At 42.6% G+C, this 144,179-nt stretch overlaps 7 protein-coding genes and 2 pseudogenes across 17 annotated transcripts in view; all 9 read right to left on the bottom strand.

Moving 5' to 3' along the window:
* LOC135506870 (zinc finger protein 777-like) overlaps positions 1–20,710 on the bottom strand; it is a 24,914-nt gene extending 4,204 nt beyond the window's left edge. Inside the window, exons 1-6 of one of the 2 annotated variants that reach the window (XM_064926280.1) lie at positions 20,217–20,710; positions 6,707–6,837; positions 6,351–6,524; positions 2,846–3,004; positions 2,354–2,465; positions 1,901–2,028 (exon numbers count right to left, since the gene is read on the bottom strand). In XM_064926280.1, the coding sequence (XP_064782352.1) occupies positions 1,901–2,028; positions 2,354–2,465; positions 2,846–3,004; positions 6,351–6,524; positions 6,707–6,837; positions 20,217–20,511 (999 nt within the window). In that variant the 5' untranslated portion in view covers positions 20,512–20,710. The remainder of the gene's footprint in view (positions 1–1,900; positions 2,029–2,353; positions 2,466–2,845; positions 3,005–6,350; positions 6,525–6,706; positions 6,838–20,216) is intronic. The other variant, XM_064926281.1, reaches the window with a different exon arrangement.
* Positions 20,711–24,084: 3,374 nt separating this feature from the next.
* On the bottom strand, positions 24,085–39,982 carry LOC135506869 (zinc finger protein 473-like; annotated as a pseudogene).
* A 4,522-nt stretch (positions 39,983–44,504) lies between these two features.
* LOC135506868 (zinc finger protein 583-like) lies at positions 44,505–46,702 on the bottom strand. Its single transcript, XM_064926279.1, has one exon. The coding sequence runs from the start codon at positions 46,455–46,457 to the stop codon at positions 45,684–45,686; it is 774 nt and encodes a 257-aa protein (XP_064782351.1). The 5' UTR covers positions 46,458–46,702; the 3' UTR covers positions 44,505–45,683.
* A 6,800-nt stretch (positions 46,703–53,502) lies between these two features.
* Positions 53,503–63,838, bottom strand: LOC135506866 (zinc finger and BTB domain-containing protein 18-like). 6 transcript variants are annotated; one of them, XM_064926276.1, is made up of 5 exons: positions 63,380–63,838; positions 62,886–63,016; positions 58,999–62,684; positions 55,779–56,411; positions 53,503–55,666 (listed from the first exon to the last, which is right to left on the bottom strand). In XM_064926276.1, the coding sequence occupies exons 1-3, from the start codon at positions 63,633–63,635 to the stop codon at positions 61,509–61,511; spliced, it is 1,563 nt and encodes a 520-aa protein (XP_064782348.1). In that variant the 5' UTR covers positions 63,636–63,838; the 3' UTR covers positions 53,503–55,666; positions 55,779–56,411; positions 58,999–61,508. The 6 variants fall into 6 exon arrangements, with proteins under 6 accessions (XP_064782348.1, XP_064782349.1, XP_064782346.1 ...); XM_064926277.1 differs by having other exon boundaries at positions 53,503–55,518; XM_064926274.1 differs by having other exon boundaries at positions 53,503–55,906; positions 56,055–56,411.
* Positions 63,839–66,205: 2,367 nt separating this feature from the next.
* LOC135506875 (zinc finger protein 263-like) lies at positions 66,206–88,900 on the bottom strand. The gene is made up of 7 exons (XM_064926288.1): positions 88,325–88,900; positions 87,617–87,738; positions 87,241–87,417; positions 83,414–83,557; positions 82,745–82,856; positions 76,950–77,059; positions 66,206–68,232 (listed from the first exon to the last, which is right to left on the bottom strand). Exons 1-7 carry the CDS (start codon positions 88,572–88,574, stop codon positions 67,309–67,311), a joined length of 1,839 nt encoding a protein of 612 aa, XP_064782360.1. The 5' UTR covers positions 88,575–88,900; the 3' UTR covers positions 66,206–67,308.
* LOC135506879 (oocyte zinc finger protein XlCOF22-like) lies at positions 84,725–87,229 on the bottom strand. The gene has a single exon (XM_064926296.1). It carries the CDS (start codon positions 87,202–87,204, stop codon positions 86,146–86,148), a length of 1,059 nt encoding a protein of 352 aa, XP_064782368.1. The 5' UTR covers positions 87,205–87,229; the 3' UTR covers positions 84,725–86,145.
* Positions 88,901–93,236: 4,336 nt separating the features above from the next.
* LOC135506877 (zinc finger protein 79-like) lies at positions 93,237–101,236 on the bottom strand. Of its 4 annotated transcripts, XM_064926292.1 has the most exons (4): positions 100,753–101,236; positions 100,238–100,368; positions 94,001–95,211; positions 93,237–93,319 (listed from the first exon to the last, which is right to left on the bottom strand). In XM_064926292.1, exons 1-3 carry the CDS (start codon positions 101,012–101,014, stop codon positions 94,009–94,011), a joined length of 1,596 nt encoding a protein of 531 aa, XP_064782364.1. In that variant the 5' UTR covers positions 101,015–101,236; the 3' UTR covers positions 93,237–93,319; positions 94,001–94,008. The 4 variants fall into 4 exon arrangements, with proteins under 4 accessions (XP_064782364.1, XP_064782363.1, XP_064782366.1 ...); XM_064926291.1 differs by having other exon boundaries at positions 93,241–95,211; XM_064926294.1 differs by having other exon boundaries at positions 93,241–95,211; positions 101,078–101,236.
* Positions 101,237–107,654: 6,418 nt separating this feature from the next.
* LOC135506864 (uncharacterized) lies at positions 107,655–113,597 on the bottom strand (annotated as a pseudogene).
* Positions 113,598–115,163: 1,566 nt separating this feature from the next.
* On the bottom strand, positions 115,164–143,942 carry LOC135506865 (uncharacterized). Of its 2 annotated transcripts, XR_010450568.1 has the most exons (8): positions 143,454–143,942; positions 142,944–143,074; positions 139,342–139,500; positions 129,830–129,994; positions 124,298–124,409; positions 123,136–124,072; positions 117,597–117,706; positions 115,164–117,425 (listed from the first exon to the last, which is right to left on the bottom strand). XR_010450568.1 is itself a non-coding variant. In XM_064926272.1 (6 exons), exons 1-6 carry the CDS (start codon positions 143,710–143,712, stop codon positions 123,135–123,137), a joined length of 1,764 nt encoding a protein of 587 aa, XP_064782344.1. In that variant the 5' UTR covers positions 143,713–143,942; the 3' UTR covers positions 121,679–123,134. The 2 variants fall into 2 exon arrangements, 1 of the variants encoding a protein (XP_064782344.1); XM_064926272.1 differs by lacking the exons at positions 115,164–117,425; positions 117,597–117,706 and having other exon boundaries at positions 121,679–124,072.
* Between the last annotated feature and the right edge of the window lie 237 nt (positions 143,943–144,179).

The raw sequence follows: 144,179 nt of genomic DNA, 5'->3' as shown, positions 1-144,179 counted from the left end.
CTTTGTGACATCAAATGGACTTTGGTGGTCAAGATGTGTTGGTATGTACTGATGGCGCAAAAGCCGTGACAGGGAGACATAGTGGAGTGGTATCGTGCGTGCAAGCAGTTGCTCCTGATGCCACTTGGGTACACTACAGCATCCACCAAGAGGCTCTTGCTGCCAAGGGAATGCCTGACAGCTTGAAAGACATTTTGGACACTACAGTGAAAATGGTTAACTTTGTTAAAGCAAGGCCCCTGAACTGTCGTATTTTCTGCATTATGTAATGATATTGGTACAGAAGTGCTGTGGTTATCAAGGGGTAAAGTATTTACACTTTTTTTGAGAGAGAGACCAGCTTAAAGTTCTTTACTGAACATAATTTTCACTTGTCTGACCGCTTGCATGATGACGAGTTTCTCACATGACTGGCCTATGATGTTTTTTCTCGCCTGAATCTAGGATTACAGAGACTCTCCGCAACTATTATTCAATGTGACAAAATTGTGGCTATAATTAAGAAGTTGGAGCTCTTTTCTGTCTGTATTAACAAGGACAACACACAGGTCTTTCCATCATTGTATGATTTTTGTTGTGTGCAAATGAACTCAAGCTTACGCACAATGTCAAAATGTGATATAGCAAAGCACCTGAGTGAGCTGGGTGTGCAACTACACTGGTACTTTCCCGAAGGGGATGACAAACAACTGGAATCGTTATCCCTTTTATGCCCTGCCTCCAGTCAACTTACCGATATCTGAACAAGAGAGCCTCATCAAAATTGCAACAAGCGGTTCTGTGAAAATCAAATTTAATCAGAAGCCACTGCCAGATTTCTGGATAAGGCTGCGCTCAGAGTTTCTTGCCTTGGAAAATCGGGCTGTTAAGACACTGATGCCCTTTGCAACCACGTACCTATGTGAGAGTGGATTCTCGGCCCTCACTAGCATGAAAACTAAATACAGGCACAGACTGTGTGTGAAAAATGATTTAAGACTCAGACTCTCTCCAATACACCCAACATTGCAGAGTTATGTGCATCCACTCAAGCACACCCTTCTCAATTAACCTGTGGCGAGTTATTCACAATTTTTGATGAACAAATAAGGTTTTATATGTAAGATGGCTAAATAAAGAGCAAAATGATTTATTATTTGTGCCCTGGTCATATAAGAACTTTGTCACTTCCCACAAGCTGGGTTGTGACAAACTCACACTCATTCTTATGTTAATAAAAGTATCATATAGCCTGTGTGGCAGGTTTACAATGATGGCAAAAAAACATTTGAGAGTGCACTGACCCTGGTGCTAAAGGGGGTACGCAGCTGGAATGTTTGAAGGAGTATGGGACTATAACAAGTTTGGGAAACGCTGCTCTGGTGGATCTCCACCTGTTTGGGGAAACTGAAGGCTTTCCCACAGAATGAACACGGGAAGCGCTTCTCTTTGCCCCCGGATCTACTGATGGCGTTACTACTACTGTCATTTGTCAATGGGCTTGTGTAGCCATTTAGTGTTGAGCCACTGGCATTGTCTTAGGTCTGGTTTAACATTAGGAGAGTGTGAGGAGGATGAAGGCCAGGCAGTGTCTGTGATGTCACAGGGTCCATGTTCCAGTTGATAGATCCTATAGAAGGCAGGCTGTAGGCCGCACCTGTTAGGGGGTTAACGTGAGGCACCATCAGTCTCTCTGAATCACAACTATAGGAGCAGGACGTAGCATCGCTAGCCAAGTCTGTGTCTGTTCTCTTCTGCTGCATACTGACACCTCCCCGTCCCCGCAGACCAAATCTATGTCTCCTCGTCCCCGCAGTCTGTTGTTAAGTACGGATGTTGTTTTGTTTTTCGACTGTGTTTCTGGTTGTGGTTAATATGTTATTCCCTAGCCTGAGTTGAGGACGCAGTCCCATCCACTGACCTCCACTATGTCACCTCTGGTCCTGACCTGCTCAGTGATGTCGTCCCCTGGGCTCTTGGCTGCACCGGTCAGGGTCTGGGAATCCAAGATGGTTGCCCAGTCTCCTCTATTAGCCTCCAGCCAACCACCTGCAGGAAGAGGTTAGAAAACAGACTTTCCAAACATGACAGGGAAAACTCACTTCATTTTGGTAAATTAACTGGTCAAGTTCAGCCATTATAATGTGTTTTTGTATGTAAACATACGTTCTATTGATTTTATTTTATGAATGAGGAAAAAAAATAGCCTGGCGCATCAATTTTCCTTTTGAAGATCTGTTACTGTATGTAGACTATAGGCATTGTCTTACGTCAGATAGTGAGACGATTACTCCAGGACTGATGAGGGATGGGCTTTGCATAGAAGCGATGCCACCTGTCGGAAGACAATAGATTATATGTATTTCACTCTTACCTTGCTCCCCCATCTTTAGTTCACTCTGCAGGTCAATGCTCTCTGGTCCGTCTTCTACCGTCTCCTCTTTGACCAGCAGCAGGTCAGGCGTCCCATCCTCCATGTCTTCTGACTGTAAGAGATACAGAGTGAGAGGATGTTGGATCAGAAATCTGATATGAGCACCCTGCTATGGAGCATCTTCTGATTGGGGTATGAGTACTATGCAACATTTAGTTAATTTGTTACTATGCAAAAGTATTAGTTGATTTGATTACTTTACACTCTTTAATGGTTTGATAATTCAAAGGCACGGCCCCACACTTAAGACAAAATGAATCAAGACCTGGCTCCGTATCCACAAAGAGTGCTGATCTAGGATCTTTCCATATAATCTCATTCATTATGATCTAAAAGGCAAAATTTATCAAAGATTAGCCCTCTTACTCAGAGTCTTTGTGGATTTGGGCCCTGACCTAATATAATTCAGACAGTAGTTTACAGAGGGCTCACCTCAGTGAGACTGTGTGTGTTCCTGTGCTGCTCAGCTGGTTCCTCTGTGGGTTCAAGAGGAGGTGTAGTCTCGTTGTCCTCCATGACCATGGTCCCCTCAGGGTTCCCCAGACTCTCCTCACACCCCTCCTCCTTCACCAGCAACACCTCTGAACCCTCCTGGAAGAGACATGTGATACAGATTAGACATACCCTCAGGTACGTACACACACAGACACTTTCACCATGGAGTGTTTACCCATCCCCACTACGTCTGAGTCCTATACTGTAGTTACAGAATGACTTCATTGTTGTTAAACCCATCATGGTGGATATAAATATGATATTGTGGGTAAAATAGTCAGCTAGTCAAAAGTCAGACAAACCTGACTAAACTATTTTGACGTGTACAGTAGGCGTTTCTTAGTATGTTGGTACGTGTTGGTATATTGGTTATAAAGTGCTGTCAGGTGTATGCAAAATAGGGTGAGATTAGATGTGATGTATACTAAAGAGTCTCAATGAAAGTCTTGGAATTAAAAGCCACATTGTGTTTATTAACCATAAACAAGCTTTAAATACACCAGATGAAAACCACACATACACACGTCTCAACTAGAAATCAACATGAACTTGATGAACTGCATTCTTTTTCTCATTAAAAGTGTCTCGGGATAAAACGTAGTTGGAATTAATGAAATAGGCATTTGTGAACATCATATAGCCTACTCAGTACAAACACAATATGTAACAGACTTTTTATGCTATACTGTTTGTCATTTTACCTTTACATGTTTAAGTCATTTAGCACACTCTTATTCAGAGCGACTTACAGGAGAAGTTAGAGTTAAGTGCCTTGCTCAAGGGCACACAGATTTTTCTTAGATTCGAACCAGACAACTTTCGGTTACTGGCCCAAAGCTCTTAACCGCTAGGCTACCTGCTGTCCTCTAAATGTGACTTATATATTCCACAATGTCTGGGCCTTGCATTTCAACACGCTTGTTTGTTGTGGAAATTGATCCATTACTGCGGTATACTTTGTGCATGCATCTACAGTACCTTCAGAAAGTATTCAGACCGCTTGACCTTTTCCACATTTTGTTACGTTACAGCCTTATTCTAAAATGTATTAAATAAAAATCAGCAATCTACACACAATACCCCCTAATGACAAAGTGAAAAAGATTACATTTAAAAAAAAACGTATTTACATAAGTATTCAGACTATTTGCCTCGAAATTAAGCTCTGGTGCATCCTGTTTTCATTGATCATCCTTGATGTTTCTACAACATGATTGAAGTTCACCTGTGGTAAATTCAATTGATTGGAGATGATTTGGAAAGGCATACACCTGTCTATATAAGGTCCCACAGTTGACAGTGCATGTCCGAGCAAAACACAAGCCATGACGTTGAAGGAATTGTCTGTAGAGTTCCGAGACAGGATTGTGTCAAGGCACAGATCTTGGAAAGGGTACCAAAACATTTCTGCAGCATTGAAAGATCAAGAACACAGTGACCTCCATCATTCTTAAATGGAAGAAGTTTGGAACCACCAAGACTCTTCCTAGAGCTGGCCACCAGGCCAAACTGAACAATCAGGGGAGGAGGGCCTTGGTCAGGGAGGTGACAAAGAACCCTGATGGTCACTCTGACAGAGCTCCAGAGTCCCTCTGTGGAGATGGGAGAACCTTCCAGATGGACAACCATCTCTGCAGCCACTCCTCAGTAAAAGGCACAACAGTGCGCTTAATTTGCCAAAAGGTACCTAAAGACTCTCAGACCATGAGAAACAAGATTCTCTGGTTTGATGAAACCAAGATTAAACTCTTTGGCCTGAATGCCAAGCATCATGTCTGGAGGAAACCTGGCACCATCATGCTGTGTTTTTTTTGTTTTCAGTGGCAGGGACTGGGAGACTAGTCAGGATCGAGGCAAAGCTGAACGGAGTGAAGCACAGAGATATTCTTGATGTAAATCTGCTCCAGCGCGCTCAGGACCTCAGACTGGGGCGAAGTTTCACCTTCCAGCAGTACAATGACCCTAAGCACACAGCCAATACAACGCAGGAGTAGCTTCGGGACAAGTCTCTGAATGTCCTTGAGTGGACTTGAACCTGATCGAACATCTCTGGAGACCTGAAAATAGCTGTGCAGCAATGCTCCCCATCCAACCTGAGAGCTTGAGAGGATCTGCAGAGAAGAATGTGAGAAACTACCAAAATACAGGTGTGCAAAGCTTGTAAAGACATACCCAAGAAGACCCGGTGCTGTAATTGATGCTAAAAGGTGCTGAGTAAAGGGTCTGAATACTTAAGTAAATGTCATTTTTAATAAATTAGCAAATTTCAAAACCTGTTTTTGCTGTGTCATTATGGGGTATTGTGTGTCCATTTGATGGGGGGGGGACTATTTAATCGTTTTCAGAATAAGGCTGTAACCTAAAGAAATGTGGAAAAAGTCAAAGGGTCTGAATACTTTCCGAAGGCACTGTACGTCATCTTGCTGAATCTACCTTCAATACAGGGTTTAATCTAAATATCAGAAGCTATCGAGTGGAATGATTACTTTCTATGTTATAGAGAGGAATGGTTTTTTTGCAGGTGTATCTTGAGGTAGCTCCTCTCTGAGAACCTCTTCCCGCAATGCGTACAGGCAAACGGCCTTTCTCCCGTGTGGATCTTCAGGTGCATCTTTAGATGGTCCTGGCGGGAGAACCTCTTCTCACACTGGGGGCAGCTGTAGGGTTTCTCCCCTGTGTGGACCCTCTTGTGCCTTTTCAGGGTGCCAGCCTCAGTGAAGCGCATGTGACACTGCGTACAGCTGAACCGTTTCTCTTTACTATTGCTTGATGTGGCTCCCCCTCCCTGAGCCTGGGCTCTAGCCCTGTCATTTGGGTTCAAACCCTGATCGAAAAGGACGTGGCTGTCTGAATCAGAAGGAACCATCGATGTGGACACTGGGTTGTGATCCCTAAACAAGTGTAAAGGAGGGTGAGTTGCAACATTTGGAAATGTCTCTAAGTTTTCCCTGTAATCTAAGAAATCTCTGCCCTGTGAGTGTCCATCTCCTAGGTTACTATCTGCATTCCATGTGGGGGCAACGTCACCCTCCAATTTCACAGTCACTTCATCTACGACTAGACCCTCCCCTTTCTTATCTCGGCACCCTTCAGAGTATACACTACCACTGTAATGGTTCCAGTCCCCTCTAGACAGATCAGTCTGTGTCTCTAAACACAAGGATATGTTGCCAGGGTCCATCTCTGTAGTGTAAGAACAAGACGGTTCATCACTGCCAGAGTCTAACGATTCACCATGACCACTTGAATGAACCGTCCTCTGGCTTTGGTGAAATACTGGTAAACACTCTGAGCCGGGGGCAGGAGGACAGCCCAGTATCCGCACCCCCAGTCTCTCTGGTTCTGATATATGGCCAGAACCTGTGTGTAAGAGCCTGTGTGTTACAGTTAACGTCTTGGTGTCTGTCGCTGACTTGAGAACGACGTTCTGCGTTCCACTGACCTCCGTGATGCTGTGTCGGGTCCTGGGCTGTGTTGGGGTGGTAGTGGGATTCTCCGTGGCTACAGGGGGCGCACCAGACTCTCCAGTCTGGATGTCTCTGCTGTGCTGTGTGTCCTTCTGTCCCTCAGTCCTCTCTTGCTTGACTCCAGCACCTGCAGCATCTGCATCTGCAGACTGACAAGAAAAGAAGTGGTTATTATCAGTACAATGGTTGAATTGGATAACAATGTCGAAGAGAAGTCTCACAAGCTCCCCTATGGCAAATAAATGAGGATGTACATGTAAGCAAGTGAATAGCTGGGGACACATTTGATTTACAAAGTAACACATTTTTAATGCAACACTATTCCACTAACCTCTATCACGATAACGTGCTGGGTTGAGGTTCCACTCCCCTCATCAACAGTGATTGGTTGTTCATCTGTCCATGTACTGTGTCCTGCTGGCTTCACAAAGCTCCTGTGGCCTTCAGTGAGATGTACTTCACCTGAGAGAGTGATTGGGGGAAAAGAGGTTGTTAGATTAGCTACTGTCTGCTCAACAGTGTAGACCCCTTTCTGTGTTTGCAAACATTGCCGCACGAGGACGAAGCGTACAATTTTGTTGCAGAACTCAGGGGAGTTAAACGAGTCCATACCTTTTTAAATATATGCTATCTTCAATAGCTCTTAAACAAAGTGTGCCAAGCCTGCACCAAAAAGTGGATTTTTATCCAACCTCCACTGATTTAGAACATATTTTCATATTCATGACACACTTTGTTCAGGAGTTAGTCTCGTTACCAGTCTTCGCTAACATTCCAGTCCTGTCATTTTCCAAAGAGACTGGGCGTTTGGCAATTTCAACATTCATTATGCAGACAGATTTACTGCAAGGTTGCTGATTGTCAGTTGACAGCATTAATATTTTCCATGACAACGCTCTGACATAAGACAATGCCTGCTGCGGTAATTCCCTTGTGAGAAGGCAGTGTCAATGCAAGATCATGTTGTTCAAAGATGACTCCGTCATGAGAGAGAGATATAATGATAGAAAAAATATTAGCCTACAAGATTCAATCGAGCTGCATTTGATTTAATAAGAGGAAAGTTATCCAGAACTGGCACCTGTCTTCATTCCTTGCACTGGCTGGTCATCATGACTTGCTTACATTTTTACAATCTTGTGCTCATTTCAGTTCTATTTGTTCCTCCTCACTTATAATTTTTTGAATGGACATTAGGAAAAACAGCTCAATGCAGACCAGCAAAGTCTTGAAACTGGAGTAGCCTCTCCAAGCCACGGCAGCTGGGCTTCGCCGATTAGTTATGGTACGCAAACAAGACCAGCCATACTGTCTGTGTGAACTACAGGGATCTAAATTAGCATATTGTTAAGGATGCATATCCACTTCCACTTCCCCTTTAGGGCATCTGCAACGCACCAGCGACGATTCAATGTTTAATGGACAGCATCCTGGCCAGAATACAATGAGAGACCGGCGGCAGGTAGCCTAGTGGTTAGAGCGTTGGGCCAGTAACCGAAAGGTTGCTGGATCGATTCCCCGAGCTGACAACGTAAAAATCAGGCAGTTGGCCTACTGGGTAACAGTGGGTTGTCATTGTAAATAAGAATTTGCCTAGTTATACTATTAAATGTTTTATTTATCTCGATGACATCATCCTGGGAAGGGATTCATGGAGATGCGCTAACGCCTGGCACAAGTGTTTAAAATCGGCTAAGCCAAACCAACCTGAAATTGAAACTCTCCAAGTGCTGTCTCTTCTGCCGACAGGTAACCGACCTGAGACACATCATTTCTGAACACGGCATCTCCATAGATCTCCAAAGAATTCTGAAAGTCCAAGAATGGCCTCAGCCTACCTGCATTTCAGAAGTCTGTCAGTTCTTTTGGCCTGGCCTCGTACTACCGACGTTTTGTCAAAGATTTTGCTGCTGCAGCCAAGCTCCTGCATGAGCTTACAAAGAAGCATGCTCGTTTCCAGTGGACACCAGAGTGCCAGGAGGCGTTAAAAAAAATGAAAGCTACTCACCACTGCACCCGTCTTGGGCTATCCACTCAACAGAGGTGACCTCATCCTAGATACAGGCGCCAGCAACTTCGGCATTGGAGGTGTCTTGTCCCAGTGAGGAATGCATTCTAGAGTACGGGAGTCAGCGGCTGTCCTCCACCGAGCAAAACTATTGTATCACACGGAGGGAGCTACTTGTAGTAGTGGAGTTTACTACACACTTCCGTCAGTACCTGCTTGGAAGACCCTTCATTGTGCGCAACGACCACAGCAGCCTTCGGTGGCTCATAAGGATGAAGGAGCAGGTGGTCAACTGGTGAGGTGGCTCGATAAGCTTGGAGTATAACTTCAAGGTCATACATCATGCAGGACAGCACCACAAATGCTGACATCCTGTCCAGGAGGCGCTGCCACCAGACTTGCCCCTGCACTATACAGGACCCTACCCAAAATAATGACCGTTTCAGGTACCAGGAAGTGCTGTCTGACCTTGGCCCCAGCATAGCTGATAATGCTGTAGAAGCTACTTTTATGGAGCTCTGCTCAGTGGGGGTAGGAGACCCCAGCCTACACTTCCTAAAGCTTCTGGAGCTGCCTTCAACGTGGAGTCAGGTCATCGGGACAGTGAAGATGACACGTCGGACGTGGAAAAGATTAGCCTCACTGTTCTGTTCCATGGACTGACAACTGAGGAATTACGTCAAGCTCAGATGGCTGACTGACATGGGCCCCGTGAAGAGATGGCTCGAGAAAGGTCAGGAACGGCCATTGTGGGGGGCCTGTGTCGCCAGTCGGGCCAGCGACTGAGGCATATAGGAGCCAGTGGAAGAGACTATGTCAATAACTCTTATGAGACTGTCTCATTTCTCTTATGGTGCTTCTACTGTACCGAAGGCGCGGTGTTTTACCCACAGATACTCCTACCTCGTGTGTTCGGGATGAAGTAGATGCATGACGGCCCAGTAGGTGGTCACATTGGCGTGGAATGCACAAATGCCCAGCTGCAGACAAGACACTACTGGTACCGAAATAGAGAGGATGTCATACTATGGTGTCGTACATGTACCAGCTGTGCCGCTAAATCCAGACCTTCGAGGAAGCCCCAAGCACCTATGGGCACTGTCCGCTTGGGAGTACCTAAGGAGAGGATCACCATTGATCTCATGGGCCCCATGAACGAGACATAATGCTACAATCGCTACTTATTGGTTGTGCAAGACTAGGGTTGCACATTTTGGGGAATATTCAGAGGTGAAAACTTTGTGGGTATTAACGGAAATATATGGGAATTAACAAATATTTGCAAATTAATATTAATACCATTTAAATGTAGATGTTTTTTTTTTACATTGGATATATTTACGATATCATATGGAGACAAACCTTTTACCTTATAAACAAATGCAAATTATTAAATCCTTCCAATAGAAAAAAAATAACAATTTAGTTACGAATTGAACATTAAGAGTTTGACTCTTCACATGGGATGAACACAAAAGGAAATATTGAATGATCCAATGATCCATCGCATCTCCCAAAAATATTTAACATACATCTGTATACATCTGTAAAATGATAGACTATAAACTAAAGCTTTGGTTGTCTTCCTCTCAGGCTTCCATGTCTTTTCCCTGGACGACCTCAATGTCCACCTCTTGAACATCAGACTCTGAGGCCTCATCTTTACTGTCACCTTTCAACCTTGTTGAGGATAGCTTGTCAGACTCAAAAAGCCTAAAATATGCCTGGATGGACACCAATTTTTCAACCCTTGTATTTGGTAAGCCTGTTGTGGGCTTTGGTTTGTGTGTTCCCAAACAAGGACCAGTTGCGCTCTGAGGTGGATGATGTTGTGGGATTTGGAAGATGATGGTGGCAACAGGGGAAAGAGCATCAGATCCACAAAATCCCTTCCACCAGGTGTCTGAGATATGTTGCCACGACTGCCATATTGCATCTCCAGCCCAAAGCCCTTGCTTGGAAGTGTTCTTTGCCAGACTGCCAAGAACCTTGCCCTCATTCAGGCCAAGGTGGCGAGACACGGTAGTGATGACACCATAGGGCTTGTTGATCTCTGCACCAGACAGGATGCTCTTGCCAGCATACTTGGGGTCGAACATGTACACTGCTGCGTGTATGGGCTTCAGGCAGAAGTCTTCACGCCTTTTGATGTTGGTGGTATTTCAGAACTGCAGTTTCCTCTGCTTGGAGCAACAGTGAAGTGGGCAGGGCAGTATGGATTTCTTCTCTTACATCTGCAAGCAGACTCTGAACATCAGACAGGATGGCATTGTCTCCCTCAATCCTTGCAATGGCTACTGCTATAGGTTTCAGGCTACTTACCACTCTCTCCCAAAAATCCATCATCCAGGAGGATCCTCTTGACGGGGCTGAACATATCAGCAGACTGTGATATGGCCATTTCTTGGAGAGACTTCTTACCCTCCAGGAGACTGTCAAACATGATGACAACACCACCCCAATGGGTGTTCCTGAGCAGCTTCATTGTGGTGCTCTTATTCTTCTCACTTTGCTTGGTGCGGTAGATTGCTGCTAGAACTTGATGACCCTTCACAAACCTAACCCTAACCACTTCCTTGGCTCTCTTGGAGTATGTCCATTATTTTCAGTGCCATGTTGTTGTTGTTAGGTTCTTGTTTTTCAGAGTAAATAACTCAGACTAGAAAAGCATTAACCAAGTTTAATTCTGTACAGCTGTAATTCAAACAACCCAACATTTCTCCCATCATATATAGACACACACACGTGGGGAGAACAAGTATTTGATAACCTGCAAAATCGGTAGTGTTTCCAACTTACAAAGCATGTAGAGGTCTGTAATTTTTATCATAGGTACACTTCAACTGTGAGAGACGGAATCTAAAACAAAAATCCAGAAAATCACATTGTATGATTTTTATGTAATTAATTAGCATTTTATTGCATGACATAAGTATTTGAAACATCAGAAAAGCAGAACTTAATATTTGGTACAATATTACAGAGATCATACGTTTCCTGTAGTTCTTGACCAGGTTTGCACACATTGCAGCAGGGGTTTTGGCCCACTCCTCCTTACAGACCTCCAGATCCTTCAGGTTTCGGGGCTGTCGCTGGGCAACACGGACTTTCAGCTCCCTCCAAAGATTTTCTATTGGGTTCAGGTCTGGAGACTGGCTAGGCCACTCCAGGACCTTGAGATGCTTCTTATGGAGCTACTCCTTAGTTGCTTTGGCTGTGTGTTTCGGGTTGTTGTCATGCTGGAAGACCCAGCCACGACACATCTTTAATGCCCTTACTGAGGGAAGGAGGTTGTTGGCCAAGATGTCGCGATACATGGGCCCATCCATCCTCCCCTCAATACGGTGGAGTCGTCCTGTCCCCTTTGCAGAAAAGCATCCCCAAAGAATGATGTTTCCACCTCCATGCTTCACGGTTGGGATGGTGTTCTTGGGGTTGTACTCATCCTTCTTCTGCCTCCAAACACGGCGAGTGGAGCTTAGACCAAAAAGCTTTATTTTTGTTTCATCAGACCACATGACCTTCTCCCATTCCTCCTCTGGATCATCCAGATGGTCATTGGCAAACTTCAGACGGGCCTGGACCTGCGCTGGCTTGAGCAGGGGGACCTGCAGGATTTTAATCCATGACAGCGTAGTGTGTTACTAATGGTTTTCTTAGTGACTGTGGTCCCAGCTCTCTTCAGGTCATTGACCAGCTCCTGCCATGTAGTTCTGGGCTGATCCCTCACCTTCCTCATGATCATTGATGCCCCAAGAGGTGAGCAGTGTAGCAAATACTTGTTCTCCCCACTGTATGCATATATATATCTGTAAATAAATATATTACTGTTACTCTTTTCCTATAGAACCATAAGATAAGGATTGGAGAGAAGGAGTGTCATATATATATCTCCAATCCTTATATCTTATGGTTCTACAGGAAAAGAGTAACAGGATACTAAACCCTTATTACTTCCTTCAGGAGATCTGACCTCAACCCCTCCTTCACCTAGTCCGCAGATGTCCATATGTCTCCCCTACATCAACACGTTGCTCTCCTCCCGTCCACCCAACACATTCCAAAGCCATGTCTTTCTACAGAGAACCATTCTTCTTCTCTATCATTTATTTAATATCTCAATGTTCAAAATGTCGAATTCAACAATGTCCTTGAGAATCAGATTCAATGCATGAGCAGCACAGCCAATGGGTGTGATGTGTGGGTAGGACTCCTCCAGACCAAGCAGCCTTCATGTTCACAGCATTGTCTGTCACCAGTGCAAATAGCTTCAGTGGTCCAAGGTCATTGACTGCCTTCAACTCATCTGCAATGTAGAGACCGGTGTGTCTGTTGTCCCTTGTGTCTGTGCTCTTGTAGAATACTGGTTGAGGGGTGGAGATGATGTAGTTGATTATTCCTTGCCCACAAACATTCACCCATCAGAGATGATTGCAATACAGTCTGCTTTCTCTATGATTTGCTTGACCTTCACTTGAACTCTGTTGAACTCTGCATCCAGCAAATGAGTAGATAAAGCATGTCTGGTTGGAGGGGTGTATGCTGGGTGAAGAACATTCAGAATTCTCTTCCAATACACATTGCCTGTGAACATCAGAGGTGAACCAGTTGCATACACAGCTTGAGTTAGACATTCATCAGCATTTCTCCTTTGAATAAAAAAGATTCCAGGAGGACCATGAGCTGTTGCTATCGATAAGGTGTTGGATTCATCATTTTCACCTTGAATAGAAGTAGTATTGTACCCAGTATTGTAATCAAAACTTACCAGAAAGGATATAGTCCTTGGCTCAGACAGTGTAGTAATGTGGGCCCAATAGCATCTCATTAGTGTACAAGATCTTGAGAATCAGCTGTACATGTGATGGAAGAATGCACTGGGCATGCAGAGGGTTGCAATTCCATTGAGTTGGGGACAGTTTAACCAAAATATGCCACAAGACCTTGAATTGCCATGTGTATCCCACAAAAAAGGTTCACTGATATCAGCTCTTTTTTGATGAATTTAAGCAAAATTCCCCATGGAAAAATTCCAGAAATGTATCAGAAAGATTGCAACCCTATTCAAGACTATTTCACAAAGTGGGTGGAAGCCTACCCTCTGCCCAACAATCAAGCCGTGAGAGTGGCTGAAGTTCTGACAGCTAAATGGGCGTGTCGCTATGGAGCCCCACAGACACTCCACAGCAATCAAGGGAAATTCAGGGTCAGTCTGTGAAGCATGCCAAAAAGCAGTATGACAAGAATGTCACAAGGACACACTACAACGTTGGTGACACAGTATGGTACTTGATTAAAGGAACAAAGCAGGTGCCAGACAAAGTACGATGTTCCTACCATCCTATAATGGTCCTTACTTCATACTGGGACCTGACCTCTCGCTCTTCCATCCTCTCTATTCCTCTTATAGCTCTTGAACTAGTTGCCTCGCCCAATGCGTGTCCCAAAAGTACAGTAGTGGCCAAAGGTTTTGAGAATGACACACATTAATTTTCACAAAGTCTGCTGCCTCAGTTTGTATGATGGCAATTTGCATATACTCCAGAATGTTAGGAAGAGTGATCAGATGAATTGCAAAGTCCCTCTTTGCCATGCAAATTAACTGAATCCCCAAAAACATTTCCACTGCATTTCAGCCCTGCCACAAAAGGACCAGCTGACATCATGTCAGTGGTTCTCTCGTTAACACAGGTGTGAGTGTTGACAAAGACAAGGCTGGAGATCACTCTGTCATGCTGATTGAGTTCGAATAACAGACTGGAAGCTTCAAAAGGAGGGTGGTGCTTGGAATCATTGTTCTTCCTCTGTCAGCCATGGTTACCTGCAAGGAAACACTTGCCGTCATCATTGCTTTGCACAAAAAGTGATTCAAAGGCAAGGATATTGCTGCCAGTAAGATTGCACCTAAATCAACCATTTATCGGATCATCAAGAACTTCAAGGAGAGCGGTTCAATTGTTGTGAAGAAGGCTTCAGGGCGCCCAAGAAAGTCCAGCAAGTGCCAGGACCGTCTTCTAATGTTGATTCAGCTGTGGGATCGGGGCACCACCAGTACAGAGCTTGCTCAGGAATGGCAGCGGGCAGGTGTGAGTGCATCTGCACGCACAATGAGGCAAAGACTTTTGGAGGATGGCCTGGTGTCAAGAAGGGCAGCAAAGAAGCCACTTCTCTCCAGGAAAAACATCCGGGACAGACTTATATTTAGAAAAAGGTACAGGGATTGGACTGCTGAGGACTGGGGTAAAGTCATTTTCTCTGATGAATCTCCTTTCCGATTGTTTGGGGCATCTGGAAAAAAGCTTGTCCGGAGAAGACAAGGTGAGCGCTACCATCAGTCCTGTGTCATGCCAACAGTAAAGCATCCTGAGACCATTCATGTGTGGGGTTGCTTCTCAGCCAAGTGTGTGGGCTCACTCACAATTTTGCCTAAGAACACAGCCATTAATAAAGAATGGTACCAACACATCCTCCGAGAGCAACTTCTCCCAACCATTCAGGAACAGTTTGGTGAAGAACAATGCCTTTTCCAGCATGATGGAGCACCTTGCCACTAAGTGGCTCAGGGAACAAAACATCGATATTTTGGGTCCATGGCCAGGAAACTCCCCAGACCTTAATCCCATTGAGAACTTGTGGTCAATCCTCAAGAGGCAGGTGGACAAACAAAACCCCACAAATTCTGACAAACTCCAAGCATTGATTATGCAAGAATGGGCTGCCATCAGTCAGGATGTGGCCCAGAAGTTAATTGACAGCATGCCAGGGCAGATTGCAGTGGTCTTGAAAAAGAAGGCAAAAGAACAACTCAAATAAGCAAAGATAAACAGTCCATCATTACTTTAAGACATGAAAGTCAGTCAATAAGGAACATTTCCAGAACATTGAAGGTTTCTTTAAGAGCAGTCGCAAAAACCATCAAGCTCTATGATGAAACTGGCTCGCATGAGGACCGCCACAGGAACAGAAGACCCAGAGTTACCTCTGCTGCAGAGGATAAGTTCAATAGAGTTACCAGCCTCAGAAATTGCAGCCCAAATAAATACTTAACAGAGTTCAAGAGGAGACTGAGTGAATCAGGCCTTCATGGTTGAATTGCTGCAAAGAAACCACTACTAAAGGACACCAATAATAAGAAGAGACTTGCTTGGGCCAAGAAACACAAGCAACGGACCAGTGGAAATCTGTCCTTTGTTCTGATGAGTCCAAATTTGAGGTTTGTTTCCAACCGCCGTATCTTTGTGTGACGCAGAGTAGGTGAACGGATGATCTCACCATGTGTGGTTCCCACCATGAAGCATGGAGGAGATTTGATAGTGTGGTGGTGTTTGGCTGGTGAAACTGTCTGATTTATTTAGAATTCAAAGGCACACTTAACCAGCATGGCTACCACAGCATCCTGCAGTGATACGCCATCTCATTTGGTTTGTGCTTAGTGGGACTATCATTTGTTTTTCAACAGGACAATGACCTAAAACACACCCCAAGGCTGTGTAAGGGCTATTTGACCAAGAAGGAGAGTGATGGGGTGCTGCATCAGATGACCTGGCCTCCACAATCAACTGACCTCAACCCAATTGAGATGGTTTGGGATGAGTTGTACCGCAGAGTGAAGGAAAAGCAGCCAATAAGTGCTCAGCATATGTGGTAACTCCTTTAAGACGGTTGGAAAAGCATTCCAAGAGAAGCTGGTTGAGAGAATGCCAAGAGTGTGCAAAGCTGTCAAGACAAAGGATGAATCTCAAATATAAAAAATATTTTCATTTAACATTTTAGTTACTATATGATTCCATATGTGTTATTTCTTAGCTTGTCTTCACTATTATTCTACAATGTAGAAAATAGTAAAAAATAAAGAAACTGGTACAGTATATTTTGACTGGTACAGTATATTTGACGAAAGAAGCACCTTGATCTTGCTTGCTGGATAAAAAAAATTAGGCTACAGCGTTCACAGTGAACTGGCGGGGAGATTTGAATGGCGAGAGCTTTTCTGGTGTGATGTGATCACATTGGCTGGTGGTAAAAATGCAATAATGGGAAATCCTCTCTTCTCCAGGCACCCAATGTTTATGTTTACAATAAAATGTATTATGTCAGAATGTCCAAATTTAGAATGCTTCTCATGAAATGTATTGAAAATGAAATACAGAAACGTCCTCTCACTGTCAGCTGTGTTTATTTTCAGAAAACTTAACGTGTAAATAGAGGTCGACAGATTAATCGGAAATCAGTAATTTTGGACACCAATATTTTTTGTTTTACACCTTTTATTTCATCTTTATTTAAGTAGGCAAGTCAGTGCCTTGTTAAGGGGCAGAACGACAGACTTTTACCTTGTCAGCTCAGGGATTCAATCTTGCAACCTTACGGTTAACTAGTCCAACGCTCTAACCACCTGCCTCACGAGGAGCACACCTGTTACGCGAATGCAGTAAGAAGCCAAGGTAAGTTGCTAGCTAGCATTAAACTTAATCAATCATAATCACTAGTTATAACTACATATGGTTGATGATATTACTAGTGTATCTAGCGTGTCCTGCGTTGCATATAATCGATGCAATGCGCATTCACGAAAAAGGACTGTCGTTGCTCCAACGTGTACCTAACCATAAACACCAATGCCTTTCTTAAAATCAATACACAGAAGTATATATTTTTAAACTGCATATTTAGCTCAAAGAAATCCAGGTTAGCAGGCAATATTAACCAGGTGAAATTGTGTCACTTCTCTTGCGTTCATTGCACGCAGAGTCAATGGCTCATTGCGAACTAATTTGCCATAATTTTACGTAATTATGACATAACATTGAAGGTTGTGCAAAGTAACAGGAATATTTAGACTGATGGATGCCACCCGTTAGATAAAATACGTAACGGTTCCGTATTTCACTGAAAGAATAAACGTCTTGTTTTCGAGATGATAGTTTCTGGATTCAACCATATTAATGACCTAAGGCTCGCATTTGTGTGTGTTATGTTATAATGAAGTCTATGATTTGATAGAGCAGTCTGACTGAGCGATGGTAGGCACCAGCAGGCTCATAAGCATGAATTCAAACAGCACTTTCATGCGTTTTGCCAGCAGCTCTGCTGTTTATGACTTCCAGCCTATCAACTCCCGAGATTAGGCTGGTGTAACGATGTGATGTGAAATGGCTAGCTAGTTAGTGGGGTGCGCACTAATAGCGTTTCAAACGTCACTCGCTCTGAGACTTGGAGTAGTTGTTCCCCTTGCTCTGCATGGGTAACACTGCTTCGAGGGTGGCTGTTGTCGTTGTGTTCCTGGTTCGAGCCCAGGTAGGAGCGAGGAGAGGTACGGAAGCTATACTGTGCCTATAAGAACAACCAATAGTCAAAGGTATATGAAATACAAATGGTATAGAGAGAAATAGTCCTATAATTTCTATAATAACTACAACCTAAAACGTCTGACCTGGGAACATTGAAGACTCATGTTAAAAGGAACCACCAGCTTTCATATGTTCTGATGTTCTGAGCAAGGAACTTAAACGTTAGCTTTCTTACATGGCACATATTGCACATTTACTTTCTTCTTTGTTTTTGCATTATTTAAACCAAATTGAACATGTTTCATTATTTGAGTCTAAATTGATTTTATTGATGTATTATATTAAGTTAAAATAAGTGTTCATTCAGTATTGTTGATATTGTCATTATTACAAATACATTTATAAAAAACATTTTTTTTTAAAGAATCGCCCGATTAATTGGTATTGGCTTTTTTTATCCTCCAATAATCGGCATTGAAAAATCATAATCGGTCGACCTCTAGTAAATATTTGTATGAACATAACAAGATTCAACAACTGAGACACAAACTGAACAAGTTCCAAAGACATGTGATATAGTGTCCCTGAACAAAGGGGGGGTCAAAATCAAAAGTAACCATCAGTATCTGGTGTGGCCACCAGCTGCATTAAGTACTGCAGTGCATCTCCTCCTCATGGACTACACCAGATTTGCCCGTTCTTTGCTGTGAGATGTTACCCCACTCTTCCACCAAGGCACCTGCAAGTTCCCAGACATTTCTGGGGGGAATGACCCTATGAGGAAAGGGTACCACATGAGGGAGGAGGATGTCTTCCCTGTAAGGCACAGTGTTGAGACTGAGCTTGTTGTCATTGCAGGCAGTCCGATGGTGCTGTGACACACCGCCACAGACCACGACAGACCCTCCACCTCAATTGATCCCTCTCCAGAGTACAGGCCTCGGTGTAACGCTTATTCCTTCAACGATAAACCCAAATCTGACCATCACCCCTGATGAGACAAAAACCGCGGCTCTTCAGTAAAGAGCACTTTTTGCCAGTCCTGTCTGGTACAGCGACGGTGGGTTTGTGTTCATAGGCGACGTTGTTGCAGGTGATGTCTGGTGAGGACCTGCCTTACAACAGGCCTACAAGCCCTCAGTCCAGCCTCTCTCAGCCTATTGTGGACAGTCTGAGCACTGATTGCTGCTGGTGTAACTCGGGCAGTTGTTGTTGCCATCCTGTACCTGTCCCGCAGGTGTGATGTTCGGATGTACCGATCATGTGTAGGTGTTTTTACATGTGGTCTGCCACTGCGAGGATGATCAGCTGTCCATCCTGTCTCCCTGTAGCGCGGTCTTTGTCGTCTCACAGTACAGACATTGCAATTGATTGCCTCGGCCACATCTGCAGTCCTCATGCCTCCTTGCAGCATGCCTAAGGCACATTCACACAGATGAGCAGGGACCTTGGGCATCTTTCTTTTGGTGTTTTTCCAGAGTCAGTAAAGGCCTCTTTAGTGTCCCAAGTTTTCATAACTGTGACCTTAATTGCCTACCGCCAGTAAGCTGTTAGTGTCTTAACGACCGTTCCACAGGTGCATGTTCATTAATTGTTTATGGTTCATTGAACAAGCATGGGAAACAGCATTTAAACCCTTTACAATGAAGAACTGTGAATTTATTTGGATTTTTACAAATTATCTTTGAAAGACAGGGTCCTGAAAAAGGTATGTTTCTTTTAAACGTTTTTGGGAGATGCAATGGGGATCATTCAATATTTTTGCTGTTCAGTGAAATCATCCCATGTGTAGAGTCAACTCTTAATTGTTGAGTTTATCTAATTTACATAAGTGTTCACACCCGAGTCAATACATTATCACCTTTTACATCTGTAATCACTGCCAGTCTTTCTGGATAAGTCGAAGAGCTTTGCACACGTGGATTGTACAATTTTTACACTTTTGTATTATTCACGCTCTGTCAAGGTGCCCCTTCATTGCGAGGCATTGGAAAACCTCACTGGTCTTTTGAAATTCACTGCTCAACTGAGGGACCTTTAGAGATAATTATTTATGGGGTACAGAGATGAAGTCGTCATCCAAAAAGCATGTTTAACACTTATTGCACACAGTGAGTCCATGCAATTTATTAAGAAAATGTGGAAACAATCGAGGGGTGTCAATACTTTCTGAAGGCACCGTAATAGCTGTACAGGGACAGCAACTATGGAAAAAGGAATGCTATTTAAGAACTATTGAAGACTGAAATCCGTAAATAATAATAATTCAACGAATAAAAGTGGATTTTTCTCCATCTTCTGATTCAAAATATTGTCTTAGTCATGGCACGATTTGTTTAATCCGAAATCGTATTATCTCATGCTTGGTAGCTATTGACGAGAAAATATACACCGAATTCCCAAAATAAAATAAACGTGTTCTCGGTCAGTTTTGAGATTGTCTAGAATTGGCAAGGATGTAAACTAACAACTTTCTGCAAGACATCAGATTAATTATTGCATACAATCCAAACATGCACAGAGGGGAACGGGACTAAATGTACCTCTTGCCATTCCTCTGTATCGGTCGAGGATCTTGACACTTCTGGGACGGCTGCCGAGGACACGCTCTCGCATTGTCCTCTCTGCGCGCTCCCGTGACACCTTCAGTTCCAGTAGCTGTAGTTTCCTCCGCAATGTCCTGTTTTCTTTTTGGCTTTGAGTTATTTCTAAACGACACACTGCATAGTCGTCGTCTACGAGTTTACAGATCTCTGCCACGGCTGCGTTTGCTAGCACCTCCATGATGGAGGCTATTTGAGTGTGAAAAACCATAACGTTACCATTACAGTTAGCCATTGTTAGTTAACCTTAGCAGCTAGCTAGCGTTACCTAAATAACACATCAATTAACCAAGTGCAGTCCCTAACGCGAATTAAAGACTGCCTGTGGTAGGTAGGTGTTGCTATGAAATTATATGTCTTATTTTGAGTTAATAAATGTCGAAATAACTATAGAACCGCTAAGGTAGTCTTGGTCACTGCTCACTTCCGTTTACTAGTTTTTCTTCGTGTAGTTTTCCGGCAGACTAGACGTTTTGTTGTGTATTGCTGCCTGACACAGGTCGGGGCGTGTATTGCACATTTCGTTTACAAAAAAGGGAAATAAGAAATTGCACAACCACCCAACAAATACAGTTCTTTTAGAAAGTATTCACACCCCTTGACTTTTTCCACAATTTGTTTTTGGTCGTCTTCATTTTTAAAATATTTTTTTATTTTAACACTGGCCTACATACACAACCCCATAACGTTAACGTGGAATTATGTTTTTATATATTTTTTTCCACAAATTTAAATGAAAAGCTGAAATGTCTAAAGTCAATAAGTATTCAACCCTTTTATGGCAAGCCTAAATAAGTTCAGGAGTAAAAATTTGCATAACAAGTCAGAGTGACTCCATGCAATTTTTGTGCAATCATGTTAAACATGATTTTTGAATAACTACCTCATCTCTGTACCCCACACATACAATTACCTTAATGTCCCTCTGTCGAGCAGTGACTTTCAAACACAAATTCAACCACAATGACCAGGGAGGTAATCCAATGCCTTGCAAAGAAGGGCATTTATTGGTACCTGGGTGAGAAGAAACATACCTTGAATATACCTTTGAGCATGGGGAAGTTATTAATTACACTTTGTATGGTGTATCAATACACTCAGTCGCTACAAAAATACATGTGTCCTTCCTAACTCAGTTGCCGGAGAGGAAGAAAACCATCCAGGGATTTCAACATGAGGCCAATGGTGACTTTAAAACAGAGTTTAATGGGTGCAAGAGGAATAACTGAAGATGGATCGACAACATTGTAGTTACTCTACAATACTAACCTAAATGACAGAGTTAAAAGTAAGCCTGTACAGAATACAAATGTTTGGAATAAGGCACCAAAGTAAAACTGCAAAAAATGTTGCAAAGAAATTCACTTTTTGTCCTGAATACAAAGCGTTATGTTTGGGGCATATCAAACACAACACATCACTGAGTAGCACCTCTTCATATTTACAAGCATGGTGGTGGCTGCATCATGCCATAGATATGCTTGTCATCGGCAAGGACTAGGGATAAAAATAAATGGAATAGAGCAATATAGGTATGCAATGCTCTGAGACTTACCCATAAAGACCCACAGCTGTAAGGCAAAATCCTAGAGGAAAACCTGGTTGTCTGCTTTCCAACAGACACTGGGAGACAAATTCACCTTTCAGCAGGACAATAACCTAAAACAAGGCCAAATATGCACACATTTACTATGAAGTTGCTTACCAAGATGACATTGAATATTCCTGAGGGGCCTAGATACAGTTGACATAAATAGGCTTGAAAATCTATGGCAAGATTTAGCTGTCTAGCAATGATCAACAACCAACTTGACAAGAGTTTGAAGAATTGAAAAAAGAATGTGCAAATATTGTACAATACAGGTATGCAATGCTGAGACTTACCCGTAAAGACTTGCAGTGTGTAGATGGGTGAGATAAAAAAAATAATAATACATTTAATCTATTTTGAATTCAGGCTGTAACACAACAAAATGTGTGATAAATCAAGGGGTATTTACTTTCTGAAGACACGTTAAACTAGCACATTTCCCACTCACCAGGTGGCTTTGATTATTTCCTGTAACAAATTTCGTATCAGCCAATGAAAATCGCTGAAGTAGTTGAACGTGTTCCAACACCTGTTCATGGAAGAAATTGCTTTTTTTCTGGCTCCTCTTCCATAAAGTCCAGCTCTTTGGAGTGTATGGCTTAAAGTGGTCCTATGGACAGATACTCCAATCTCTGCTGTGGAGCTATGCAGCTCATTCAGGGTTATCTTTGGTCTCTTTGTTGCCTCTCTGATTAATGCCTTGCCTGGTCTGTGAATTTTGTTGGGTGGCCCTCTCTTGGCAGGTTTGTTTTTAATAATGGATTTAATGATGTTCAAAGTTTCTGATTTTTTTATTTTTTATAACCCAACCCTGATCTGTACTTCTCCACAACTTTGTCCCTGACCTGTTTGGAGAGCTCATTGGTCTTTATGGTGGTGCCCCTTGCTTCGTGGTGTTGCAGACTCTGGGACCTTTCAGAACAGGTGTGTATACATACTGAGATCATGTGACAGTTAGATTGCACACAGGTGGACTTTATTTAACTAATTATGTGACTTCTGAAGGTAATTGGTTGCACCAGATCTTATTTAGGGACTTCATAGCAAAGGAGGTGAATACATATGCACAGACCACTTTTTAATTTTTTTCTCTTCGATTGAGCGCCCTAACATTTGTCACCTCAATCTCCATGACCCTTATAGGACACTCCACGAACTCGGGATCATGATTCCCACCACAATTGCAACACCGTCATCCTTCTACACACCATTCTTCAGTATACTCCATCTGTCTGCACACACTTGAACCATGGCTAAATCCTTTACAATTCTTGCACTGCAAAGGTTTGGGGACAAAAGCTCTTACATCGTGTCTTACATAACCGAGCTTCACGTGCTTAGGTATTTGCTCTGAATCAAAAAACAACAGGACCGACAGACTGTTTCTCCATTCACCCAGCGGGTCAGACGCCAGGCACCATGTACTGCCATGTTGTGTTCTCATGTTGTGTTGCTACCATGCTGTGTTGTCTTAGGTCTTTCTTTGTGTAGTGTTGTGGTTGCTCTCTTGTCATGTGTTTTTTCCTACATTTTGTCCACACAGAAGACCCTTTTGCCTTTTGGTAGGCCGTCATTGTAAATAAGAATTTGTTCTTAACAGACTTTCCTAGTTAAATAAAATATGACTCCTTTGAAAGGTGCTTTACTCCGAAGTTCAAAACAAAAAAAACTTGTGTCCGGATTCTTGTGAGGCTCACTGCAATCTTCCTCTGTTCTTCAGATATTCAATTAGTCAAAGTAAGACCACTCCTGGTTGCTCTGACAGACTTTTCCCAAGAGCATACTTCAACATTTTTGACACCTTAAATGGGTCTCCCACATATACTGTACATCCTTACTCAACAAATGCATCCCAACAAGAAGCGACTCATTTTCATTCATACACGTATCCTCCACTCCAATTTTAGACAATTCACTTTTTGTTCCAGTTTTCGATACTACTTGTCTATTCAGAACATTAGTCTTCACCAACTTCGCTTGACGCTTTGCTTGATTTCAACTCAGCATCCACTTACGCCATCTTTCGTGCCCAACAAAAAACATCCCACCATTTTCTCTCACTGTTTACTTCTGTTTACACTGAAGAGAAGGATGTTATTGGTTGGGATCATAGCTCAAAGTGTGTTGTGAAATGAAAAATGTATGCATGCTGTTCTTTGAAATACGTTACTGCTTACTACATTACACATCAAATCATAAAATGGACAGAGACCAGTCTCAAAATCAATCAATAGCGTTTATTCTCGAGAGTACTGAATATAATAATGTACATTGGTTTATATACATCACATTTCGTTATAGCGTTTTGAATGCTGCTCCTCCTTCTCTCCGATACAATGGCAATATAGTTCACAAGCCTTCCCACATTGTCTGCCACCTGTTAAACAATCTACTACTAGCCCAAGATCTCTCCCCTCCCTGGGTAGAGACAGGATGTCCTGTAAGGAACACAGCATTCCAGCCAGTCTGACGATAGCTCCATTCGTTTCTAACAAGGAACAGAAAGTCCTTGTTCTAATTCTTGTTCTAACACACATTACATTCAGTATTATGATTATAATAAGATTCATACATCCATACAGTAACATATTTGTATTCTGTTTAGTTATCCCTTAACACAATCCCATTGAGCACATCTGGGACCTGTTTGATCGGAGGGTGAGGGCTCGGGCCATTCCCCCCCAGAAATGTCTGGGGAACTTGCAGGTGCCTTGGTGGAAGAGTGGGGTAACATCTCACAGCAAGAACGGGGCAAATCTGGTGCAGTCCATGAGGAGGAGATGCACTGCAGTACTTAATGCAGCTGGTGGCCACACCAGATACTGACTGTTACTTTTGATTTTGACCCCCCCTTTGTTCAGGGACACATTATTCAATTTCTATTAGTCACATGTCTGTGGAACTGGTTCAGTTTATGTCTGTTGTTGAATCCTGTCATGTTCGTAACATGTGTAAATATTTGTAAGTTTACTGAAAATAAACGCAATTGACAGTGAGAGGACGTTTCTTTTTTTGCTGAGTTTAGTTTATGTTTAGTACCTTAGGGTAGGAAGGTTATTAACCACATACCCCTCATTAACTTGTCATTTGAAACAGACTTGAGTAAATACATGTTTTTAGAGAGACAGTAAACCTAGGCTAACACAAGGGCAGTTTAATATTTACCTTACTGAGGTGATGTAGATGGAATAAAGCCATTTTATTATTTTCTACTCTATTCTTGCTAACACAATGTTCTTTCTAAACAAATCTGCTCTCAACTTGATGTGATGTGTGACACACCGTTCCAGACCATGACGGACCCTCCACCTCCAAATCGATCTCGCTTCAGAGTACAGGCCTCGGTGTAATGCTCATTCCTTCGACGATAAACGTGAATCCGGCCATCACCCCGGTGAGACAAAACCGCGACTCGTTAAAGAGCATTTTTTTTCCAGTCCTGTCTGGTCCAGCGACAGTGGGTTTGTGCCCATAGGCGACGTTGTTGCCGGTGATGTCTGGTGAGAACCAGCTTTACAACAGGCCTACAAGTCCTCAGTCCAGCCTCTCTCAGCCTAATGTGGACAGTCTGAGCACTGATGGGGGGAGATTGTGCATTCCTGGTGTAACTCGGGCAGTTGCTGTTGCCATCCTGTACCTGTCCCGCAGGTGTGATGTTTGGATGTACTGATCCTGTGCAGGTGTTGTTACACGTGGTCTGCCACTGTGAGGACGATCAGCTGTCCGTCCTTTCTCCCTGTAGCGCCGTCGTGTTCATTAATTGTTTATGGTTCATTTGAACAAGCATGGGAAACAGTGATTAAACCCTTTACAATGATCTGTGAAGTTATTTGGATTTTTACAAATTATCTTTGAATGACAGGGTCCTGAAAAAGGGATGTGTATTTTGAGGAGTTGATATGTCAGCTAAAGAATGGTTCTCAGATATTCCCAGTGTGCATCTCAAGCTACACTGCTAACATTTCTCCCCGTTGTGGACACTCCTATGTCAGGTAAGGTTACTCTGGAAAGAGAAGATCTTGTAACAGTTTGCACTTTTAGTGCCTCTCCTTAGTGTGAATGGTCTGGTGCTCCTTCAAATAGTTTGCCCTAGCAAAGCGCTTCCTACATGTGGGGCAGGAGTACCGCTTGATGCTCGGCCTCCCACGTTGATAAACTGCATTTATTTTCTCATTAAAAGTCTCTTGGGATTTTTTTTTTGATTGGAAGTAATGAAACAGGCATTTGTAAACCTCATATAACCTACACAGTACAAACACAAAATGCAACATACTTTTTTTGTTACAGCCTGAATTTAAAATAGTTCAATTCAGATTTTGTCACCCGCCTACACACACAAACCCATAATGTCAAAGTGGAATTATGTTTTTCGACATGTTTACAAATGAATTAAAAATGAAAATCAAATGTCTTGAGTCTGTATTCAACCCATTTGCTATGGCAAGCCTAAATAAGTTCAGGAGTGAAAATGTGCTTAATAAGTCACATAAGCTGCATGGACTCACTCTGTGTGCAATAGTGTTTAACATGATTTTTGAATGACTACCCCATCTCTGTACCCCAAAAATATCTAATTATCTGTAAGCACGCTCAGTCGAGCAGTGAATTTCAAATACATATTCAACCACAAAGACCAGGGAGGTTTTCCAATGCCTCGCAAAGAAGGGAACCTTTTGGTAGATGGGGGCGGGAAAAAAAGCAGACATTAAATACCCCTTTGAACATGAAGTTAATAATTACACTTCGGCTGGTGTATCAATACACCCAGTCACTACAAAAATACAGACATCTTTCCTAACTCAGTTGCCGGAGAGGAAGGAAACCGCTCGGGGAGTTTAATGGCTCTGATAGGATGAATCAACAACATTGTAGTTACTCCACAATACTAACCTAATTGACAGAGTGAAAAGAAGGAAGCCTGTACAGAATAAAAATATTTCAAAACATGCATCCTGTTTACAATAAGGTACCAAAGTAAAACTGCAAAAAATGTGCCGATGAAATTTACTTTTTGTCCTGAATACAAAGCGTTATATTTGGGGCAAATCCAACAACACATCACTGAGTACCACTCTTCATATTTTCAAGCATGGTGGTGGCTGCATCATGTTATGAGTATTCTTGTCATCAGCAAGGACTAAGAATACATTGTAGGATAAACGGAATAGAGCTACGCACAGGCAAAATCGTAGAGGAAAACCTGGTTCAGTCTGCTTTCCATCAGACACTGGGAGACAACTTCACCTTTCAACAGGACAATAACCTAAAACACAAGGCAAAAATTATAATGGAGTTGCTTACCAAGTGGTGGCCAAGATACAGTTTTGACTTAAATATGGCAAGACTTAATAATGTGCAAATATTGTACATTCCAGGTGTGTCATGCTCTTAGAGACATACTCAGAAAGACTCACAGCTGTAATCACTGCCTAAGGTGATTCTAACATGTATTGAGTCAGGGGTGTGAATACTTAAGTAAATTTGCTAGTTATATATTTCATTTTTAATACATTTCTAAAAGCATGTTCACTTTGTCTTTATGGGGTATTGTGTGTTGACTGAGATTTAAAAAAATTATTTAATACATTTTTAATTCAGGCTGTATTAAACTAAATGTGGAATATGTCAAGGGGTATGAATACTTTATGAAGGCACTGTATGTGCCTTATACCGTGTATATCAAATGTCTGGATGCAATATTCAACACTGAAATCTGTTACTCAGGGTTTGATCTAAACATCAAGCTATCGAGTAGAATTGTAATTTTCTATGTTATAGAATGGAATGTTTTTTCTGCTGGTGTATGCTGAGATAGCTCCTCTCTGAGAACCTCTTCTCGCAGTGCGTGCAGGCGAACAAACCGCTTTTCTCCCATGTGGACCTTCAGGTGCACATTTAGCTGGTACTGGCGTGAGAACCTCTTCTCACACTGGGGACAGCTGTAGGGTTTCTCCCCTGTGTGGACCCTCTGGTGCCGCCTCAGGTCACCAGCCTGGGCAAAGCGCATGTGACACTGGGTACAGCTGAAGGGTTTCACCCCTGTGTGGACCCTCTGGTGCTTCTTCACATAGTTCACCTCAGCAAAGCGCTTCCCACACGTGGGGCAAGCATACGGCTTGTCTGGGTCCGTCCTAATGCTCGGCCTCCCACATTGTGATCCAATGACATCAGAGGAGGTAGAAGCAGGCGCCACCACCATCAGGTGGTTAGTCTTTGAGCTCCTTCCTTGACCTCTAGCCATTGTTTGGCTGTTGTTGGAATTGTGTGCTGTGTTATAGCATAAGTACCTCTTGTGGAGAACACCCATCCTGACCCGGTCTGTATTGGTGGGGTGACCATGAGGTAACCGAGGAAGGCTATACCCAGGTCCAGGCTTTCTATGAACCCATTCACCAGTCATTAGACAAGACCCTGAAGGAGAAGACCGACTTGCTGATAGACTACCACCAGAGGGGGCTCCTGTCACTCTCTGTGAAGGCTGAACCCCAGGCTGACATGCTCTGTTCATCATGGATGCTGTGCTGTTTGTATCATAGGAACAGGAGGGTCTCTCTCTATCAGCCCCAGGCCCTGCTTCATCCCTGCACTGAGACTGTGAAGAGAAGGGTCTGGGCTGCAGACTGGATCCCTGACTGGAACCTCTGGCTCTCTGATGACCACCAGGACTGAAGTTGTTCAGTCCACCTGTCCACTGGTTGTGTTCTACATGATGGTTGAGTCTTTGTTCCCCGTTGTTCCGTCTTGAATCTGAATCAGGAAGGAATAGTGACGGCTCTTGATCCACTGTCCTGATCCGGGGCCAGGGTTTGTGACCAGCCGCTTCAGAGGTCCAGTCTCTCCTACCAGCAACACCTGATATCAGCAGGTCCTCATGGACTGTAGACTGTAAACACAAATTGAACAGAAGATAATATAAAGGTTTATATAAGGAACACTTTGCTGTACACACAGAAACATGACATTATAAAATGTTAACCAGTCAAACCTATCTCTAACACTGTGATAAACATACTTAACAATAAAGACCCATTGGAGTTTATTATAAATAACAAATGTCCATATCTGTTGACTCAAGAATGAAGTATAATGTTTTGGTTCCACTGAGATAAGGAAAACTCAGACCCTGCAATGATACAAAAATAACCAAATCAGTCAGTACAGTTTTTATTTACTTTCAACAAAATGGTCATACAGTCATAACATGAAGTACAGTACTTTTATTGCACAAAACGATACGTGACAAGTAGAATAACTTTTCTCACTATGGTAACACTTGACCTTTTCTGTAAATATGGTACCCCCGCTTTGATAAAATTACATTTTAGAATAGTTTGGAAAAGGTTCAACATTACATTACACGGATCTAATCTATTTTGTCAAGTAAATTAAGGCACTATCATTATCCCACTATAAAAACACCAGTATCAACCTATAGGGACATAGTTGTCACTTCAATGGTGAAGCATTTTTACAGACACAATCACACCAACCATCACCATATCATATATTTTGCCTTATCACACTCATTCCCTCCTCAGTTCACCTCATCCAGTTCCCTGCTACATCCCAAACCAACAGAGTGAACTACAAACACACTAACTAGTAATTTATGATATGTTACAATACTCTATACATGGGCTGTGTGTATTTTCTGTTGGTGTATCCTGAGGTTGCTCCTCTCTGAGAACCTCTTCCCGCAATGCGTACAGGCGAATGGCCTCTCTCCCGTGTGGACCTTCAGGTGCCTCTTCAGCTGGTGCTGGTGGGAGAACCTCCTCTCACACTGGGGACAGCTGTAGGGTTTCTCCCCTGTGTGGACCATATGGTGCCTCTTTAGGTTGAACGAGTGTGAGAAACTGGCCTGGCACAGATGGCAGCTGAATGATTTCTCTCCCGTGTGCATCCTCTGGTGGATCTCCACCTCTATGGGGAAACTGAAGGACTTTTCACAGAACGAACACGGGAAGCGCTTCTCTTTGGCGCTGTCACTTTTACTGATTCCGTCTCTACTACTGTCATTTGTCAATGGGCTTGTGTAGGTATTTAGTGTTGAGGCACTGGCATGGTCTGAGGTCTGGTTTAACAGGAAAGTGTGAGGAGGATGAAGGCCAGGGAGTGTCTGAGTTGTCGCAGGGTCCATGTTCCAGTTGATAGATCCTATAGAAGGCAGGCTGAAGGCAGCACCTGTTAGGGGGTTAACCTGAGGTGCCATCAGTCTCTCTGAATCACAACTATAGGAACAGGATGGAGCATCGCTAGCCGAGTATGTTCTCTCCCTCCACATACGGTCACCTCCCTGTCCCTGCAGAACAAATCTACGCCTCGGCCTGGTCTCAGACAGTTTGCGGTCATGGAGACTAAGATCGGATGTTGTTTTGTGTTTGACTGTCTGTTTCTGTTTGTGGTTAACAGTATTGTACCGCAGCTCAGAGTTGAGGACGCTGTCCCATCCACTGACCTCCACTATGTCACCTATGGTCCTGGCTTGCTCAGTGATGTCGTCCCCAGGGCCTTTGGCTGCACCTGTCTGGGTCTGGGAATCCAAGTTGACCACCCAGTCTCCTCTGTTAGCCTCCAGCCAACCACCTGCAGGAAGAGGTTAGAAAATAGACTTTACAAACATGGCAGAGAACTCTAGTTTCAAGTTTATACATTATAATGTGTGTTTTTGGATGGAAACATAGGTTGTATTAATTTCATTTTATGAATGATGAAAATTCAGACACCAATTCCCAGGTGCAACACATTGAAGATATATTACTTTATGTAGGCTTTATGTATTTCTTCCTTACCTTGCTCCCCCATCGTTAGTCCACTCAGCAGGTCAATGCTCTCTGGTCCGTCCTCTATTGTCTCCTCTTTGACTAGCAGCAGATCAGGCTTCCATTCCTCCATGTCAACTGACTTTAAGAGATTGAGAGAGAGCATGTTGGATCCAGAAATCTGATATGAGCACCCTGCTATGAAGCATCTTCTGATTGGGCAATGAGCGATTGCTATGAATATTATGCAACTGTATTAGTTTATTTGATTCCCTGACACTCTTTAATGGTTTGATAATTCAAAAGGTATGGTCCCACACAAATTTAATCAAGACCTGGGCCCGTATCTATAATGAGTCTCAGAGTAGGATTGCTGATCTAGGATCTTTCCAAATAATTATATTCGTTCTGATCTAAAAGGCAAAACTGATCCTAGATCAGCACTCCTACTCAGAGGCTTTGTGGATACAGATCCTGACCTATCATTCAGACAGTAGTTCACAGTGGGCTCACCTCAGTGAGACTGTGTGTGGTCCTGTGCTGCTCAGCTGGTTCCTCTGTGGGTTCGGGAGGAGGTGTAGTCCGGTTGTCCTCCATGACCATGTTCCCCTCAGGCTTCCACAGACCTTCCTCACACCCCTCCCCCTTCACCAGCAGCACCTCTGGACCCTCCTCCTCCTGGAAGAGACAGGTGATAGATTACACCAACATACACTCCCTCAGGTACATACACACAGGTAATAAATACACTTTCAACATGTGAGGAGCCATACTTGTGAATATGGATTATTTCCTGTAACAATTTCAGTATCAGCCTAATAAAAATCATAAAGAGCAACTGCCAATAAAAAGCAACTAATCCCATTGAAAATGGACTATGTGGCATTTATAAGTCACAAACATGTACTATAGTGTCAAAATGAACTACAAAGTGAAAATAGGACAATCAGCCTAGTCAAAAACGGAGTTTGGAACCAAGTGCTGCACAACGAGTGAATTAAGTTTGGATGACAATTATGTCAACAAATCATCCCCAATTTTGCCAAGCTCCACGTGCAAATCGCCCCCATCCACTTCGCTTTTCAAAATGGGGCTATTTTTTCAGCGCCGTTTCTGACTGAAAAGCCCTAACGTTATATGGGTTGACCATGGCTCCACACAGTTATACGGTTTACATGGCCTGCCGAAGGAACCTAGTATGCGGAAAGGTGGTTGGAGTTCGCCAGTCCCCTTTGCACCACCAGTATAGTAACGCTAGTTTGGTGTGCAACGTTCGGTGGTGGTGAGTATAACCAGATATGCTGTAATATGACCTCTGGCATAATTTCGCTAACGCCGTTATTGGTTAGCTATATTTTGATAAAGCGAAGTAGTCGAGTTAGCGTTTTAGCATAGCTAGCTAGATAACTATTCTCATTACAATTTAGTTAGGTGGTAGCTCATACTGCTGGTGAAATAACGTTATCATTTGACAAATCGGATTTGCAAGTTAGTTAGTAGCTCATACAAGTGTATTCTGTACACATCTGTATCACATCTTAAGTTAAAGTCATAAACCATGCCGATTTCTACAATTTGTGGCAACTAGTGACGACCTAGAATTAGCTTGACCATAGTTACTGCCCTGATGACAGACGGCTTCATCGACAACGGTAATGTGTGTTATATGAAAAGTTGTATAAAAAAAAAAAAAAACTTTGTTAAACTAGTAGGTGAATTACACAGTCAAGTAGTACAGTCATTTTGGTTGTGAAGTGCATTATCAAAAAGAATGGTACTTTCTTTATAACATTACCACTTGGCTTTCTATTGTATAACGCTGTCACAGGCCCTCCCAGTCAACACCACCTCATAAAATAAGGAAGTCCATTATTTGAGGATCACTTGCAGCAGTTGTTACAGAGATGTTCCGTTTGCTGCCAGACATGCAACATAGAGAAGACCAGCAAGGGGACCCTCAACATCACGCAGACATGCCCTCGCTGTGAGCATTCCTATAAATTGAACAGGGAGGACGCTTGAATCAGGTTGGTGACCTTTGACCTGGTCAAAGGTCTAAACAGATGAGTTTTGTTCCAATTCACTTCATAACCAAGACTGGTGGAACCAGCCTGATCGCTGCGTTGCCATTCTATTGCAGCGAGCAGTTTGGTTCCACCATGCAAGTCATAACCATAATGTGATCAGTGCTTTGTGTGTGTGTGTGACCGGCCAAACACAAACAGGGTCCATTCCCATCAACACCATACAACACTCCTTCCGTGGCCTCCAACTGCTCTTAAATGCTAGTAAAACGAAACGCATGCTCTTCAAATCGATCACTACCCGCCCGCCCAACTAGCATCACTACTCTGGACGGTTCTTACTTCCAATATGTGGACAAATCAAATCCAATTTTATTTGTCACATACACATGGTTAGCAGATGTTTAATGCGAGTGTAGCGAAATGCTTGTGTATAAATACCCTGGTGTCTGGCTAGACTGTAAACTCACATTAAGCATCTCCAATCCAAAGTTAAATCTAGAATCGGCTTCCTATTTCGCAACAAAGCCTCCACCACTCAGGCTGCCAAACATACCCTCGTAAAACTGACTATACTACCGTTCCTTGAATTCGGCGATTTATCATTTACTAAATAGCCTCCAACACTCTACTCAGCAAATTGGATGCAGTCTATCACCATGCCATCCATTTTGTCACCAAAGCCCCATATACTACCCACCACTGTGACCTGTATGCTCTCTTTGGCTGGCCCTTGCTACATATTCGTCGCCTAACCCACGGGCTCCAGGTCATCTATAAGTCTTTGCTAGGTAAAGCTCCGCCTTATCTCAGCTCACTGGTCACCAAAGCAACACCCACCCATAGCACGCGCTCAAGCAGGTACAGATGAAGTCAGAAGTTTACATACACCATAGCCAAATACATTTAAACTCAGTTTCACATTTCCTGACATTTAATCAGAGTAAAAATTCCCTGTCTTAGGTCAGTTAGGATCACCACTTTATTTTATAAATGAGAAATGTCAGAACAATAGTGATTTATTTCAGCTTTTATTTATTTCATCACATTCCCAGTGGGTCAGAAGTTTACATACACTCAATTAGTATTTGGTAGCATTTCCTTTAAATTGTTTAACTTGGGTCAAACGTTTTGAGTAGCCTTCCACAAGCTTCCTACAATAAGTTGGGTGAATTTTGGCCCATTCCTCCTGACAGAGCTGGTGTAACTGAGTCAGGTTTGTAGGCCTCCTTGCTTGCATGTACTTTTTCAGTTCTGCCCACACATTTTCTATGGGATTGAGGTCAGGGCTTTGTGATGGCCACTCTAATACCTTGACTTTGTTGTCCTTAAGCCATTTTGCCACAACATTGGAAGTATGCTTGGTGTCATTGTCCATTTGGAACACCCATTTGTGACCAAGCTTTAACTTCCTGACTGATGTCTTGATGTTGCTTCAATATCCACATCATTTCCTCCCTCATGATGCCATCTATTTTGTGAAGTGCACCAGTCCCTCCTGCAGCAAAGCACCCCCACAACATAATGCTGCCACCCCCGTGATTCACGGTTGGGATGGTGTTCTTCGGTTTGCAAGCCTCCCCATCTTTCCTCCAAACATAACGATGGTCAAACAGTTCCATTTTTGTTTCGTCAGACCAGAGGACATTTCTCCAACAAGTACGATCTTTGTCCCCATGTGCAGTTACAAACCGTAGTCTGACTTTTATGGTGGGTATGGAGCAGTGGCTTCTTCCTTGCTGAGCGGCCTTTCAGGTTATGTCGATATAGGACTTGTTTTACTGTGGATATAGTTACTTTCGTACCTGTTTCTTCACAAGGTTATTTGCTACTGTTCTTGGATTGATTTGCACTTTTCGCACCAAAGTACGTTCATCTGTAGGAGACAAACTGCGTTTTCTTCCTGAGCGGTATGACGACTGCGTGGTCCCATGGTGTTTATACTTGCATACTATTGTTTGTACAGATGAACGTAGTACCTTCAGGCGTTTGGAAATTCCTCCCAAGGATGAACCAGAGTTGTGAAGGTCCACAGGTCTTGGCTGATTTCATTTGATTTTCCCATGATGTCAAGCAAAGAGGCACTGAGTTTGAAGGTAGGCCTTGAAATACATCCACAGTTACAAATGTCAATTAGCCTATCAGAAGCTTCTAAAGCCATGACATCATTTTCTGGAATTTTCCAAGCTGTTTAAAGGCACAGTCAACTTCTGACCCACTGGAATTGTGATAGAAATAACCTGTCTGTAAACAATTGTTGAAAAAAATGACTTGTGTCATGCACAAAGTAGATTTCCTAACCGACTTGCCAAAACTATAGTTTGTTAACAAGAAATTTGTGGAGTGGTTGAAAAACGAGTTTTAATGACTCCAACCTAAGTGTATGTAAACTTCCGACTTTAACTGTATATTTCATTGGCCATCCCCAAAGCCAACACCTCCTTTGGCTGCCTTTCCTTCCAGTTCTCTGAAGCCAATGACGGGAACAAATTCCAAAAAATCACTGAAGTTGGAGACTTATATCCCCCTCACTAACTTTTAAGCGTCAGCTGTCAGAGCAGCTTACCGATCGCTGCAGCTGTACACAGCCCATCCAATCAACTACCAACCTCATCCCTATATTTGTTTTTCTGCTCTTTTGCACACCAGTATTCCTACTTGCACATCCTCATCTGCACATATCACTCCAGTGTAAATTGATAAATTGTAATTACTTCGCCACTATTGGCCTATTTATTGCCTTACCTCCTTACTTCATTTGCACACACTGTATACAGACTTTTATATTGTGTTATTGACTGTACGTTTGTTTATCCCATGTGTAACTCTGTTGTCGCACTGCTTTGCTTTATCTTGGCCAGGTTACAGTTGTAAATGAGAACTTGTTCTCAACCGGCCTACCTAGTTAAATAAAGGTGAAATAAAAAATTCCAGGGTTTTTTAAGCTATGAAAAAACACATGGAATTGAGTAGTAACCCCCCCTCCAAAAAAAAGAAAAAAAAAGTGTTAAACAAATCAAAACCAATATTATATTTGAGATGCTTCAAAGTAGCCACCCTTTGCCTTAACAACTTTGCACACTCTTGGCATTCTCTCAACCATTCTCTCATGAGGTAACCACCTGGAATGCCTTTCAATTAACAGGTGTGCCTTGTTCAAAGGTAATGTGTGGAATTTCAATCCTTCTTAATGCATTTGAGAATATCAGTTGTGTTGTGACAAGGTAGAGGTGGTATACAGAAGATAGCGCTATTTGGTAAAAGACCTTAGAACGTTTCTTCATATGCAGTCGCAAAAACCATCAAGCGCTATGATGAAACTGGCTCTCATGTGGACCGCCATAGGAAAGGAAGACCCATAGTTACCTCTGCTGCAGAGGATAAGTTCATTAGAATTAACTGCACCTCAAATAAATGCTTCATAGAGTTAAAGTAACAGACACATCTCAACACAACTGTTCAGAGGAGACTGTGTGAATCAGGCCTTCATGAACTCCGCATGTGTAGTTCCCACCGTGAAGCATGGAGGAGATTTGATGGTGTGGGGGTGCTTTGCTGGTGAAACTGTCTGATTTATTTAGAATTCAAAGCACACTTAACCAGCATGGCTACCACAGCATTCTGCAGCGATATGCTATCCCATATGGTTTGCGCTTAGTCCCACCATCATTTGTTTTTTAACAGGACAATGACCCAACACACCTCCAGGCTGTGTAAGGGCTATTTGACCAAGGAGGAGAGTGGATGGAGTGCTGCATCAGATGACCTGGCATCCACAATCACCCGACCTCAACCCAATTGAGATGGTTTGGGATGAGTTGGATGGCCGAGTGAAGGAAAAGCAGCCAACAAGTGCTCAGCATATGTGGGAACTCCTTCCAGACTGTTGGAAAAGCATTCTCATGAAGCTGGTTGAGAGAATGCCAAGAGTGTACAAAGCTGTCATCAAGGCTACTTTGAGGTTAAACACAAAATGGGACTTTTCATTCTATTGAACATAAAAACGTTTTAAATACACCATTGAAAATTAAACGGGCATTTGTTATCATGTAGCCTACTCAGTACAAACACTATGTAACAACATACTTTTTAGGCTTATGTGTGACATACTGTATCATGCAATATTCTAACCAGGAAAATTCAACACTGAAATCTGTTCATCTCATTATTCCAAATGCATCTGTGGACAACAATGGAAATTAATCTGTCTTTTTAATGCAGGGTTTGATCTAAATGTAATAAGCTATAAAGTATAATGGTTTCCATTTTATAGAGTGGAATGTTTTTTTGCTGGTGTATCCTGAGGTAGGTCCTTCCTGAGAACCTCTTCCCGCAATACATACAGGCAAATGGCCTTTCTCCCGTGTGGACCTTCAGGTGCCTCTTCAGGCTGCCAGTCTGGGTGAAGCGCATGTGACACTGGGGGCAGCTGTAGGGTTTCTCCCCTGTGGACTCTCTGGTGCCTCTTCAGGTCACCAATCTGGGTGAAGCACATGTGACACTGTAGGGTTTCTCCCCTGTGTGGAACCTCTAGTGGATCTCCACCTTCTGGGAGCAGCTGAAGCCTTTGTTACAGAACATGCAAAGGAACTGTTTCTCTCTACTATTGCCTGATGTGGCTCCCCCTCCAGGAGGCTGGCCTCTAGCCCTTTCGTTTGAGTTTAATACTTGATCGAAAAGGATGCGGCCTTTTGAATCGGAAGGCCCCATTAACGTGGACACTGGGTCGTGATCCCTAAACAAGTGTAAAGGGGAGTGGGTTGCGACAATTGGATTTGTCTCCAAGCTTCCCCTGTAATCTAAGAAATCTCTTCCCTGTGAGTGTCCGTCTCCTAGGTGACTATCTGGATTCCATGTGGGAGGAACTTCGCCCTCCACTTTCACAATCACATCTACGACCAGACCCTCCCCTTTCTTATCTAGGCACCCTTCAGAGTATAGACTACTACTGTACTTGTTCCTGTCCCCTCTGTGGACAGATCAGTCTCTCTCTCTAAACCCATGGGCATGTTGCCAGGTTCCATCTCTGTAGTGTAAGAACAAGACGGATCATCACCACCAGTGTCTAACACGTCACTATCACCATGGAAATTAACCATCCTCTGGCTATGGTGAAATAGTGGTATATACTCTGAGCCAGGAGCAGGAGGACAGCCCAGTCTCCCCATCTCCAGTCTCTCTGGGTCTGACCTGTCATCAGATCCTGTGTGTAAAAGCCTGTGTGTTACAGTTAGTCTTGGTGTCTGTCTCTGACTTGAGGATGGCGTTCCACTGACCTCCGTGATACTGCATTGGGTCCTGAGCTGCGCTGGGGCGTTGGTGGGGTCCTCCGTAGCTACAAGGGGCGCTCCATCTGCCCCAGTCTGGATGTCTCTGCTGTGTCGTTGGTCCTCCTCTCCTTCAGACCTCTCCTGTTTGACCCCAAGACCTGCAGGCTCTGCATCTGCAGACTGACAAGACGAGGTTATTACCGGTCCATTAGTTGAGTTGTCGTAGGGTCTCACAAGCTCCCCTAAGGCAGATAAATGAGGATGTACATGTAAGCAAGTGAATAGCTGAGGGGAGCCTTTCTGAAATAAACTGGCCACATTTGATTTACAAAAGGAACTGTAATTCAATACTAACCTCTATCATGATAACGTGCTGGGTTGAGGTTCCACTCCCCTCATCAGCAGTGATTGGTTGGTCATCTCTCCATGTATTGTGTCCCGCTGGTTTCACAGAGATCCTGTGGCCTCCAGTGAGATGTCCTTCACCTGAGAGAGTGATTGAGGGTTAAAGAGGTGGTTAGGTTAGCTACTGTCAATGCTCAACGGTATATTGTACATTATTTACACTGTCTAGAATTGGCCAGGAAGTAAGGTAACACTTCTCATAACTTCTTGAATACTATTTATTGATTGATGTATTATGTTCCATGCATCACATTGTTTTCATTTAGCAAATAATAAGTAATGCAGTAAATCAAGAATCTGGTTAGAATATGATAGTGTCTTTGTGCTAGATAGCTAAGTAATTAGGGGAATTATTGCATACTATCCAAAAACTGACCAAGATCCAATTTTAGATAAAAAAACCTGAACACATGTGCAGGGGAGCTACAGACTAACACCGGATAATGTGATTTAACAATAACATTTTGCTATCTATTGTACTAGTAGTTACAGGTGTGGCTATACAAAACATAGCTTGAGATTTTTAAACTAGGTATTGACAGATACTCTCTTCATCCTCAATTTGTGGAAAATCATAAAATGCCTGTCCAGTTGCAAGCGGTCCGTTTGAATTTAGAAAATGCTCTGTTGGATTATTTTATGGACCCCAAAAATTATATTACTAAACAATGTTCAATCCTGTCTTTTTCAAATATTCTCACTGGTCAGTTTTTTTGAATGACCCAGCGGAGTTTGGGACCTTTCCATTGGTCCTTAAATTAATCTCCACATACCAGGGGCACCTGCCAATTAAAATTACCTCGCCATTGATTGAGACAGATGAGTCCACCCCAAACGGTCTATCATGATGACAGACACCGGTCTCAGTTACTTAATGGGCCAAACTTTTTCAAACCAAATTTTGATTGAATTAGGAAAATGTCGTTTTTAAAATAAAACGGACCCCCTTCAACTGGACACATTTTATTACTAATTTTCCCCAAATCGAGGACGAAAATAACCTCACCTGGTATTGGCGATTCTAATGGTCCTAAAATGTTTGGTCAAATCACATTCATTATCTGGTGTTACAATCTGTAGCTCGTGCAGATGGTGAACGGGGAGCTAGGCACTGTGCTATATACTAGGGGCGACAGGCAGCGCACCTTCGTCCTCCTTCAAAATGTACCTCTTGCCATTCCTCTGTATCGATCGAGGATCTTGACACCACTGGGACGACTGGCGAGGGCGCGCTCTCGGATTGTCCTCTCTGCGCGCTCCCGTGCCACCTTCAGTTCCAGTAGTTTCCTCCGCAATGACCTGTTTTCTTTCTGGCTTTGAGTTATTTCCAAACGAAACACTGCATAGTCGTCGTCTACGAGTTTACAGATTTCTGCCACGGCTGCATTCGCTAGCACCTCCATGACGGAGGCTATTTGAGTGTGAAAAACCATACAGTTAGCCATTGTTAGATGTTATCAAGATAACGCTAGCTCGCTGCTATCAACCACTCCCTGTCGCCAACGCGAATTAAAGATGACCTGGGATACGTATGTGATGCGATGCAGTTAAATATGTCATATTTTTGAGTTCCAGGGTGTTAACAATCGTCTAAATCACAACAATAAAAACGTTAATGTGGACGTTGTTTTTTACCACTGTGAAGCAGGCAATAAGAACTAGCTAAATACTTCCAGGTCACAGATTTTTGGAATCCTTCAGAATAAGAGTATTTTCCTGTTACTTTGTAAATTAACATTTAGGGCGAAAATAACATTGTGCATAAATGTTCATATTTTATACTAGTTATCATACAACCTGATTGTATTTTTTATGTTTTCAATCCTAAATGGTCACCAATGTTTTTTTGTGTGTGTACTCCTATATTTTATTGCACCTTACATCATTTTCTGTATGCATTTAAAGGGGGATCATTTTGGCACTTTAGTTTCAAATCCACAGGAGTTTACACCCAGAGGCATTTGCTGCTCATTTTGAGACCAATCAGCTTAAATCCAATATTTTTTTCCCGTATTGGACATATTACACAATTGTTGGTCCCGCTTTAAATGATTGGCTTCTTAAAGCCCTACATGTTAAAAAAAACATTATAACCATATGCCATTCTTTATAAAGGGTTAAAAAATGTGGCATAACCGTGTGATAATCGCCAATGTCAAATATGATATAAACATGTGCTTTATGAAGGGTGACATGTTGTGCTGAAGGAGGGCATATGCTCTAATGTGATGTCATGTTACACCTAATCTCGTTTCCAGGCACTTCTGCCCTAATGTGTGGAAGGTCTGGTGGACCAACGCATCAAACTTGACCTTCATTAGTTAGGGTTAGGTTTAAAATCACATTTTAAGAAAATCTATTCTGGAAATGGGCAGGGTTTATCCATAATTATGAATGACTGTTTAGTGATGATGACAAACTTTATACTCAGTAAGGTCACTCCTATAGAATTCTATGGTCACTCCCACTAAGGCGAACTTTGAATGGTTGATATAGTATGTGCAATAGCCTGGGGACAACGTTACACCAAGAAACACTTACCTTGACAAAAGCCCCCAGCATAAAGGCATTTTAAGTGTCTTCTGGAACCAAGATACATGTTCCTCAAAACAGAAATCTGCACACAACAAAAACGAGCCATACAGCGCGGTGCTGGGCCCAGTCAGGTCTTTGACACATTCACCCACTCCCCCACTGAAAGATCAGTCACAAAATGTTGGCAACATTGAAACAGGTTGTAATCAAGCCCTGGTCTCCAGCATGGGAACAGAAAAGGAATACATGGTGCAGTAGTCTCAGGTTGGACTACTCCAAATCTTCTTGGTTCTGACACACAAACTTTGCAGGTCCTCATGAGAGAACCTTCATAAATTCAGCAGAGTGTAAATAACCTACTTACTTATGCAGTGCCCTGTAATACTTAGTTTGAAGTGAGATACATTCGGTCATTCATAACACATCCATAAAGACTCTATCGCATGACCATGTACTTAATTTAAAGTCAGACTCCTTTGGTAATTTATAACACATAAAGGCTTAATGATGTAAACCCATGTATTAACACTTAGGGAATTATCACTAACATCTAAAACAAACAAAGAAATGTTTAAACTTAAGTTTCAAACAGTCTAATGCAATTACATTGAACAGGGCTGTGAAGTGTAGCTTCTCAGTGAGCTGGCAGACATGGTTCTTGCCTCTCTTCCTGCTGGAGTTACTGCTTGTTGGTTCCACCCATAGAAGTAACAAAGTGAGCAGATTCGTTAGAAAATGTCTTCGTCACATATCCTAGATGGGGACATTTCTGTGCTCCACCAGAAACTCCAAATGGGAAGATGTGAAACACATTGATTTACATTCAATTTGTATTATTATATTCCTCTTTCATTTACAAATCTCATGACGTGTCGGTGGCTCAGAGCATGGGTGCCACAGTAAAAGTATTGTTGAGAATACTTAGTAGGGTCTGTAGAATGAACAGTACATTTGGAAAGTATTCAGACCCCTTGACCTTTTCCACATTTAAAAAAAAAGTTACAGCCTTATTCTAAAACGAATTAAATTGCCCCCCCCTCAATAAAGACAAAGCAAAAACAGCTTTAGCACATTTTATTTTAAATAAACTGATATCACATTTACATAAGCATTCAGACCCTTTACTCAGTAATTTGTTGAAGCACCTTTGGCAGCGATTACAGCCTTGAGTCTTCTTGGGTATGACACTACAAGCTTGGCACACCTGTATTTGGAGAGTTTCTCCCATTCTCTGCATGTCCTCTCAAGCTCTCAGGTTGGATGGGGAGTGATGCCGCACAGCTATTTTCAGGTTTCCAGAGATGTTCGAACGGGTTCAAGTCTGTGCTCTTGCTTGGCCACTCAAGGACATTCAGAGACTTGTCCCGAAGCCACTCATGTGTTGTCTTGGCTGTGGGCTTAGGGTCATTGTCCTGTTGGAAGGTCAACCTTTTCCCAAATCTGAGGTCCTGAGAGCTCTGGAGCAGGGTTTCATCAAGGAACTCTCTGTACTTTGCTCCGTTCATTTTTCCCTTGATCCTGACTACTCTCCCAGTCCCTGCCGCTGAAAAACATCTCCACAGGATGATGCTGCCACCACCATTCTTCACCGTAGAGATGGTGCCAGGTTTCCTCCAGACATGACGCTTGGCATTCAGGCCAAAGAGTTCAATCTTGGTTTCATCAGAGACCAGAGAATTTTCTTACTCATGGTTTGAGAGTCCTTTAGGTGTCTTTTGGCAAAATACAAGCGGGCTGTAATGTGCTTTTTTTACTGGGGCGTATCTTCCGTCTGGCCACTCTACCATAAAAGCCTGACTGGTGGAGGGCTGCAGAGATGGTTGTCATTCTGGAAGGTTCTCCCATCTCCACAGAGAAATTCTGGAGCTCTGTCAGAGTGACCATCAGGGTTCTTGGTCACCTCCCTGACCAAGGCCCTTCTCCACCGATTTCTCAGTTTGGCTGAGTGGCCAGCTCTAGGAAGAGCCTTGGTGGTTCCATACTTCTTCCATTTAAGAATGATGGAGGCCACCTTCAATGATGTAGAATTTTTTGGTACCCTTCTCCAGATCTGTGCCTTGACATGATCCTGTCTCGTAGCTCTACGGACAATTCCTTCGACCTCATGGCTTGGTTTTTGCTCTGACATGTATTGTCAACTGTGGGATCTTATATAGACAGGTGTGTGTGCCTTTTTCAAATCCTGAACAATCAATTGAATTTGCCACAGGTGGACTCCAAGTTGAAGAAGCATCTCGAAGATGTTCAATGGAAACAGGATAAACCTGAGCTCATAGCAAAGGGGTTGAATACTTATGTAAATAAGGTATCTGGTTTATATTTGTAATAACTTAGCAAAAATGTATTAACCTGTTTTTGCTTTGTCATTATGGGGTATTGTGTGTAGATTGAGGAAACATTTATTTAATACATTTTAGAATAAGGCTGTAACGTAGCAAAATGTGGGAAAAGTCTCGGGGTCTGAATACTTCCCGAATACACTGTATGGTGTCATTTCTGAACAATATGGAGTGTTGCTGACCTTTTACTCCACTCATTCCATTGGTGGTTGAATCGCATCATGTGCACTTACTGCACTACAAGAAAACCTGCTAACCAAACAATGGTGTAGGGCATGCTCACTGAATTAAAGGGCAACTACACTCAAATAGTTACTTAGATTTTTCCCAGACCTTAAGTAATCCCCTGATGTGGTTTGAAAATAGTTGTGAACACATAATCCAGTTTTGTTGTTTTATCCCCCCCAAAAAAGTGAAAACTAGGGTAAACCTAAAAAATGGGGGAAATTTCCCCCATCAGAAAACAACTGAATTTGCAAAATATAAATAAACTGAAGTAGATAAATGCAAACAGATTTTAAAAGTCCCTATCAACGTTTTTTTGCTGTGCATGACTGCACCTTAGTGTGTGTCATCCAGAAGCACAGCACTTGGGGAAGTTGAGGTCCGGTCCAATGCACCCAAGAGAAAAAGAGGTTGGGCCATCCTAGAAAAGTTTTAGTGTAATATAGTATGTCAAATTTAGCAGATACTTTTATCCAAAGCGACTTAGTCATGCATGAATACATTTCTACATATGGGTGGTGCCAGGAATCGAACCCAATATCTTGCCATTGCAGTGCACTAGCAAGATGCATGACAGGGTTATAAATGTTTTGTGAAGCCTCTATGATTTAAGGCATTTATTAAGCACATGTTAGTGGGTTATGTCACATTTATAAAGCATGACATAGGGTAATAGATTTGTAGCCTTTATAAGCTGAAAGTCATTTAAAGCGTGGACCAATTTTCTGTACGTGTTGTCAGAGTATTTTATTTAACCTTTATTTTTTTTTTTACATGGAGGACATAGAGACCTAGGTCTCCTTTTCAAATGCGCCCTGTATAATACAACAAATATACACTTATTTATTTACAGGACCAGTCAAAAGTTTGGACACACCTACTAATTCCAGGGTTTTTCTTTATTTCTACTACTTTCTACATTGTAGAATAGTGAAGACAAACTATGGAATCATGTAGTAACCAAAAAAAGTGTTAAACAAATCAAAATATATTTTGTATTTGAGATTCTTCAAAGTAGCCACCCTTTGCCTTGACAGCTTTGCACACTCTTGGCATTCTCTCGACCAGCTTCATGATGTAGTCACCTGGAATGCATTTAAATTAACAGGTATGCCTTGTTAAAAGTTAATTTGTGACATTTCTTTCCTTAATGTGTTTGAGCTAATCAGTTGTGTTGTGACAAGGTAGGGGTGGTATACAGAAGATGGACTTGGTATTTTACCAAATAGGGCTATCTCAAATAAGCAAAGAGAAACAACAGTCCGTCATTGCTTTAAAATAAAGGTCAGTCAATCCGGAAAATTTCAAGAACTTTGAACGTTTTCTTCAAGACCCAGTGTTACCTCTGTTGCAGAGTGTGCTGCCATCCTGTTCGAAGATAACTCAAGGGCAGAATACAGAGGATAAGTTCATTAGTTACCAGCCTCAGAAATTGCAGCCCAAATAAATGCTTCACAGAGTTCAAGTAACAGACACCTTTCAACATCAACTGTTCAGAGGAGACTGTGTGAATCAGGCCTTCATGGTCGAATTGCTGAAAATAAACCACTACTAAAGGACACCAATAAGAAGACTTGCTTGGGCCAAGAAACACGAGCAATGGACATTAGACTGGTGGAAATCTGTCATTTGGTCTGATGAGTCCAAATTTGAGATTGGCTCCTACCGCTGTGTCTGTGAGACGCAGAGTCGGTGAACGGATGATCTCTGCATGTGTAGTTCCCACTGGAGCATGGAGGAAGTGGTGTGATTTATTTAGAATTCAAACCACCCTTAACCAGCATGGCTACCACAGCATTCTGCTACGATACGCCATCCCATCTGGTTTGTGCTTAGGAGGGACTATCATTTCTTTTTCAAAAGGACAATGACCCAACACACCTCCAGGCTGTGTAAGGGCTATTTGACCAAGGAGGAGAGTGATGGAGTGCTGCATCAGATGACCTGGCCTCCACAATCACCTGACCTCTAACCAATTGGGATGAACTGGACTGTAGAGTGAAAGAAAAGCAGCCAACAAGTGCTACGCTTATGTGGGAAGTCCTTCAAGACTGTTGGAAAAGCATTCTAGGTGAAGCTGGTTGAAAGAATGCCAAAGCTGTCATCAAGGCAGAGGGCAGCTACTTTGATTTGTTGACCACTTTCTGGGTTCCTATACGATTCAGTGTGTGTGTATATATGTATGCCTTATATCACACATTGTCTGGATGAAATATTCTACCCAGCAATATTCAACACGGAAATCTATATATGCCTTCAGGAGAATGGCCTCTCTCCCGTGTGGATCTTCAGGTGCATCTTCAGCTGGTGCTGGCGGGAGAACCTCTTCTCACACAGCTGGCAGCAGAAGGGTTTCTCCCCTGTGTGGACCCTCTGGTGCCTCTTCAGGTCACCAGCCTGGGCAAAGCGCATTTGACACTGGGTACAGCTGAAGGGTTTCACCCCTGTGTGGACCCTCTGGTGCCTCTTCAGGTGGCCAGCCTGGGAAAAGCGCATGTGACACTGGGTACAGCTAAAGGGTTTCACCCCTGTGTGGATCCTCTGGTGGATCTCTACCTTCTGGGTGCAGCTGAAGGCTTTGTTACAGAACATGCAGAGGAACCGTTTCTCTTTACTACTGCCTGATGTGGCTCCCTTTCCCTGAGTCTGGACTCTAGCCATGTCGTTAGAGTTCAATACCTGATCAAAAAGGACGCGGCCTTGTAAATCGGAAGGCGCCATCGACGTGGACACTGGGCCGCGATCCCTGAGCGCGTGTAAAGGGGAGTGGGTCGGGACATTTAGATTGGTCTTTAAACTGTAATCTAAGAAATCTCTGCCCTGTGAGAATCCATCTCCTAGGTGACAAGCTGCATTCCATGTGGGAGGAAAGTCGCCCTCCACTTTCACAGTCACTTCATCTTCGACCAGACCTTCCCCTTTCTTATCTAGGCACCCCTCAGAGTATACACTACTACTGTATCGGTTCCAGTCCCCTCTAGACGGATCAGCCTGTCTCTCTAAACCCATGGATATGTTGCCAGGGTCCATCTCTGTAGGGTAAGAGAGAGATAGATAATTGCCCGTTTCTAACGCGTCACCTGAGACCCGATGGGAATGAACCAGGCTTCGGTTACCATAAAGTAAATACTCTGAGCCGGGAGCAGGAGGACAGCCCAGTCTCCCCAGTCCCAGACTCTCTGGGTCTGACCTGTCGTCAGATCCTGTGTGTAAAGGCCTGTGTATTACAGTTAAAGTCTTGGTGTCCGTCTCTGACTTGAGGACGGTGTTCAGCGTTCCACTGACCTCCGTCATGCTGCGTCGGGAGCTGGGCTGCGCTGGGGTGGTGGCGGGGTCCTCCATGGCTACAGCTGCACCAGACTGAATGTCTCTGCTGTGCCGTGGGTCCTCCTCTCCTTCAGTCCTCTCCTGCTTGACCCCAGGACCTGCAGCCGTGGCATCTGCAGACTGACACAAGAAGAGGGGAAGTTATTACCGGCACATGAGTTGAATTGGATAACAATGTCATAAGGAAGTCTCACAAACTCAACTATGGCAGAAGAGTATGTATGTACACATAATCAAGTGAGTAGCTGAGGGGAGCCTTTCTGAAATAAACTGTCCACATTTGATGTACTGTAATACTATTACGCTAACCTCTATCACAATAACATGCTGGGTTGAGGTTCCACTTCCCTCATTAACAGTGATTGGTTGGTCATCGCTCCATGTATTATGTCCTGCTGGCTTCACAAAGCTCCTGTGGCCTCCAGTGAGATGTCCTTCACCTGAAAGAGCGATTGGGGGGGGAAAGCGGTGGTTAGGTACTGTCAAGTCTCAATGCTATATTTTACACACTATTAACAGTTTTGATACTGTCTAGAATTGGCAAGGATGGAAGGTAACACTTTGCATAACTTATTGATATACTATGTATTGATCGATTTTATATTGCATGCATCATTATTTTCAATTAGTAAATAATAGTAAATGCCGTAAATCAATGTGTTTCAAATATGATTGTGTCTTTGTGCAAGATGGCTAAGTAATTAGGGGAATTATTGCATACTATCCAAAAACAGACCAATACCCATTTCTGGTTAACGCCTTTAAAGTCACACATGCGCAGAGAGGAGTAGTCTCGGGCTAATGCTAAATGTACCTCTTGCCATTCCTCTATATCGGTTGAGGATCTTGACACTTCTGGGACGACTGGCGACGACGCGCTGTTGCATTGTCCTCTCTGCGCGCTCCCGTGCCACCTTCAGTTCCAGGAGCTGTAGTTTTCTCCTCAATGTCCCGTTTTCTTTTCGGCTTTGAGTTATTTCCAAATGAAACACTGCATAGTCGTCGTCTACAAGTTTACATATATCTGCCACGGCTGCACTCGCTAACACCTCCATGATGGAGGCTATTTGAGTGTGAAAAACCATAACGTTACAGTTAGCCATTGTTAGCAGCTAGCTATCGTTACCTAGATAAGTCCTGACTCCAACGCGAATTATGTGCCTTTAAATTAGTCATATTTTGACTTCCAGTGTGTTAATAAACGACTAAAAACACTAACGTGGAAACTGTCCTTTGTCACGTCCGTTTACGTCTTATTCTTTGGTGTCATGGCGTTATCACATTTTGTTTGTGCATCCCGCCACCTACTGTGCGGTAGTGTGTTGTCGATCACCTAACATTTTGTGATACAAAAATAAAAAGGAAAACATTGCACCACCAACTAATCCTACACCTATATACCAATATTTAATTTTAAAAATCCCATTCCACTACTTTGACCCTAACTAATCCTACACTAGGCCAGCGGCCTGGGAGGACAGGAGGGATTCTCATTCAACACACAACTCTTCTGCTGTAAAACAGTACACCCAAGTATTTCAATGCAGCTGCCACAACAGCATCTATTCTTTTATGTTCCAATTCTGCGGTACAGTTGATAACCGTGGCAATGAATGCTAAGAAGCCAACCTCATTGAAGCACAAATGCGTATCACTCTGTATTGGCCAAGGCCTACTACTCACCCTTGACCCATCATCCTCTACTCTCTTCACTGCCTCAACATATGACACTTTCTGTTCTACTTTGACCCTGGCAACCTCAACCGGTCTTTCTTGCACCAGGCACTTCTGATTTACAGCAACATGGGCACCCCCACAATTGACCGCTTATTTTCCCACCAATACGACATATTCGTTTCGCCCATGACCACCTGCACACTTCACATCTCGGTATCTCCATTCTACACACCGCTGCGACCATAAGCTTAGCATCTGAAACACCTTAGTGGGTTCCAGTGGTGCTACCCTACAGAGTGCTGTTGAGGCTACTGTAACATTCATTGCAAAATAGCATTTGAATCAGTTATTTGGTGATATTAATATATTTAGTATAGTTTAATCTAAAAAGCTAAACTTTTTAAATGTTTCAATATTTACATTTAAGAATTTCACTGAATTTAATTAGGAAATTCACAGCCTTGGACATTCCTGCAGTAAGCATGCCAATTGCATGCTCCCTCAAAACATGAGACATCTGGTATTGTGTTGTGTAACAAAACACATTTTATTGTCCCTAGCACAATGTACACTTGTGTAATGATCATGCTTTTTAATCAGCTTCTTGATCTGCCACACCTGTCAGGTGGCTGGATTACGTTGGCAAATGAGTTGTAAACACATTTGTGCACAAAATCTTTTTGTGCGTCAGCTCATGAAACTTGTGACCAACACTTTACATGTTGCGTTTATATTTTTGTTCAGTATACAGTACCATTCAAAAGTTTGGACACACACTCATTAAATTTTCTACATTGTATAATAATAGTTGAGACATCAAAACTATGAAATAACACATGGAATCATGTAGTAACCAAAAAGTGTTTAACAAATCAAAATATTATATTTGAGTTTCTTCAAAGTAGTCACCCTTTGCCTTGATGACAGCTTTGCACACTCTTGGCATTCTCTCAACCAGCTTCACCTGGAATGCTTTTCCAACCGTCTTTGAAGGAGTTCCCTCATATGCTGAGCACTTGTTGGCTGCTTTTCCTTAACTCTGCGCTCCAACTCATCCCAAACCATCTCAATTGGGTTGAGGTCAGGTGATTGTGGAGGCCAGTTCATCTGATGCAGCACTCCATCTCTCTCCTCCTTGGTCAAATAGCCCTTACACAGCCTGGAGGTGGTGGGTCATTGTCCTGTTGGGGGGGGGAATGATAGTCCCACTAAGCACAAACCAGATGGGATGGCGTATCGCTGCAGAATGCTGTGGTAGCCATGCTGGTTAAGTGTGCCTTGAATTCTAAATAAATCACTGACCGTACCACCAGCAAAGCACCCCCACACATGATTCCATATGTGTTATTTCATAGTTTTCAGGTCTTCACTGTTCATCTACAATGAGGAAAATAGTAAAAATAAAGAAAAACCCTGGAATGATTAGGCGTCCAAACTTTTGACATACATATACAGTTGAAGTCAGAAGTTTACATACACTTAGGTTGGATTCATTAAAACTTGTTTTTTAACCACTCCACAAAATTCTTGTTAACAAACTATAGTTTTGGCAAGTCGGTTAGGCCATCTACTTTGTGCATGACAAGTAATTTTTCCAACAATTGTTTACAGAATTATTTTATGAATTGTAAACTGACTCAAATTATGTCAATTAGCCCATCAGAAGCTTCTGTAGCCATGACATAATTTTCTGGAATTTCCCAAGCTGTTTAAAGTCAGTCAACTTAGTGTATGTAAACTTCTGACCCACTTTGATTGTGATACAGTGAATTATAAGTGAAATAATCTGTTTGTAAACAATTGTTGGAAAAATTACGTGTTATGCACAAAGTAGATGTCCTAACCTACTTGCCAAAACTATAGTTAGTTATCAAGAAATGGTTGAAAAAGTGGTTTTAATGACTCCAACCTAAGTGTATGTAAATTCCAACTTCAACTGTATTATACATGAAGTGTGAAACATTACGTGAGGATTATATAGAAAAGCAATCAATGTGATGTGAGGGGAGATTCTCCATATAATCAATAAAAGGTTGCAAAATTCTGTAAAATGTCTCCAAATTATTCCTCAAGCATTAAGTCATATTCTTCAGTGGGATACAACTGTTAACTTCCACATTGCAACTGGTTTCTTGGCAATCGCCAGCAATTTTTCTGTTAGCTTTATAGTATGGCTTTGCCTAAGATTGGTGTTGGTAAAGTTACCCAGTAGACAGACCTCAGGGTCTAAAGGGATTACAGCCCTATGAATTGAGGATATGGTATCGCATAGCCCCCGACAGAAACGGTGTAGTTTTGAACACTGCCAAGTGGAATGGAGGAATGTTCCTTCATCTGAGCCACATCCAAAACAGGGAGGAGCTATCAGGGTTGAACTTGTGCAGTCTAGATGGGGTGATATAGAGCTGATGGAGGAAATTCAACTGGATCAGTCTGTACCTGGAGTTCAATGTGGCTGTAACACCACCCCTGCATAGGTCACTCCATAGTCCCTCACCAAGATCAATACCCAGATCTTTTTCCCCATCTAAAATCGCAGTTTATCTAGCTCAGGCAGTGGTAGTCCTGACATAAGAGCATCGTAAACACGGGAAATGGTCTTAAACAATGGTTGGTCTGCTTGGCAGAGTAGTTCAATAGGTCGTTGTCGGTAACTAAAGAAGTCCTTGTTAGACAGGTGGTATTTCGGTTTCAGCTGTTCGAAGGACATAAGAATTCCCTCCTCATAAATGTTCCAGAAGAGTGATACCCTTATCAGACCATGGTCTAAAGTTACTATTCTGGAAAAACATAGGAATCTATTGATTGCTCCATAGAGAGGTTTTAGGAGAAAGAAATCCCTTGTCTGAATGTACATTTAAATGGTTGTCTGTGATAATCTTTACAAACTATGTCCCATTTGTAAAACAATCCTGCCCCAGTGTCCTCGTGTACCTCAAACTGTTCAACCATGAGGGAGAAGGACCATTGTCAAACCTCTGAGCCAGAAATCTAGACTGCGCAGCCCAGTAATATATTCTGAAATTGGGGAGGTTTCAGCCCCCCTTGACCGTAATCAAGGGCCAGTTTGTCCAGGTTAACCCTCTGGGTTTTGCCGTGCCAGATAAACCATCTGGTCAACTTGTCGAGAGAGGAAAATAATGCTGCAGGCACAGGGATAGGGAGAGATTGAAACAAGTATAGAAATCTGGGCAGGACATTCATTTTAATTACATTAATTCTACCCAGTAGAGTGAGAGGTAAATCCATCCATTTACACAGGTCACCCTCCACCTTTTGCAACAAGCTGGCCAGATTGAGTTTATATAGGTTGTTCAGGTTACCATCCACCATTATGCACAAATATATGAAGCCCATAGGCGACCATCTAAAAGGAAACTTATGCTTGATGGTATGGAGATCAAAGACAGACAACGGTAAGATTTCGCTTTTATCAAAATTGACCTTATATCCAGAGAAATAACTATAAACGGTTCTGTAGGTGAGAGAGGGAATGTTCTGGGGGCCCACCTCAAAGCCATGTATGTCATGGCACGTTCTAATGGCCTCAGCCAACGGCCCTCAGATAGGCTTTCAATGCGTCCCAAAGACTGAAACTGTCAGGAGTGGAGGGTTTGTTTTTCAAAGTAAAAATATTGATCTGCTCTTTGATGAATGCACAAACTTTAGGAGTGTAGAATATAGTCTCCATCTATATGCTTCATTTACCTTGGTGGGAATGGAGATTGATAACACCAGATGAGAAGGGTCACGAAGCAATCTGGGGAGATAATCGGTATCTAACACTATGAAACAGTTGGGTTGATAGCGAAAAGTTGTGTGTGTGTGTTGTGTGGGTGTGAATAAAATCAATAGTCCCTATCCTGTGGGTGCATCGGTCTCCAGATAACTAGTAAATTGAGATCCTTCATGAATGACTAGGCGAGCTTAGCGGCTTTGATAAGAGGTGAGGGTTTATCAGGTGACCTGTCAAGAACTGGATCAAAACAAAAGATTTAATCTCCTCCAGCCAGTAGCCATCCTGGTGGTGCTTGAGCAACCTGAAGGAAGACATTCTGAATCAACATATGGTCATCGAAGTCAGGAGCATAAATATTCAATAGACTGAATACATATGCACCAAAACAAACCTGCCTGAGGGATCAGATATGGTGTTGCTGACACAGAAGGGGATGTGTTTACTTATCAAAATTGCAGTTCCTCTTCCTGCTTTGGGAGTTAAAAAAACAACGCAAAAACTTGTCCTACCCAATCCCTCTCATTTATTGTGTAAAAGCAGCAGACTCAAACTAACATTGAAAAACAAGTTACATTGTGAACAAAACAATGTAAATAACCAAGAAACACAAGGAAAAAAAGTCTCACTTTGTAGACTTTATAGTAAATTAGACAAATGTTTATGCCTGTACGCAGTGCCTCCAAAATTGAATCTATCAGAGTAGTGCAAAGCTCCCCAGCCAGGCAGTGTTGCGTCGCGAGGTGGGATATAGATTCGCATTTCTTTTAGCAGACATGAAACGAAACGACAGAAGTACTTTGAAAACAGCCACTGCAGCATTTTTCTGCTATAAAGCAACTCACATTTGCTCATACTTGACTTTTTACCTATTTTTATTTGCAAATGAGAATGTAATGCTGAATGTAGAGCCCTGCAGATTGACCACCCGCCCAAGTGGCTAGTGAAATTCTTCCCTGCCAATACCTTCTTCCATTCTTCCCTGCCAATACCTAAATCTACCTGCATTTGGCTGATATTAATTTTATGCCCTGCCCAAGACACTTCACGTGATAACTAATAATATGTCAGATAAAGAATGGTTGCAAGATATCCCCTGTGTACATCTCAAGTCACACTGCTATGATTTCTACCAATTGGGGACACTCCTATGTCTGATAAGGTTAGTCAGGGAGTAAAAGCTCTTGTCACATAGTTTGCACATGAAGGGCTTCTCCTTGGTGTGAATGGTCTGGTGCATCTTTACATACAGTGGGGCAAAAAAATATTTAGTCAGCCACCAATTGTGCAAGTTCTCCCACTTAAAAAGATGAGGCCTGTAATTTTCATCATAGGTACACTTCAACTATGACAGACAAAATGAGAAAAAAAAATCCAGAAAATCACATTGTAGGATTTTTAATGAATTTATTTGCAAATTATGGTGGAAAATAAGCATTTGGTCAATAACAAAAGTTTCTCAATACTCTGTTATATACCCTTTGTTGGCAATGACAGAGGTCAAACGTTTTCTGTAAGTCTTCACAAGGTTTTCACACACTGTTGCTGGTATTTTGGCCCATTCCTCCATGCAGATCTCCTCTAGAGCAGTGATGTTTTGGGGCTGTTGCTGGGCAACACGGACTTTCAACTCCCTCAAAAGATTTTATGGGGTTGAGATCTGGAGACTGGCTAAGCCACTCCAGGACCTTGAAATGTTTCATCTGACCATATGACATTCTCCCAATCTTCTTCTGAATCATCCAAATGCTGTCTAGCAAACTTCAGACGGGCCTGGACATGTACTGGCTTAAGCAGGGGGACACGTCTGGCACGGCAGGATTTGAGTCCCTGGCGGCGTAGTGTGTTACTGATGGTAGGCTTTGTTACTTTGGTCCCAGCTCTCTGCAGGTCATTCACTAGGTCCCCCTGTGTGGTTCTGGGATTTTTGCTCACCATTCTTGTGATCATTTTGACCCCACGGGGTGAGATCTTGCATGGAGCCCCAGATCGAGGGAGATGGTCTTGTATGTCTTCCATTTCCTAATAATTGCTCCCACAGTTGATTTCTTCAAACCAAGCTGCTTACCTATTGCAGATTCAGTCTTACCAGCCTGGTGCAGGTCTACAATTTTTGTTTCTGGTGTCCTTTGACAGCTCTTTGGTCTTGGCCATAGTGGAGTTTGGAGTGTGACTGTTTGAGGTTGTGGACAGGTGTCTTTTATACTGATAACAAGTTCAAACAGGTGCCATTAATACAGGTAACGAGTAGAGGACAGAGGCGCCTATTAAAGAAGTTATTACAGGTCAGTGAGAGCCAGAAATCTAGCTTGTTTGTAGGTGACCAAATACTTAAAATAATTAAAAATCCTACAATGTGATTTTCTGGATTTTTTCCCCACATTTTGTCTGTCATAGTTGAAGTGTACCTATGATGAAAATTACAGGCCTCATCTTTTTAAGTGGGAGAACTTGCACAATTGGTGGCTGACTAAATATTTTTTTGCCCCACTGTAGTTCGCCTCAGCAAATCGCTTCCCATATACGTGGGGCAGGCATACAGCTTTTCGGCTTTTGTCTGAACACTCAGCCTCCCACGTTGTGACCCAAAAACACCAGAGGTGGTAGAAGGCATGAGCCTGTCTTTGAGCTCCCTCCTTGACCACTAGCCATTGTTTTGGGGATTGTATGCTGTGTTACAGGCTAGATATCTCTTGTGGTGAACACCCATCCTGACCCTGTCTGAATTGGTGGGATAACTATGAGGTAACTGAGGAAGGCTAGACCCAGGCCTTCTATGAACCCAGTCACCAGTCGAGACCCTGAAGGAGAGTGACTGAGATTCTGCATGAAAAGCGCTAAATAAAATAAATATTATTACTACTTATCACTCACTATACACTATTAATGGGCCATGTGTATTTTCTGCTGGTGTATCCCGAGGTAGCTCCTCTCTGAGAACCTCTTCCCGCAGTGCATACAGTCGGTGCTGGCAGGAGAACCCCTTCTCACACTGGGGGCCGCTGTAAGGCTTCTCCCCAGTGTGGACCATCTGGTGCCTCTTCAGGTTGGACAACTGGGAGAAACTTTGCCCGGCAAAGATGACAGCTGAATGGTTTCTGCCACGTGCGCATCCTCCGAACACGGGAAGCACTTCTCTCTGCTACCAGATCTGCTGATAGCATTACTAATACTGTAATTTGTCAATGGGCTTGTGTAGCCGTTGAGGCACTGGCATTGCCTGAGGTCTGGTTTAACATAAGGAGACTGTGAGGAGGAGGAAGGCTCGGCAGTGTCTGTTGCAGGGCCCATATTCCAGTTGATCGATCCTATAGAAGGCAGGCTGAAGGCAGCACCTGTTAGGGGGTTAACCTGAGGAACCATCAACCTCTCTAAATTACAAACATAGGAACAGGATGGAGCATCAGTAGCCGAATCTGTGTCTGTTCTCTCCTGCCGCATTTGGACACCTCCCCGTCCCCGCAGACCAAATCTATGCCTCTCCCAGGTCTCAGCCAGTCTGTTGTCATAGAGACCAAGTCCAGGTATTGATTGTTGAACAAATGTGTTTCTGGTTAATTAAAATTGTTGTTCCCCAGTCCAGTGCTGAGGACGCTGTCCAATCAACTGACCTCCACTATGTCGACTCTGATCCTGGCCTGCTCAGTGATGATGTCCAGTGTGACCTTGGCTCCACTGGTTTGGGTCTGGGAATCCAAGATGGCCGCACAGTCTCCTCTGTTAGCCTCCAGCCAACCACCTGTAGGAGGAGGTTACAAAATAGACTTTACAAACATGGCAGAGAAAACTCTACGGAACTTGTGAGTCAATTACCTGGTTAAGTTCATACATTATAAATTGAGGGATTACTATGAGTACTATGCAAACTTGTTAGTTGATTTGATTACCTGACACTTTATAATGGTTTGAAAATTCAAAGGCATGGTCCCACACTTAAGACAAAATGAATAAAGACCAGGCGCCGTATCCACAAAGAATCTCAAAGTAGGAAATTTCCAGCAGCCCTGCATAGGGCTACCTGCCATAACATCATCTGGCTCAGAGGATCTTCCCTTGATGACGAGACCATTCCCCAAACAATTTAATGAAATGTCATATTACATTCTGTCTCTGTTGTTCATTCAGCCTGTACTTGATTGAAGTCTTGTTGACCTCCATGACCATGTTCCCCAAGACCCTCCTCACACCCGCATCTGTTCTGGACCCTCCTCCTTCACCAGCAGCACCTCTGGACCCTCCTCCTCCTGGAAGAGACAGGTGATACAGATTACACAGACATACACTCCCTCAGATAATAAAACACACTTTCAACATGGAGTGTTTACCCATCCCCACTACTTTTCAGTCCTATACTGTTACAGAACTTTGTTGTTGTTGTTAAACCCATCATGATGGACACACACATACATATATATACACACACACACACACACACACACACACATACATATATATATATATATATACATACATACATACATATATATATATATATATATATACACACATACATATATATACACATACATATCTATATATATATATAGATATGTATATGTATGTGTGTATATATGTATGTGTGTATATATGTATGTGTATATATGTATGTGTGTATATATGTATGTGTGTATATATGTATATATATATATATATATATATACACACACACATACATATACACATACATATACATATATATATACACACATATACACATATATATACACATATATATATATACATATATATATACACACACATATATACACATACATATATACATATATACACACACACACACACACACACATACATACATACATACATATATACACATATACACACACATACATATACATATATATACAGTGCCTTGCGAAAGTGTTCGGCCCCCTTGAACTTTGCGACCTTTTGCCACATTTCAGGCTTTAAACATAAAGATATAAAACTGTATTTTTTTGTGAAGAATCAACAACAAGTGGGACACAATCATGGAGTGGAACGACATTTATTGGATATTTCAAACTTTTTTAACAAATCAAAAACTGAAAAATTGGGCGTGCAAAATTATTCGGCCCCTTTACTTTCAGTGCAGCAAACTATCTCCAGAAATTCAGTGAGGATCTCTGAATGATCCAATGTTGACCTAAATGACTAATGATGATAAATACAATCCACCTGTGTGTAATCAAGTCTCCGTATAAATGCACCTGCACTGTGATAGTCTCAGAGGTCCGTTAAAAGCGCAGAGAGCATCATGAAGAACAAGGAACACACCAGGCAGGTCCGAGATACTGTTGTGAAGAAGTTTAAAGCCGGATTTGGATCCAAAATATTTCCCAAGCTTTAAACATCCCAAGGAGCACTGTGCAAGCGATAATATTGAAATGGAAGGAGTATCAGACCACTGCAAATCTACCAAGACCTGGCCGTCCCTCTAAACTTTCAGCTCATACAAGGAGAAGACTGATCAGAGATGCAGCCAAGAGGCCCATGATCACTCTGGATGAACTGCAGAGATCTACAGCTGAGGTGGGAGACTCTGTCCATAGGACAACAATCAGTCGTATATTGCACAAATCTGGCCTTTGTGGAAGAGTGGCAAGAAGAAAGCCATTTCTTAAAGATATCCATAAAAAGTGTTGTTTAAAGTTTGCCACAAGCCACCTGGGAGACACACCAAACATGTGGAAGAAGGTGCTCTGGTCAGATGAAACCAAAATTGTACTTTTTGGCAACAATGCAAAACGTTATGTTTGGCGTAAAAGCAACACAGCTCATCACCCTGACCACACCATCCCCACTGTCAAACATGGTGGTGGCAGCATCATGGTTTGGGCCTGCTTTGCTTCAGCAGGGACAGGGAAGATGGTTAAAATTGATGGGAAGATGGATGGAGCCAAATACAGGACCATTCTGGAAGAAAACCTGATGGAGTCTGCAAAAGACCTGAGACTGGGACGGAGATTTGTCTTCCAACAAGACAATGATCCAAAACATAAAGCAAAATCTACAATGGAATGGTTCAAAAATAAACATATCCAGGTGTTAGAATGGCCAAGTCAAAGTCCAGACCTGAATCCAATCGAGAATCTGTGGAAAGAACTGAAAACTGCTGTTCACAAATGCTCTCCATCCAACCTCACTGAGCTCGAGCTGTTTTGCAAGGATGAATGGGAAAACATTTCAGTCTCTCGATGTGCAAAACTGATAGAGACATACCCCAAGCGACTTACAGCTGTAATCGCAGCAAAAGGTGGCGCTACAAAGTATTAACTTAAGGGGGCTGAATAATTTTGCACGCCCAATTTTTCAGTTTTTGATTTGTTAAAAAAGTTTGAAATATCCAATAAATGTCGTTCCACTTCATGATTGTGTCCCACTTGTTGTTGATTCTTCACAAAAAAATACAGTTTTATATCTTTATGTTTGAAGCCTGAAATGTGGCAAAAGGTCGCAAAGTTCAAGGGGGCCGAATACTTTCGCAAGGCACTGTATATATATACACATACATACATACATACACACACACACACACACACATACATATATATATTTATCTGCTATGATGTCATCATCAGACAAACCTGGCTAAACTATTTTGACGTGTACATAGGGTGTATATTAGGGTGTGGGTATGTGTAGGTATATTTAGTAAGTGTATATTGGTTATAAAGAGCTGTTGTATGTATGCAGAACAGGGTGAGATCAGATGTGATGTATACTAAAGAAAGTCTCAATGAAAGTCTTGGAATAAAAATTACCATTTTGTTTTTAAACATAAACAAGAGTTAATTGCACCATATGAAAACCACACGTCTCTTTGCGTACCTGGCAAACATCTCAGCTTGTATGTTGGCCCACAACCTCGACAAGACGGAGCTGCTCTTCCTCTCTGGGAAAGCCTGCCTGCTCCAAGACCTCTCCATCATGGATGATAACTCTACGGTGTCCCCCTCCCAGAGTGCAAAGAACCTTGGCGTGACCCTGGACAACACCCTGTCATTCTCTGCAAACATCAAAGCAGTGACTCGCTCCTGCAGGTTCATGCTCTACAACATCCGTAGAGTACAACCCTACCTCACACAGGAAGTGTCGCAGGTCCTAATCCAGGCTCTTTTCATTTCCCATCTAGACTACTGCAACTCTCTGTTGGCTGGGCTCCCCGCCTGTGCCATCAAGTGGGGAGCCCAGGGGCGGCAGGGTAGCCTAGTGGTTAGAGCGTTGGACTAGTAACCGGAAGGTTGCAAGTTCAAATCCCAGAGCTGACAAGGTACAAATCAAAGCTGACGGCTGTTCCTAGGCAGTCATTGAAAATAAGAATAGGTTCTTAACTGACTTGCCTAGTTAAATAAAGGTAAAATTAAAAATGAATTAAAAAAGCCCTGCAACTTATCTAGAATGCTGCAGCCCGTTTGGTGTTCAACCTTCCTAAGTTCTCCCATTTCACCCCGCTCCTCCGCACACTCCACTGGCTTCAAATCAAAGCTCACATCCACTATAAGACCAAGGTGCTTGCCTACCAGGTGAAATTGTGTCACTTCTCTCGCGTTCATTGCGCGCAGAGTCAGTGTATATGCAACAGTTTGGGCCGCCTAATTTGCCAGAATTTTACGAAATTATGACATAACATTGAAGGTTGTGCAATGTAACAGGAATATTTAGACTTATGGATGCCACCCGTTAGATAAAATACAGAACGGTTCCGCATTTCACTGAAAGAATATGTTTTCGAGATGATAGTTTCCGGATTCGACCATATTAATGACCTAAGGCTCGTATTTCTGTGTGTTATCATGTTATAACTAAGTCTATGATTTGATAGAGCAGTCTGAGCGATGGTAGGCACCAGAAGGCTCGTAAGCATTAATTCAAACAGTACTTTAGTGCATTTGCCAGCAGCTGTTTATGACTTCAAGCCTATCAACTCCCGAGATTAGGCTGGTGTAACCGATGTGAAATGGCTAGCTAGTTAGCGGGGTGCATGCTAATAGCGTTTCAAACGTCACTTGCTCTGAGACATGGAGTGGTTGTTCCCATTGCTATGCATGGGCCGCGGCTTTTGTGGAGCGATGGGTAACGCTGCTTCGAGGGTGGCTGTCATTGTGTTCCTGGTTCGAGCCCAGGTAGTAGCGAGGAGAGAGGGACGGAAGCTATACTGTTACACTGGCAATACTAAAGTGCCTATAAGAACATCCAATAGTCAAAGGTTAATGAAATACAAATGGTAAAGAGAGAAATAGTACTATAATTCCTATAATAACTACAACCTAAAACTTCTTACCTGGGAATATTGAAGACTCATGTTAAAGGGAACCACCAGCTTTCATATGTTCTGAGCAAGGAATTTAAACGTTAGCTTTCTTTCATGGCACATATTGCACTTTTACTTTCTTCTCCAACACTTTGTTTTTGCATTATTTAAACCAAATTGAACATGCTTCATTATTTATTTGATGCTAAATAGATTTTATTGATGTATTATATTAAGTTAAAATAAGTGTTCATTCAGTATTGTTGTAATTCATTATTACAAATACATTATTTATTTTTTTAAATCGTCCGATTAATTGGTATCGGCTTTTTTTGGTCCTCCAATAAATCGGTATCGGTGTTGAAAAATCATAATCGGTCGACCTCTAGTTGCAACCCCCCCTTTGCCTTCAGAACAGCCTCAATTAGTCAGGACATGGACACTACAAGGTATCTAAAGTATTTAAAAGGGATGCTGGCCCATGTCGACTCCAATGCTTCCCACAGTTGTGTCAAGTTGGTTGGATGTCGTTTTGGTGTCTGACCATTATTGATACGCACTGGAAATTGTTGATTGTGAAAAACCAAGCAGTGGTGCAATTCTCAACATAAACCGGTGCGCCTGTCACCTACTACCATAACCCGTTCAAAGGTGAATGTTGTCCATTCACCCTCTGAATGGCCCACATACACAATCCATGTCTCAATTGTCCCAAGGTTTAAAAATCCTTGTTTAACCCGTCTCCTCCCCTTCATCTACACTGATTGAAGTGGATTTAATAAGTGACATCAATAAGGGATCAAAGTCTTCAGCTAGTCAGTCTATGTCACGGAAAGAGCAGAGGTTCTTAATGTTTTGTATACTCAGTGTATATCACACTGGATGCAATATTCTACCCAGGAATATTGAAAACTGAAATCGGTCAATTTGTTATTCCAAATGCATCTGTGGGTCTTTTCCGTTACTCTCTTATGCTCAGATGTATCTTGTTGATCTTTTCTGCTGACAACAATTACAATTCATCTGTATTTAATGCAGGGTTTGATCTAAAGTCAGATGGTATCGAGTGGAATGGTGACTTTCTATATTATAGAGTAGAATGGTTTTTCTCCTGGTGTATCCTGAGGTAGCTTCTCTCTGAGAACCTCTTCCTGCAGTGTGCACAGGCGAACGGCCTTTCTCCCGTGTGGACCTTCAGGTGCCTCTTCAGCTGGTGCTGGCGGGAGAACCTCTTCTCACACTGGGGGCAGCTGTATGGTTTCTCCCCTGTGTGGACCATCTGGTGCCTCTTCAGATCACCAGCCTGGGCAAAGCACATGTAACACTGGGTACAGCTGAAGGGTTTCTCCCCTGTGTGGACCCTCTGGTGGATCTCCACCTTCTGGGGGCAGCTGAAGCCTTTGTTACAGAACATGCAGAGGAACCGTTTCTCTTTAATATTGCCTGATGTTGCTCCCCCTCCCTGAGCCTGGACTCTAACCCTGTCGATTGAGTTCAAAACCTGATCAAAAAGGACGTGGCCATGTGAATCAGGAGGCCCCATTGATGTAGATACTGGGTCGCGATCCCTGAGCGTGTGTAAAGGTGAGTGGGTGACAAAATGTTGATTTGACTCTGAACTTCCCCTGTAATCTAAGAAATCTCTGCCCTGTGAGTGTCCGACTCCTAGGTGACTATCTGCATTCCATGTGGGAGGAGCGTGGCCCTCCACTTTCACCTCATCTACCACTATAACCTCCCCTTTCTTATCTAGGCACCCTTCAGAGTATACAGTACTACTGTACTGGTTCCAGTCCCCTCTAGACAGATCAGTCTGTGTCTCTAAACCCAAGGTCATGTTGTCAGGGTCCATCTCTGTAGAGTAAGAACAAGACAGATCAACCCCAGTGTCTAAAGTGTCATCATCACCATGGGAATGAACCGTCCTCTGGCTCTGATGAAATACCGGTAAGTACTCTGAGCCGGGAGCGGGAGCAGGAGGACAGTCCAGTGGCACCAGTCTCTCTGGGTCAGATCCTGGTTGTAAGAGCCTGTGTGTTACAGTTGAAGACTCTGTGTCTGTTTCTGACTTCAGGGTGGCTTTCGGCATTCCACTGACCTCTGTGATGCTGCGTCGGGTCCTGGGCGGCGCTGGGGCGATGGTGGGGTCCTTTGTGGCTACAGGATGAGCTCCAGTCTGGATGTCTCTTCTTTGCCGTGTTTCCACCTCTCCTTCAGTCTTCTCCAGCTTGACCCCAGGACCTGTAGCCTCTGCATCTGCAGACTGACCAAAATATAGGAGGTTATTACCGGTACATGAGTAGAATTGGATAACAATGTCATAGGGAAGTCTCACAACACAAGCTCCCCTACGGCAGATAAATTAGGATGTAAGTGAATAGCTGAGTGGAGCCTTTCTGAACTAAACAGGCCACATTTGATTACAAAGTAACTGTAATATTTTATGCAACACTATTAAACAAACCTCTATCACGATAACGTGCTGGGTTGAGGTTCCACTACCCTCATCAACAGTGATTGTTTGGTCATCTCTCCATGTATTGTGTCCCGCTGGCTTCACAAAGCTCCTGTGGCCTCCAGTGAGATTTCCTTCACCTGAGAGTGTGATTGGGGGAAAACAGGTCTTTAGCTACTGTCAATGCTCAACTGTATATTGTACACTATTTACAGTTTTAATACTGTCTAGAATTGGCATGGATGTAAAGTAACACTTCTCATTACTTATTGATATACTATTTACAGGTCACTAGATTGTGCCATGCATCACATTGTTTTCACTAAGTGAACAGGAAATGCAGTAAAAAAAGTTCTTAGAATAAGATAACCAAGTAATCAGGAGAATTACTGCATACTATTCAAAAACTGACCAAGACCCAATTCTGGGTAACATCTGAACAAATGTGCAGAGGTGAACGGGGCGACAGGCGCTGAGCTACATATTTGAATGGAAAAATGTACCTCTTGACATTCCTCTGTATCCGTCGAGGATCTTGACACTACTGGGACGACTGACGACGCGCTCTCGTGCCACCTTCAGTTCCAAAAGATGCAGTTTCCTCCGCAATGCCCCGTTTTCTTTCTGGCTTTGAGAAATTTCCAAACGAAACACTGCATAGTCGTCTTCTACGAGTTTACAGATATCTGCCACGGCTGCATTCGCTAGCACCTCCAGAATCGAAGCAATTTGAGTGTGAAAAACCATACAGTTATCCATTGTTAGCACCTAGCTAGCTAGGGTTACCTAGATAACATCTGTCAACCAAGTCCTGTCTCCAACGCGAATTAAACAATACCAGGGGTACGTATGCGATGCTGTGCAGTTAAAAGTCATATTTTGAGTCCTATAGTGTTAAGAAAAGGTCTAAATAAAAACGCTAACGTGGAAATTGTTGTTGGCCACTGTTCATTTCCGTTTCAACTATGATGCCAACCAATAACACCCTCTCTCTTCAGTGTAAAGGGTGTGGCTAAATGAAAAGTTTGTGCGCGCTGCTCTTTGAAATACGGTACTGTTTATGAAAACTACCAGTGTTTCCCAAACCTGGTCCTCGAGTACCCCAACTGTACACATTTTTATTGTAGCCCCGGACAAACACACCCCGTTCAATTTATTGAGGGTTTGATGATTAGTTGACAAGTTGAATCAGGTGTGCTTGTCCAGGGGTACTCGAGGAACAGGGTTGGGAAACACTGCAACAGTAGGAGATTCATAACAAAAACTCACATAACAGATATAGATGAAAGTTTATAGAGGAGCACAAACAAATATCTGATTAGCGGTAACTCCCTACTTACTACCCAGTGACTTTGGAAGGGCTATAAGGAAAAGGGCCACAGTAGGGGTTGTTGACAGTTACTGCTGGTCCAACAGAGGAAAGTTGAAGGTGCAATTTTTTTATGATAAAACAAGCAGTCTTTTTTTTTTTAAGTTGACGTTCCTAAACTGACTTCCACCAGTCACTGACACCTGTCATTCAATGGGCATCACACGTAATGAGTCCTAACTTTTCACAAAAACTGGACAAAAATACCTTCCAATATATACAGAAATAGGGAGAACGTCTTGACAGTTTCGCTGCTCTCAAAAGTGATATTTCATCAAACATGATATGCCGCTGGCGAAATCGATACCATAGCCAACATGAGTTACCACTGCTGGGCGATTTTGGAAGTTTGGCGCACATTTTTATATTTTTGTTCTTTATAATTCATCCACTTGACAGGTGTGGCATATCAAGAAGCGGAGTAGTATTTCTTCCTTCTACGAACTATCACTCAGTAAAAATCTTAAGACATTTTTGCGTTTATATTTTTGAGATATACTGAACAAAAATATAAACGCAACATGCAACAATTTCAAATATTCTACTGAGTTGCAGTTTATATTAAATAGATTCATTAGGTCATGTGAAATCCATAGATTTCACATGACTGGGAATACAGACATGCATCTGTTGGTTACAGATAGCTTTAAAAAATAATGTATTCTCATTCTTTGAAAAAGCCTTCTAAACCTCTTAATAGCACAACACTTATCCAAGTCCGATGTGTGACAAGATGGGAATATAAAATGGGACGAGACAAACAAAGGCAACTCCAAATTGTGCATTTTTAAGGCGTAATGAGATTATATAAACAGCCATTTCTACACAGGGAACCAGGATCAGGTCTTTGCGCTTGTTGTGACATATTGGTGAATGCCGAATCCTTAAAGACAAACTTATTTAAACACTTCGTTGGGCCTTATGAAAAGACTACATTATTTAATAATTTACTTAGGCATTTTTGGCAATAGGATAAGCTTTCAAATGATGCCCACCTGACCCAGATTGCGATCTATAATTAACTGTTTTTGGATTGCGTAAACAGTGATGTGGTAGTGGGGATTTAGGGCTGTGTTCCAAGCTCCAGTTACTCAATGGCAAAGCAACAAAAAAAATGCATTTAATAATTGAAAGCTCTTTCCTTTAGTCATAAGATTTAATTACAGATGCTGCAGAAAGTACAGTCAATGTAAAATGCACATAAAATCCAGTGTAATGTTTTGGATTCAGTCAGGTATACCGGTGTGTCCTCACCTTTGGTCTGCATTTCCCCATAATCTCCAGTGTTCCCTTTCAATTACTACCATGGTTATGCATATGCGTCTCATATATCTTCTGCTAGAAATAGTTCCATTTATCGCCAAACATTTACATGCGCACTAATATCCCCGTTATTTTTCGAAGATACTCAAGTATTCTGTTTTTGATTGAGGCATATAAATATCACGTCCCGTTTACAATATCCCAGATAAACTCGTATCCCGATTATGAGAAATCCGGCTATGGTTTATGTTGATTTTAGACGGGATACAGTGGCATGTAAAATCTTATGCCGTTTAATGGTTTTTTTTTCGCGGTCTGCCAGGCTGAGTTTCACATAGTAGGCTGTCATGGGTGTTGTGTGATGTTTTCATCTGCTTGTCTACAGTTAGATACATGAAGCTTCTCTTGCCATGACTTGTTGCCTCAGAAGACTAAATAAAACTATACTCACCAGAATAACGGCATAAATCGAATGAATGCATCACTGTTAGCCTAGGTTAATATACTTGACACCGGTAAAGTTGTCTTTTCGACTTCAGCTTCGCTAGCGGAGCAAGGAGGTTTAGGGACCTGTGGAGAAAACTCAATTCCAAAATAGTGTAAAGATTGTGCCTGTGCAAAATGTCATCAGTAAAGTGGCTTTGTTTTGAGCCCCACATTTTTTTGCACATCTCAGTTCATTTTTTATTTTACATTGTTTGCAAAAAAAAAAGAGTTAATAAAGCCCACATACAAACATGGTCTATTGTTTTGCTTTCTTGAGCAAGGCAGCTCCAAAATGCAGGTGTTTCAGCCTAGCTCAGTGCTTTCTGTGGTGGTGGGGCAGCCAGCTGAAAATATGGAGCGTTGGGGTTGGTAATGTTCTCCAGTTGCGCCATGATTGGCTCCTGTTCTGTCACTCATGGACACTACATCACAGGCAAATCTTTGGGTGGAGCTCGAAAATTCAATCCCCTTGGGTGCTGCCATAGAGTTACATTAGAAGTGCCCAGTTACATGACAATGCCCCTCTGCTTTGTGCAGAGGGCATTGTCATGCTGAAACAGGAAAGGGCCTTTCCCAAACTGTTGTCACAAAGTTGGAAGCACAGAATCATCAGCACCAGACAATTATTCCTCCTCCACCAAACTTTACAGTTGGAACTATGCATTTGGGCAGGTAGCATTCTCCCTGCATCCACCAAACCCAAATTCATCCATTGGACTGCCAGATGGTGAAGCGTGATTCATCACGCCAGAGAAAGCGTTTCCACTGCTCCAGAGTCCAATGGCGGCGAGCTTTACACCACTCCAGCTGACACTTGGCATTGCGTATAGTGATCTTAGGCTTGTGTGCGGCTGCTCAGCCATGGAATCTCATTTCATGGCGCTCCCGATGAACAGTATTTGTGCTGACGTTCCTTCCAGAGGCAGTTTGGAACTCGTAGTGATTGTTGCAACCAAGGACTGACAATTTAAGCGCTACGGGCTTCAGCACTCGCAGCTCCCGTTTTCTGAGCTTGTGTGGCTTACCACGTCGTGGCTGAGCCGTTGTTGCTCGTGGCTGAAATTTGATGAACTGACTTGTTGGAAAGGCATCCTATGATGGTGCACGTTGAAAGTTCCTGAGCTCTTCAGTACGGGCCATTCTACTGCCAATGTTCGTCTATGGAGATTGCATGGCTGTGTGCTCGATTGTATACAATTGGCTGAAATAGCTGAAGCCACTAGTTTGAAGGGGTGTCCACATAGCTTTGGTCATGTAGTGTTTGTCAACTAAAGAATGGTTCCCAGATATCCCCTGCGTACATCTCACACACTTCTACGATTTCTTCCCATTGTGGACACTCCTATGTCTGATAAGGTTATTCTGGAAGGAGAAGCTCTTGTAACACAGCTTACACTTGAAGGGCCTCTCCTTGGTGTGAACAGTTTGATGCTTCTTCACATAGTTCGCCTCAGCAAAGCGCTTCCCACACGTGAGGCAGGCGTACGGCTTGTCGGCGTCTGTCCTAATACTCGGCCTTACACGTTGTGACCCAATGACACCAGAGGAGGTAGAAGCAGGAGCCACCACCCTCAGGTGGTTAGTCTTTGAGCTCCCTCCTTGACCTCTCGCCATTGTTTGGGTGTTGTTGGGATTGTGTGCTGTGTTATAGGCTAGGTACTTCTCGTGGTGAACGTCCATCCTGACCCTGTCTGTATTGGTGGGGTAACCATGAGGTAAAGGAGGAAGGCTAGACCCAGATCCAGACCTTCTATGAACCCAGTCACCAGGCATTAGACGAGACTCTGAAGACAGACTTCCTGAAAGACTACCACAAGGAGCATCTCCCACCACACTCTGAGAAGGCTGAAGCCCAGGGTGACTGGTTCTTTTCATCATGGATACTGTGGTGTTTGTATCATAGGAACAGGAGGGTCTATCTCTATCAGCACCAGGCTCTGCTCCATCCCTGCACTGAGACTGTGAAGAGAAGGGTCTGGGCTGCAGACTGGAGTCTCTGCCTCTCTGATGACCAACAAGACTGGTGTTGTTCAGTTCACCTGTCCACTGGTTGTGTTCTGTGTGGTGGTGGAGTCTCTGTCCCTCACGGTTGGGTCCTAGTTCTGACTCGGGAAGGAAGAGCAATGGCTCCTGATCCAGGGTTCTGATCCGTGGCCAGGGTTTGTGACCAGCCGCTGCAGAGGTCCAGCCTCTCCCGTCAGCAACATCAGACATCAGCTGGTCTTCATGGAACGCAGACTGTGAAGACAAATTGAACAGAAAAGCATAAAGGTTTATATTAGAAACCATTTGCTGTACACACAAACATGACCTGATATTATAAAATGTTAACCACAGTCAAGCCCATCTCTAACACTGTGATTCAAGTACCTAACAATATGGAGTCATTGGAGTTTTTTAATTTTTTTTTTAAATGTCCACGTGTTGATTCAATAATTAAGTATAATGTTTTGATTCGATTGAAATAAGGGAAACTCAGTCCCTGCAATGATTCAAAAATAACCAAGTCAGTCAGTACAGAGAAAATGTTGTATTTAACTTCAACAAAATGGTCACACTCTCAAATAATGTTACAGCACTTTTATTACACAAAACGATACGTGAAGTAGAATAACTTTTCTCACTATGGCAACACTTCTGTAAATCTGCTACCTTCACTTTGATAAAGTTCATTTTAGAATACCTTGGAAAAGGTTCAACATGACATTACACACAGCTTCACTACTTTATGGAAAGTAAACAAAAATTAAAGAGCCAATGCGGCCATTTTTATCTCCGTATCTAATCATTTCTGAGTAACAATTAAGCACCTTACTGTGACTTTTTTCAATTCAAATGGTAAAAAGAAACAAAAATAGCTTCTTAGCAAAGAGCAATTTCTCAAGGAAGAATTTAGCTGGGACTGTCTGGGAGTGGTCTGAGTGGGGACAAACTAACTGTTATTGGCAGAGAGGTTTGGAACTATCTTATTGGTCTATTAACTAGTTTGCCCCCAGGCAGGGACAAAACTCTACCCCAACAAAACAGGCAGAAATTTCAGGTGGGCTTTTCAAACAGCTCTTACACTAAAAGGGTATTATAATTTTTACAATTTCACAAGTATTATTCTAACATCAATGAGAAAATACATCTACAGCTCTCATGTTTTTGATTTCACTGAGCCTTTAAGGCAGGATCATTTCCCCATTATAAAATATAAACCTATAGGGACACAGATTGTCACCTTTCATCAGTGAAGCATTTTTACAGACATCACACCAACCATCACCATACCTTCTACTCTGCTTCATGATACTAATTCTTTCCTCAGTTCACCTCATCCAGTTCCCCACTACATCTAAAACAACAGAATTAACTACAAACAAACAAGATCTACATTACATGTCACAATACTCTATACATGGGCCGTGTGAATTTTCTTGTGGTGTATCCTGAGTAGGGTTGCAAAAGGTCGGGAAACTTTCCGGTAAATTTCCTGAAATTTTCCATGGATAGTTAAGCCCTGGAAATTGGGAAATGTTGCTTAAATTCATCAAATAAGTTCGCTTATAACAGTGAACCTTTTGTTGTGGGAAACACAAGGTAATTCTAGGTCTTGTGGCATATTTTGGTTAAACAATCCCCAATTCAATGGAATTGCAACCCCCTGCATGCCCAGTGCATTCTTCCATCACATGTACAGCTGATTCTCAAGATCTTGCACACTAATGAGACACTATTGAGTCCACTCTGCTACACTGTCTGAGCAAAGGACTACATGCTTTCTGGTAAGTTTCGAATACAATACTGGGTGGAGTGAAATATATTTTATATGACATACATGACCTTTTGTTAACTAGTAAATAGTAGCCTACAGCAAAGTGTGTTTAAATCATTTCTAACTTGTTAACAATTTCTGCTAGTTATCTTTTGCCTGTTGTTTTAGCTTGCTTGAGCCTGCTAACTGAGGAGTGTTAATTCCCCTCTTTCCATATGTTTCATTTCAAAACATTTATCTTACAAAGGAGTTGTTTAATCTAACTGCTTAACTATTTATCTGTACTGTACACGTAATTGTATTTGGGGTTTTCACTCATTTTCTTTAATCTTTACAGGAAAATGCCACAGGCTCTATCTGATGTGTGTAGACATTGCACTGCAACTAATGTAGAAAATACTGTGCCAAATTATGTGAAGAATGCAACAAAGATGCAGAATCATCTAGCCAAGTGCATAAAGTTCCCTCAGTGCTCACAACAAGCAACCTCTGACAAAAGTCCTCCTTCTATTCAATGTGAAAATTATTAATCATACACCTTATCGATAAGCAACAGCTCCAGGTCCTCCTGGAATCAGAAGGTTTTTTTATTCAATGGAGGAACATAGTCAGAGAAATGCTGATGAATGTCTTGCTCGAGCTGTGTAGGCAAATGGTTCACCTCTGATACATTTCTGAATGTTCTTTGCCCAGCATACACCCCTCCAACCAGACATGCTTTATCTACTCATTTGCGGGATGCAAATGAATTCACCAAACTTCAAGTGAAGGTCAAGCAAATCATAGAGAAAGCAGACTGTATTGCAATCATCTCTGATGGGTGGTCGAATGTTCGTGGGCAAGGAATAATTAACTATATCTCCACCCCTCAACCAGTATTCTACAAGAGCACAGACACAAGGGAAAACAGACACACTGGTCTCTACATTGCAGATGAGCTGAAGGCAGTCATCAATGACCTTGGACCACTGAAGCTATTTGCACTGGTGACAGACAATGTTGCGAACATGAAGGCTGCTTGGTCTAAAGTGGAGGAGTCCTACCCTCACTCCTACCCTCACATTCACACCCATTGACTGTGCTGCTCTTGCATTGAATCTGCTCCTCAAGGACATCATGGCACTGAAAACAATGGATACACTCTACAAGAGAGCCAAGGAAATGGTTAGGTATGTGAAGGGTAATCAAGTTATAGCAGCAATCTAAAGCAAAGTGAGAAGAATAAGAGCACCACATGAAGCTGCCCAGCAACACCCATTGGGGTGGTGTTGCCATCATGTTTGACAGTCTCCTGGAGGGGAAGGAGTCTCTTCAAGAAATGGCCATATCACAGTCTGCCGATATGGACAGCCCCATCAAGAGGATCCTCCTGGATTATGTATTTTGGGAGAGAGTGGTAAGCAGCCTGAAACTCCTGAAACGTATAGCAGTAGCCATTGCAAGGATTGAGGGAGACAATGCCATCCTGTCTGATGTTCAGACTCTGCTTGCATATGTAAGAGAAGAAATCCGTACTGCCCTGCCTACTTCACTGTTGCTCCAGACAGAGGAAACTGCAGTTCTGAAATACATCAAAAAGCATACAAGCCGCAGCTTACATGTTAGACCCCAAGTATGCTGGCAAGAGCATTCTGTCTGGTGCAGAGATCAACAAGCCCTATGGTGTCATCCCTACTGTGTCTCGCCACCTTGGCCTGGATGAGGGCAAGGTTCTTGACAGTCTGGTGAAGTACACTTCCAAGCAAGGGCTTTGGGATAGAGATGCAATATGGCAGTCGTGTCAACATATCTCATCAGCCACCTAGTGGATCTGAAGCTCTTTCCTCTGTTGCCTACATCATCCTCCAAATACCATCAACATTAGCCACCTCAGAGCGCAACTTGTCCTTGTTTGGGAATACACACATCAAAGCACGCAACAGGCAGACCAATACAAGGGTTGAAAAATTGGTGGCCACCCGGGCAAATTTTTGGCTTTTTGAGCCTGATAACGAGCCATCCTCAACAAGGTTGGAAAGTGACAGTGAAGATGAGGCCTCAGAGTATGATGTTCAAGAGGTGGACATTGAGGAGGTCCAGGGAGAAGACATGGAAGCCTGAGAGGAAGACAACCAAAGCTATAGTTTCTAGTCTGTCATTTTACAGATGTATGTTGAAAACGTTTTTGGGCGATGCGATGGATCATTGGGGATCATACAATATTCCCTTTATTTTGTTGTTCAGTGAAATCATCCCATGTGAAGTCAACTCAATTAAAGTTCAATTCATAACTAAATCATTTTTATTTATATTGGAAGGATTTAATCATTTGCAATTATGCCTACTTAATATACGGTAAAAGGTTTATGTATCTGTCTATTTATGTATATTTCTCCCATGTGGACTCTCTGGTGCCTCTTCAGGTTGAATGAGTCAGAGAAACTGGCCCCGCCCAGGTGGCAGCTGAACAGTTCTCCCCAGTGTGTATTCTGGTGGATCTCCACCTGTTTGGGGAAACTGAAGGCTTTCCTACAGAAAGAACACGGGAAGCACTTCTCTTTGGCGCTGCCACCTTTACTGATTCCATCTCTACTACTGTCATTTGTCAATGGACTTGTGTAGCCATTTAGTGTTGAGGCACTGGCATTGTCTGAGGTCTGGATTTACATTAAGAGAGTGTGAGGAGGACGAAGGCCGGGGAGTGTGTGTTGTTGCAGGGTCCATGTTCCAGTTGATTGATCCTATAGAAGGCCGGCTGAAGGAAACACCTGTTAACCTGAGGCGCCATCAGTCTCTAAATCACCACTATAGGAGCAGGACGGATCATCGCTAGCTGAGTCCGACGCTGTTCTCTCCAGCTGCATACGGACACCTCCCCATCCCGCGGACCAAATCTACGCCTCACTCTGGTCCGCCCACATGAAAAAGTACTATAGTATGATATAAATACTATAGTATTCACTGTAGTGTTTTTGCAAACTTTACTGTAGTATTTCCATACATGAAGGGCACTTTTTGGCATTTCCCGTATGATTGATGAGGATCTCCATATTGCAAATATGGCCTCAACGCTTTTTGAGTTAAGGCCCATTTTCTGTGAGTAAAGGTCAAAAACGATAGAGCGCTAATTTGACCGCTTTGCGTCAAAGTATATGAACCTACAGTCTAAGGAAAAAAAGAAACAGCCATTTATCTATTGCAATTTATGAGAAATCGTACAATGTACAATTGGTGATGGTTGAAGAAATGTGTTTTTCCCCCAAAAAGTTACAGATCCAGTTGCGGTGTGTTCAGACGAATCTGTTATAGTGGGTTTCGGAGCTCTACGTGATTTTCTGAACTCACACACACACAGTCAATAGGGAGTGACACAGTGTGAGGCTTACAGACACACAGAGCCTACAATAGTTACCTGCGTTAGAACCATCAAAGAACCGTCAGACCTAGAGCTCTGAAACTTTAAATACATGTTCCAGAGCTTTAGTCGATAGTTCACAGTGAGTTATGTGGCTCTGGAAGGTTCTCAGGCTGAGAAACAGCCTTGTAAATTTGCAATGACTTCAATGAATTTTGACCATCGCGAAAATGGTGACATTTAGAGAAGTCCCAGAGTCACAAGACGAGGTGCATTGAAACCGCCTCGGCTCATAGAGACGGACCCTAACGTTTCTGTCCGGTAGCTCCTTCAGGGACCCTGTAGGAACGCCCGGAAAAAGTGAATTTTCAGCACTAATTAAGGTCGTTGCTCGGGCTCCAAATGACCTATCGAGCCAAAACTCGTGATTCGGGGTCGCCTCAGCTAGGCCTAAACATAATGTCGAAACAGAACCCGAAGCTAGAACGTAACTACGTGATTTACGTTTTTATTATAGTTTAAACACTGTGAATGTTGGGCCTGCTCTGAAATATGTGACAGTTGGCTTCTAAACGAGTTGGACAAAGTGGGTTTGGTGTCAGTTTGGTGTCAGAGTGATATCGTATTGACTGATGCACGCTGACTTTTGTACATTTGCAATAAGTTTAAACAGTGATGTACCATCACCAAATTGACATGCTGAAATCAACACCAATGAGCGATGGAGAGGAACCACCATCACTGCCCTGCCATCCCGAGTTCAACGGGCCAGTTAATTGGGCATTTCTGCAGTATATTGGAGCATGTCAAATTTGTGATGTAAATGCCCATTGTAAGATATTGCAAATGGACAGCTGTACGCCTGGTTACCTGAACGGGTTACCAGTAGCACATTTTTAAAATGTTTTTTTAATGCCTTTAGGGGGGTGCAAGGGGTCAAGGGCCGGGTAGGGAGCACCCCCACCCGTGCCCAACCAATAGAGGACGCCCCTGATCAATTTGGACGTTTTTCCCAAAAATGTTTAAAAAACGAGTCCCACTGCTCTCTCATTGCACCAAATTCTTACTTCATATGACTTCCAATGTTGAAACATGACAAATAGACCTATGTTGATTCAGGTCTTAACATAGTGATATATATCATATGGTCAGTATAAATGCCATTTTGGACATGGTTCACTGACTTTTGGGTTCGGAAACCGACTTCCGATGATCAGATGGCAAATAGACATAACATCCTGATTTGGTACTTTCAATACTTATGCATGGCAGTTGGACATTTATTATGCCATTTGGACATGGTTTACTGACTTTTGACTTCCTATGATTATGTAATGCAAATGGACAAAACATAGGCGTTATGGACAAACTCAAACTCAACCGTATGTTCACACGGTGGTTATATATGTATAATTGACAAAATAATTTAACTTTTTTCGGAAAAAAGGTCCAGAAAGGATTTTTTTTATTTAGAGGTGGTTGTACTTTAGATTTTTTGCTTACATTTTAAAAATTTGACCTGTGGGTCTAGACTTTGTGTCCATTTTCAATTTGAGAATCTACGGTGGAGCGCACTCGCCATCTTTGGGATTTTTGTTGTATGACACTTGGCATTTGCCATATGCCACTTGCCATAAGGTTTGGATGATCTGCCGTCTATTTCAGTGGTATTTGCGATTGTGTATATGTTTCGTCCAATACCAATATGTTGCCATTCATTTTTGTCCATTTCATGGGGGTTTTCCCTTACTATAGTAAAATAACTGTAGTATATACTATAGTAATGAATGTAGTGCTTTTGCAGACTGTAGTATACTGTAGTATTTACACTAGTGTTTATGTAGGCTGTAGTATTTACGGAAGTGTTTTTGCGGACATTACTGTAGCATTTACTAAAGTGTTTTTGTTTTATTATCTTTGACATAAACCTGTCGGTAGGTAGAACTGGGGTCTGAACGGATAGTTAAGCGCTTCTGCCCTTTTCGATTACCTTTAGGGAACACAGTGCCTTCGGAAAGTAGTCATCTCCCTCGACTTTTTTCACATTTGTTTTAGGTTACAGCGTTTTTCTGACATTTATTAAATTGTTTTTCCCCCTCATCAATCTACACAACAATTCCCCATAATGGCAAAGCAAAATCTGTTGTTTTTTTACATTCTCTAGTCTTTTTTGCATATGCTTAGCTCTATTCTGTTTCTTTTTATCCCAAAAAACTCCCTAGTCTTTGCGGATGACAAGCAAATCTAAAACATGATGCAGCTACCACCATGCTTGAAAATATTTAGAGTGATACTCAGTAATGTGTTGTGTTACATTTGCATCAAACATAACACTTTGTATTGAAGACATAAAATGAATTTCTTTGCCACATTTTTTGCAGTTTTACTTTAGTGCCTTATTGCAAACAGGATGCATGTTTTGGAATATTTTTTATTCTGTACAGGCTTCCTTCTTTTCACTCTGTCATTTAAGTTAGTATTGTGGAGTAACTACAATCTTGTTGATACATACTCAGTTTTCTCCTATCATAGCCATTAAAATCATTAACTGTTTTAAAGTCACCATTGGCCTAATGGTGAAATCCCTGAGCGGTTTCCTTCCTCTCCTGCAACTGAGTTAGGAAGGACGTCTGTATCTTTGTCGTGACTGGGTGTATTGATAACACCATCCAAAGGGATATTCATTGTCTGCTTTTGTTATTTTTTACCCATCTACCAATAGGAGCCCTTCTTTGCAAGGCATTGGAAAACCTCCCTGGTCTTTGTGGATGAATGTGTGTTTGAAATCCACTGCTCGACTAAGGGACCTTACAGATAATTGTATGTGTGGACTACAGATGAAGTAGTCATTCAAAAATCATGTTAAACACTATTATTGCACACAGAGTCCATGCAACTTATTATGTGACTTGTTAAGCAAATGTTTACTCCTGAACTTATTTAGACTTGCCATAACAAAGGGGTTGAATACATACTGATTTAAAACATTTCAGCTTTTAAATTAGATTTTTTTTGTGTGTGTGGGGGGGTACTTTTTACCACTTTTCTCCCTAATTTTCATCATATCCAATTGATAGTTACAGTGTTGTCCCATCGCTGCAACTCCCGTGTGGAGTCTGGTGAGGCAAAAGTAGAGAGCCACACTGCTTCTTGACACACTGCTCGCTAATTCCAGAAGCCAGCTGCACCAATGCGTCGGAGGAAACAACGTACAGCTGGCGACCGAGGTGACTGTGAATGCACCCGGCCGCCACATGGAGGAGTCGCTTGAGCGCGATTGGACAAAGACATTCCAGCCGGCCAAACCCTCCCCTTACCCAGACTACGCTGGGCCGGGATCGATCCTGGATCTGCAGTGCCTTAGACTGCTGCGCCACTCGGGAGGCCCTTTAATTTTGTATTAATTTCTAAACATTTCTAAAAACATAATTCCACTTTGACATTATGGGATATTGTGGGTAGATCAGTGACTGAATCTAAATTAATCAATTTAGATATGGAAAAAGTCAAGGGGTGTGAATACTTTCTGAAGGAACTCTACTAGAATTATAAAACTAGTGGTTTTTGGGTGGGAAAATACTGTAGTATTTACGACAGTATACTACAACATTCTATAGTAAGCACCTCACGATTGAGGATACTACAGTGTGTGGTATAGTATTCTACAGTATACTACAGTTTAATACATAAATCTATACAAGTATTTTAGTATTCTATAGTAAACTGTAGTCTTTTTTCATTTGGGACTCAGTCAGTCTGTTGACTAAATTCAGTTGTTGTTTTGTGTTCGACTGTCTGTTTCTGATTGTGGCTAACAGTGTTGTTCTCCAGCCCAGAGTTGAGGAATCTGTCCCATCCACTGACCTCCACTATCTCGCCCTGCTCAGTGATATGGTCCCCTGAGCCTTTGGCTGCGCCCGGCTGGGAATCCAAGATGTCCACCCAGTCTCCCTTGTTAGGCTCCAGCCAACCAACTGCAGGAAGAGGTTACAAAATAGACATTTACAAACATGGCAGAGAACTCTAAATATGGCGTTTAAGTCAATTACCTGTACAACTCTGGTCCATCCTTGGGAGCAATTTTCAAAAGCCTGAAGGTACCACGTTAATCTGTACAAACAATATTACGCAAGTATAAACGCCATGCTCCAAAACCAGCGTAAAAAAAGCCAGACTATGGTTTGCAACTGTACATGGGGACAAAGATCGTACTTTTTGGAGAAATGTCCTCTGGTCTGATGAAGCAATAATAGAACTGTATGGCCATAATGACCATCATTATGTTTTGAGGAAAAAGAGTAAGACTTGCAAGCCAAAGAACACCATCCTAACCGTGAAGCATGGGTGTAGCAGAATCATGTTGTGGGGGTGCTGGGATGCAGGAGGGACTGGTGTAATTCACAAAATGGATGGCATCAAGAGGAAGGAAAATTATGTGGATATATTGAAGCAACAGCTCAAGATATCAGTCAGGAAGTTTAAACTTGGTCGCAAATGGGTCTTTCAACTGGACAATGAACCCAAGCATACTTCCAAAGTTATGGCAAAATGGCTTAAGGACAACAAAGTCAAGGTATTGGAGTGGCCATCCCAAAGCCCTAACCTCAATCCTATAGAAAATGTGTGGGCAAAACTGAAAAAGCATGTGCGAGCAAGGAGGCCTACAAACCTGACTCAGTTACACCAGCTCTGTCAGGAGGAATGGGCCAAAATTCACCCAACTTATTGTGGGAAGCTTGTGGAAGGCTACTCAAAACCTTTGTCCCAAGTTAAACAATTTAAAGGCAATGCTACCAAATACTAATTGAGTGTATGTAAACTTCTGACCAACTGGGAATGTGATGAAAGAAATAAAAGCTGAAATGAATCACTCTCTCCACTACTATTATGACATTTCAGATTCTTAAAATAAAGTGGTGATCCTAACTGACCTAAGACAGGGAATTTTTACTAGGATTAAATGTCAGGAATTGTGAAAAACTGAGTTTAAATGTATTTGGCTAAGGTGTATGTAAACTTCCGACTTCAACTATATGTGTGTTTTGTATGTAAACATAAGATGTATTGATTTTATTTTATTAATGAAGAAAACATAGCCAGGCGCATCACTATTTCCACTCAAGATCTATTACTATATGTAGGCTATATGTAGAGAGGCGAGTGTAGAGAGTATAGAGATAGTTATCCACGTAGGCACCAACGATGTTAGGATGAAACAGTCAGAGGTCACCAAGTGCAATATAGCTTCAGCATGTAAATCAGCTTTAAAGATGTGTCGGCATCGAGTAATTGTCTCTGGCCCCCTCCCAGTTAGGGGGAGTGATGAGCTCTACAGCAGAGTCTCACAACTCAATCGCTGGTTAAAAACTGTTTTCTGCCCATCCCAAAAGATAGAATTTGTAGATAATTGTCCCTCTTTCTGGGACTCACCCACAAACAGGACCAAGCCTGGCCTGCTGAGGAGTGACGGACTCCATCCAAGCTGGAGGGGTGCTCTCATCTTATCTACCAACATAGACAGGGCTTTAACTCCTCTAGCTCCACAATGAAATAAGGTGCAGGCCAGGCAGCAGGCTGTTAGCCAGCCTGCCAGCTTAGATGGAGTCTGCCACTAGCACAGTCAGTGTAGTCAGCTCAGCCATCCCCATTGAGACCGTGTCTGTGCAAAACTAAACATGGCGGTGTTCGCCTTGGCAATCTCACTAGGGTAAAGACCTCCACCATTCCTTTCATTATTGAAAGAGATTGTGATACCTCACATCTCAAAATAGGGCTACTTAATGTTAGATCCCTCACTTCAAAGGCAGTTATAGTCAATTACCTAATCACTGATCATAATCTGAATGTGATTGGCATGACTGAAACATGGCTTAAGCCTGATAAATTTACTGTGTTAAAGAGGCCTCACCTCCTGGTTAAATGAGTAACCATCTCCCCCGTGCATCCCGCAAAGGCGGAGGTGTTGCTAACATTTACCATAGCAAATTTCAATTTACAAAAAAAATGACATTTTCGTCTTTTGAGCTTCTAGTCGTGAAATCTATGCAGCCTACTCAATCACTTTTTATAGCTACTGTTTAAAGGCCTCCTGGGCCATATACAGCATTCCTCATTGAGTTCCCTGAATTCCTATCGGACGTTGTAGTCATAGCAGATAATATTCAAATTTTTGGTGACTTTAATATTCACATGGAAAAGTCCACAGACCCACTCCAAAAGGCTTTCGGAGCCATCATCGACTCAGTGGGTTTTCAACATGTCCAACATGTCTCTGGACCTACTCACTGTCACAGTCATACTCTGGACCTAGTTTTGTCCCATGGAATAAATGTTGTGGATCTGAATGTTTTTCCTCATAATCCTGGACTATCGGACCACCATTTTTATTACATTTGCAATTGTAACAAATAATCTGCTCAGACCCCAACCAAGGAGCATCAAAAGTCGTGCTATAAATTCACAGACAACACAAAGATTCCTTGATGCCCTTCCAGACTCCCTCTGCCTACCCAAGGCCGTCAGAGGACAAAAATCCGTTAACCACCTACCTGAGGAACTCAATTTAACCTTGTGCAATACCGTAGATGCAGTTGCACCCCTAAAAACTAAAAACATTTGTCATAAGAAACTAGCTCCCTGGTATACAGAAAATACCCGAGCTCTGAAGCAAGCTTCCAGAAAATTGTAACGGAAATGGCGCCACACCAAACTGGAAGTCTTCCGACGAGCTTGGAAAGACAGTACCGTGCAGTATCGAAGAGCCCTTACTGCTGCTCAATCATCCTATTTTTCCAACTTAATTGAGGAAAATAAGAACAATCCGAAATTTCTTTTTGATACGGTCACAAAGCTAACTAAAAAGCAGCATTCCCCAAGTGAGGATGGCTTTCACTTCAGCAGTAATAAATTCATGAACTTCTTTGAGGAAAAGATCATGATTATTAGAAAGCAAATTACGGACTCCTCTTTAAACCTGCGTATTCCTTCAAATCTCAGTTGTTCTGAGTCTGCACAACTCTGCCAGGACCTAGGATCAAGAGAGAGACTCAAGTGTTTTAGTACGATATCTCTTGACACAATGATGAAAATAATCATGGCCTCTAAACCTTCAAGCTGCATACTGGACTCTATTCCAAATAAACTACTGAAAGAGCTGCTTCCTGTGCTTGGCCCTCCTATGTTGAACATAATAAACGGCTCTCCATCCACCGGATGTGTACCAAACTCACTAAAAGTGGCAGTAATAAAGCCTCTCTTGTAAAAGCCAAACCTTGACCCAGAAAATATTTTAAAAACTAAATCGGCCTTATATCGATTCTTCCATTCCTCTCAAAAATTTTAGAAAAGGCTGTTGCGCAGCAACTCACTGCCTTCCTGAAGACAAACAATGTATACGAAATGCTTCAGTCTGGTTTTAGACCCCATCATAGCACTGAGACTGCACTTGTGAAGGTGGTAAAATGACCTTTTAAATGGCATCGGACCGAGGCTCTGCATCTGTCCTCGTGTTCCAAGACCTTAGTGCTGCTTTGGATACCATCGATCACCACATTCTTTTGGAGAGATTGGAAACCCAAATTGGTCTACACGGACAAGTTCTGGAATGGTTTAGATCTTATCTGTCGGAAAGATATCAGTTTGTCTCTGTGAATGGTTTGTCCTCTGACAAATCAACTGTAAATGTCGGTGTTCCTCAAGGTTCCGTTTTAGGACCACTATTGTTTTCACTATATATTTTACCTCTTGGGGATGTTATTCGAAAACATAATGTTAACTTTCACTGCTATGCGGATAACACACAGCTGTACATTTCAATGAAACATTGTGAAGCCCCAAAATTGCCCTCGCTAGAAGCCTGTGTTTCAGACATAAGGAAGTGGATGGCTGCAAACTTTCTACTTTTAAACTCAGACAAAACAGAGATGCTTGTTCTTGGTCCCAAGAAACAAAGAGATCTTCTGTTGAATCTGACAAATTCTCTTGATGGTTGTACAGTCGTCTCAAATAAAACTGTGAAGGACCTCGGCGTTACTCTGGACCCTGATCTCTCTTTTGACGAACATATCAAGACTGCTTCAAGGACAGCTTTTTTCCATCTACATAACATTGCAAAAATCTGAAACTTTCTGTCCAAAAATTATGCAGAAAAATGAATCCATGCTTTTGTTACTTCTTGGTTAGACTATTGCAATGCTCTACTTTCCGGCTACCTGGATAAAGCACTAAATAAACTTCAGTTAGTGCTAAATACGGCTGTTAGAGTCCTGACTAGAACCCCAAAAAATTTGATCATATTACTCCAGTGCTAGCATCCCTACACTGGCTTCCTGTCAAGGCAAGGGCTGATGTCAAGGTTTTTACTGCTAACCTACAAAGCATTACGTGGGCTTGCCTCTACCCATCTCTATGATTTGGTCCTGCCATACATACCTACACGTACGCTACGGTCACAAGACGCAGGCCTCCTAATTGTCCCTAGAATTTCTAAGCAAACAGCTGGAGGCAGGGCTTTCTCCTACAGAGCTCCATTTTTATGGTATGGTCTGCCTACCCATGTGAGAGACGCAGACTCGGTCTCAACCTTTAAGTCTTTACTGAAGACTCATCTCTTCAGTGGGTCATATGATTGAGTGTAGTCTGGCCCAGGAGTGTGAAAGTGAACGGAAAGGCTCTGGAGCAACAAACCGCCCTTGCTCTCTCTGCCTGGCCGGTTCCCCTCTTTTCACTGGGATTCTCTGCCTCTAACCCTATTACAGGGGCTGAGTCACTGGCTTACTGGTCCTCTTTCATGCCGTCCCGAGGAGTGGTGCGTCACTTGAGTGGGTTGAGTCACTGATGTGATCTTCCTGTCTAGGTTGGCGGCCCCCCCTTGGTTTGTGTCGTGGCGGAGATCTTTGTGGGCTATACTCGAAATTGCCTCAGGATGGTAAGTTGATGGTTGAAGATATCCCTCTAGTGGTGTGGGGGCTGTGCTTTGGCAAAGTGGGTGGGGTTATATCCTTCCTGTTTGGCCCTGTCCGGGGGTATCATCGGATGGGGCCACATTGTCTCCTGACCCCTCCTGTCTCAGCCTCCAGTATTTATGCTGCATTCGTTTATGTGTCGGGGGCTAGGGTCAGTTTGTTTTATCTGGAGTACTTCTCCTGTCTTCTCCGGTGTCCTGTGTGAATTTAAGTATGCTCTCTCTAATTCTCTCTCTAGGAGGACCTGAGCCGTAGGACCATGCCTCAGGACTACCTGGCATAATGACTCCTTGCTGTCCCCAGTCCACCTGGCCGTGCTGCTGCTCCAGTTTCAACTGTTCTGCCTGCGGCTATGGAATCCTGACCTGTTCACTGGACGTGATACCTGTCCCAGACCTATTATTTGACCATGCTTGTAATTTATGAACATTTGAACATCTTGGCCATGTTCTGTTATAATCTCCACCCGGCACAGCCAGAAGAGGACTGGCCACTCCTTATAGCCTGGTTCCTCTCTAGGTTTCTTCCTAGGTTTTGGCCTTTCTAGGGAGTTTTTACTAGCCGACGTGCTTCAACACCTGCATTGCTTGCTGTTTGGGGTTTTAGACTGAGTTTCTGTACAGCACTTTGAGATATCAGCCGATGTACGAAGGGCTATATAATTAAATTTGATTTGGATATGCATTTCTCCCTTACCTTGCTCCCCCATCTTTAGTCCACTCAGCAGGTCAATACTCTCTGGTTCATCTTCTATTGTCTCCACTTTGACTATCAGAAGATCAGGCTTCCCATCCTCCATGTCTCCTGACTGTAAGAGATACAGAGTGAGAGGATGTTGGATCAAGAAATCTGATATGAGAACCCTGCTATAGAGCATCTTCTGATTGGACAATGAGGGACTGCTATGAGTAAAATGCAAACATGTTAGTTGGTTTGATAATGTGACACTCTTTAAGGAGATGAATCAGATGAACTTGTGGATACCATTATTGTCTCTGTGTCCAGTATGCAGGCTGTTAAGAGGTCATTTGGCAAACCAAAGCTAACTAGCTTGCTAGCTGTGCCTGAAGACTTCCAGTGTTTGCCTTTAATTAAGCTAGTTAGCACTCGTTCACAAAATTACCTCTGATTTATCAAAACCTTAAAGGGAAGTTAAAGGCATGGTCCCACACTTAAAACAAAATTAATCAAGACCTGGGCCCTTATTCACAAATAGTAGGAGTGTTGATCTAGGATCTTTCCAAATAGTCTTATTCATTATGATCTAAAAGGCAAAACTGATCCTAGATCAGCACTCCTACTCAGAGGTTTTGTGGATACAGGCCCTGACATAATACCATTCAGACAGTAGTTCAGTGGGCTCACCTCAGTGAGACTGTGTGTGGTCCTGTGCTGCTCAGTTGGTTCCTCTGTAGGTTCAGGAGGAGGTGTAGTCTGGTTGTCCTCTATGACCATGGTCCTCTCAGGGTTCCCCAGACCCTCCTCCTTCACCAGAAGCACTTCCTCCTCCTGGAAGAGACAGGTGATACAGATTACACAGACATACACTCCCTCAGGTATGTACACACAGATAATAAACACACTTTCAACATGGAGTGTTTACCCATCCCCACTACGTTTGAGTCCTATACTGTAGTTACAGAATGACTATTGTTGTTAAACCCATCATGGTGGACATAAATATGATGTTGTGGGTAAATATGAGTCAGCTATGATAAGTCAAAAGTCAGACAGACCTGACTAAACCATTTTGACGTGTACAGTAGAGGTTTGTTAGTGTGTGAGTATATAGTAATATTTAGTAAGTCTATAATGGTTAGAAAGCACTGTTGGGTGTATGCAGAACAGGGTGAGATCAGATGTGATGAACACTAAAGAGTAACTTGTCTCCTCTACACTGATTGAAGTGTATTTAACATGTGATGTCAATAAGGGATCATAGCTTTCACCTGGTCAAGTCTGATCCCTTATTGATGTCACTTGTTTCAATCAGTGTAGATGAAGGGGAGGAGACAGGTCTTAGGCAGCATTTTATGCTCTGAGACAACTGACACATGGATTGTGTTTATGTGCCATTCAGAAGATGAATGGGCAAGACAAAAGATTGAAGTGCCTTTGAACGGGGTATGATAATAGGTGGCAGGCGCACCAGTTTGTGTGAAGAACTGCAACGCTGCTCGGTTTGTCACGCTCCAGTTTCCCGTATGAATGAAAAAAAATTCAGGTACGTACACACAGAAACACTTTCAACATGGAGTGTTTACCCACCCCCCTACGTTTAAGTCCTGTACTGTAGTTACAGATTGACTTCATTGTTGTTAAACCCATCATGGTGGACATAAATATGTTGTGGGTAAAAGTCAGCTATAATAACTATTTTGACATGTACAGTAGGTGTTAGTGTAGGTATATTTAGTAAGTATATATTGGTAGCCAATAGTTAAGTCACAATTTCCCATAAAAATGTATGAAAAATAAACATTTAGGTCTTAATTTAAGGTTAGCATTAGGTTTAAAATCACATTTTAAGTGAAATTGTAGAAATAGGTGGGGTTTAGCCATAATACTGACTTTTGATTTAACCAATAATACACATTTCATCACCAGCTATGAAGCAGAATGGGGTGATATCAGATCTGATGTATATTAAAGAGTCTCAATGACAGTCTTAGAATGAACAGTCCCATTTTGTGTTTATTAAACAAAAGTTTTAAATACACCATATGAAAACCACACACATCTCAACTAAAAATCTGCATGAACTTGATGAACTGCTTTGTGAACATCATATAGCCTATACAGTACAAACAATTTGAAACAGACTTTAGGGTTACTGTGCATTCAAAAAGTATTCAGACCCCTTTATTTTTTCCACTTTGTTACAGCCTTCTAAAATTAATGAAATAGTTTAGTTTCTCATCAATCTACACACAATACCTTAACAACAAAGCAAAAATCTGATTTTTAGAAATATTTGCAAATTTATATTTAAAAAAACAAATCACATTTAAATTAGTATTCAGACCCTTTACTCAGTACTTTGTTGAAGCACCTTTGGCAGCGATTACAGCCTCGAGTCTTCTTGGGTATGACGATACAAGCCTGGCACACCTGTATTTGGGGAGTTTCTCCCATTATTCTCTGCTGATCCTCTCAAGCTCTGTCAGGTTGGATGGGGAGTGTTGCTGCACAGCTATTTTCATGTCTCTGCAGAGATGTTAGATCAGATTCAAGTCCGGGCTCTAGCTGTTCCACTCCGATACATTCAGACTTGTCCCGAAGCCACTCCTGCGTTGTCTTGGCTGTGGGCTTAGGGTCCTTGTCCTGTTGGAAGGTGAACCTTCGCCTGAGTCTAAGCACTCTGTAGCAGGTTTTCATCAAGGATCTCTCTGTACTTGGCTCCGTTCATCTTTCCCATGATCCTGACTAGTCTCCCAGTTTCTGCCACTGAAAAACTACCCCACACCACCAGGCTTCACCATAGGGGTGGTGCCAGGTTTCCTCCAGACATGACGCTTGGCATTCAGGCCAGAGTTCAATCCTGGTTTCATCGGACCAGAGAATCTTGTTTCTCATGGTCTGAGAGTCCTTTAGGTGTCTTTTTGGCAAACTCCAAACGGGTTGTCATGTGCCTTTTTACTGAGGAGTGGCTTCGGTCTGGCCACTCAACCATAAAGGCCTGATTGGTGGGGAGCTCAATGGAGCTCAATTTCGAGTCTCATTGCAAAGGGTCTGAATACTTTTGTAAATAAGGTTTCTGTTATTTTTAATACATTTGCTAAAAAATCTTAACCCGTTTTTGCTTTGTCATTATGCGTTTGTCTGTAGATTGATTTGTTCTTATTTAATAAATTTTAGGAAAAGCTGTAAAGTAACAAAATGTAGGAAAAAGTCAAGGGTCTGAATACTTTCCGAATGCACTGTATGCCTTTTATTTTACAATGTCTGGAAGCAATATATACTGAAATCTGTTACCCTTGTTATTCCAAATGCATCTGTGGGTCTTTTTAGCTGACAACAATAAACTAATCTTTGTGTTTAATGCTTGGTTTGACAGAAACGTCAGAAGCTGTTGAATGGAATGGTTACTTTCTATGTCATTGAGTGGAATGTTTTTTCTGGTGGTGTATCTGGAGGTAGCTCCTCTCTGAGAAACTCTTCCTGCAGTGCGTACAGGCGAACAACCTCTCTCCCGTGTGGACCTTCAGGTGAATCTTCAGCTGGTGCTGGCGTGAGAACCTCTTCTCACACTGGGAGCAGCTGAAGGGTTTCTCCCCTGTGTGGACCCTCTCGTGCCTCTTCAGGTCACCAGCCTGAGCGAAGTGCATTTGACAATGCGTACAGCTGAAGGGTTTCACCCCTGTGTGGACCCTCTGGTGCCTCTTCAGGTTGCCAGCCACGGAAAAGCGCATATGACACTGGGTACAGCTGAAGGGTTTTACCCCTGTATGGACCCTCTGGTGGATCTCCACCTTCTGGAGGCAGCTGAAGCCTTTGTTACAGAACATGCAGAGGAACCGTTTCTCTTTAACATTGCCTAATGAGGCTCCCCCTCCCTGAGCCTGGGCTCTAGCCCGGTCATTTGAGTTCAACAGCCGATTGGAAAGGACATGGCTGTGTGATGTGGAAGGTCCTATCGACGTGGACCCTGGATTGCGATCCCTGAACGTGTGTAAAGGGGAGAGGGTGGCAACATTTACAGTTGTCTCTAAGCTTCCCCTATAATCTAAGAAATCTCTGCCATGTGAGTGTCCATCTCCTAGGTGACTATGTGCATTCAATAGGGGAGAAGCGTAGCCCTCCACGTTTACAGTCACCTCATCTACCACTATGACCTCCCCTTTCTTATCTAGGCACCCTTCAGAGTATACACTACTAGTGTACTGGTTCCAGTCCCCTCTAGACAGATCAGTTTGTGTCTCTAAACCCAAGGATATGTTGCCAGGGTCCATCTCTGTTGCGTAAGAACAACATGGAACATCCCCGTCAGTGTCTAACGAGTCACCATCACCACAAGAATTAATCTGGCTCTGGTGAAATACCGGTAAATAGTCTGAGCCGGGACCAGGAGGACAGCCCAGTCTCTCTGGGTCTGATCTGTGGTCAGATCCTTTGTGTAAGAACCTTTGTGTTACTGTTAATATCTCGGTGTCCATCTCTGACTTGAGGATGGGCTTCGGCGTTCCACTGACCTCTGTGATGCTGCGTTGGGTCCAGGCCTGGGGTGCGGCAGTGGTGGCGAGGTCCACGGTGGCTACAAGGTGCTTTCCAGCCGCACCAGTCTGGATGTCTCTGCTGTGCCTTGGGTCCTCCTCTCCTTCAGACCTCTCCTGCTTGACCCCAGGACCTGCAGCCTCTGCATCTGCAGACTGACATAAAAAGAGGGGAGGTTATTACAGGTACATGAGTAGAATTGGATAACAATGTCATTGGGAAGTCTCCAATTTCCCCTATGGCAGATAAATAAGGATGTACATGTAAGCAAGTGAATAGCTGAGGGGAGCCTTTCTGAAATAAACTGGCCACATTTGATGTACTGTAATTTTGATGTAATACTATTACACTAACCTCTATCACGATAACGTGCTGGGTTGAGGTTCCACTCCCCTCATCAACAGTGATTGGTTGGTCATCGCTCCATGTATTATGTCCCACTTGCTTCACAAAGCTCCTGTGGCCTCCAGTGAGATCTGAGAGAGTGATTGGGGGGAAAAGAGGTGGTTAGTGTAGGCACTGTCAATGCTCAACTGTATATTGTACATTATTGAGACTGTCTAGAATTGGCAAGGATGTAAGGTAAGACTTCACATAACTTCTTGATATACTATTTATAGAATGATTTTGTTCCATGCATTATATCGTTTTCAATTAGTAAATAATAGGAAACGCAGTAAATCAATAATCTGGTTAGAATATGATAGGTAACTTGCAGATAGACACTATGTAATCAGAATGATTGCCTACTATCCAAATAATGATCAAGACCGAATTCCGGTTAACCAGCCATATGTGGTTAACACATTTTGCGGCTCCGGAGTGGCGCACAGGTCGAAGGCACTGCATCTCAGTGCATGAAGCGTCACTGCAGACACCCTGGTTAGAGCGGCGTCGTCTGGGTTTGGCTGATGTAGGCGTCATTGTAAATAAGCATTTGTTCATAACTGACTTGCCTAGCTAAATAAAGGTTAAATAAAATTTTAAAAAACATCTAAAGTCCCACATGCCCAGATGTGAACGAGGAGACCAGTCTACAGCCCCGCCTTCTACAAAATGTACCTCTTGCCATTCCTCTGTATCGGTCGAGGATCTTGGGACGACTCGTGAGGACGCGGTCCCGTGCCACCTTCAGTTCCAGTAGCTGTAGTTTCCTCCGCAATGACCTGTTTTCTTTCTGGCTTTGAGTTATTTCCAAACGAAACACTGCATAGTCGTCGTCTACGAGTTTACAGACCTCTGCCACGGCTGCATTCGCTAGCACCTCCATGATGGAGGCTATTTGAGTGTGAACAGCAATACAGTTAGCCATTGTTAGCAGCTAGCTAGTTAACGTCCGCGTTACCTAGATAACATCTATCAACCAAGTCCTGTCTCAAACGCGAATTAAACACTATATGGGGTAAGTGGGTGATGCCGTGGAGTTCAATGGGGCATATTGAGTTCCAGGGTGTTAATAAACGTCTAAATAACAAAAACCGCTAACGTGTACATTTTTCCTGTTCACTTCCGTTTACGCTTCTTCTTCAGTGGTCTTTAAATGTCGGTTGGCAACCAACTTTACAGATGCATCACCGCCACCGACTGGAGTGTTGACCAGAGACAGAGAAGGTCTGAAGTTTAACCCCACCCAATTAAACCCTTCTCCCTAAGGAAACGGAATATATAATTTAATACAATATCACCTTAAGGTTCTTAAATTCAATTAAACTTGACTCCTCAATACCATTATTCCTTAATACGAATAACAAACTGTCCATTTCCCTCATATCGCTGGCATTGAAATAGAACGTGTTCTACTGTCTCCCTCTGCCTGTGAACTAACTTCCCAGTTGGATGTTTCCCGACTAATTTCAAAGTGCTGTTGAGCCTGATGAGTCTCAGCCTTGTGATTACATCTTCATCCCTTCTCTCTGGACCTGAGGACCTCCCTACCACCACCTTTTCCTGGATCCTGACAGGTGTCTTCCCCTTCCTTTTCCACAACCCTTAACATGTATCTTTTTATTTATTTTTACCACTTATTATTAATCCCTTAGTCTCGGTTTTACTTAAGAGAGCAGATCTTATTGGTTGGTGTCATAGCTCAAAAGGTGTGGTTAAATTAAAAAGGTATGCACAATGTGTTTAAAAAAAATAGTACTACTTATAGTAGTATTACATTACACATCAAATCTCCTATGATCAGTATCTTTCAAGCTGACAGCAGATTTGTTTAAAAAGAAGTGTGTTAGCAAGAATAGAGTAGAAAATAATGGAATGATTTTATTCCATCAACATCACATCAGTAAGGTAAATATTAAACTGTCCTTGTTCTAGCCAAGATGTTGTCTCTCTAAAAACAGGTACTTACACAAGCCTGTTTTAAATGACAAGTTAATGAGTGTGTGGGTAATTACCATACTAGAAATGATAGGCCTTCTGTGCTCTTTTTCTACATGCCTCTAGTATGCATCCCTCATTTCTGAAGGGATTACCGTTCACACAATTTCTGAGACTGAAGTGCATTTGTACTAGTAAAACATATGTTGAAAATTAGGCTATGAAAATGTAGACCGCTTGAGGCCTGTCCATACCCTAAAGAATGGCTTGATGATGCTCTCAGTAGAGTACATGTCCTTGATGAGACCTCAACCAGAAGGGATAAAATAAAGTTTTTTTTAAATTATCTTTACCACTACATATTATCCTTTTAATGACATCACATCAAGGGAGCCATTAAGTAACATTGGAATATCCTCATGTCTGATCCTGTTTGCCAAAAGATCTTCTCTGATCCTCTTCTCACTGCAGGGAATATCAGGGACTTCATTTTTCGGGCTGACACTTAGGGCCCCCCAAATAAAAATGAATAACGGACGACTGAACAAGGTTAACTGTTTCTACCCCTGCCGTAGGTGTGCGGCATAAAGGGACTCCTGTATAAAAGTGAGCGAATTCAATAGCTCTACCATTGGTAAGCAATACACTATGAAACAGTTCCTCACATGCAGCTCTTCTAACGTCATATACCTTATCTCTTGTCCATGTAATAACCAATACATGGGCAAAACCAGTAAACAGGTAAGAAAACGTATTATAGAACACAGGAGTGGTGTAGGAAGAAAGGACCCTAAATCCCCAATAGCATGTCATTTCTCAAAGGTCGGTCACCCAGTCTCCTCCTTGTCCTTCTGTACAGAAGATAAAATGTTCACATAGGGGTGGTAATCTTGAACTGAGTGTTCTCCAGACAGAATACAGGTGGATGTTCTATCCAAACACTCTCCACCTATCAGTTATGAATTAAGAATTGTTATTGAAGTGTTTTCTGTAAGTTTTACTGGTGCTTGCTTGATACCCCATCTAGTGTTTTCTTTCAATCTCTCAAGCTCCCTACTCTACATTCTGTTTTTCTACAATCCTGTGTTTATTATTCTGAGGAAATGTTCATGGTATTTCTAAATGCAATAATTGATTATATTTCTCGGTCTGTTGATGTACACAATGTAGTCGTTCATGCATTCTATTGTATAAGGTACTGATTTATAGATTTTATGTATTTTATTTCTTGATCATGTGATGTACGCAATTATCCTTGAAATCGAAGCCAGAGGTGTGTGTGCCGATAATTTACTCCGCGAGTCAAACTCATTCAACATAGGGCCGAGTGATTGCGGGTTTTTGCTCGTCCCTTATACTTGATTGATTGATTAAGGTCACTAATTAGTAAGGAACTCCCCATGCCTAATTGAAAGGACAAAAACTAAACCTAGCATACACTAGGCCAGAGGTACTCAGCTCTTACCCTTACGAGGTCTGGTGTCCCAGGTCTAAATCAGTGTCTGATGAGAGGGGATCAATTAGAAAATCCAGTGGAACTGTCTGAGGTCCAGAGTTGAATTTGAGGGCACTAGGCCCTCTGTGGAATGAGCTTGACACCTCTGATTTACACTGGATGGCTTGATGCGGAAACTTTTTGTTTTCATCTTTTCACCATGTTATATATATATATATATATTTTTTTTTAACTTTTAAGCCTATTTATTTCCTCTTTTTCGACAGGGTTCCACTGGTGTACAGCAATCTTTAAGTCATACTACAGATTCTCAATTGGATTGAGTTCTGGGCTTCGACTCGGCCATTCTAAAACATTTAAATGTTTCCCCTTAAACCACTCGTGTTGCTTTAGCAGTATGCTTCGGGTCATTGTCCTGCTAGAAGGTGAACCTCGGTCCCAGTCTCAAATCTCTGGAAGACCGAAACAGGTTTCCCTCAAGAATTTCCCTGTATTTAGCGACATCCTTCAATTCTGACCAGTTTCCCAGTCCCTGCCGATGGAAAAACATCCCCACAGCATGATGCTGCCACCTCCATGCTTCCCTATGGGGATGGTGTTCTCGGGGTGATGAGAAGTGTTGGGTTTGTGCCAGACATAGCGTTTTCCTTGATGGCCAAAAAGCGACATTTTAGTCTCATCTGACCAGAGGACCTTCGTCCATATGTTTGGGGAGTCTCCCACATGCCTTTTGGCGAACGCCAAACGTTTGCTTATTTTCTTCTGGCCACTCTCCGGTCGCTCTGTGGAGTGTACGGATTAAAGTGGTCCTATGGACAGATACTCCAATCTCAGCTGTGGAGCTATGCAGTTCCTTCAGGGTTATCTTTGGTCTCTTTGTTGCCTCTCAGATTAATGTCCTCCATGCCTGGTCCGTGGGTTTTGGTGGGCGGCCCGCTCTTGGCAGGTTTGTGGTGGCGCCATATTCTTTACATTTTTTAAATAATGGATTTTATGGTGCTCTGTGGGATGTTCAAAGTTTCTGATATTTTTTTATAACCCAAGAGCTCCTTGGTCTTCATAGTACCGCTTGCTTGGTGTTGCCCCTTGCTGAGTGGTGTTGCAGACTCTGGGGCCTTTCAGAACAGGTGTATGTATGTATGTATGTATATACATACATACTGAGATTGCACAGAGGTGGACTTTATTTAACTTAATTTATTTAACCTATGTGATTTCTGAAGGTAAATTGGTTGCACCAGATCTTATTTAGGGGATACATAGCAAAGGGGGTGAATACATATGCACGCACCACTTTTCAGTTTTCATTTTTTTGAATTTTTAAAAATAAGTTATTTTTTAAATTTCACTTCACCAATATGTCCATTACATGAAATCCAAATAAAAATAAGTTTAAATTACAGGTTGTAAATGCAACAAAATAGGAAAAACACCAAGGGGGATGAATACTTTTGCAAGCCACTGTATAGTCTCGCTATTGTTATTTTACTGCTGCTGCTCTTTAATTATTTGTTACTTTTAATTCTTACTCATTTTTTCAAACTGCATTGTTGGTTAGTTGCTCGTAAGTAAGCGTTTAACTGTAAGGTCTACACCGGTTGTATTCAGCACATGCCGTTTTTCGTCTACAGGTGAAATAAGTAATGATGAACTTCACAGGGTGGTGAAAGTGCACGGTGATGAGCTTGACGCTCCTTCCAATTAAATAGACGGTCGGCTTCTGTTTGAAAGATAAAAAAGATCTCCCTATTATGCATAATAATCCTACCTGCACTGTATCTACCAGCTGTTGGCAAGAGCTCATGTGCCAAGAGCACAGTGGGGACATTCGCAATAACGCTACATTTGTTGTGATAAAACCATCATTAGAGTTGAACATGCAATAAGAAACCCATTTAATTGAAGACAAAATTAATCAAGTCCTGGTTCTGTATCCACAAAGCGATTCAGAGTAAGAGTGCTGATTGAGGACCAGGTCCCCACCGGTCTACATAGTCTTATTCGTGATTATCTAAAAGGCAAAACTGATCCAAGAACAGTACTCCTACTCTGAGAGGCTTTGTAGATACAGGCCCTGAAATAATACCATTCAGACAGTAGTTTAGTGGGCTCACCTCAGTGAGACTGTGTGTGGTCTTGTGCTGCTCAGTTGGTTCCTCTGTGGGTTCAGGAGGAGGTGTAGTCTGGTTGTCCTCCATGACCATGGTCCTCTCAGGGTTCCCCAGACCCTCCTCACACCCCTCCTCATTCACCAGCAGCACCTCCTGACCCTCCTCCTCCTGGAAGAGACAGGTGATACAGATTACACAGACATGCACTCCCTCAGGTACATACACAGACAAATCACACTTTCAAAAGGGAGTGTTTGCCCATCCCCACTATGTTTGAGTCCTATACTGTAGTTACAGAATGACTTCATTGTTGTTAAACCCATTGTGGTGGACATAAATATGATTCAGCTATGGTAAGTCAAAAGTTAGACAAACCTGACAACTATTTTAACGTGTACAGTAGGTGTTAGTGTGTGGGTAGGTGTAGGTATATTTAGTAAGTGTATATTGGTTCGAAAGCGTGAGATCAGATGTGATGTGTACTAAAGAGAGTCTCAATGAAAGCCTTAAAATGAACATTCCCATTTTGTGTTTATACACCATATGAAAACCAGACATACACATATCTCAACTACAAATCTGCATTAAGTGTCTTGGGAAAATGTGTGAACATCATATAGCCTACACAGTACAAACACTATGTTACAGACTTTTGTAGACTTATTTATGCCTTATCACACAATGTCTGGATGCAATAATCTACCCAGGAATATTCAACACAGAAATCTGTTACTCTCTTATGCTCAGATGTATCTGTTGATCTTTTCTGCTGACAACAATGAACATTCATCTTAGTCTTTAATGCAGAGTTTGATCTAAACGTCAGAAGCTATTGAATAGAATGGTTACTTTCTATGTTATAGAGTGGAATGGTGTTTCTGCTGGTGCATCCTGAGGTAGGTCCTCTCTGAAAACCTCTTCCCACAGTGAGTACAGGCAAATGGCTTCTCTCCCGTGTGGACCTTCAGGTGCATCTTCAGCTGATCCTGACGGGAGAACCTCTTCTCACACTGGGGACACCTGTAGGGTTTCTCCCCTGTGTGGACTCTCTCGTGCCTCTTCAGGTCACCAGCCTGGGTGAAGCGCATGTGACACTGGGTACATTTGAAGGGTTTTACACCTGTGTGGAACCGCTGGTGCCTCTTCAAGTTGCCAGCATGGGCGAAGCGCATGTGACACTGGGTACAGATGAAGGGTTTCACCCCTGTGTGGACTCTCTGGTGGATCTCCACCTTCTGTGGGCAGCTAAAGCCTTTGTTACAGAACATGCAGAAGAACTGCTTATCTTTACCGCCCGTTGTTGCTACCTCTCCCCACGGCTTGGCCCTTTGGTCGTTTGAGTTCAATACCTGATCGAAAAGGATGCAGCCTTGTGAATCGGAAGGTGCCATCGACATGGACACTGGGTGTAAAGGGGAGTGGGTCGGGACATTTAGATTTGTCTCTAAGCTTTCCCTGTAGTCTAAGAAATCACTGGAGTTGCCCTGCGAGTGTCCTTCTCTGAAGTGAGTCTCGTCTGCATTCCATGTCAGAGGAGCCTCGCCCTCCACTTTCACAGTCATCTCATCTATGACCAGACCCTCTCCTTTCTTATCTAGGCACCCTTCAGAGTGTACACTACTACTGTACCGGTTCCAGGCCCCTCTCATTGGATTAGTCTGTGTCTCTAAGCCGACTGGCATGTCACCAGGTATCTCTGTAGTGTATGAACAGGACGGATCATTGCCAGTCTGTAACGTGTCACCCAAGTTCTGATGGGACAGAACAGTCCTCGGGTTACCGTAATGGAAATATTCTGAGCGGGGAGCAGGACAGCCCAGCCCTGTTATAGTCTTGGTGTACGTCTCTGACTTGAGGACGGCGTTCGGCGTTCCACTGACCTCCGTGATGCTGCGTCTGGTCATGGGTAGCACTGTGGCAGTGGTGGGGTACTCCATGGCTACAGGGTGAGCTCCAGTCTGGATGTCTCTGCTGTGCCATGGTTCCTCCTCTGCTTCAGTCTTCTCCTGCTTCACCCCAGGACTTGCAGCCTCTGCATCTGCAGACTCTGCATCTGCAGACTGACAAGAGAGGTTATTAACGGTACATGAGTAGAATTGGATAACAATGTCGTAGGGAAGTACATTTTTTTTTTTACCAAGTTTGTATTTGCTTTGTCTTTTTTTGGAGGGGGGAGGATACAATATTAATTTACATTTACACAGTTTATACAACATGTATCTGTAGGCAAAAACAGAAAATATTATATTGATCACACAGATTTTGTAATAATAAAATTGGTGTAAAGAAGAGAGTAAGAGTAACATAAGAGGTACACCACCAACTCATCATCCCATTTAGACATCTTCATGGGTCCAAAATGTTATGAACTGGACCTGGGACTTTCCCCACTCGGACCAAATATGCATCAATACATGTTTCAAATATAGAGACATTTACAAGGGTGTATTTACACACATGTGAATTGGATATTTATTTGTTGCAGGTCACAGCCAGGGATCCGCCATTATTGACGACGATCCTGGAGCAATTAAAGTGTTAAGGGCACAGACTGATTTTGGCTCGGGATTTGAACCAGCAACCTTTCGGTTACTAGCCCAGCGCTCTTAACCACTAGGCTACCTGCCATAGCTAGGTTATTTATTATCAAAAAAGACTACGTAGTACCTGTCTTGACTGCATCCAACCAGGAGAAGCTAGCTAGGCTAATTGAGACTGCAGTGCATGCGTTCTAATTCTACTGTTACAAATGACTCCATTCAGAATATTAAGTAGAAACCTACCTGTTGGCTCTTGGTCATTGTAGCCTGTCCTTCTCTAACTTTTAATTTCATCTTCCATTGATTAGATATCTCCCAATTCTTGCGAGGCCCAACAACTGTAGCCAATATCTGCTTTGAGGACTTATGATTGGCCAACAACAACAACCAGCTACACTCATGAAAAGCAAGAGCAGCAGCATAAATTATGAAATCTCTCTCGCTCTACTGCAGCAGTCCCATTTGGTTCTGTACAGGCCCTTCCAGACAGTTCAGTTAAAATTACACAGACCCGTGACAATCAATCAGATCCGACGCCGAACTGTGATATTATTTAGAGTTCTGGGCCCCAGATCGGGTCTGGGATATTCGGGTACAGGTTTTTATCTGTGAAGACCTCTAATGCCATTCCCCCCCAGCTCAACATGTTTCCGTCCACCCCACATGGAAACCATGTTTTCGACCCTTTCCCGCCCTGCCTAGCAACACAGGTTGTTTGATTCATCAAACCAGAGGACATTTCTCCAAAAAGTATGATCTTTGTCCCCTTGTGCAGTTGAAAACCATAGTCTGGCTTTTTCATGGCGGTTTTGGAGCAGTGGCGTCTTCCTTGCTGAGCAGCCTTCCGGGTTATTTTTTTATTTCACCTTTATTTAACCAGGTAGGCAAGTTGAGAACAAGTTCTCATTTACAATTGCCACCCGGCAAAGATAAAGCAAAACAGTTCGACACATACAACAACACAGAGTTTACACATGGAGTAAAACAAACACACAGTTAATAATACAGTAGAAAAATAAGTATATAAACAAAGTGAGCAAATGAGGTGAGATAAGGGAGGTAAAGGCAAAAGAAAAAGGCCATGGTGGAGAAGTAAATACAATATAGCAAGTAAAACACTGGAATGGTAGATATGCAGTGGAAGAATGTGCAAAGTAGAGATAGAAACAATGGGGTGCAAAGGAGCAAAATAAATACAGTAAGGGAAGAGGTAGCTGTTTGGGATAAATTATAGATGGGCTATGTACAAGTGCAGTAATCTGTGAGCTGCTCTGACAGCTGGTGCTTAAAGCTAGTGAGGGTGTTTCCAGTTTCAGAGATTATTGTAGTTCGTTCCAGTCATTGGCAGCAGAGAACTGGAAGGAGAGGCGGCCAAAGGAAGAATTGGTTTTGGGGATGATCAGAGAGATATACCTGCTGGAGCGCGTGCTAAAGGTGGGTGCTGCTATGGTGACCAGCGAGCTGAGATAAGGGGGGACTTTACCTAGCAGGGTCTTGTAGAAGACCTGGAGCCAGTGGGTTTGGCGACGAGTATGAAGCAAGGGCAAGTCGCAGTGGTAGGGTAGTATATGGGGCTTTGGTGACAAAACGGATGGCACTGTGATAGACTGCATCCAATTTATTGTGTAGGGTATTGGAGGCTATTTTGTAAATGACATCGCTGAAGTCGAGGATCGGTAGGATGGTCAGTTTTACAAGGGTAAGTTTGGCAGCATGAGTGAAGGATGCTTTGTTGTGAAATTGGAAGCCAATTCTAGATTTAACTTTGGATTGGAGATGTTTGATGTGAGTCTAGAAGGAGAGTTTACAGTCTAACCAGACCAGATGTTGGACGGGCGGGTAGGTTATGTCGATATAGGACTCGTTTTTACTGTGGATATAGATACTTTACCGGTTTCCTCCAGCATCTTCAAAAGGTTCTTTGCTGTTGTTCTGGGATTGCTTTGCACTTTCCACACCAAGTTATGTTAATCTCTAGGAGACAGAACGCGTCTCCTTCCTGAGCGGTATGACGGCTGCATGGTCCCATGGTGTTGAAACTTGCGTGATATTGTTTGTACAGATGAACGTGGTACCTTCAGGCGTTTGAAAATTGCTCTCAAGGATGAATCAGAGTTGTGGAGGTCTGCAATTTGTTCCTGAGGTCTTGGCTGATTTCATTTGATTTTCCCATAACGTCAAGCAAAGTGGCACTGAGTTTGAAGGTAGGCCTTGAAATACATCCACAAGCACACCTCCAATTGACTCAAATGATGTCAATAAGCCTATCAGAAGCTTCTAAAGCCATGACACCATTTTCTGGAATTTTCCAAGCTGTTTAAAGGCACAGTCAACGTAGTGTGTGTTATCTTCTGACCCACTGTAATTGTGATACAGTGAATTAATTATAAGTGAAATAATTTATGTAAATAATTGTTGGAAAAATTACTTGTGTCATACACAAAGTAGATGTCCTAACCGACTTGCCAAAACTATAGTTTGTTAACAAGAAATTTGTGGAGTGGTAGAATATATACATACATATATACACACACATACATATACACACATACATATATACACACATACATATATATACACACATACATATATATACACACATACACATATATATATACACACATACACATATATATATATACACACATATATACATACACACATATACATATACATACACAGATATATATATATACATACACACACACCTCAAAAAAATAAAGGGAACACTAAAATAACACATCTTAGATCTGAATGAATGAAATATTCTTATTAAATACTTTTCTTTACATAGTTGAATGTGCTGACAACAAAATCACAAATTATCAATGGAAATCAAATTTATCAACCCATGGAGGTCTGGATTTGGAGTCGCACTCAAAATTAAAGTGGAAAACCACACTACAAGCTGATCCAACTTTGATGTAATGTCCTTAAAACAAGTCAAAATGAGGCTCAGTAGTGTGTGTGGCCTCCACGTGCCTGTATGACCTCCCTACAACGCCTGGGCATGCTCCTGGTGAGGTGGCGGATGGTCTCCCGAAGGATCTCCTCCCAGACCTGGACTAAAGCATCTGCCAACTCCTGGACAGTCTGTGGTGCAACGTGGCGTTGGTGGATGGAGCGAGACATGATGTCCCAGATGTGCTCAATTGGATTCAGGTCTGGGGAAAGGGCAGGCCAGTCCATAGCATCAATACCTTCCTCTTGCAGGAACTGCTGACACACTCCAGCCACATGAGGTCTAGCATTGTCTTGCATTAGGAGGAACCCAGGGCCAACCGCACCAGCATATGGTCTCACAAGGGGTCTGAGGATCTCATCTCGGTACTTAATGGCAGTCAGGCTACCTCTGGCGAGCACATGGAGGGCTGTGCGCCCCCCCCAAAGAAATGCCACCCCACACCATGACTGACCCACCGCTAAACCGGTCATGCTGGAGGATGTTGCAGGCAGCAGAACGTTCTCCACGGCGTCTCCAGACTCTGTCACGTGCTCAGTATGAACCTGCTTTCATCTGTGAAGAGCACAGGGCGCCAGTGGCGAATTTGCCAATCTTGGTGTTCTCTGGCAAATGCCAAAAGTCCTGCACGGTGTTGGGCTGTAAGCACAACCCCCACCTGTGGACATCGGTCCCTCATACCACCCTCGTGGAGTCTGTTTCTGACCGTTTGAGCAGACACATGCACATTTGTGGCCTGCTGGAGGTCATTTTGCAGGGCTCTGGCAGTGCTCCTCCTGCTCCTCCTTGCACAAAGTCGGAGGTAGCGGTCCTGCTGCTGGATTGTTGCCCTCCTACGGCCTCCTCCACGTCTTCTGATGTACTGGCCTGTCTCTTGGTATCGCCTCCATGCTCTGGACACTACACTGACAGACACAGCATTGATGTGCCATCCTGGATGAGCTGCACTACCTGAGCCACTTGTGTGGGTTGTAGACTCCGTCTCATGCTACCAGTAGAGTGACAGCACCGCCAGCATTCAAAAGTGACCAAAACATCAGCCAGGAAGCATAGGAACTGAGAAGTGTCTGTGGTCACCCCCTATAGAAACACTCCTTTATTGGGGGTGTCTTGCTAATTGCCTATAATTTCCACCTGTTGTATATTCTATTTGCACAACAGCATGTGAAATTTGTCAATCAGTGTTGCTTCCTAAGTGGACAGTTTGATTTCACAGAAGTGTGATTGACTTGGAGTTAAATTGTTGTTTTAGTGTTCCCTTTATTTTTTTGAGCAGTGTAAATATAAAATGTGTTTTTTAATACATTTTCCTTTATTCTATTTTGCAGCAGCACTGCCTGCCAGCAGTAATAGTATCTTATTGATTGAGAGATTCAAGGGAGCTATCATCGTTAAGTAATATAGTAGATTCAACACATTTAATATTTACATTCATGCACTTTGAAGTGTACTTTGTCCCAGAAGCATTTAACTGCAGGGTACTCCCACATCATATGGAGGATGAGGGGAGCCATTCTGAAATAAACAGGCCACATTTGATTTACAAAGTAACTGTAATGTGTTATGCAACACTATTAAACTAACCTCGATCACAATAACTTGCTGGGTTGAGGTTCCACTCCCCTCATCAACAGTGATTGGTTGGTCTTCTCTCCATGTATTGTGACCTGTTCGCTTCATAAAGCTCCTGTGGCCTGCAGTGAGATGTTCTTCACCTGAGAGAGTGATTGAGGGGTAAAGAGGTGGTTAGGTTAAGTACCGTCAATGTTCAACACTATATTATACACTATTGACACGGTCTAGAATTGGCTAGGGTGTAAGGTAACACTTTTCATCACGTCATACTATTTATTGATTGACATGTTATATGCATCAAATTGTTTTAATTGAGTAAATAATAGGAAATGCAGTACATCAAGGATCTGATATTGTGTCTTTGTACAAGTTAGCTAAGTAATCAGGGGAATTATTGCAAACTGACCAAGGCTCAATTCTGGGTAACACATCTCAACACATGTGCAGAACGGAACGGGTGACAGGTACTGAACTATACATGAACGCCAACAAGCCGCGCAGCATCGGCCTTCTCCAAACTGTACCTCTTTCCACTCCTCTGTATCGGTCGAGGATCTTTACACTACTGGGACTGGCGAGGCCGCGCTCTCGTGACACTTTCAGTTCCAGTAGCTGTAGTTTCCTCCGCAATGCCCTGTTTTCTTTCTGGCTTTGAGTTATTTCCAAACGAAACACTGTATACTCGTCGTCTACGACTTTACAGATCTCTGCCACGGCTGCATTCGCTAGCACCTCCATGATGGAGGCTATTTGAGTGTGAAAAACCATACTGTTCACGTTAGCCATTTTTCGCTAAGTTAGCTGCTAACTATCAACCAAGGCCTGTCTCCAACGTGAATTAAACACTACCTTAGGCAAGTATGTGATGCTGTCCAGGTAAATTAGTCATATTGAGTTCCACGGTGTTAATAAAAGTCTAAATAACAACAATAAAAACGCCAACGGGGAAATCGTCACTGTTCGCTTCCGTTTACACTGAAGAGAAAGGATCTTATTTGTTGGCGTCATACTGTATTTCAAAGGGTTTGGTTAAATGGGAAGAAATGCGCGCTGTTGTTTGAAACACGGTAATTCGTATTACATTATATTACACATAACATATCCTATTGAACATTATCTTTCAAGCTGAGAGCAGACTTGTTTATAAAGAACACTACAGTGTCCGAATACCCGTACGTAGTATGCGAAAAAAAGTTTTATAGTATGTGAAATTTCGAAAATATACCGCGTTCATATTCTATTCGGAACAAGGAAAATCTTGTTCCGAATGTCCGATCTGCTGATTCGAATGAGCGCCTAGAAAAACAACCGGTTAGCAATTCGGAAATGTCCGAGGTTTGTAGTTCCGACTAAGACACGAACGCAGCATTAGTAAACAAAACGTTTCGCCTAATGCGTGATTGCGTTCACTCCCGCAAATCGTTCATTTTGGTACAGGCGTCAATTTATCTGATTATCAGTTGTTGTCAAACACATGAGTCAAAAATATCAGTGAATTATACTAGATCAAACGCTGAAATTAGTATGCAGTAGAAGTATTTTATACTAGTATGGGTATTCTTACAACGCCACTGTGTTAGCATTAATAGAGTACAAAATAATAGACTGACTTTATTCCATTTATACTGAACAAAAATATAAACGAAACATGTAAAGTATTGGTTTCATGAGCTAAAAATAAAAGATCCCAGAAATGTTCTTTCTGTACAAAAAGCTTAATTTAAGAGACATTTGGGCACATCCCTGTTAGTAAGCATGTCTCCTTTTCCAAGATAATCCATACATCTGACAGGTGTGGCATATCAAGAAGCTGATTAAACAGCATGATCATTACTCTAAAACGTACAGTTTTGTCACACAACACAATGCCACAGACGTCTCAAGTTTTGAAGGAGCATGCAATTGGCATTTTGACTGCAGGTAGGTTCACCAGAGCTGTTGCCAGAAAATGTCATGTTAATTTCTCTACCATTAGCCACCCCCAACGGAGTTTTAGAGAATTTGGCAGTATGTCCAACCCACCTCACAACCGCAGACCATGTGTAAACATGACGGTGCAGCCAGCTGGTTTCTTCATGCCACGCGCTGACAGAAACAAGCATCTTTCTGGTAAGAAGAGGGGTGGGGGGTATGCCTTATGATTAACGAGACGTGGTGTGATCATAACAACATACAGGACCTCAAGTCCTTCTGTTCACCTGACTAAGAATTCCTCACAATCAAATGTTGACCGCATTATCTACCAAGGGAATTCTCTTCGATTATAATCACAGCCGTATATATATATTCCCCCCAAGCAGACACATCGATGGCCCTGAATGAACTTTATTTGACTGTATGTAAACTGGAAACCACATATCCTGAGGCTGCATTCATTGTAGCTGGGGATTTTAACAAGGCTAATCTAAAAACAAGACTCCCTAAATTCTATCAGCATATCGATTGCGCAACCAGGGCTGGTAAAACCCTGGATCATTGTTATTCTACCTTCCGCGACGCAAAAAAGGCCCTCCCCCGTCCTCCTTTCAGAAAAGCTGACCGCCCGACTTCTGTCATAATGAAGTGCCTTGAGAGGTGTTCAGTCCCAGCAACACTGGATATCAAGCAGTTCCTCATCAACTGCAGTCCGTGAACACAAATTTAAAGAAGAGCATATAAAGGTTTATTTAATCAAATCAAAGTTTAATGGTGGCTGACAGTTTATTGGATGTTGTAGTTACTAGCTAAATGCTTGTTACCAGCTCCCAACAGCGCAGTACAATGTCAAACAGATAATGAACCATTCTAATGAAGAAATAACAGAACGAATCAATCCAAATAATACTAAACTCAGCAAAAGAAGAAACGTCCCTGTCTTTCAAAGATCATTCGTAAAAATCCAAATAACTTCACAGATCCTCATTGTAAAGGTTTTAAACACCGTTTCCCATGCTTGTTCAATGAACCATAAACAATCAATGAACATGTACCTGTGGAACAGTCGTTAAGACACTAACAATTAAGGTCAAAGTTATGAAAACTTCGGACACTAAAGAGGCCTTTCTAATGAATCTGAAAAACATCAAAAGAAAGATACCCAGGGTCCCTGCTCATCTGTATGAACGTGCCTTAGGCATGCTGAAAGGAGGCAGGAGGATTGCAGATGTGGCCAGAGCAATAAATTGCAATGTCCGTAAGACGCCTAAGACAGAGCTACAGGGAGACAGGACGAACAGCTGATCATCCTCACAGTGGCAGACCATGTGTAACAACACCTGCACAGGATCGGTACATCCGAACATCACACCTGCAGAACAGGTACAGGATGGCAACAACAACTGCCCGAGTTACACCAGGAACGCACAAATCTCCATCAGTGCTCAGACTGTCCGCAATAGGCTGAGAGAGACTGGACTGAGGGCTTGTAGGCCTGTTGTAAGGCAGGTCCTCACCAGACATCACCGGCAACAACATCGCCTATGGGCACAAACCCACCGTTGCTGAACCAGACAGGACTGGCAAAAAGTGTTCTTCACTGACGAGTCGCGGTTTTGTCTCACCAGGGGTTATGGAATCACGTTTATTGTCGAAGGAATGAGCGTGAAACGGAGGCCTGTACTCTGGAGCCGGATCATTTTGGAGGTGGAGGTTCAGGTCATGGTCTGGGGCGATGTGTCACAGCATCATCCGACTGAGCTTGTTGTCATTGCAGGCAATCTCAACGCTGTGTGTTACAGGGAAGAAATCCTCCTCCCTCACGTGGTACCCTTCCTGCAGGCTCATCCTGACATGACCCTCCAGCATGACAATACCCCCTGCCATACTGCTCACTCTGTGCGTCATTATTTGCTGATTTCCTGCAAGATCGGAATGTCAGTGTTCTGCCATGGCCAGCAAAGAGCATGGATTTCAATCCCATTGAGAAAGTCTGGGACCTGTTGTATTGGAGGGTGAGGGCAAGGGCCATTCCCCCCAGAAATGTCCGGGAACTTGCAGGGGCCTTGGTGGAAGAGTGGGGTACATCTCATAGCAAGAACTGGCAAATCATGTGCAGTCCATGAGGAGGAGATGTACTTTTTATTTTTGACCATCCCTTTGTTCAGGGACACATTATTCAATTTCTGTTCGTCACTTTTCTGTGGAACCTGTTCAGTTTATGTCTCAGTTGTTGAATCTTGTTATGTTCATACAAATATTTAAACATGTTAAGTTTGCTGAAAATATATGCAGTTGACAGTGAGAGGACGTTTCTTTTTTTTGCTGAGTTTAAATCAATAATCCAAATAACAATCTGTGCGTCTATACACAGGATGAATGATATGTACAGCAGTAGATGTATTAGAGTGAGCTATGTCAAGAATACAGTATATAAATAGAGTGTGTATAAACAGTATACAAAAAAATGGGAAGTGTCCAGTGTTCAATGTCTCTATATACAGTTGAAGTGGAAGTTTACATACACTTAGGTTGGAGTCATTCAAATTTGTTTTTCAACCATTCCACACATTTCTTGTAAACAAACTATAGTTTTGGCAAGTTTGTTAGGACATCTACTTTGTGCATGACACAAGTCATTTTTCCAACAATTGTTTACAGATTATTTCACTTATTTCACACTGTGTCACAATTCCAGTGGGTCAGAAGTTTACATACACTAAGTTAACTTTGCCTTTTAAAAAGCTTGGAAAATTATGTCATGGCTTTAGAAGCTTCTCATAGGCTAATTGACATAATTTGAGTCAATTGGAGGTGTACCTGTGGATGTATTTCTTCAATGGATGTATTTCTGTGGATGCCTACCTTCAAACTCAGTGCCTCTTTGCTTGACATCATGGGAAAATCAAATGAAATCAGCCAAGACCTCAGAAAAAGAATTGTAGACCACAACTCTGGTTCATCCTTGGGAGCAATTTTCAAACGCCTGAAGGTACCATGTTCATCTGTACAAACAATAGTATGCAAGTATAAACACCATGGGACCATGCAGCCGTCATACCGCTCAGGAAAGAGACGCATTCTGTCTCCTAGAGATGAAAATACTTTGATTTGCACTTTTCGATCCAATCTCAGAACAACAACAAAGGACCTTGTGAAGATGCTGGAGGAAACAGGTACAAAAGTATCTATATCCACAGTAAAACGAGTCCTATAGCGACATAACCTGAAAGGCCGCTCAGCAAGGAAGAAGCCACTGCTCCAAAACCGCCATAAAAAATGCCAGACTATGGTTTGCAACTGCACATGGGGACAAATATCGTACTTTTTGGAGAAATGTCCTCTGGTCTGATGAAATAAAAATGGAACTGTTTGGCCATAATGACCATCGTTATGTTTGGAGGAAAAAGGGGGCCGCTTGCAAGCCGAAGAACACCATCCCAACCATGAATCACAGGGGTGGCAGCATCATGTTGTGGGGCGCTTTGCTGCAGGAGGGACTGGTGCACTTCACAAAATAGATGGCATCACGAGGTGGTAAAGTAATGTGGATATATTGAAGCAACATCTCAAGACATCAGTCAGGAAGTTAAAGCTTGGTCGCAAAGGGGTTTTCCAACTGGACAATGACCCCAAGCATACATCCAAAGTTGTGGCAAAATGGCTTAAGGCCAACAAAGTCAAGGTATTGGTGTGGCCATCACAAAGCCCTGACCTCAATCCTCTAGAAAATGTATGGGTAGAACTGAAAATGTGTGTGCGAGCAAGGAGGCCTACAAACCTGACTCAGTTACACCAGCTCTGTCAGGAGGAATGGGCCAAAAATTCACCCAAATTATTGTGGAAAGCTTCTGGAAGGCTACCCAAAACATTTGACCCAAGTGAAACAATTTAAAGGCAATGCTACCAAATACTAATTGAGTGTATGTAAACTACTGACCCACTGGGATGAAAATGTGATGAAAGAAATACAAGCTTACATAAATCACTCTCCACTATTATTGACATTACACATTCTTAAAATAAAGTGGTGATCCTAACTGACCTAAGACAGGGAATGTTTACAAGGATTAAATGTCAGGAATTGTGAAAAACTAGGTTTAAATGTATTTGGCTAAGGTATGTAAACCTCCGACTTCAACTGTACATGGGACAAGAGCGGACTGTGTTTGAGTATGAGTGCAGAGTCTGTGTGTGTGTGTGTGTGTGAGAGAAAGAGCTTGTGTGTGTGTGTGAGTGTGTGTGTGAGAGAGAGAGAGAAAGAGCTTGTGTGTGTGTATCTTATGTGAGTATGTGTGCAAAAAAAAGTTTATTCGGTGCAGGAAAGAGTACTGGACAGGCAGACAGCTAGTGACGGCTGTTCAACAGCTTGGTGTTAGAAGCCATCACGGAGCCTATTGGTTCTGGCTCTGATGCCCCTGTACCATCTGCCAGACGGTAGTAGAGTGAACAGTCCATGGCTCGGTTGGCTGAGGTCCCTAATGATATTCTTGGCCTTCCATCGACACAGAGTGGTATAAATGACCTGGAGGGCCAGAAGCGTGCGTTGGGCTGACCACACCACTCTCTGAAGAGCCATGTGGTTGAGGGTGGTGCAGTTACTGTACCAGGTGGTCCTCACCAACTGAGGTCAGCCTGTCAGGAAGTCCAGGACCAAGTTACACAGGGATGAGTTCAAGGTGACGAGCTTTGAGGGCACTACATTGTTGAAAGCTGAGCTGTAGTCAGTATTCCTATTGTTCAGGTGGGATAGGGCAGTTTTTCTAGTGCGATGGCGTCATCTGTGAATCTGTTAGGGCAGTAAGGTGGTAGTGATATGGCCCTTGACTAGCCTCTCTAAGCACTTCATGGTGACAGAAGTGAATGCTATGGGGCGATAGTCATTTAGTTCAGTTACCTTGGCTTGCTTGGGTACAAGAATAATGGTGGAATAATTGAAACATGTGGGGATGGCAGACAAGGATAGAGACAGATTGAATATGTCTGTAAAAACTCCAGCCAGCTGGTCTGCACATGCTCTGAGGACGCGGCTTGGGATGCCGTCCGGCTGTCAGCCATTTAAGAGTTAACAGTCCCTGCCACGTGCGTCTTGCGTCCTAGCCGATGAATTGCAACTACACTTTGTCCCTGTTCTGACTTTTTGCTTCTTTGATTGCCATACGGAGTTTGAAGCTGGTCTGTTTGTACTCATCCATGTTCCGGGTCACCTTACTGGGGTTGAATGTGGTGGTTCGCGGTTTCAGTTTTGCGCAAATACTGCCATCTATCCCTGGTTTTTGGTATGTTAACTCTTTGCTGTACACACAGAAACATGACATATTTTTTTATTTATTTAACAGTCAAGCCATCTCTAACACTGAATCAAGTACCTAACATTATAGCACCATCGTAGTTTATTATTTAAAAAATTGGCATATGTGTTGATTCAATAATTACGCATTACGTTTTTTGTTCGACTGAGACAAGGGAAACTCAGTCCCTGAAATGACAAAAATAACTAAGTCAGTCAGCAAAGAGTCAATTTTGTATTTAATGTCAACAAGATGGTCATACACTCACATAACGTGACGTTCAGTACTTGTATTGCACAAAACGATACATGATACTTTTCACTAACACTTTACATTAATGTAAATCTGGTACCCTCACTTTAATAAAATACATGTTTGAATACTTTGGAAAAGGTTCAACATTACACACATCTACACTACTTTATGTCAAGTAAATGTGAATTAAGGCACTCATTATCTCACTATAAAACACAAGTATCAACCTAATGGGACATGCAGTCAGGGTTGGACCCATCAATTAAGCAATTTTACAGACACGCCAACCATCACCATATCATCTACTCTGCCTCATCACACTCATTCTTTCCTCAGTTCACCTCATCCAGTTCCCTATACATCCAAAACCAACAGAATTAACTACAAACTAGCTAGTACTACTACATGTTACTATAAACTATTCATGGGCCGTGTGCATTTCCTGTTGGTGTATCCTGAGGTAGCTTCTCTCTGAGAACCTCTTCCCACAGTGCATACAGGCGAATGGTCTTTCTCCCATGTGGACCTTCAGATACATCTTCAGCTGGTGCTGGTGGGAGAACCTCTTCTCACACTGGGGAAGTTGTAGGATTTCTCCCCTGTGTGGACCCTCTGGTGCCTTTTCAGGTTGAATGAGTGTGAGAAACTAGCCTGGCACACATGGCAGCTGAACGGTTTCTCCCCCGTGTGCATCCTCTGGTGCCTCTTTAGGTTGGAAGAGTCGGAGAAACTAGCCCGGCACAGGTGGCAGCTGAATGGTTTCTCCCCCGTGTGCATCCTCTGGTGGATCTCCACCTGTTTGGGGAAACTGAAGGCTTTCCCACAGAATGAACACGGAAAGCGCTTCTCTTTTCCACCAGATCTACTGATAGAGTTACCACTACTGTCATTTGTCAAAGGGCTTGTGTAGCCATTCAGTGTTGAGGCACTGGCATTGTCTGAGGTCTGGTTTAACATTAGGAGAGTGTGAGGAGGATGAAGGCCAGGAAGTGTCTCTGTTGTCGGAGGATCCATGTTCCAGTTGATAGATCCTATAGAAGGCAGGCTGAAGGTAGCACCTGGCGCCATCAGTATCTCTGAATCACAACTATAGGAGCAGGACGGAGCATCGCTAGCCGAGTCTGTTCTCTCCCGCCGCATACTGACACCTCCCCGTCCCCGCGGACCAAATCTACGCCTCGCCCTGGTCTCAGCCAGTCTGTTGTCATGGAGACTAAGTTTGTTTGTTGTTTTGTGTTCAACTGTCTGTTTCTGGTTGTGGTTAACAGCGTTGTTCCCCAGCCCAGAGTTGAAGACGCTGTCCCATCCACTGACCTCCACTATGTCTCCTCTAGTCCTGGCCTGCTCAGTGATGTCATCCCCTGGGCCTTTGGCTGCACCAGTCTGGGTCTGGAAATCTAAGATGGTTGCCCAGTCTCCTCTGTTAGCCTCCAGCCAACCACCTGCAGCAACAGGTTATAAAATAGACTTCAAAAACATGGCAGAGAATTCTACCATTCTCCATATCTTTAGTCAATTACCTGGTGAAGTTCATACATTATAATGTGTGTGTTTTGGTAACTAAACATACATTGTATTGATTTAATTTTATGAATGAAGAAAATTAAGAAAAAATAGTAACCAGGTGCATCACTATTCCTATTGAAGCTCTATTACTGTATGTAGGCTATATGTATTTCACCCTTACCTTGCTCCCCCATCTTTAGTCCGCTCAGCAGATCAATACTCACTGGTCCGTCTTCTATTGTCTCCTCTTTGACCAGCAGCAGATCAGGCTTCCCATCCTCCATGTCTACTGACTGTAAGAGATACAGAGTGAGAGGGTGTTGGATCAAGAAATCTGATATGAATACCTTGCTATGGGGCATCTTCTGGTTGGGCAATGAGGGATTAATATGAGTATTATGCAAACATGTTAGTTGATTTTATTTCTTGACACTAATGATTTGATCATTCAAGAGGTATGGTCCCGCACTTAAGACAACGAATCAAGACCTGGGCCAGTATCCACAAAGAGTCTGAGGAGAAGTGCTGATCTAGGATCAGTTTTGCCTTTTAGATCATAATGAATAAAATTATATCTTAGATCAGCACTCCTGCTCTGAGACACTTTGTGGATACTGGCCCTGACCTAATACCATTCGGACAGTAGTTCAGTTGGCTCACCTCATTGAGACTCTGTGTGGTCCTGTGCTGCTCAGCTGGTTCCTCTGTGGGTTCAGGAGGAGGTGTAGTCTGGTTGTCCTCAATGACCATGGTCCCCTCAGGGTTCCCCAGACCCTCCTCCTCCTCCTTCACCAGCAGCATCTCTGGACCCTCCTCCTCCTGGAAGAGACAGGTGATACAGATTACACAGACATACACTCCCCCAGCTATGTACACACAGATAATAAACACACTTTCAACATGGAGTGTTTACCCATCCCCACTGTTTGAGTCCTATATAATTTCACAAAGTCAAATTCCTGTACATGCAAATGTAACTGCAAAATTATTGGCACCCTTGATAAATATCAGGGAAGATACTATAGTTTATCAAGAGTGTCAATAATTTAGGACCCCATTCTATATTTCTTATATACAGTATATATAATGAAGTAGTTGAATGGAAGTAATGAAACACATCATACACAGTACAAACTCAATATATAACAGACTTTTTAGGCTTATATATATATATATATATATATATATATATATATATATATCTCACACAATGTCTGGATGCAATATTCTACTCAAGAATATTCAACACTGATAATGTTACTGTCTTTATTACAAATGAATGTCAATTTTTTTCTGCTGAAAACAATGAAAATTAATCTTTGTCTTTAATGCAGGGTTTGATCTAAACGTCAGAAGCTATCGAGTGGAATGGTTACTTTCTATAGCTAGGTATCCATTCAATTGATGACAGATTTTCAAGAAAATATGCGGATGTTCCCACCAGTTGTTTGTTTCCACCAAACAGACTTGTTGCAGATAAAACTCAGTGCTTGATGACGTAGTGCACACAAAACATACCTTTTCGCTTAAGTTTTCATGTACAGAATAAACATCAAAAGTACAATATTTCCATTCAATGTTTCCATCACATTTTCAACTCTACCGTTTTGTCACAAACTATTGCGTTAAATAGCAAATGTACCTACTCTGGTCTTGGTACCTGCGCTCTAGTCAACAGCTCGCAGATACAGTGGAGGTAGGCTATCCACATTATGAGATTATTATGGCAACGAACAAGAATATTTATCCATGACAGCTGCCATGATTTTCATCTGTGGATGGAAACATGGTTTATGCAATAGAGTGGAATGTTTTTTCTGCTGGTGTATCCTGAGGTAGCACCTCTCTGAGAACCTCTTCCCGCAGTGCGTACCACCGAATGGCCTTTCTCCTGTGTGGACCATCTGGTGTCTCTTCAGGTGGTGCTGGTGGGAGAACCTCTTCTCACACTGGGGGCAACTGTAGGATTTCTCCTGTGTGGACCATCTGGTGCCTCTTCAGTTGGCCAGCTTGTGTAAAGCGCATATGACCCTGGGTACAGATGAAGGATTTCACCACCATTTGGTTCCTATACACTACTACTGTACTGGTTCCAGTCCTCTCTTGACAGGTCAGTCTGTGTCTCTAAACCCAAGGGCATGTTGTCAGGGTCCCAATGGGTTTGAATCGTCCTCATGCTCGGGTTACCGTAAAGTAAATACTCTGAGCCAGGAGCAGGAAAGCCCAGTCTTTGTGGTCAGACCCTGTGTGCAAGAGCCTTTGTGTTTAAAGTCTCTGTGTCTGTCTCTGACTTGAAGACGGTGTTCTGAATTCTACTGACCTCTGTGATGCTGCGGCAGGGCCTGGGTTGGGGCGTGGCGGCACGGTTCTCTGTGGCAACAGGGGGCGCTCCAATCTCGATGTCTCTTCTGTGTTGTGGGACCTCTCCTTCAGACCTCTCCTGCTTGACCCCAGGACCTGCAGCTTCTCCATCTGCAGACTGAGACAAGAGAGGAGGTTAATATCGGTACATGAGTTGAATTGGATAACAATGTCATCGGGAAGTCTCACAAACTCCCCTATGGCAGATAAATGAGGAAGTACATGACTGAATAGCTGAGGGGAGCCTTTCTGAAATTAATGGGCCACATTTGACGTACTGTAATTTTTCATGTTACACTATGACACTAACCTCTATCATGATAACGTGCTGGGTTGAGGTTCCACTCCCCTCATCTATAGCTGGCTTCACAAAGCTCCTGTGGCCTCTAGTGAGATGTCCTTCACCTGAGAGTGTGATCGGAGGAAAAGAGTTGGTTAGGTACTGTCAATGCTCAACGCTAGATTGTACACTATTGACATTGTCTACAACTGTGTAAAGTTCATGATGCCGTTGACCTTAAAGAGCTCCAGGACCAAAGATCCACCACCATACTTTACAGTAGGGCGTGGGGTTATTTTCTGCTCATGCATTCTCATTTCAACGACAAACCCACCACATTCTCATTTCGATGACAAACCCACCACTGGTGTGTGTGGCCATAGACCTCCATTTCATGTTATTCAACAAATGATTCTGATTAATAAGCCTGTAATACACAATTAATTGGTATTTACAGCCTGAAACATTCTTGCAAAATTGTGTAAATGTACATACTATACATTTAAACTTACTCGAGCAGCTGTGAAATTTGAGACAAAATATAGACTGGAAAGTATTGTTTACCCAACTTTTCAGAGAGCTGGTAGGTATATGGTTTAGCTTGGCACTGAGGTAAAATTAATTTATACTGGATATTTGTTTTTCATCGTCAATAGCTATTGAACCAAGCATGCCAGGACAATGAAAATGGTATATTCTGAATCAGGGGAGGATTGAGAACAATCCAGTTACTACCAGTTGATATTACAGTTTCAATAAATGAATCTTAAATGGAGCTTGCTTTTTAAATGACTGAATATATACGGGGAAATTTAGCAATTCGGACTTTATCTCTAATGGTTATGATAAATTAGGCATTGTTGCAATCTGTTGGCATATAGATAAATGCACACATTTTTTCCAGTGCGGGCCTTGTGTTCTAAAAATATACCCCCCCCCACATTGGACTACTCTGAAAAAAAGCATGCGAGTACTCCAACAGTCAAATGTCAATGCCCATCCCATTTAGTTTCAGGCTGTATATATCAATTCATTGTGTATTACAGCCTGATTAATATGACAAGCAACAAATGTAAATGCCTGGAGTTTGCTTACATGGCACTTGGAATGGAACCGGTCCTTTGGTGAAATTAAAATAGAGCCTATTAATGCCTATTTGGTAATCTGGCCCTGGATGTAAGGTAACACTTCTCAGAACTTGTTAATACACTATTTATTGATTGATTATGTTCCATGCATCACTTTTTAAAAATTGATGTATGACAATAGGAAATTCAATAAAGAATCTTTGTGCAAGAAGAATTTGTTCTTAATTGACCTGGCTGGTTAAATAAAAATATATGTGCAAGATAGCCTTGTAATCAGGGGAAGTATGGTATACAATCCAAAAACTGATAAAGACCCAATTCTGTAACACATCTGAACACATGCGCAGAGGGGAATGGGGCGACAGGGCCCGCAGCCTTCTGCAGAATGTACCTCTTGTCATTCCTCTGTATCGGTCGAGGATCTTGACACTACTGGGACGACTGGCGAGGACGCGCTCTCTCGTTGTCATCTCTTCCCGCTCCCGTGCCACCTTCAGATCCAGTAGCTCTAGTTTCCTCCGCAATGCCCTGTTTTCTTTCTGGCTTTGAGTTATTTCCAAACGAAACACTGCATAGTCGTCGTCTACGAGTTTACAGATATCTGCCACGGCTGCATTGGCTAGCACCTCCATGATGGAGGCTATTTGAGTGTGAAAAACCATACAGTCAGCCATTGTTAGCAGTTAGCAGTTAGCTAGATAACATATGAACCAATTCCTGTCTCCAGCGCGAATTAAAGACTACCTCTGGGGTAAGTGTGTGATGCTGTGAAGTTTAATTAATCATATTTTGTGTTCCAGGGTGTTAATAAACGTCTAGATCACAATAACAATGATAACATCGAAATCGTTCTTGGTCCTTGTTCCCTTCCGTTTACTTAAGAGAAATGATCTTATTGGTTGGCGTCATAGCTGGAAGGGTGTAGTTAAATGAAAATGTATGCGTGCTGTTCTTTGAAATACGGTATTGCTTATTACATTACATCAAATCTCCTATGATCAGTTTTTAAAAAAGCTGTGAGCAGACGTGTTTATAAAGAACAGTGTGTTAGCAAGAATAGAGTAGAAAATAAGTAAAACATATGTTGAAAATTAGGCTATGAGAATGTAGACAGCTTGAGGCCGTTCATACCCTAAAGAATGGCTTGATGATGCTCTCAGTAGAGTACATGTCCTTGATGAGACCTCAACCAGAAGGGATAAAAGATAAAGTTTTTTTAAATGCATCTTTACACTACAGTTTCGGTTGTGGAGAGCCAACAGGAATTGTCCGTAGTGCTCCGAGACAGGATTGTGTCGAAGCACAGATCTGGGAAGGGTACCAAAAAATGTCTGCAGCATTGAATGTCCCCAAGAACAGTGACCTCCATCATTCTTAAATGGGAAAAGTTTGGAACCACCAAGACTCTTCCTAGAGCTGGCCACCCGGCCAAACAGAGTAATCAGTGGAGAACCTGAGGTGACCAAGAACCCGATGGTCACTCTGACAGAGCTCCAGAGTTCCTCTGTGGAGATGGGAGAAACTTCCAGAAGGACAAACATCTCTGCAGCACTCCACCAATCAGGCCTTTATTGTAAAGTGGCCAGACAGACGCCACTCCTCAGTAAAAGTCACAGAATAGCCCGCTTGGAGTTTACCAAAAGGCACCTAAGACCATTAGAATCAAGATTCTCTGGTCAGATGAAACCAAGATTGAACTCTTTGACCTGAATGCCAAGCGTCACGTCTGGGGGAAACCTGGCACCATCCCCACTGTGAAGCATGGTGGCGGCAGCATCATGCTGTGGGAATGTTTTTCAGGGACTGGGAGACTAGTCAGGAGAGGGAAAGATGAACGGAGCAAAGTACAGAGATCCTTGATGAAAACCTGCTCCAGAGCGCTCAGGACCTCCGACTGGGGCAAAGGTTCACCTTCCAGCAGGACAACGATCCTAAGTACACAGCCAAGACAACGCAGGAGTAGCTTCGGGACAAGTTTCTGAATGTCCATGTGGCCCAGCCAGAGCCCAGATTTGAACCCGATCGAACATCTCTGGTGAGACCTGAAAATAGATGTGCAGCGACGCTCCCCATCCAACCTGACAGCGCTTGAGAGGATCTACAGAGAAGAATGGGAGACTCCCCAAATACAGATGTACCAAGCTTGCAGCGTCATACCCAAGAAGACTAAACAAGGCTGTAATCGCTGCCAAAGATGCTTCAACAAAGTACTGAGTAAAGGGTCTGAATACTTATCACATTTACATATCTGTTTTTTATTCTTAATAAACGTGCAAAAATGTCTAAACCTGTTTTTGCTTTGTCATTATGGGGTATTGTGTGTAGATTGAGAGGGAAAAAAAACAATTTAATCAATTTTAGAATAAAGCTGTAACTCAACAAAATGTGTAAAGTCAAGGGGTCTGAATACTTTCTGAATGCACTGTAAATGTAAGTCAATTATCATTTTTACAGTTTCGATTTGGTTTGAGTCATTTTAATGTATTATGCATTTGTTTCCCCTCCACCCCCCAAAAAAATATATAGAAGAAAGTGATACAACAAATGTATAGCTGCGTGCCATATGTTTGACAGCTCTTTCCTCCTGATCTCTTCTCTCTTACGGGGCAGGTCCCAGCTGGGGAGGTTGGTCACTACCTGACCAATGGTTGACTGTGTGATGAGAGAGGTGTGTAAGGCCTCGCTGTTCATTTTCTGGGACTCGACAGCTTCGTCCTTGTGTTGCGGGTGGTGACAACAGCCTCATATGGCTTAGGAGGGCAGGGTAACTCATCTGAGCAACATTTAAGCCTCTTTTGGGTAATGGAACATCTTAACTGTAGCTGAGTCAGAATCTAGCGATATGAAGGACCATGTAAAAATGGCTATTCAAAAACGCGTCCATTCAAGCATGCCGAATGGCTTTTTAATTTAAAAAAATATATTATTTTTAAACATGTGTATTGGTTATAAAGCGCTGCCTGGTGTTTTAAGACTAGGTTGAGAGCAGATGTGATATATACTAAAGAGAGTCTCAATTAATGAAAAGCCCCATTTTGTGATTATTAAACATACATTTTAAATACACCATATAAAACCACACATACGTCTCAACTAAAAATCAGAATGAACTTGATAAACTGCATTCATTTTCTCATTAAAAGTGTCTTGGGAAAAACATTAGGTAGTTGAACATCATATCCTACACAGTACAAACACCATGAAACCGACTTTTAGGCTTATATCATGTCTGGATGCAATGTTCTACCCAGGAGTATTCAACACTGAAATCTGTTATTCCAAATGCATATGTGGAGCTTTTCTGCTGACACCTATTAACATTTATATTTGTCTTTAATGCAGGGTTTGATCTAAACGTCAGAAGCTATCGAGTCGAATGGTTCATTTCTAGGTCAATTTGTGGAATGTTTTTTCTGCTGGTGTATCCTCGGAGTACCTCTTCCCGTAGTGCATACAGGCAAATGGCCTTTCCCCCGTGTGGACTTAAGTGCATGTTCAGTTGGTGCTGGTGGGAGAACCTCTTCTCACACTTGAGGGTTGCTGTAGGATTTCTCCCCTGTGTGGACCCTCTGGTGCCTCTTCAGGTCACCAGCCTGGGTGAAGCGCATATGACACTGGGTACAGCTGTATGGTTTCTCCCCTGTGTGGACCCTCTGGTGGATCTCCACCTTCTGGGAGCTGCTGAAGCCTTTGTTACAGAACATGCAGAGGAACCGTTTCTCTTTGCTATTGCCTGATGTGGCTCCCCCTCCCCGAGCCTGGACTCTAGCCCTGTCGTTTGAGTTCAATACCTGATCGAAAAGGTATTGTGAATCGGAAGGTGACATCAGCGTGGACAGTGGGTCGTGATCCCTGAGCGTGTGTAAAGGGGAGTGGGTTGCAACAGTTAGATTTGTCTCTAAGCTTTCCCTGCAGTCTAAGAAGTCACTGGTGTTGCCCTGTGAGTGGCCTTCTCCTAAGTGAGTCTTGTCTGCATTCCACGTCAGAGGAGCAGCACCCTCCACTTTCACAGTCACCTCATCTACCACTATAACCTCCCCTTTCTTATCTAGGCACCCTTCAGGGTATACACTACTACTATACCGGTTCCAGTCCCCTCTCATTGGATTAGTCTGTGTATCTAAGATGACTGGCATGTCACCAGGTATCATCTCTGTAGCGTATGACCAGGACGGATCATTGCTAGTCTGTAATGTGTCACCTAAGTCCCGATGGGACAGATCCATCCTCGGGCTTGGGTTACCATCAAGTAAATATTCTGAGCGGAGAGCAGGAGGACAGCCCAATCGCCCCAGACCTGTTAAATTCTTGGTGTCTGTCTCTGACTTAAGGGTGGCATTCAGTGTTCCACCAACCTCCGTGATGCTGCGTCGGGTCCTTGGTGCCGCTGGGGCGGTGGGGTCCTCCATGGCTACAGGAGGCACTCCAGTTTGGATGTGCCGTGGGTCATCCTCTCCTTCAGAACTCTCCTGCTTGACCCCAGGACCTGCAGCATCTGCAGACTAACACAAGAAGAGGGTAGGTTATTGACAGTATTGAGTAGAATTGGGTGACAATGCCATAGAGAAGTCACACAAGCGCCGCAATGGCAGATACATGATGTACATGTAAGCAAGTGAATGGCTGAGTGGAGCCTTTCTGAAATGTGCTGTTACTCTGATTATTACACTAACCTCTATCACAATAACATGCTGGGTTGAGGTTCCACTCCCCTCATCAACAATGATTGGCTGGTCATCTCTCCATGTATTGTGTCCTGCTGGCTTCACAAAGCTCACGTGGCCTCCAGTGAGATGTAAGTCACCCGAGAGAGTTATTGGTGGAAAAGAAGTGGTTAGGTTAGCTACTGTCAATGCTCAACGTTATATTTCAAGACAGAAGTAATCAGGCTATCTTAAAAACTAACCAAGATCCAATTCTGGCTAACACAAAGGCACATGTGCAGAGGGTAACGGGGCAACAGGCCACGCAGCCTCATGCAAAATGTACCTCTTGTCAATCCTCTGTATCGGTCGAGGATCGTGACACTACTGGGACGACTGGCGAGGACGCGCTCTCGCAGTCCTTTCTGCGCGCTCTCGCGCCACCTTCTTCAGTTCCAGTAAATGTAGTTTCCTCCGTAATGCCCCGTTTTCTTTCTGGCTGTGAGTTATTTCCAAACGAAACACTGCATAGTCGTCGTCTACGAGTTTACAAATCTCTGCCACGGCTGCATTCGCTAGCACCTCCATAATGGAGGCTATTTGAGTGTGAAAAACCACAGCCATCGTTAGGTTAACTTTCGCAACTAGCTAGCGTTACCTAGATGACATCTATCAACCAAGTCCTGTCTCCAATGCGAATTAAATAATATCTGGGGGTAAGTGTGCGATGCTGTGTAGATAATTAATAATATTTTGAGTTCCAGGGTGTTAATAAAACGTCTAAATGACAACAAAATCGCAAACGTGGAAATAGTTTTTGGTCACGGTTCGCTTCGGTTTACGTCTTCTTTGAGGTTTTTGTCGGCGAACTACACCAAAACCGTGTATTACGGCCACCTACTGGGTGGGGTCATAACTGGGAGTTAAAGGAATAGTAAATGCAAATTATATTTGGTTCAAATGACCCTTAGCTACCTTGAGTTATGTCTTAAGGCTCATGGTGACAGAATCCACAATAATCACATTTTTTACACTTCCTTATGTTATAAAATACGTTTTATCAATACCTATGATTATTCATGTTCTAACTTGCTCAGTGGGGTCTCTAACGTATCATTAACATTATATCCAACAAGTCATTTCGTAACCTAATAAGTCCAATAATAATCAGCGCGCTCTGTTGATAGAGCAGTGCAGCTTATTTTTTTCCGCGGGTCGTAAAAAGCTAAATTAACATGACACGAGCTGAATTAAATGTAAAAGGCTTTGAAAATAAAATGCTTGCGGTATGCTCAGTGCTCTGTTAAGATTTCAGAGAAACGCTGGTTGTTCTGAGCAATCTTTAAATTACACACGTCACAATAAGAAAAGCGTACACTAAAATATGAAAATACTACATGTCATGTCTCAAAATCAATATCTATCTTACCTCTATATTATTTTATGTCCTCCGGATTCGAAAAGATAAATTCGACAGGTGAGCCTGTCAGTTTGTCACAATTCTCGCACAGCATCCAGCCAAGCTGGCACAATACTATTTTAAATATATTTTTAGCACTTTATCTGGCCGCAAAACACTTCAAACTAAATTCGATAGTTGGAGTTAGCAGGGATTTTTTTGTAACGTGCATACTGTTGGAATTTGGTTAAATCAGAACTGGAGCTATTTCCTTATCGAGCCACATCACAGAGTATCAGGGCATTCTACAATTAGACTGTTATTGTATAAAAATAACGATGTAATTATCGCTATCAAACTTATTTTGAAGTGTTAGAAGAAGTTGCGACTTGCAGTGTAGCTTTGAGAACATCGGTTTTGCTGTTTCCAAACTGAAATGTGTGTGCATCACCGCAAAAGGGCTGCCTACGGGTCCCGACAGAGATCTTTGCGGCGCGGTCGGCATTTTTCATACTGCGGGTGGGAGCCGGTGGTCATAAAACAACTTTGTGATGAAAATATTTTTTGGTCTTGCAGATTATTTGGAAAAAGGTCGTATTTCTGCTTTGCAATGCGTTAGCCTAGTCCTACCTATTGTATTAAAAGTACACATTTGTCACATTATTCACACTCCGAATTCGCTGCTTCAATTTCAATAGCCTACCTGTCCTAGTTGGGCGTGCCTCGTATACTGGACAAAAATATGCACGCAACATGTCGGTCCCATGTTTAATGAGCTGAAATAAAACATCCCAGACATTTTCCATATGCTAAAATGTAGTGCACAAATTTGTTTACATCCCTATTTGTAAGCATTTCTCCTTTGCCAATATAATCCACGCACCTGACTGTGGCATATCAATAAACTGATTAAACAGCGTGATCATTACACAGGTGCAACTTGTGCTGGGGAAAATAAAAGACTACCCTAAAATGTGCAGTTGTCACTCCACACAATGCCACTGATTTCTCAAGTTTTTCGGGAGTGTGCAATTGGCAAGCTGACTGCAGGAATGTTCAACAGAGCTGTTGCCAGATAATTTAATGTTAATTTCTCGAGCATAAGCCGCCTCCAACATCATTTTAGAGAATTCGGCCGTATGCCCAACCGGCCTCAACCGCATACCACGTGTATCCAGGCTCCCCAGTGGGTGGGCCAAAGCCCGCCCATGGCTGCGCCCCAATGTAAAATCCATAGATTAAGGCATAATTAATTTGTTTCAATCGACTTATTTTCTTCTATGAACTGTTAACTCAATAACATCGTTGAAATTGTTGCATGTTGCATTTATATTTTTGTGTGGTCTCATTGACATAGAGTAGGCTGCCAATGTATAGAGGGGGAATCACGTGGTAGTTATATTTCCAATGAAATTAATTTAAATATGATTAGACTATAGTTTACTACAGTGTCTGTAAATATTGATAATGGAAATAAGTGAAAGGCCATCAACCAACGTGAGTCGAGGTGCAATCAAAAAATGTGATCACAATTGAAAAGGAAAAGGCGTGCACAGGCTACCATGGGGAGTGAGTGTACCTTTTCGTTTTCAATAAATATTGATTCGTCTACCAATGTATTTGTCTGCCTGCACATCCTCGTCCTAAAATGTAGGCTATATGCAAAACCTAGCTCAAGAGAAAGTATCCGCTGCCATCATTCTTGCTGCTGCTTCAAGTTCAGTAGCCATACGTGCGAGATCAGGTACACGTGTAATACAATAGAGTAGGCTATTGCCTATGGGCGGAGAAGCACGGGGCAGTTCTTTACAAGCAGATGTACTTTTTAAATATGATTAGGCTATAGTTTACTACATTGCGTATAAATCAATATTGATTACCCATATGTCTCCGACTGAAATCCGTCCCACTCCTAAAAGGTATGCTATAAAACGTATCTCAAGAGAAATTGCAAGTCTCTCAAACTCTGCTCTCTTAAACTACGTTTGGATGGAAGTTCAATAAGTAGGGTAATGTTAACTAGCTGGCCCAGTGCATCGTCTCCCATGAAAGGAAGTTAGGCTAGTTAGCAAGTATTTTAGCCAGGTAGCCTAGGACAACAAACGTAAAGTGTGTACTGTATAACAGTCATAGACCGTTTAGGCAACATCAAAGAAGATTGCGGCATTGGCGATTCTTTTCAAGTAGGGTGAGTCTACGCACGCACAGAAATCAGTACCACGTTGATTGGACTAAATTGTTTTTGGTTTGTTAAAGTTCTCTTTATTAGACTAAGCATAGGTGATTAGATTATGTCGAAGTTTAAATGGTGCTGGAATAGTGGAGGCAGTACCTGTTTTCTTTAAGATTTGCGGTAATTTTTCGTGATTTTAAATCAATAGTTGTTTAGAAGTCCGACACATTTACTTGCTTGACCAGCATGGTCATGTGTTTTAACTTCACCGGATAGATGTTACTCTCCAGTTTTGTGATGAAACAAAGGTGTGGTTGAATGTATTCTGCCACTGTGTCTTCTTATTGTCTCGGCCTTATGCCTTGACACTGTGATATATAGGCCTATGAACTAACAGGTTATAGAGCAGACAACGCAATCATCACACAGGTTGTAATATGGCTTTCCACCCCTGGATTGGCTTCCCTGTTGATTTTACCCACGCACCGCTACTGCAATTCAGGAAGTGATTCGATTTTGAAAAAAACATTTAACTTTGAATTAACTTATCCATTTGAGTTTATTAAGAAGTATAAAGGCTCTCACAGAATAGTACACTTATCTCAGCTGCACTCGGGTAGGGAGACACTCCACATAAAAATCCCAAGAACAGACAAAATCTTCTCCTTCATGCCATTTACCACAAGATTCATTCTTCAGTAGAGCAATGTCGACTTCTTCCAAGACTCCAAAAATGACTCATTTGACAGGTGACACGTCAATGCAAGATAGAAAATATGAATATAATCTGTTCAGCAGAAACACACTAAATGGAAACGGATTCACCAAGTCTGGCATACATTGTTTTTTCAAAAACCGCAGTCTTACCAGATACAATGGGGATATGATCAAAACTAGACATATTTTCCACAACAGTTTTTCTCCTTATCCCATTCTTTTGGACTAAAGTCCACTCATCCTTTTCTCCACCGCCATTCGATTTCAGTTCCACATCTGCTTCCGCCATGTCGCCTAGCCACACCCACTTCCATTACACCGAAGAGAATGTATCTTATTGGTTGGCGTCATAACTCAAAGGGTGTGGTTAAATGAAAGTGATGTATGCTGTTCTTTGAAATGCGGTACTGCTTATTATGCTACACATCAAATCTCCTATGATCAGTATCTTTCAAGCAGAGAGCAGACTAGTTTCGAAAAAAATGTTAGAATATATAATAATATCACTTTATTCCATCTACATCACCTCAGTAAGGCAAAAATTAAACTGTCCTTATTCTAACCTAGTCTCTCTAAAAACAGGTACACAAGCCTATTTTAAATGTCAAGTTAACAAAGGTTTAATGAATGTTATATGGTTAATTACCCTCTTAGCCCAAGACACTTCACATGATGACTATAATATAACAGCTAAAGAATAGTTCCAAGATATCCCTTGTATATATCTCAAGCCACACTGCTACACTTTCTCCCCATTGTGGACACTCCTATGTCTCATAAGGCTACTCAGGAATGAGAAGCTCTTGTAATATAGCTTGCACAAAAGATTCCTTAGTGGGAACGTTCTGGTGCTGCTTCATATATTTAGTCTTAGCGAAGTGCTTCCCACACCTGGTGTATGTCTTGTCAGCATCAGTTCTCATGCTCGGCCTCGCGCGTTGTAATCCAATGACACCAGAGGAAGCAGGAGCCACCACCCTCAGATGGTTAGTCTTTGAGCTCCCTCCCTGACCTCTAGCCATTGTTTGGGTGTTGTTGGGATTGTGTGCTGTGTTACAGGCTAGGTACCTCTTGTGAACACCAATCCTGACCCTGTCTGTATTAGTGGGGTAACCATGAGGTAACTGAGGAAGGCTAGACCCAGGTCCAGGCTTTCTATGAGCCCAGACATTAGACAGGACCCTGAAGGAGAAGACACACTTTTTGTTTTTGTCTGTTTTTTAAAAGTGAGATACTGTATGAAAAGCGCTAAATAAAATAATTATTCCTTTAACACTCACTATACGTTGTCCGTGTGCATTTTCTGCTGGTGTATCCTGAGATAACTCCTCTCCGAGAACACCCTTTCCCCCATGTGGACCTTCAGGTGTATCTTCAGATGGTGCTGGTGGGAGAACCTCTTCTCACACTGGGGGCAGCTGTAAGGCTTCTCTCCAGTGTGAACCCTCTGGTGCCTCTTGAGGTTGGACAACTGGGAGAAACTGGCCCGGCAAAGATGACAGCTGAATGGTTTCTCCCCCGTGTGCATCCTCTGGTGGATCTCCACCTGTTTGGGGAAACTGAAGGCTTTCCCACAGAACGAACACTGGAAGCGCTTCTCTTTGCCACCAGATCTGCTGATAGCGTGACTACTACTGTCATTTGTCAATGGGCTTGTGTAGCCATTTAGTGTTGAGCCACTGGCATTGTCTGAGGTCTGGTTTAACATTAGGAGACTGTGAGGAGGACAAATGCCAGGGAGTGTCTGTGTTGTCGCAGGGTCCATGTTCCAGTTGATAGATCCTACAGAAGGCAGACTGAAGGCTGCACCTGTTAGGGGGTTAACCTGAGGCACCATCAGTCTCTCTGAATCACAACTATAGGAGCAGGACGGAGCATCGCTAGCCGAGTCCGTGTCTGTTCTCTCCCGCCGCATAAGGACACCTCCCGGTCCCTGCAGACCAAATCTACACCTTGCCCTGGTCTCAGCCAGTCTGTTGTCATGGAGACTGAGTTTGGTTGTCGTTTTGTGTTCGACTGTCTGTTTCTGGTTTTTGTTCAAGGTGTTGCTCCCCACTCCAGAGTTGAGGACACTGTCCCATCCACTGATCTCCACTATGTCACCTCTGGTCCTGGCCTGCTCAGTGATGTTGTCCCCTGTGCCCTTGGGTGCACCAGTCTGGGTCTGTGAATCCAAGATGGCAGCCCAGTCTCCTCTGTTAGCCTCCAGCCAACCACCTGCAGGAAGAGGTTACAAAATAGACTTTACAAACATGGCAGAGAGAACTCTACATTTTGTCAATTACCTGGTGAAGTTCATACATTATAATGTGTGTTTTTGTATGTTAACATAAGTTGTATTGATTTAATTTTATGAATGAAGAAAAATATAAAATAGGCAGGTGCATCACTATTCCCATTGAAGATCTATTACTGTATGTAGGCTGTGTATTTCTCCCTTACCTTGCACCCCCATCTTTAGTCCACTCAGCAGATCAATGATCTCTGGTCCTTCTTCTATTGTCTCCTCTTTGACCAGCAGCAGGTCAGGCTTCCCATCCTCCATGTCTACTGACTGTAAGAGATACAAAGTGAGAGGATGTTGGATCAAGAAATCTGATATGAGCACCCTGCTATGAAGCATCTTCTGATTGGGCAATGAGGGATTGCTATGAGTACTATGCAAGCATGGAAGTTGATGTGATACTATGCAAATGTGTTAGTTGATTTGACTACCTGACACTCTTTAATGGTTTGATACTTCAAAGGCATGATCCCTCACTTAAGACAAAATTAATAAAGACCAGGGGCCATATCAACAAAGTCTCAGAGTAGAAAATTGGTCATAAGTGCTGAGAATAGATACATTTTACTCTTATGGGTAAAAATAAAAGCTATGCTTGAAGCCTCTTTAGTCTAGTTGACCGATATTTAGGAAACCTCTTGAGCTGTCCTAACCAGTTAAGCGTTACCAGCAGGTGTCTTGATTATAGAAAAGGGCAGCGTGTCAGTGGTTCTGGTGCCATAGACAGGAAATTGCTTTTGAGTTGCTGAAATAATGTTTTGATATTTCTATATGATCAATCCAGAAATAATCTAGACCTACATGCAACAGTATTTCCTACGTGTTTGACAATGATTTCACAAGGTCTAAATCACATGTCTAAATACTAACACTTGCTCTTTCCATGACAGACTGACCAAGTGAAAGATATGACCGTTATTGATGTCACTTGTTAAATCCACTTCAATCATTGTAGTTGAAGGGGAGGAGACAGGTAAAACAAAAATGAAGCCTTGAGACATGTGCCATTCAGAGGGTGAATGGGCAAGACAAAATATTGAAGTGATATAATTTGATAAATACAGTTTCCTGTCTGTATCAAGAATGGTCCACCACCAAAAGGACACCCAGCCAACTTGACACAACTGAGGGAAGCATTGGAGTCAACATGGGCCAGCATCCCTATGGAACACTTTTGATACCTTGTAGTCCAGGCCCTAACAAATTGAGGCTGTTCTGAAGGAAAAACTCAATATTAGGGAGTTGTTCTTAATGTTTTGCACACTCAGTGAATTTTTTACATTTGATTATTTCATGAATCGACTTCATGTTATTTCAAGGGAATAACACATTGTTGTTAAAATGCCTAAATTGGGCATGCCTATAAATTGAGCAATTGAAAGCATCTAGGGGCTATGTTAACTTTTTAAATTGTGTAAAGATTAAACCTTTCAACGTTTTATGCAACATCGCCAAGTATCTTGATGCCTATTCCTTTGCGGTAACTCAAACCTTCGTGATTTCCACCTGAGAAACTTTTATGAGTTGATTTTACTCCTGGCCCAGAGTTTGTCTGAGCAGTGTCGTCCTAAAACCTTCTCTTTTTTTACGTTTTTACAACATGAGAAGAGCCGTTAAGTGAAAGTATGATGACGTTTTGTATTTTGGGGGGTCGAAAAAGGGCACACTGAGGATATTCCACATTTCCAAAAACAAGACTGATACAATTAAGCAACATTAATATCAAACCAATTGCAGGGCTAGCAACATTGTTTGTTTTCTAGGCTATTAGATATCTTGTTTTTGTTATTGTCAAACGTAATCCTCCTAAAATATAATCATAATGGTGTCGGCTAATTGTAACATTGGCTATTGGTCCTATTTAGGTTAAATTTTACGCACAGGCACACCGGCGCATGACATTTTGCCACTGTGGTGAGAGAAAGATGCTCATCTAACTCATCCAATTAGTTTGATAGAAAATGATTAACATCTGTCTCACATTACCCTCTTTTTTTATCTTTATTTTACTAGGCAAGTCAGTTAATAACAAATTCTTATTTTCAATGACAGCCTAGGAACAGTGGGTTAACTGCCTGTTCAGGGGCAGAATGACAGATTTTGTACCTTGTCAGCTCGGGGATTTGAACTTGCAACCTTTCGGTTACTAGTCCAATGCTCTAACCACTAGGCCACACTGCCGCCCTTTACATAGAACTACCAAACACATTTTCTAGCCTTTTTAAACATGTCATTATGCGGCATGCGATCATGGAAATAAAACTGGCGGGATGAGGAAAGTATTTTACTTGCAGAGCAAGATGAGAAATACAAAATTATTATCAAGGGCCATATCTGAAACAAACAGCACATTTAATTTTTTCTATAAGAACTCCTGACGAATGTGAACAACGCTGGTACACCATCCTATTAAAATGTAGGTTGGAGATTTCCATTTCCCTTCAGAAGTTGGCAAAAACAGGTAGACCTCAATTCAGTTGCTATGTTATGCACGTTATGACTATTTTGTTGTCTAATGGGTATTGTCTGCATTCAGGAGGTGGCCCTCCACGTAAACACCTCAGTGCCATAGCGGAATGTGTTTAACTACCTGAAGGGCTCAAAAGTGAACATCTCGAGCATTGGCGATTAGCAAGACGCTGCGCTGTTGAGGGTCACCGATCAGCACAATAGGATTTAAGCTTACTGTTGAATTTCAAAACACTTTATTCACATTTATATTTTTTACAAATTGTTTGCAGAACAACTTATCACATTCTAAATGTGTTTGATGGATCGCAGGAAAAGAGCAGTGTAACGAGTGCGCTGAGAATCGGGAAGCAAGTTCAGGGAGTGAGTGTTTTAATAAATAAAAGAAACACAAAAAACGCACCGAAATGAAAACAGAGTCAATAACACCCGAGGAAAGAACCAAGGGAGGTGATAGATATAGGGAAGATAATCAAGGAGGTGATGGAGTCCAGGTGAGTGTCATGAGCCGCAGGTGCGCGAGACGATGGTGACAGGTATGCGGAATAATCAGCAGCCTGATGACCTAGAGGCCGGAGAGGGAGTATGTGACAAGCAGGAATAGGCCTTTTGTAGGCTACAGTCCAAGCTATGGCTTTAAGCTGCCTATCAATCATTGTTTTTGAAACCAGTAGACAGCCAGTGAGAAAATGCGCTCTTGCAACAGCTGCATAGTGTGGATCCCAGCCTATGGAATACAATTGGGGCTTATATTGCTCAATCTAATTCATGCTGATAAAATAAATAAATCCATAGGCCTAATGGACATATGCTCAAACTCGCACACTTTTGACAGACTTATAGGGGCAATCTGTAGTTGCAACATCAATTTTTTAACTTTCAATGGATATATATAGATATCCATTTATTCTTAAAGAATATAACTTATAAATGCCTCATGAGCTTAGTTCAACTGTCACACTCCATGAAAAGCCCAAATATAAGCTTGTTTTTCTCCAATGTTTGCAAACATTGTAAATGTAAACAAACACTAATGCCTCATAACATGGTTGATATCATTGATGGTCAGTCCTTGCATCCGTAGCTCTGTCTATTAATCTGACAGTGGTTACATTTCGCCAGGCCCATCCCGCAGCTTTTTTACCAAAACCGAGGCTGGGCAACCATTTTGTTATTCTGTGGATTTGCCCTTTAAACAGCTGCATATTATCAACGAATCAAAGTGTCACCAACAAAAAATTAAACAATAGGCCAATACAAATGCAGCATAAGGCATTAATTTTTCACATGTAAATATAACTTTTCAGTAGCGCTCAAAGCATGCCATTCCATGAGCACAGCTTTTAATTTTTCAACTCGAATCAATGAGCCCAATCAGTCCTCCATGACAACAAAATCAAACATAGTAGGGCTGGCTAATAAGTCCTTATTTTGGGGGTTATGCTCAGGTAAAACAATTTGGCAAATCTATACTTCCAAATTTCCAAGTCCTATTCTTGAAGATAAAGGGGTATAACATTTATTGGAATGACTGTAATTCTGATAGACTTTGGTTTTTAATGTAAAGATATAATTTAATCGAATTGTTATATGTAGTAGAAAGTGGTGGGTTAGAAGAAGCCTACATAATGTATCCGTAAAATAAAATTTCACATCCATATATGGCCAGATATGTAAACTTTAACATTGCTTTATCCTGCAATAGATGTGGTTCAATTGCTAACATACATTGTCTTCTTCTATTAACTCTTAAGGGGAAAGTCATCTAAAAGTAACTGTGTAATCAGATTACGTTACTGAGTTTGGGTAATCCAAAAATTACGTTACTGATTACGATTTTGGACAGGTAACTAGTAACTAACGGATTACATTTAGAAAGTAACCTGCCCAACCCTGCATGATGCTCTCCCATTCCAATAGCTTAATGTTCTGTAGCTAGATATTGGGTTCTACGAGACCATTCTCCTGCGCTGACAAAACGAAGTGTGGAGATTTATGCGAGCCTACCTAAAGTGAAGGTTGGTAAAGTGCTGGTGGAAAAGCGTTCCCTGTTCACCTATGGCACTGGGGCTTGCATCATCATCGCCATAGTCACTGTTGTCATCGTCAGTTTCAGATTGTCCATCGTCGGGAGGTAGACGGATGAGCCGTAGTTTGCAGATGTCGTTCAATATTGAAGAAGCCATTATTATGCGACAGACCATCCTTGCTTGGGCTGTGACGCACCTCTCCATGGAGAACATGAAATCTCCTCTTCCACTGGCCTATTCCCCTTTCTACCAGGCTCCGTGTGATCCCTCAGATAAAACAATATTTACATGTCATTTTATGTGGATTCAAGTTTTAATTACACTGAGATAAAGCCCACTGTATTCTGTAGCCTAGTAAATTAAATGTTTGGCCTATTGCCTCACCTGTTATAAGTGAGCTGAGCCCCGGGGAGAGGTCATAGAAAAGGGGTTTAGCAGCCACCTTATCTGGGGGTACCCCCATCACCAAAGACAGTGACGTCCAAAGGAACAACATTGCGCTCAAACAGCATGTTGAGGCCGCTCTCACTGAGCACTCTGGAGTCGTGAAGACCCAGGCCAGTTGGCTACAACATCAAGAATCTTATAGTCTGCATTAAAAAAAAAACACTTTGGTGTTAATACTGTGGTACCGCTTTTGATTGATGAATGTGTCCTCATCTATGGAGGGCAATGGTTTTGATGTGGGCATAATCAATGACGCCAACAACTACCGGAAAACCAGCGAATTGGATGACGGCAGCATGTTTTTAAAAAATTATCTGGCATAGAGTGGTGGGAAAATGAACCTTTGATTTGAGGTGCTTTAAGTGCCAGCTGGGTTTGACGGTATGTGATGGACCCAAATCATCACTGTTGCCAAGAAGGGTAAAGTGGCAACTTCTGGCAACTCCTAACAGGTTAAGACACCTATTGAGCTCTCTTAAATACACCCTGAGATATGAGTACTTTTAAGTCATAGGAATGTTGATAACATGCTCTTACTCCTATGCGTAAAAGTAGGACCAAATTTGTGTCACTGAGAATTTTCAGGCAGTTAGATAACTACGGGCCCTTGTCCCCACCTGTCTACATAGAGTTATTATGATCTCAAAGGCAAAACTGATCCTAGATCGGCACTCATTCTCAGAGGCTTTGTGGATACGGGCCCTGACCTAATACCATTCAGACAGTAGTTTACAGTTGGCTCACCTCAGTGAGACTGCATGTGGTCCTGTGCTGCTCAGTTGGTTCCTCTGTGGTTTCAGGAGGAGGTGTAGTCTGGTTGTCCTCCATGACCATGGTCCCCTCAGGGTTCCCCAGACTCTCCTCACACCCCTCCTCCTTCACCAGCAGCACCTCTGGACCCTCCTCCTCCTGGAAGTGACAGGTGATACAGATTACACACACAGTCCGACACACGTATAATAAACACACTTTCAACATGTTGGGGCAATACTTACGAACATTAGAAAAGGTTTAAGTTCAAGGTTAAGTTTAAGCAACAGCCAATTAAAGTCGTTGACGTAGTGGCACCTGAGCAAAGTCTACATGTTAGCTGTTCCCATTACAGTGGGGCAAAAAATTATTTAGTCAGCCACCAATTGTGCAAGTTCTCCAACTTAAAAAGATGAGAGGCCTGTAATTTTTATCATAGGTACACTTCAACTATGACAGACAAAATGAGAAGAAAAAAAAAATCCAGGAAATCACATTGTAGGATCTTTACAGAATGTATTTGAAAATTATGGTGGAAAATAAGTATTTGGTCAATAACAAAAGTTTATTTCAATACTTTGTTATATACCCTTTGTTGGCAATGACAGAGGTCAAACATTTTCTGTAAGTCTTCACAAGGTTTTCACACACTGTTGCTGGTATTTTGGCCCATTCCTCCATGCAGATCTCCTCTAGAGCAGTGATGTTTTGGGGCTGTTGCTGGGCAACCCGGACTTTCAACTCCCTCCAAAGATTTTCTATGGGGTTGAGATCTGGAGACTGGCTGGCCACTCCAGGACCTTGAAATGCTTCTTACGAAGCCACTCCTTCGCTGCCTGTGCGGTGTGTTTGGGATCATTGTCATGCTGAAAGACCCAGCCACGTTTCACCTTCAATGCCCTTGCTGATGGAAGGAGGTTTTCACTCAAAATCTCACGATACATGGCCCCATTCATTCTTTCTTTTACACAGATCAGTCGTCCTGGTCCCTTTGCAGAAAAACAGCCCCAAAGCATAATGTTTCCACCCCCATGCTTCACAGTAGGTATGGTGTTCTTTGGATGCAACTCAGCATTCTTTGTCCTCCAAAGACGACGAGTTGAGTTTTTACCAAAAAGTTATATTTTGGTTTCATCTGACATTCTCCCAATCTTCTTCTGGGTCATCCAAATGCTCTCTAGCTAACTTCAGACGGGCCTGGACATGTACTGGCTTAAGCAGGGGGACACGTCTGGCACTGCAGGATTTGAGTCCCTGGCGGCATAGTGTGTTACTGATGGTAGGCTTTATTACTTTGGTCCCAGCTCTCTGCAGGTCATTCACTAGGTCCCCCCGTGTGGTTCTGGGATTTTTGCTCACCATTCTTGTGATCATTTTGACCCCACGGGGTGAGATCTTGTGTGGAGCCCCAGATCGAGGGAGATTATCAGTGGTCTTGTGTGTCTTCCATTTCCTAATAATTGCTCCCACAGTTGATTTCTTCAAACCAAGCTGCTTACCTATTGCAGATTCAGTCTTCCCAGCCTGGTGACTGTCTACAATTTTTGTTTCTGGTGTCCTTTGACAGCTCTTTGGTCTTGGCCATAGTGGAGTTTGGAGTGTGACTGTTTGAGGTTGTGGACAGGTGTCTTTTATACTGATACCAAGTTCAAACAGGTGCCATTAATACAGGTAACGAGTGGAGGACAGAGGAGCCTCTTAAAAGAAGAAGTTACCGGTCTGTGAGAGCCAGAAATCTTGCTTGTTTGTAGGTGACCAAATACTTATTTTCCACCATAAATTGCCAATAAATTCATTAAAAATCCTACAATGTGATTTTCTGGAATTTTTTTCTAATTTTGTCTGTCATAGTTGAAGTGTACCTATGATGAAAATCACAGGCCTCTCATCTTTTTAAGTGGGAGAACTTGCACAATTGGTGGCTGACTAAATACTTTTTTGCCCCACTGTACATAAGCTTGCAGATTTAGCCCTATGATAACCTACTAACCTCATCAGGTGGTCGCTTAAACTTAACCTTGAACTTTTTCTCATTTTTGCAAGTATGGCCCGGAGAGTTACCCATCCCAACAACGTTTGAGTCCTATACTGTAGTGACAGAATGACTTCAATGTTGTTACAGAATGACTAAATTGTTGTTAAACCCATCATGGTGGACATAAATAGGATAATGTGGGTAAAATAATAAGTCAGCTATGATTAGTTAAGTCAGCATCAGTAGGTGTTTGTTAGTGTAATAGACTACAGGGTGTTTGTTGTCTAATAGACTACAGATTGTTTGTTAGTGTAATAGACTTCAGGGTGTTTGTTAGTCTAACAGACTACATGGTGTGTTAGTGTACTAGACTACAGGGTGTTTGTTGGTCTAATAGACTACAGGGTGTTTGTTGGTCTAATAGACTACAGGGTATTTGTTGGTCTAATCGACTACAGGGTGTTTGTTGGTCTAATCGACTACAGGGTGTTTGTTGGTCTAATCGACTACAGGGTGTTTGTTGGTCTAATCGACTACAGGGTGTTTGTTGGTCTAATCGACTACAGGGTGTTTGTTGGTCTAATCGACTACAGGGTGTTTGTTGGTCTAATCGACTACAGGGTGTTTGTTGGTCTAATCGACTACAGGGTGTTTGTTGGTCTAATCGACTACAGGGTGTTTGTTGGTCTAATCGACTACAGGGTGTTTGTTGGTCTAATCGACTACAGGGTGTTTGTTGGTCTAATCGACTACAGGGTGTTTGTTGGTCTAATCGACTACAGGGTGTTTGTTGGTCTAATCGACTACAGGGTGTTTGTTGGCCTAATAGACTACAGGGTGTTTGTTGGCCTAATAGACTACAGGGTGTTTGTTGGTCTAATAGACTACAGGGTGTTTGTTGGTCTAATAGACTACATGGTGTGTTAGACTAACAAACACCCTGTAGTCTAGTACACTAACACACCATGTAGTCTATTAGACTAACAAACACCCTGTAGTCTATTAGACCAACAAACACCCTGTAGTCTATTAGACCAACAAACACCCTGTAGTCTAGTACACTAACACACCATGTAGTTTGTTAGACTAACAAACACCCTATTAATAATTATATATACAAATATACAATAAGAAAAAAAGAATAACGAGACATTGGATCACCTGCGTAGGCTACATATTATACATTACGTGTGAAACATTATGTGAGGATTATATATAGATTCAATCAATGGGATGTGGGGGGAGATTCTCCATATAGTCAAAAGGTTGCCAAATTCTGTAAAATGTCTAACTTATACCTCAAGCAGTAAGTGATTTTCTCCAAAGGGATACAACTATTAACTTCCGATAGCCACATTGCAACTGGCAGGGAGGAATCCAATTTCCATTTCAAGGCAATACATTTCTTGGCAATCGCCATTTCTTGGCAATCTGGGTTGAACTTGTGCAGTCTAGATGGGGTGATATAGAGCTGATGGAGGAAATTAAACTGAATCAGTCTGTATCTGGAGTTCAATGTGGATGTAACACCATCCCTGCATAGGTCACTCCATAGGTCCTCATCAAGATCAATACTCAGATCTTTTTCCCATCTAAGTCGGGGTTTATCTAGCCCAGGCAGTGTTAGTCCTGACATAAGAGCATCGTATACACGGGAAATGGTCTTGAACAGTGGTTGGTCTGCGTGGCAGAGTTGTTCAATAGGTGACATCTTAGGTAGGTTCCATTGTCCCTTGAGAGTCACCCTAATAAAGTTTCGTAGTTGTAGGTAGCTAAAGAAGTCCCTGTTAGGCAAATGGTATTTCTGTTTCAGCTGATCAAAAGACATAAGAACTCCCTCCTCATAACAATGTTCCAGAAGAGTGATCCACTTATCAGACCATGGTTTAAAGTTACTATTCTGGAAAAACATAGGGATCAATCTATTGTTCCATAAAGGGGTTTTAGGGGAAAGGAATCCCTCTCGTCCGAACAGCTCATGCAGTTTGCACCATGCCAGGACAGAATGTATGATTAAAGGGTTGCCTGTGATGGTTTTTATAGATTTTCTGTCCCATTTGTAAAACAATAAAGCCCCAGTGTCATCATTTACCTCAAGCTTTTCAATGTTCAACCATGAGGGAGAGGGACCATTGTCAAACCTCTGAGCCAGAAACCTAGACTGTGCAGCCCAGTAGTACATTCTAAAATTGGAGAGGTTTAAGCCTCCTTGACTGTAATCAAGGGTCAGTTTATCCAGGCCAACCCTAGGGGTTTTGCCGTGCCAGATAAACCGTCTGGTCAGCTTGTCGAGAGAGGGAATGCTGCGGGAACAGGGATAGGAACAGGGATAGGGAGAGATTGAAACAGATATAGAAATCTGGGCAGGACATTCATTTTAATTACATTGATTCTACCCAGTAGAGTGAGAGGTAAGTCCATCCATTTACAAAGGTCAACCTCCACCTTTTGCAACAAACTGGCCAGGTTGTTCAGATTACCATCCACCATTATGCCCAAATATGTGAAGCCCATAGGCGACCATCTAAAAGGAAACTTGTGCTTGATGGTATAGTCAAAGACAGAAAACGGTAAGATTCGCTTTTATCAAAATTGACCTTATATCCAGAGAAAGAACTATAACACTGTAGTAGGATCTGCAAGTGAGAGACGGAGTGTTCTGGGTTTGTTAGAAATAAGATAAGGTTGTCCGCGAAGAGCGATAATTTATGGGTATGGGGGCCCACCTCAAAGCCATGTATGTCAGGGCACGTTCTAATAGCCTCAGCCAATGGTTCGATGGCGAGGGCAAAGAGGTGGGGGCTAATTGGGCAACCTTGTATGTTCCCCCTATAAAGAGGGAAAGAGGAGGAAGTAATCCCATTGGTAGCAATCCTAGCTTTAGGGGATTTGTAGAGTGATTATATCAAATTTACAAACACGGTACCTAAACCAAACTTTTCCAAGACGCGAAAGAGGTATGACCATTCAACCCTATCAAAGGCCTTTTCAGCATCGAAGGAGAGACTGCGACACTAGGTATTTTGTTTTTGTTAACAATCTATTAATTATGAAGCCAGTCTGATCTGGGTTGACCAACAGGGGAAGACATGACTCCAGTCTCTTAGATAGCATCTTGGTGACCAGTTTACAATCTGTGTTAAGGAGAGAGATTGGTCTATAAGAGGCACACTTTAGCGGGGTTTTCCCTTTCTTGTGGATTACAGTAATCACTGCTTGAGAGAAGGACTCTGGAAAGCAGTTGTCTTCTCTGGCTTTTTTAAGTACCTCCATAAGGTAGGGGACCAACAGCTCCCTAAACTCTTTATAGAACTCTGGAGGGAAGCCATCCTCCCCAGGAGATTTATTAGAAGGTAAGGATTTGATGGCCTCCAACAATTCAGGAACTGAGAAGTGTTCACTCAGGCGCTCGCTGTCTTCCCCTGACAGGCATGGGAGATTGAGAGAGAAGAGAAAGGAGTCGATCTCTGATAGATCGTCGCTTGATTGGGAAGTGTAGAGGTCTTAATAGTATTTCTTAAAAGTATTATTAATTTCAGTAGGGTCGAAAGATCTCATTAGTAAGAGTTTCTATGGCATTAATTGTCCTCTTACTTTCCTCTGCTTTCAGTTGCCATGCCAATACTTTGTGAGCTTTCTCTCCAAGCTTGTAATAACGCCGTTTTGATTTAGTGATGGCCCTCTCAACTTGATATGTGTTCAGAATATTATATTTAAGTTTTTTATTTACCAAAAGCCTGTATAGATCTTTAGTCGGGCATCTTTGGTAGGTTTTCTCTAGCTCTGAGATTTCAGATTCAAGGGCACTCAGTTCCGCACCGTGTTTTCTCTTCAGCCCTTTAGTATAGGAAATAATCTGTCCCCTCAGGTAGGCCTTCAATGTGTCCCAAAGAATGAAGCTGTCAGGAGCAGGGGGTTTGTTTGTCAAAGTAAAAATATTGATCTGCTCTTTGATGAATGCACACAAGTCAGGTTGCTTTTGGAGTGTAGAATTTAGTCTCCATCTATATGCTCCATTTACCTTGGTAGGAATGGAGATTGATAATACCAGAGGAGAATGGTCACTAACCAATCAGGGGAGATACTCAACATCTCACACTCTATGAAACAGTTGTGTCAAAAGTAAAAAGTTATCTATACGTGTGTGTCTTGTGTGGGTGTGAATAAAAAGAGTAGTCCCTATCCTGTGGGTGCAACTGTCTCCAGATGTCTAGTAAATTGAGATCTTTCATGAATGACATGGTGAGCTTGCCGGCTTTGGTAAGAAGTGAGGGTTTATCAGAAGACCTATCAAAAACTGTATCCAAGCAAAAATGTAAATCTCCTCCAACCAGTAGCCATCCTGGTGGTGCTTGAGCGACCTGAAGGAATTCATTCTGAATAAACATATGGTCATCGAAGTTAGGAGCATAAATATTCAATAGGGTCCAAGACTCTGAAAACATATGCCCCTGCACCAAAACAAACCTGCCAGGGGGATCAGAGATGGTGTTGTTGACGCAGAAGGGGATGTGTCTACTTATCAAAATTGCAGTTCCTCTTGCTTTGGAGTTAAAAGAGGATGCAAAAACTTGTCCTACCCATTTCCTCTTCAATTTCTTGTGTTCACTGGCTGTAAGATGTGTTTCTTGTAAAAACACAATGTCAGCCTTTAATTTCTTAAGACCTTTTACGTTGAATGTGACATATTTTAGTGGATTAAGCATAGGTTGGGTTTCAAATATGTAATTGAATAGAAATCTATCATATGCAGATAATTAGGAAATGTTTCAACTTTGGTTTGAGCACAAAAGTGACCTGTGTCTCTTTAGGAAGGAAACAAACATAGAAAAAAGGAAGAAAAAAATAATAAAAATCCCACCCACCCCGATTGTCAAACTAAAACAACAATCCCAACAATCAAACATGAATACACTTGTAGAGATACGTTGCTGCTCGCTTTCCATCTTGCTCTAACTAGCTAAACCTTGGCGTAAACTAAAACCTGCGAGCTCTCTAAGTTGAAAACAAACGTTGAGAATGGATATTTATGGCTGAATATTTACTGCCCACGGTAAGGGCTGCTTGAGTCTCTTTTCGAAAGATTAACATAAATGAGGGGGAAAGCAGTGGGCCTAAGCCCACTTATTGCTTCACCTAGTGGATATGGACTAAACCAAAATATACTCTCCTGTAAATGTAATATGAACTCACCCCGGAAAGATACGGTTAGTTGAAAATGTACAAATCAATTATAGTGACCGGGAGATACCAGCAGTTCAATCCGGATAAGAGAAAACAAACGAACTGCATTTTATCCCCCAGAGAGACCGTCCTGGCTCAGAATTTGCTCAGTTTGAGAAAAGTGTGCACTTCTCCCGGTGTGTTGAAGAGATGGCTTCGGCCTTTGTACTGAACTTTAATCCGCGCAGGGTGGATGAGGTAGCCAGTGATGTTCTTCTCCTTCAGTGCTTTGGCGGCAGGTCTCAACTGCTTGCGACGTCTGGCGAGATCCGCGCTCATATCTGGGAAAAGGCTGACCCTCTTTCCATCGATGGTGATGTCCCCTTTGGCTCTTGCGAGTTGCAGTATCTTCTCTCTGTCTTGGAAACGGAGGAACCTGATTAGGACGGCTCGTGGGGGCTCATCTGGCCGGGGTTTCGGCACTGATGTTCTATGGGCGCGTTCGATTTCCAGCGGCTTGGTGTAGTGGATTATGCCTAGGACCTCCGGGATCCATTGTGTGAAGAAACGGACCGGGTCACGGCCCTCGCTGTCCTGTTTCAATCCCACCACACGGATATTACTACGTCTACTCTAGTTCTCCATCTGATCTACCTTGTTTTCGAGGTAGGCATTGTCCTTTCTAATAGACTACAGGGTGTGTGTTGGTCTAATAGACTACGGGGTGTTTGTTGGTCTAATAGACTACGGGGTGTTTGTTGGTCTAATAGACTACGGGGTGTTTGTTGGTCTAATAGACTACGGGGTGTTTGTTGGTCTAATAGACTACGGGGTGTTTGTTAGTGTGTAGGTATATTTAGTAAGTGTATAATGGTTATAAAGCACTGTTGGGTGTATGCAGAATAGGGTGAGGTCAGATGTGATGTATATTAAAGAATGTCTTAGAATGAAAAGTCCCATTTTGTGTTTACTAAATATAAAAAAGGTTTAAATACACCATATGAAAACCACATGCCTCAACAAAAGATCTGCATGAAGTTGATAAACTGCATACATTTTTCTAACAAATGACTTTTTTTTAAAGTAGTTGAATGGAAGTAATGAAATGGGCATTTGAACATCATATAGCCTACAAAGTACAAACACAATATATGTTAGACTTTTTAGGCTCATATATCATACAATGTCTGGATGTAATATTCTATTCAGGAATATTCAACACTGAAATCTGTTACTCTCATTCTTCCAAATACATCAGTGGATATTTTCTGCGGACAACACTGACAATACATCTTTGTCTTTAATGCAGGGTTTGATCTAAACTTAAACTATACATTGGAATGGTTTATTTTGTGGAATGGTTTTTCTGCTGGTGTATCCTGAGGATGCTCCTCTCTGAGAACCTCTTCCCGCAGTGTGTACAGGTGAAAAGCCTTTCTCCTGTGTGGACCTTCAGGTGCCTCTTCAGGCTGCTAGCCTGGGTGAAGTGGATGTGACACTGCGGGCAACTGTAGGGTTTCTCCCCTGTGTGGACCCTGTGGTGCCTCTTCAGGTCACCAGCCTGTGTGAAGCGCATAGGACACTGGGTACAGCTGAAGGGTTTCTCCCCTGTGTGGACCCTCTGGTGGATCTCCACTGTCTGGGGGCAGCTGAAGCCTTTCTTACAGAACATGCAGAGGAACCGTTTCTCTTTAGTACTGCCTGATGTGGCTTCCCCTCCCTGCGCCTGAGCTCTAGCCTTGTCGTTTGAGTTCAATACCGGATCGAAAATGATGCGGCTGTGTGAATTGGAATGCCCCATCGACGTGGACACTGGGTCGTGATCCCTGAGCGCGGGTAAAAGGGAGTGGGTCATGACATTTGGATTGGTCTCTAAGCTTCCTCTGTAATCTATGAAACCTCTGCCCTGTGAGTTTTTGTCTCCTAGGTGACTATCTGCATTCCATGTGGGAGGAATGTCGCCCTCCACTTTCACAGTCACCTCATCTAAAACTAAACCCTCCCCTTTTTTAGCTAGGCACCCTTCAGAGTATACACTACTACTGTACCGGTTCCAGTCCCCTGTAGACAGATCAGTCTGTGTCTCTAAACCCAAGGATATGTTGCCAGGGTCCATCTCTGTAGTGTAAGAACAAGATGGATCATTACCAGTCTCTAACACGTCACCTGAGTCTGGATGGGAATGAACCATCCTCACGCTCGAGTTACCGTAAAGTAAATACTCTGAGCCGGGAGCAGGACAGCCCAGTGGCCCCAGTCTCTCTGGGTCTGATCTGTGGTCAGATCCTGTGTGTAAGAGCCTTTGTGTTACAGTTAAAGTCTCTGTGTCGGTCTCTGACTTGAGGACGGCGTTCGGCGTTCCACTGACCTCCGTGATGCTGCTTCGGGTCCTGGGCTGGGGCACGGCGGTGGCAAGGCCCTCAGTGTCTACAGGGGGCATCACTCCAACCGCTGCTACAGTCTGGATGTCTCTAATGTGTTGTGGCTCTCGTTCAGACCTCTCATGCTTGACCCCAGGACCTGCAGACTGATACAAGAAGAGAGGTTATAATTCATGACTAGAATCGGTAGGGATATAACTATTCAACCAAAACGCATCGGTCCCAATGAAAATGTTTCAGATACAATTGCATTGATCCGCACCCATTGGTCGGTCAACGCGTCGGTCAGAAAGTCCATTCAAACATTAAAAATCGCAGATTCACTAACATGTTACTGTCTTTCTACCTTACCATACCTACTCTTTTGTCACGACCGATGCGTCCTCTCTTCAGTGTCGAACTAAGAATGTACCCGTGTTGGCAGTCATTGGTCTACAAGTCAGCTTGCATGCCGAACAACCCCAGGAAATATCAGTAGCCTAGTTAAGCTGCTGAACGGGGGCTTACAATAGATCTGAGTTTCGATTGTTCAGGTTCACCATCAGCAATAGTTTTAGTAGTTTTGCTTCAAACAATCAGTGTATATGGTCATTTTTAGATATACTGGGTAAAGTTAACCATTTCAGAACAAGGACAGCAATCTGGCGCACTGCATTTGTTTTTCAGATGGGGGGTGAAAGCCAATTAATTCATAGCACAACTTTGGATATGTCATAGCTAATTTGTAAACGATCAATATTGATACATTATGAGCTCAAACACTTAATCTGCAAACATGACAAGTTAATTAGTGGGTGATGGTAATTTCAGAACTGAAGTGGGCAGACAAAAACATAGGCTACATTGACACCCCCCCCCCCACTCTGATAGTGGTAAATACCTAGTCTCCCTTATGGCTCAGATCAGGTGCCTAGGACATAGATAATAGACATACATCCTTTACATACACTAGTGATGCAGGGGTTGGCTCATTACCCGCAGTCCCCACGGGTGTATCCGTGTGGATGAAGGGAGGGTGGGTGGCGGTCGGGTTAAATACTTTTATATCTGTAGGCTGCATCAGCCTGATCTCACAGACTAGACGAAACATAGTAAACGTAAATCCGGGACACTAAAATTAGAATGGTATGTCATGTTTGGTATGGTTACATGAGAGAATGCAAATGCACAGTTAGGGACCTACAGCAGAGGTGCCATCTTTATCAGCATCATAAAAGCTGATAGTATTTCAACCACATAAAATATGCCTCCAAGCCGAATTGAAATCTTATCAGAAACATGTTGGATCGTTTTCACAGCTTTCTATTTCCTTACAAACTGTCATATGAAAGATTGTGCAAAATTTCCATTTTTATTTTATACATTGCACTTTCTCCCAGAAAGCAGCAGAGATGACAGAAAAAGCATTCCACATTCTATTATTTATTGACATTATGCTGGTGAGCAAGGGTTTATTCAGTCTTCTAGGGTAGCATACCATGACAGAAGCTGCATGTATCTAATTATAGACAAGTTGATAAACAAAATAGCCTACCAAAATGTCGGAAATTATAAGCAGAAACATATTTAAATGAGTCAAAAGATTCCTGCACCACCTGTCCAAAAATCTTTTTAAATAGTTTTTTTTACCTCTTTCTCCCCAATTTCGTGGTATCCAATTGTTAGAAGCTACTATCTTGTCTCATCGCTACAACTCCCGTATGGGCTCGGGAGAGACGAAGGTTGAAAGTCATGCATCCTCCAATACTTAACCCAACCTACCCGCACTGCTTCTTAACACAGCACACATCCAACCTGGAAGACAGCCACACCAATGTGTCGTAGGAAACACTGTGCACCTGGCTACCCCGGTTAGCGAGCCACAGGAGTCGCTGGTGCGCGATGAGACAAGGATATCCCTACCGGCCAAACCCTCCCTAACCCGGACGACGCTAGGCCAATTGTGCGTCGCCCCACGGACCTCCCGGTTGCGGGCGGTTACGACAGAGCCTGGGGCACAGCTGGCGCTGCAGTACAGCGCCCTTAACCACTGCGCCACCCGGGAGGCCCCTGTCCAAAAATCTTCCCGCCATCTTTGACTGTAGCCTACAGCGCATTTTCTATATTAGCGGGTTAGGGTCGGGTCTCAGAATTCAACTTCATCACATATAGTTGGGCGGTTGCAGATGGGTTATTAGCAATTGTGGATTGGTGAACCACTAAAACACACACACCATAGACATACAGTCAGCTCCAGCTCAGAGAGGCCCAGTTCATGAGCTCCATCAGAAGCTGATTTTCATTTAGAATGGAAAATGAATGTGTTTATGCAACAAATGTTTGTGCATCGAACCGAATCACATCGAATTGTTCTCTAATCAAACCGATTCGCATCGATTATTTTTAAGCTAAAACTAGGGCCGGGACAATACCAGAATCGCAATACTCGTTAGTATCATGACAAGGAAACAAAACATGAAGCGGATTTAACTTCTTTAGGAAGACAGACCTAATGTTGGAAACAAACCTCATTATGTTGTCATCCAGTCACATGTATGGATTTGCCAAGTTATAGCACGTAAAATGTTATATATTTTTTTTAACTTATTTTATTGATTTTAAAAAGTTATGCAACACCCAATTCCCCTATGTGAAACAGTTATTGCCCCCTTAATTCAATAACTGGTTGTGCCACCTTTAACTGCAATGACCAACCAAATGCTTCCTGTAGTTGTTGATCAACCTATCACTCGCTGTGGAGGAATTTTGGCCAACTCTTGTACGCTTTAACTCAGCGACATTTGTGGGTTTTCAAGCATGAACTGCTCGTTTCAAGTCCTGCCACCACATCTCAATTGGGATTAGGTCTGGACTTTGACTAGGCCATTCCAAAACTTTAAATGTGTTGTAACCATTTTCATGTAGACTTGATTGTGTGTTTTGGATCATTGTCTTGCTGCATGACCCAGCAGCACTTCAGCTTCAGCTCACAGACGGCTGGCCTGACATTCACCTGTAGAATTCTCTGATAATAGAAGGAACCATGAATTCTGCTCTAAGGCAAGTCGTCCAAGTCCTGAGGCAGCAAAGTGTCCCCACACCACCTCGCAAGGCTTTCTCTCTCTCCAAGTTGAGACCTTGAAACTGAGATACCTCGGTGGTTCCCATATTCTGAGCGTATTGCCAAGTTGAGGAACAGCGATAGTGATGATTCCTCCATACATGATCAGCCAGTCATCTGCATGAACCTTTCCAATTAGTTATTAGAAAGTAGCCTTGATTCGATACTTTGTAGCATTGATTTGATACATAAACATAACACTTCCCTCACAGTGTAATGACTTGTCCCAAAATTAATATAGTTGGTTCACTTTGATATTTCAAACTGCATGTCCTGATCGCGTCTGGTGTGGATGGACAAAATCAACATGCGCGCGAAGGCGCACACGTGTGGCCGGTGTAGTCAGCATATAAGAATTGGATAACAATGTCATAGGGAAGTCTCACAAACTCTGCATTGGCAGATAAATAAGGATGTACATGCAAGTGAATAGCTGAGGGGAGCCTTTCTGAAATAAAAGGGACACATTTGCAACACTATTACACTAACCTCTATCATGATAGGGTGCTGGGTTGAGATTCCACTCCCCTCATCAACAGTGATTGATTGGTCAACTCTCCATGTATTGTGTCCCGCTGGTTTAACAAAGCTCCTGTGGCCTCCAGTGAGATGTCCTTCACCTGAGAGAGTGATTGGAGTTAAAGAGGTGGTTAGGTTAGTGGTATATTGTATACTATTGATGCTGTCAAAAATTGGCAAGGATGTACGGTAACACTTCTTATAACTTCCTGATATACTATGTATTGATTATGTTCCATGCATCACATTGTTTTCAATGAGTATATAACAGGAAATGTAGTACATTAAGAATCTGGTTAGGATATGATAGTGTCTTTGCGCAAGATATCTAGTTAAGTAATCTGAGGAATTATTATATACTATCCAACACCCAATTCTGGTTAACCATATACAGTATGTGGTTAACAAATCTAAAGTCACACATGCGTAGAGCGGAACCGGGCGACAGGCCTCGCAGCTTCGGCATTCTGCAAAATGTACCTCTTCCCATTCCTCTGTATCGGTCGAGGATCTTGACACTTCTGGGACGACTTGCGAGGATGCGCTCCCGTGACCCCTTTAGTTCCAGTAGCTGTAGTTTCCTCCGCAGAGCCCGGTTTTCTTTCTGGCTTTGAGTTATTTCCAAACGAAACACTGCATAGTCGTCGTCTACGAGTTTACAGATCTCTGACACGGCTGCATTCGCTAGCACCTCCATAATGGAGGCTATTTGAGTGTGAAAAACCATACAGTTAGCCATTGTTAGCTAAGCAGCTAGCTAGCGTTACCTTGATAACATTTCAAGCAAGTCCTGTCTCAAACGCGAATTAAACACTACATGGGGTATGTATATATTGTTATACAGTTAAATTATTCACATTTTGAATTACAGGGTGTCAATAAACGTCTAAAGTAAAACTCTAACGATGAAATTGATATTGGTAACCGTTTACACCAGCACCTTGTCGCAACACCAAAAAGTTCTTCCGGGTCACAGGTTTAAGCAAATTTCCCAAATAAATTTTCCAAATAAAATTTCCCCATGTAATAGAAAAGTATCAATAACCTATATGTATTCATGATATGTGAAACGTAATTGTCTAAACATTAACAATTATTCATATTTGATCATATTTAAGTGATATTTTCATTTTTTATTGGGGTTTTAAACATGTTCCAAGGTCAAATAAGTCCCCCCAATGCAATACAATATACATTAAATACATA

This window comes from Oncorhynchus masou, chromosome 20, assembly GCF_036934945.1.
Source record: "Oncorhynchus masou masou isolate Uvic2021 chromosome 20, UVic_Omas_1.1, whole genome shotgun sequence".
NCBI lineage: Eukaryota > Metazoa > Chordata > Actinopteri > Salmoniformes > Salmonidae > Oncorhynchus > Oncorhynchus masou.
The sequence above is the reverse complement of the archived record's forward strand: the minus strand, read 5'-3'. Positions and strand labels throughout refer to the sequence as shown.

Bases quoted from the DNA above. Each gene is read 5' to 3' on its own strand.
- LOC135506865 (XM_064926272.1), bottom strand. From the start codon at position 143,712: ATGGCTAACTGTATGGTTTTTCACACTCAAATAGCCTCCATTATGGAG. The intron at 139,501-142,943 runs GTTAGTGTAATA...TTCTTGTATCAG, and splicing joins AGCACCCTATCATGATAGAG to TCTGCAGGTCCTGGGGTCAA. The intron at 124,073-124,297 runs GTAAGGGAGAAA...CTCTTCCTGCAG, and splicing joins ACTAAAGATGGGGGTGCAAG to GTGGTTGGCTGGAGGCTAAC.
- LOC135506875 (XM_064926288.1), bottom strand. From the start codon at position 88,574: ATGGCTAACTGTATTGCTGTTCACACTCAAATAGCCTCCATCATGGAG. The intron at 83,558-87,240 runs GTCAGTGGAACG...TGTCTCTTCCAG, and splicing joins CCCAACGCAGCATCACAGAG to GAGGAGGAAGTGCTTCTGGT. The intron at 68,233-76,949 runs GTCAGTGGATGG...TTGTCTTCACAG, and splicing joins AGCAGGGCGAGATAGTGGAG to TCTGCGTTCCATGAAGACCA.
- LOC135506877 (XM_064926292.1), bottom strand. From the start codon at position 101,014: ATGGCTAACGTGAACAGTATGGTTTTTCACACTCAAATAGCCTCCATC. The intron at 100,369-100,752 runs GTACAGTTTGGA...TCACTCTCTCAG, and splicing joins ATACAGAGGAGTGGAAAGAG to GTGAAGAACATCTCACTGCA. The intron at 95,212-100,237 runs GTTAGTTTAATA...CTCTCTTGTCAG, and splicing joins AGCAAGTTATTGTGATCGAG to TCTGCAGATGCAGAGTCTGC.
- LOC135506868 (XM_064926279.1), bottom strand. From the start codon at position 46,457: ATGGACCCTGGCAACATATCCATGGGTTTAGAGAGACAGGCTGATCCG.
- LOC135506866 (XM_064926273.1), bottom strand. From the start codon at position 63,635: ATGGATAACTGTATGGTTTTTCACACTCAAATTGCTTCGATTCTGGAG. The intron at 63,017-63,379 runs GTACATTTTTCC...TCACACTCTCAG, and splicing joins ATACAGAGGAATGTCAAGAG to GTGAAGGAAATCTCACTGGA. The intron at 62,685-62,885 runs GTTTGTTTAATA...TATTTTGGTCAG, and splicing joins AGCACGTTATCGTGATAGAG to TCTGCAGATGCAGAGGCTAC.
- LOC135506879 (XM_064926296.1), bottom strand. From the start codon at position 87,204: ATGGACACCGAGATATTAACAGTAACACAAAGGTTCTTACACAAAGGA.